At 34.1% G+C, this 144179-nt stretch overlaps 1 protein-coding gene across 1 annotated transcript; it reads left to right on the top strand.

Moving 5' to 3' along the window:
* The first annotated feature begins 40223 nt into the window (after positions 1-40223).
* On the top strand, positions 40224-143736 carry LOC126976627 (cardioacceleratory peptide receptor-like). The gene is made up of 10 exons (XM_050825142.1): positions 40224-40330; positions 98118-98255; positions 104648-104783; positions 105291-105394; positions 109163-109256; positions 110857-110952; positions 114782-114964; positions 126207-126302; positions 136887-137067; positions 143598-143736. The coding sequence occupies exons 2-10, from the start codon at positions 98148-98150 to the stop codon at positions 143599-143601; spliced, it is 1002 nt and encodes a 333-aa protein (XP_050681099.1). The 5' UTR covers positions 40224-40330; positions 98118-98147; the 3' UTR covers positions 143602-143736.
* Positions 143737-144179: the final 443 nt, after the last annotated feature.

Below are 144179 nucleotides of genomic sequence, written 5' to 3'. Positions count from 1 at the left end.
GTAAAAAGAAAACGTTATTAAGAAAATCTTGAAGCCGCATTAGTATTCTTGAGTCGTAAACAAACTTTGAGGAACTTCCTCATATCAGAAATATTTGATCTTGACCTTCCAACAACTAAACCTCGGTAAGCACTTAATATAAGAACAGGATAAATTGGGGTTATTTATTGTGGACAATGATATGTAGCTTAATACGCGTAGATACTTTATTTTTGTATTTTATACCTACAAAAATAGGGTTACATATAGGCTTTATGAAAACATTAAGTCACTGAACATCGTCAAGCTTTTTTTGCGGAATTACTTTTTATTATATTCTCTAGAGTTTGAAACCTTTGCAATGTCAACCTTCCAAAAATCTATAGTCTTTACTTATAACTTCCTTAGCTACATTGTGTATCTGAAATAAGATATAAAATAATAATAATTATGACGAATTGTTTATTGGTTAATACACAATCGTACATTTAATCAAATAAAAACATTATTATTTTCATAAGTCTTACGGATTAAATTAAAAAAAAACTTGAATTTATATTATTTATGTTAAAATTAGGTAGAGAAATTTGGCAAAGTTTGTACTCATATGCTCCAAATAATGATACCAAAGAAAATACACTTTGAAAACACATATAGTTACAAAGTGTTACAAGACAATGTGGGCGGCGGTGATCACTTAACACCAGGTAACCCGTACGCTCGTTTGTCCTCCTTTTCCATAAAAAAAAAATATGTACAATCCATGATTCGGAAGAAAACATTGAGATTCATCATATAAATGACGGCCGGGACCCCTTATACATTTTGCACACAAGAAACTGAAGTTTTCACAATTAAGAACGGAAACAGTACGAACTAGCCTGCAGCTTGTTGTTGGTTACAGAAAAACTTTCGGAATTCATTTTTTTATTTATCCAAGTAGTAAGATTTTCTCCTTTATTTTTTTTATATAAGAGGACAAGAGGATCATGTGAAGGGAAGTGGTGAGGCCAATGGACATTCGCAACACCAAAAATCAAGAGATGCGTTGCATTGGCCCTTAAGTATACCTACTCTTATTTTGAAGATTCTTATTTTTATATATATTGAAAAGAACCTATAATAGTTAGTTTGTAAAGAGCCTCGGTGGTTATCCTTTGTTAGTATCTACGATACTAGCGCCGTGGATACGAGAGGCCCCTTTAATCTCCGCCCGCCCGTACCAATGTGTTTACGATTTTCCAAGTCCATATGGACATTTTATTCTACACTCTTACGGTGACGAAATACACCGAGAAGAAGGATACACACAGCTGTAAATATTTTCAAAGATTATGTATAAAAAATTTAACAACTTGCTAAAAAGCTTGAAAAATCTCATGAATACCTTATAGTTACTAAAATCTTTTTTTGATGAAATTAAGAGATAAAAAGTAGAAATGGAATATCTGCATAATTATTCTATCTTTGACATATAACTTAATGTATTGTATTACCTATGTGTATCTCGTGCGTATTGATAAATTGTACTTTCGCTTATTAAGTTTTCTCTGATTGAGAACAATAACATTTCATGAAAGAAAAATATTTAACACGTGTATTGGGCTTTCATCTGGTGATTAAATAAATGCTTTTAAATAGAGTTTCTGTCGCACTTGAAAAATTTTAAAAGCATTAGTACTAGTAGTAGATTCCTGGTGAGTTTCCTTGACGATATGACATAAGTACCTAAAAAAACTTTACTTACCTAAAAAGGGCGTATAACTTTCTTGAAGGCCGGCAATGCATCTGTGATGCCTCTGGTGTTGCAAGAGAATGTGAGCAGAGGTGATCACTTAACATCAGGTGACCTGTACGATCATTTGTCCTCCTTTTCCATGAAAAAGAACCGTTTACACCGTTGTAACTACAAAGGTGTAATTGAAAATCAAATTACATGATGCATTCAATCTCTAAGTAATGAAAGGTGCACCGAAAGCTAATAACCGGTGGATGGTACCACAGCGGCGCTTTTTGTGGCCACCAAGCAGTAGTGTACTATTTGTGTTTAGGTTGGAAAGGCGCCATAGCTAGTGAATAAAGTGGCTGTAGATAGTGAATATAGTGGCCGTAGATAGTGAATATAGTAGCCGCAGATAGTGAATATAGTGGCCGTAGATAGTGAATATAGTGGCCGTAGATAGTGAATATAGTGGCCGTAGATAGTGAATATAGTGGCCGTAGATAGTGAATAATGTGGCCGTAGATAGTGAATATAGTGGCCGTAGATAGTGAATATACTGGACTAATGATTCAATAACTTTGAAGAGGCAAGCGTAATTGCAGTGCCGCTCCGATTTTTTAATTCTAAATGTTCCTGATCGGGACTGTATTTAAATAAATGGGCAGCATCTATCACTTACCATCAGACAGCCTGTCTGTTGTCAGCTTGTCACGTCATTTATTTTCATAAAGAAAAAACGTTATCGAGGTGGTATCGCACTACGCGGCGTTAGTGAAGCCTGATCTCGTTTTGTGAAACATTAACGGCCTTACAAATGTTATACTTAAGAATAAAACGAGAATATGCAAAATGATAACAAATAACCTGAAAATAGTACTTTATAGACTATATCGCCACACTAGTAAAAAAATGTACAGAGACTAAACTTCATACAACCACGCGAAACGGTTTCACTTCTACAATGATCCGGGGCATGTGTGAGTGTCCACTGGCCGCTTGTTCTTGCTGCGGACGTGGCGAAACTGGTTATAACCGGTTGACGATCGCACAGACAGTTGACAAGAGTTAGCGCGACACACGTATTGTTTTAAAAGCTTGAATAAGGCTTTAATACATGCCAATGCTAATTATCACTGTAAATCACAAGCACATGTTGCCTCTTAGGTTTAAAGATCATTTATTCTCATTAAAAACATATAAAGTGTCACTTTCATGAGAACAATAGTGGTAAATAATAATCTACGAATCGTGCGTTTGACAAACAAAGGTATAAAACTAAATATATATGGAATCCTTTTCACTCAATCCACGAAAATAGAGTCGAGACTGTTCAAAAACTGTTCCTATGCACATTAAATTATCGTGTAAGGGAAAACCGAGCTAACTACAATGACTTGTTCCTTGAATATAACTTTCTTCAGCTATATCAGCGCCGCACTATAACAGACTCTATAACTTTAAAGAACATAAGATGTAGTGGTGAGCTGAGTTCTTCTGACCTCAGTCTCGTAAGGATTCACGTCCCAGCCAGGTCTCTCCGCCCATGCATTACTTTTGAACTATCGTCCAAAAAAACAAACATTGGGTTTTGCGCGCCATTACACAGGATGTGTAAATCTTAAAATAATTGTTTTCTTGACATCGACATATTTTCGTACTCGACACGGCTTAGAATTAAAATTAAAATAATTTTTATCGTTGCCCCAAGTTTAATTTAATAAAATTTTCTAGATCTTTTGCATCAATGCGCATAATGAAATTAGGTATTTCGGTGAATGTTTGCGTTTTTGACTTTTTTTTATGATTTTTCTGTGAAACGTGCAAGGACGCATCTATATTTATATCTTGTGTATCCTATATTGTTCAGTTCTTGCGCTGTATTTGTTGTTTCCTAGTAATATTATATAAATAAATATAAGTGTATGCACTAGATAAGAGAAGTGTGATCTGTAATAAATTTCGAGCTTGAATAAGTTATATCCGAAGATAGTCCATTGTTCAGTTTAGCACCTTCATAGGTAATTATTTCAGTCGATAATAATTGGTCTATATTGTATTTGTTTCTTTTATGTATATTCCGAATGTTTCTGATTATCTATATTTTTTCTAATAAGGATACATACAGGTTGTGTATTTGTATAACTGTAGATATTATATTCATGACAATAAATAGATAGGACACCTGCTTGTTCTGTTAATTGTTCTAATAACAAAGGACATGTTGTTGTTATTCATGCTGAGATCCAAAAACAATTTTCTGGAAATCTTATGGAATTAATTATAGAGTATAATAATAATATGATTATGTTCCACGCCACAACTTAGGCCATGTGTACACTGTCGAACATGTTGTGTGGTCTGATATGAGTGAGAAAGTTTCAAGTGTAATATTGCATTTCGAATCCCTGACATATATAATAAGAAATTTTCTTCCATTGTCATTTTCAACTTATCACATTCAAGGTTCAAAAGACTGATATTAAACTGTTTAAATTGCAGGAGTTATTCATCAGTATATTTAAAATAATTTATTAATCGTCACACATATCGTTACAACGTAATTTAAACAATATTTTCGAACAAACACATTCATTCACACCACACAACCTAATCACCAATTCAGCAACTCATTATGGATAATATTTTTTTTTGTTTCTATTTAATTGATTCTTGTAATTTTTTCTTAATTTTAATGTAGTATTTTTCGTTTTTATCTTAAAGTACGAAATTTGTCACATGCTATTGAACACATAACAGATAAGTTTGTAAGGTGCTGTATTAAATATATAAGTCGTGTTTAAATAATATAAATTATCAAACTTAAAAGCTTGAATTCATTGTTTGTGTAAGGACGCTTCGTGAACATGATGGTCGTGATTACTGTCACAATTAGTAATTGCTTCCAACAAATACATAAAGACTCGCATTAGAGAAATATGCTGCATAAATACAAAAAAATAATATATTCAAATGATGTGATTTTTTTTAATGTAAACGAGACAGTGGCTCGTGTCAGAGTTTTGCGAGTCAACATATCCTGAGAATGCCTCGTGTTGAGGCTCTCGTGTCGAATTATTTAAAGACGAAAATTAGTGGATTTTAGACTCTATAAAAATTCTATACAATATTACGTAATGCTTAACGATGTAATACTAGGTTAAAATAAGTGGTGAGAGCTTTAGGTTACTCAGAAATATATTTTGTGTAACAGTATGTACACGGCCTAATAAACTGCGCAGTTGATTGAAGCGTATACCATCTAATAAAGTATGTTTATACACTAAGATCTCCTTAATTAATTTCGTTCTAACAATCCTGTAACAATGTAATCAAATATTCATTTAAAATTGTAATCTTTGAAGTAATAAGTTTTTAATACGATCTTGTATGTGTAGGCGTACACGTGTTCAATTATTGAAGTAGACTGACAGGTTTGTTAAGAGCAAAATAATATTAGTCTAGACCAGCCACGGAACAGAAAAAACTAGTAGAAGTGGCATCAGGTCATTTTACTATGGAAACTTATGTCGACAAACTCACACATTAATCTATTAAATATGTAATATAAACACTTAATTCCGGCTTTATGATAGGCCTAAATTCACAATCACGAAAAGACATATCTACAAATTTATCTTCATAAAATTCGAACTTAATACAATTACGCTAATCTCATATTCTTAAAGTGATTGTGACAACTTCAGAACTTTTTCTTAAAATGAGAAAAATAACATATAAAAACTTGAAGTAATAGGAACTCTATAACCATAGATTTGACTTCGGTCAAAATACCTAGTGTTGTACAAAAATGAATAAACATATCGATAGGTTAGTGAAAACTAGAAATGATCTAATCAGGGTTGATAAAGTATATTACCGATAAAGTACGTCGTAAGTTAAAATAATAGAAAACCAATATTTATTCTTAGGTAGAGTCTTTTATAAAAGGATGGACAATATTTAGCTCAATTCAAATAAAATCAAGACACGCATACACGAAAAGTCTCGGAAAGTTTCCAGGTAGGAAAGCAATACACGCATAAAACATAGTTTTTTTTATAAGTATTCATCGTTATTCTGTATAAAACCAAGGGGCCATTTTTTTTTGTCGAGAGGAGGAAAATGCAGTTACGTATTTACGCCCCGGAACGGGGCGCAATATTTTTTAAGATGTTGATAGTTTTTAAGATGAAGGTTATAAGATGAGACCATCCTATGAATTGGAGAGCACATGGCAGCATTTGTGCGACACTTTTTTAAGGCAAAACATGAAACATAAGGCATGAGCGCGTGTAGCCCTAGAGAGATGACGCACAGGAACTAGGTAACACAGCTTGCGTGTTAGATCAATGCAATCATATTTGTTATGGCATATGTCATACAGAATGCATTACTTCAAGTTGTTCGCGTCTGGCTTTTAAATCTAGAATATTGTATTTTTCAAGCAATTGATCATACGAAATATTGGCTTTTGTTAATCTTTAATGCAGACTGCGTATAAATCTTTTTTGTATTGATTCAAGATACTGTATGTATTTACTGTAAAGTGGGTTCCTAATAGAAATAGCATATTCAAGTTGTGATCATACAAGCGATTTGTATAAAAGTAACAACGTTGAGGGTTTCTTAAAATTACGCATAGTACGCATAATAAAACCATACATTTTGTTCGCTTTATTACCTATTCTATTAATTTGTATATCAATAATTAATTTACTGTCTAGACTAATTCCCAAATCATGGGCATTATCGACTTTAACAAGTGTAGTTCCACAAAGAGCGTTAGTAGAGTTAATTATTTTATTTTAATGTTTTTTTACTTGTGAAGGATATGTAGTTACATTTCTTTAAGTTAAGATCCAACTTTTTTTTGTCACAATAAACAGTCAAACGGTCCAAGTTTATTTGTAGTTGATGATTATCATATAAGTTGCTAATAGAGTGATATATCTTAAGATTATCAGCATACAGAAGAAAATTACTAAATTGAAAAAATGAGCTGATGTCATTTACAAATAAAATGAAAAGAAGGGGACCAAGAATTGAACGTTTTGGAACTCCGAAGCTTATCAGAACTGTGTCCGACTCATATCCGTTCATGACAACCCTTTAAAAGCGATTGGTTATGTAAGATTTAAACCAATGCCAAAGATTTCCACAAATGCCATAACATGAAAGCTTTTCTAGTAACAGTTTATGGTCCACTCTATCGAAAGCCTTTCGCAAGTCAGTGTATACACTGTGTTGTTGTCAATATTTTCAAAAAGGTCTGTAGTATAAACTTACATATTTGTAAAAGTAGAACGCCTTTGAACAAAGCCATGCAAAACTTCATATAATTGTTATGATATCTAAAACAACATGTGAATTATACACCTAAACAGCGATTTTGACGTTTTTCATTTATTACCATCATAACTTAACAACAACAAGAGACATCCTTAAGTTAAGTATTATATTGATAATCTTTGCTTATTCATATTACCATATTAAAAAAAAAAATTAAAAGTATTTCTTTTTTTTAACTATCGCTTTGTTGGAATGCCCTATTTGGTTCAGGCCTCCTCCAGCTTGTTCCAGGTCTTTCTGTCCATTGCTCTCGATATCTATAAGCTTCCTGCTTTCTCTTTTATACCTTCTTTTTTAACCGACTTAAAAAAAGAAGGAGTTTCTCAATTCGGCGTTATATTTTTATGTTAGTTACCCCTGAACTTTCGACTAGGTGAACCATTTTAGATGATTCTTTTTTTATTTAAAGCTGGTGCTTCACATTGCTCCGAAAATTATAACAATTTTAACTAGAATTAGATAAATTAGATTATATAAAAATAAGCAATTATTTTTAACTTTTTGTGCTTTATATCTATTGTTTTGGTATACTTTTTTTAAGTTAATTGTTTTTGTTTTTTTTACTTTTCTGTTAGTTATTCGCTTAATATGGTTGTCCCTAATATCCACCTTTTGCTCCTGTTTCTTGCTTTATGTCCAGCTAACCGCTATCCTGTTTCAGAGGAGTTCATCACACTTCTTTGCTAGTATTCAATTACCAGGTGAATACGGAATCAATTAATTCTTTCTGTTTTTGACCCAACACTAATTATCAAGTCATTGGCCTCTCCCAAATAGCAATAAACAATTTCAACTAACCACACAATTACCTAACTTATAACGTTGCGGTAAGTATTATTTGGTTTTTCGATTGTATTATAATCAAAAATATCTCTTTGTACTTTGTCGATAGAAATCCATAGAATGTCTTTGACGTTGATTGACATGGGTCGATTGCTTTGTAGATTCGATAATCGTTCCCTTTTATAATGAGTTAGTAATTAAATGCGAATAATCGTAACATTGAACAAGAAATTCGATTAAGCCATTTTTTGAAGTCAATCTCTTTTGGGACTACTTGGGGATACTTCATTTTATTTATACAATAAGATAATAATATTGCTTATTTTATTATGTTATGACTAAGACCTAAGATCAACTTTAATCGTATAATAAAAATCGTAATTAATTTAATTTTATAAATTATAAAGACATTTGGGTTAATACCGACACCTGTGATATGGTTAATTATTCGTATAAGATTCATTACTTACGTGAAGAACATTTTTATGATATATTGGTTTGTACAGGCACTTTAGACAAAACTTGCCAAGTTAAGTCATTGCCATGAAATGTTGTGAGAAAGTTATTGAATTGAAACTTCTTTAAAATCGTTAACAAAAATAAAGTATATGATTCAGCCGGCGAGAGAATGAGGTAGAAAGCATTATACAGTTTTTGGTAGCAGGCGATCATAGTTGAAGAAGAGATTGTCTTATGCATGACACGAGTATACCTCAATATATTCTGACGACATGCGCTCGACGTATTAGTGCATAGATACCAGGAGAACGTAAATATGGTAGCGGTGATAGTAATGTATTTCAAAGCGGTTGAAATCATGTGGAGTTTAGAGGTTTAATGTAAATTTTGCATCGGATACAGTGACTTCGTTGATTAAGTTTTTGGATGCCAAAATAAATTTGAAAATGTGCAGCAGTCGCACTGTATCAACAACAAGTCGCACTGTCTCATTATTATGATTTTTTTTTTATTTTATTTACTTCATGCTTTTTACATTAAATGATAGTAACATAATATATCAAGTTTTCGAAGTTATACTTCTTTTGACGCAGTTTAATGATATTTTCATTGGTTCTATTTAATACCTTCTTTATTGCAATATTGTTCTTCTTACAAACGTAAAATGCTATTGTGCGTTAAGGAATAAATTTTTTCAAGGATTGTTGTTTTGAAAATTGAAAAAAGAAGAAAATAAGTCTAACTTCTTGCGTTCGTTAATAAGTACAGAACCCAATAAATGTTTGTAATAGCAGTTGTTATACGACACATTGTAAACACAAACCTTCAAATAAATTTTTCAAGTTGGAAGTGGCGTATAGTGTTACTGCAAGCATTATCGCAAAGATTTGCCAACGCTGGCTCGAGTCCAAGCGATTAATTCAAGTTTAAGATATAAGGAAGCTGTATAAAATATTTCCTTACACGATTGTTCTCAGAAGCAATGTGTACAATTTGTGTGAAGTTGTCCGCAGATTTTCATAAGTTATTATACAAGTCATACAGAACTCCAGTAAACTGAACATTGAACTATATTAAACTCAAGGAAAATCAAATTAAAATTGTCTCCTTAGATTAAGGTTTGGTCTCCACTGCGCTCCAAATAGATACCGTACTACCCAAGAAAAAGCATATTTATTACGTCAACTTTATATTGTAGTGTGTTATTGGCTATTTGTAAAGATGCTTGTGTGCGTGTCAACTGTCATCATAGCACTCAATGGCATCTTTCAAATTTGATTACTTTTATACGCTTCGTGTTATTTTACATTGAAATTAATTAAATACAAAATACTTTCTTATGATTTGATCCCAGTGTCTTTCTTATTTCTTTAAGTGTTATTTTTACAAATGTTTACTACGCAACCGGCATTTTAGTTTCAATTATTAGCAAAGATTAACAGAACATGTGGCACGTCAACGTCGCACATTGTTCGAGACTGGCTCGAGTAAGCCCACTTGGGTGTAGTATTAGTTGTCACACTTAGCGACTAGTTGGAGCGCACCGGAGACCAATCCCTAATCTAAGATTATCTCATTCATTTACGTCACCAAGGGCACGTATGAAAGTCATAAAATATACATTTTACCACCACATCGGAAAAGGTTGAACATTTAATATGTGAAGAAGTGGCAATACACTAATTGCCTCTATATTTAATGAATAGTAACAGCAAATAATTATTTTTTAGATAAAAATCTCCGTGGAGTCATGCAACAATACTAGTCAAACGTTGAAAACTCCACTCTTCTTAAGACTTCTCATAAAAAAAAGGATTGTGTGGTTTTATGAAACCACGGTATAAGTGACACTTTATTTCACATTACAGACATTTAACTAAGAATTTTTGGAATAATATTTAATTACGGTACAAAAATCGCTTTATCAATCTTAATTTTATACATGGAAAATTGGAATGATAATGGGAAATAATAAAAGTCAACTAAGTCTCCATCTAAATGAGTAATAGTCTCCATCTAAACGAGTAATAGTCTATACACTACACGGTCAGCTGCTGCGAACTATAGGCGCCGCCCGACCGTCACGCGACATGCAACACACAGACGAAAAAGTTTGAGACGATGTAATAAAAGATTCACTTTAAAACTAAGTTTAAAACACCGAATTCAAAAACTGAAAAGTATGAAATAACTAAAAATGTAATTTAGTACATCTCTTATGCAAACCCTTACCTTTCACCTTTACCTTAATAATATGAAGCACATACAAATAATAGTATGTTATTAATATTAAAGGTAATGGTTTGCAAAACAGGTGTACTAAATTAAATTTTTAGTTATGTGATACTTTTGAGTTTTTGAAGTCGGTGTTTTAAACCTAGTATTAAAGTGAATCTTTTATTACATCGTCTCAAACTTTTTCGTCTGTGTGTTGCATGTTGCGTGACGGTCGGGCGGCGCCTATAGTTCGCAGCAGCTGACCGTGTAGCAAAACGTGTTTTTTTTTAATTTTTTGTGTCAGAAAATTTATTGAAGTAGGCGTTACTTTGCGGAAATCCATAATTATCCAAATGATTTGAGTTTTTCTTTAGTGTTAATCCGCCACTATTTGTCTTTAAACAATTCGACACATCTTTCGCCTCTACACGAGGCATCATCAAAACGTGTTGACTTGCCAAAATCTGACACGAGACTGAATCAAATTATCCGGAAACCGCTCTTTTATACCCTCGTCCCATGAATTGACGCGCTGTGATTGGTCCGCTGTTGTGACGTATTACGCCCGAAAGAGATACGTAGCAATGATGAAGGGACCAAATTTGTTTGTTCATTTAACAATGTAAGCATGTTATTTTTGCGTTTTATTATTTCTAGTTGCTCTAACACATTCAAGCAAAATCCATCGAGGATGCCTCGTGCAGAGGCGAAACACGTGTCGAATTGTTTAAAGACAAATATTGGCAGAATTAACACTAAAAAAAAACTCAAATCATTTGGATTTTTAGTGTCAGTTAATAATAATCAAATTTCATCACCCTGAATGAAAACTACTGGGCAAAACTATATAAAATTTATGGGACCAAATGACATCTATTCCGCATCCAACTAAAGAAGAATTACGTAACTCGGATCATAAATCTCCGAGTAATCGGTGTACATACATAAAAAAAGTACCGATCGAATTGAGGACCTCCTCTTTTTTGAAGTTAAAAACAATAGTATACGAGTATTCGTAAAGGACCTACATTGTTTTTTACGTTTACTTACTAAATTATTTATCTATCTTAGAAAACACTAAAAAGAAGAATGTCTGGTCGAGTATATAACCTTTTTCTTTTGTTGCAGTACCTAAATAAAAATGTTAAATATATTATTTAAAAATAAATTATAGATGGTTGTTACAAAACTAAAGTTAACATGAACCTAGAGTTTCATGAAGCTACACAGAAAGTTCGCCGTGAATTGGCAATTACGAAACTATAACTTAGTCTTATATTTTATAAAATATGTTATGGTTATAATAGTTTTGCTATTCAATTACAATTTGTAGTAGTGCAACTGTTTGTGATTTTTTTTTATTTAGAGATTCAGCAAGGCCAACAGCGCAAATCATAATCAAATATAAATACTAAATAACAATTAGACTTTGAAATTATATTATTATTATATTATACACTGGCCTTCAAAAGTAAGTATCACACTTTTAAAATTGGGATAACGTTTTAAGTTCACAAGATATACTTTCGAAATAAAAAGGACTCCAAAGAGAATTTAATTTTGTACATAAAACTTTATAGTCGGTAACCTTCTTTTAAGAATTGGCTGAAAAAAACTTCAAAAACAAAACCATTCATTTTTCAAAGTGGACGTTTCCGAATTACAATTTTACCATTCACATTTTTCTTTCTGTTTTAAATTTTTTTCAAGATCGATGGGTCTTGTTTTAAAAATTTATGCTAAAAAGCACATAAAATTTATTTACCATGCCTCTTGCAGTTGAAGAATGTGCTAGGATCATGGCTTTTCTGGAACTAGGCATCAGTATGCGTCGCACTGCAAGAATGGTGGGTGTGACGGTACGAACGGTCCAGAAGGTAAAGCGAAGGTACGAAGAGACTGGATACCATCTGAGGAGACCTTGTAATGGCAGACCCAGGTGTACCAGTGCCCAAGAAGATCGTTATATTATTTCCACTGTGTTAAAAAATCGCCACCAAAATGCAGTTGAAGTCCAGCAACAGCTACTTCAGACCCGGAGGGACTACATTAGTGACAGTACAATGAGAAGAAGACTTGCTGAAGCAAATTTGAACCCCCGAAGACCAGCGAGTGGCCCAAAACTCGAGAGACAGCATCGAGTAGCGAGACTGCGATACGCCCGTGAACACATGCAGTGGGATGGAGAAGAATGGTCAAGAATTTTGTTTGCAGATGAGTCTCGATTCTCCCTTTACACTTCTGATAGAAGGCGAAGTGTTTACAGGCGACCTGGTGAGCGATACCTTCAAGCCTGCATCTCAGAAAGAGTCCAATACTGTGGAGGCAGTGTACATGTATGGGCTGGCATATCTTCAGAAGGTCGCACAGAGCTAGTAGCCATAGAAAATGGCACCCTCACTGGGCAAAGATATGCTCAAGAGATTCTCAATGAGTATGCATGGCCTTATTTAGCAAATATGGGTGATGGATCGATGCTGATGCATGATAATGCCCGGCCACACACGGCTCATATCGTACAAGAGTATATTCAGGAGGTCGGTATCAGCGTGATGGCTTGGCCATCAAGAAGTCCTGATCTCAACCCGATTGAACACGCCTGGGATGAGCTTGGGAGGCTAGTCAGAAATCGCAGACCACCACCTACTACCCTCAGGGCACTAAAGCAGGCCCTGGTAGAAGAATGGGAGAATATTCCCCAACATCGGCTCCGAAACCTAGTGTTCAGTATGCCAAACCGGCTCGAAGCTGTAATCAGAGCTCGAGGAGGCAATACCAGTTATTAAAAATTAAATAACATGTAATACATTTTAGTTGAATTTTCTTACACTAAACTAAAAATGTCTATTTTCATTGTTTTATCTTTTTTAAGTTAAAAATGTTAGTAATGTACAATTTTAGTTTCTAAGAATTAAAGCCTATAAAATTTACAACAAAACGTTTTTAATCTTAAATCTCTACCTTCTATAGTTAAGAAAAAAAATTAATTTGAAAAGTGTGATACTTACTTTTGCAGGCCAGTGTATATACAGGAAGTCCAAAGTTATGGGTCATGAAGGGAAAGTACCTTAAATATCGAAGATAGGCTATTTTACTGTAATAAGACTTTATGTTATTTTTAAAAGTTAGTAATTCTGCATTCAAAGTTTTTTTAAAAATTACTTGCCTCGTCTGGGAATCGAACCGACTTAAATGTAAAAAAAAACACTCTATGATGCCAATCGAAAGAATGGCCAAAAACTTATAACTCTTCTTAAGTAACATAGTTAAGTAACATAGGGCGGCTGTTGAAATCAAAGGAGATGGCCTGGCAGTTAGCCTGGTTATAGCGAAGAGCTTTGATCGTGTATCACACAAAACGCTTCTCTCAAAACTTCCATCAATTGGGCGTTGATGTTGGTAAGTTTTATTAAGATTATAACAAAACCCCATAAAAGATTTTATTATTTGTAACAGAATCTACGGATAGGCATATAGAATTATCTATATGTATGTCGGAGAACCAAAGGCCAGGTCATGAGTACCCTAAACCGGAGAGCATGTATGAAAGGAATAATGAAAGTGGACGAAGCGAAAGAAGTATGTAAAGATCGTAGCAAGTGGAAAGAAGTGGTCTCTGCCTACCCCTACGGGAAAGAGGCGTGATTTTATGTATGTATGTATGTCTGAGAACTAAGATATATAATATAGTAATATTACCTGTATGATTATATTCTATTCCTTTAATTGTGGCTGAACTGGTGGTGAACGTCATCTGTCAAAGTGTGTTTGAAGTTGTCACTGTGTACGTCAATGTCTGTGACATGATTGAAGTCGGTTACTATTTTCCATCAGTAAAGCGCTCATTAGTCATTTAGAAGTAAGATTTGTTTTCAAGCTCGCGCCCGCGCCGGACGTGCGTGCTGATTCACTTAAAACAACATGGCGGATACCAACACATTGACGCCGATCTTAATCCAAATGGATCTGAGACATGTATATATTACATTTATAACATGTTATATGTCTATGTCTATTTAAAATCATGTTTCGTATCACATCCAATAAGTGCGTCGTGCTACTTAGCATAGTTATTATTATTAAGTAGGTACAATATTTAAACATAAATATAACAAAACAAACAAATAAGAGTCGATCGTCAAGATTTATATCGATATTAGTTCACCGTCTCATTTCCGAGCTTCTAATTGGCTGGCAATGAGTGAAAATTCTTATTGGACAGTAAAATTTTGGCATCGTAAATAAATCGTCGAAGTTCGTCGTAGCCGGCCTAATTCGCACAATTTTATCGCTTTTATATTAGCGTTTTGGACTTCATTAATTTCTGCTCTCTTCACGCTTACTTAATGTGATGTTATTTTGTTGGGAAATACATATATATATATAAGTAAAAACTCGGTACTAAGCAAAACTAATATGCATAGTCTTGCTAAAAATACTGAATCAAAGAAAAAAAATATTTTCCATTGCAAATATCATTTATTACTTTTACAGTGTGTTAGATTAATATGAAACAATTTTTAATATAAAAAGCTTATTAAAGTTGAGTCTAGATCAATAGAAGCACGCACTCATTCCATGGGAAAATTCTTCATTGCCAATCGTACGGATTGTTTTAGGGACTATAAATTATCATGGCGCTTAGAGTAACCCGTACTCTCTAAAACTGACATTAAATCATAATCCAGCGAATTAAGGTCGGGACTAGACTACGGCCAGTTTTCAGCTTTAATGAAGAATGTTTGTTAAAATGTTGCTCAATTGTTAAAATTTAAAATCCTTAAATAATTTATTTCTGTGTCCTCCTTTTGCGTTCCGCTTCAGTAGTTGTTTCGATTTTACCACCCTATTCTTTTTAAATTATCAGTTAAGAAATGACCAGTACGTCTCTTATAGGCTGCAAGTCCTAAGTCATCTTTTAAAATACGCGACATGGTTCTAGGTGCTATATTCATCTCCCGAGACAAAATGATTTTCTTTCGGACAGGTTTTCATCGAATTCTTTCCATTACAGCTTTGATCACCTTTTTCGTACGAACACTAAGTCGATACCAAGCGCAAGCGGAGAGTTGTAAAAATTGCATTTGCATCCATACCTACTTGTGTAATGAAATCACAGCGATTCGTTTCTCTTTATCACCCCACTCCATTTTTATATCGCAACATATTGTACAATATATTGGCGCCAAAATGAGAAAACTTAATGAACATGATAAATGACACATTCCAAATTCAATTGTAATATTTTATTTATTTTTAATTGTAACAGTATTTATGGCCAGACTAAGTATTATTTTAATATTCTATTAATGCGAGCTTAACGTTCAATGTTATTCCTCGGCTGTGTGATCGCTTACATTTAAGCGACATTGGATTATAATCCACAGTTGAATCAAATATTTACAGAAGAGTATTTCTAATTAAGTTTTTTAATTGGGTTTTTGTTTATTTATTTGTTTGCTTGAATTAGCTATTCGTTGGATATACAGGAATTTCAATCAATAAATTGATGATGATCAAGATGATGCAATTTTAGTTTTACTCAAATTTGAGCCCGAGACTACTTTGAGTACTTTTCGCTTTTTCTCATAATTTTGGATTTGTTCATCCTCGCCCTCTTGAAAAATCCATCCTGTATAATAATAAAACAGATTTGAATAATTATGTATGTTTGTTATATTATTTTATTGCATTAGGCTTGCTTTCAGCTAGCCTAGATTTATTTAAATTTAGATTTTTTTTTTCACGGACTACTAGCATAAGCTAGCACATATGTTAAGGCACATATGTTATTAATGATTATTCATTATCCACATTCACGGGAGAATCTCGAGAGAAAAACAGGAGAAACGCGAATTTGGAAATGATTCACATAATATTTGCAGGTTCTCGCATTGTTCTCCGATTTTTGTCGGTTTTTGGCGCGAGATAAAATAGACAAGAACACGAAAACACACGAGAATTTGCATTGACTCCACAGTGTATGGAAGTGTATTAGCACCTTGATTACTTCTTCAGTAACCTCTGCGTCCATCATCATCGAGCTTGAGAACTGTAGTGTGTACCCAATGAAGCTCTCGCCGAGAATGTCACTGAGATTCTTGCTGAGATTGTAGGCAAAGGTCTAGCGTGAATGTGGAGCGGGCTTGAGATTATAGGCGAGGATCTCGCGCGAATGTGGAGCGGGTTTGAGATTATGGGCGAGAATCTTGCGTAATGTGGAGCGGTGTTGAGATTATGGGCAAGGATCCCGCATGAATGTGGAGCGGGCTTGAGATTATAGGCGAGGATCTTACGTGCATATGAAACGCGCTTGAGATTATGGGCGAGGATCCCGCGTAATGTGGAGTGGGCTTGAGATTATGGGCGAGAATCTTGCGTAATGTGGAGCGGGCTTGAGATTATGGGCGAAAATCTTGCGTAATGAGGAGCGGGCTTGAGATTATGGGTGAGGATCTTGCGTAATGTGGACCGAGGTTGAGATTATAGGCGAGGATCTTATAGGGAGAGGAGAGATTATAGGGAGGACCGCCTACCTATATCTTACAAAATATTAGGGAAACGTTTTATTTTTTTATCTTCTATACACCAAAATATGTACTTTACCATAAATAATATAAATGGTACTTAAAAAAGAACTAAAAACACGCTTTTAAAGAAAGTTCTCATTTGTTTTCGAAAATTTCCTAATATTGAATAAATCGGTTAAAGATAATGAAGTTGAAATTTAAAATTAACATAAATTCCTGCCTTATAGACGATTGATAAAAATTATATAAATTAACAAAAATCTTATCAAATTAATGTATTGTCATTGGTCCTCGATAAATCTACGAAGTTTGAACGAAATCTGGCCGTTTAAAGTGGGGCAAAATCGCGCCCAAATGAGTCGGTTATAAACAAATATACATACAGGTGTTAATAAAAAGCGTGTAAAAATATAATAAGCGTTTAAATAAAAAATACTCTAAAATTATGTAAACGCGTGTAATTGTAATTGTAAAACGTCGGCTTAAATAAAATAAAAATAAAAATGTAACTTTTACGGAAAAATGTAATGTGAAAGCATAGTTACAATTACACGCGTTTTAATCCTTTAAATGTGTTTTATTTAAAAGTGTAACACTCGGGTTAATCAAAGAAAATACTATATGTTTAGCGGGTAAAGCCGTGAAACACAGCTAGTTTATTGCAAACGTGACCCTCAACTGGTAGTTTATTATACAAACCATTTGAAAAGATTCTCTGGTATCGAAACTTCGGGCACAAAACCCTTTGAATCAATGCTGACATAATATTTGGATTACACATTCATATGTTAAACACAGTAACCTACATTCAAGACATGTACTGGAGTAATTTGTCTTATGGAATCCCTTCAAAGGGCCCTTGAGGACATTAATTCCATGGTGTCGTGATTTAGATGGGTTTCTATGGTGTTGACGTCACAATTATAATAATAGGCTCTAATTGCTTTAATTTTGAAGTATATACCGGAAGTGGAACATATAACGCACGCAGTAGTATATATTTTATTGTGTCCTTCGTGTGTTAAATTTGGATGATATTAATTCCACCAATTAAGACCAATATCATGTCAAAAATTAAAGCATTTAATTTGATTGGATTTATATTAATTATTTCAGCGCGTTTGGGGAAAATGTTAAGAGTGAACTATATGTAGCGCGCGCACACTGACATCAAATCAAATCAAAATCACTTTATTCATGTACGTCAAGGAAATGGCACTTATGAATGTCAAAAGTTTTCTTTTCTTTTTATATTTTCACCGCCACTTTCGATAAAGTTTAGCTTTAATGACAATAAGTGGCAAGAAAATTATTGCCACTTCTTTGAATCAACATTAATATCTTCATCTTTTTACAAAACATTTGAATTATTACAATATATGTAAAGCGATGTACCAAAAATCCGCAATTGCAAAAACAAGAGTTATTGAGTACAGTAGATCAACACACGCCGTATATAAATAAAAGTATTTTGCGCGCATTTTATTACCGATTATAGAAATATAAAAACATTATTTTGAAAATATGAAGCAAAAAGCATCTAAAAATAACAGGATGAAGTTGGTTCCAAATGCCTCTTAAATTATCGTGGTTACAATTATGGAGACTAAACACTAATATAGTCGACTATACACGTCGTCATATTAAATTTAGTCATCTGACGATATAAAAAATACTTTGAGATATTTCTGCTGTCGTTACTTTTTCTTACTAACATCGTAAGCACTCGTACTAAGAATACTGGCAGCATTTCCGCGTTGGATAGCTAGGCTGATCCATTAGCAATCAAATGAAAATCAAAAAATAAATATTTCTTATTACTATTTGTTAACAATTTTTATAACTTCCTTCTATTTTAACGTGCCATATCTGTTTCTTTGTTAATCTTTGAGATTACGAATGCTTTCATTTAGTAAATAACAGAATCATATACGAAAGAGTATGAGTTGAGCTTACTCGGTCACGTATAAAAATGCAGTAATCTGGCATTAGTCCAAAGAGAAAATAGTATGTTCACAAAGAAAATTTATGACAGTACACCTCGTAAGGCACCTTCATTTGTTTTGTAAATTAACAGCTATGTACGTGTTCTTGTGTTCTTGGTTGTTATTTATAAGCGCAGTATATTTATATAATTTAACACTAATGTGAATAAACCGCAACTAGGAAACAAGTTTTATGTACAAAATATTTAAGGGGTTGAACAACAAACAAGTCAAAAATTTCATGAAGGCTTATAAGGACTGGTTTTGTACATTTTGGTAAATAAAATTATTTATAAAACATATTTATCTGTATTTTATTACTTATTGAAATATGTGAAAACACTTTTATTTAACTTATATAAATAGTTATTCTCTCTGTGAAAGCAATTTTAATTTGAATAATAATGGCGGATTCATGACTTAAACTTACTGAACAAAAAATCTTTCTAATCTAAAACTCGTCTATTTCATGTTTTATGCCTGGAAGAACACCATTTGATAATTATAATCAAAGTGAAACAAAAAGAAAATAATCAATTTATTTTGGTTAATTTTTGGTAATATCTCAGTATTTTTGCGAATTTTTACGGTATATGGTACATAGACCTCGATGGAAGTTCATCCACAGTACATCTCAAAAAAACTACACAAATTACCCCCGGGGGTCGGAATAGGGACAGAACCCTGTCATATTATTAATCTGTGAAATCAGCATTATATTATATTACACAAGTATTGTGATTTATTAAATTAAAAGTTATTACCTTAACTGATCTGCTGGAATTCAAGTTGCAATGCCCTCCTCTATCGCCTACGAAGATGTTCTACGTATGGATTTTTTACTGAATTTGCCTGCAGCTACATAAGTGACGGCCCGTCTTTCTCTCAAAGCGCAGCTTATTCAAACGCACTGTAGAATTAACTTCCTTCGGCTGTGTAAATGTAAAGTTCTCCACCCAAAAGGACGGCAACGCTACTGTGATTCCTCTGGCGTCACTGATGCCTAAAGTGATCATTTACTATAATTTGACCCCTTTATATCCTTAATCCATAAAATGTAATTGTGAAGTTTTACCCTGTTTTTTATGATTTAACTACAATGTATAGTTTTCAAATTTTTCCCTATACTTGTAGACGGTATTATTTGCCAAATTTCATAGTTAAAGGTCAACGGGAAAATACCCTATAAATTTTGATTCCCTTGAGAATATCGAAATTAATATCGTATGCGGCATAAACGATTTAGGTTTTTTCACTTAGTGAGTGTTTCGTTTTAACTCCACGCTTTCCCGAGGTAAAGGGGTTGACGGACAGGTGGATGGATGGATAACAAAGTGATAGTATAATGGTTACGCTTTTTAGTTATGAGATACAGAACCCTAAAAATGAAGTATCTAAGAAACTTGCATACAGATCACCGGAAGTTAGGTGATTATCATCATTGCCGGAGCAATACCGGCCTTATAGGAAGGTGAACGCGTTTTATTAAAATACCCACTGTCGTTTCATCTGAGAAACATACAAGGACGCTCATTCCATAGTACGCTTGTATGTGGCAGAAAGTTCCTTGAAAACTGCTCTGTAAACGCCTCATATACAGATGTATATTCAACTTGTAGTTGCTCGTTGCATTCGCAACTAAAGGTTTTATCTCAATAAAATGTTCAATATGAGAAAAAAGTATGTGTGTGGTTATGTATGCACGCAAGAAGTTATACTTCTTTGGCGTAAAAAAGCAAAAAATCCTCGTGCTATTCTACGTTTATAGAAAGAACAATATTATTGTAAAAAGCAACGATGGCCTTGACAAATAATTATTATACAAATGATTTAGGTTTTCTTTAGTGTTAATTCCGCCAATATTTGTTTTTAAAAACAATTCGACACGTGTTCCATATGAACAAAGCTTAATTATCCTTGATGACCTCTTTGAAAAACAGAGGATACATCCCGGTGAAAAGGATGACATCATCAATCTTACTAGGTTATGTATGAAACAAAATTATTTTAAATTTAAAAATCAATTCTATCGCCAAAAGGAAGGATTAGCAATGGGATCACCATTAAGTCCAATTATGGCTGAAATATTTATGGATAATTTTGAGTGTAATTACGTCGTATGTGTGGTGAGAGACCCACATATACTGTTTTATTACCGATACGTTGACGACATAATAATTTGCTGGACAGGCACCGAACGTGAAATCGATCTATTCATTAATAAAATTAATAAGATCCACCCAAAAATAAAGTTTAAATTGGAATTCGAATCAAATCAATCTCTAAATTTTTTGGATTTAACATTAACAAGAGTAAATAATAAATTAGAATTCCAAATCTATAGAAAGCAGTCATATACAGATATTGCTATTCCCGCGTCATCTTGCCACTCCGTACAATATAAACTAGCGGCCTTCCGCTGCTATGTTCACAGATTAATGTCAGTCCCACTGTCCCGTGACAGCTTCGCGAAAAAACTTAATATAATATACCAAATCGCGGTTTCCAACGGCTATACAAAACAATTAGTGAACAAATTAATTAAAAATAAACAAAAACATCTAATCAATTCAGAACTTTATCCCGTCCCACCACAATCAAATACCAAATATGTGGGTAGTTTGACATCCATTTGATCATTTCACATTTGACATCATCCATTTGACATTTGATCCAATATCGGAAAAAATAGCTAAAATATTTAGGAAAAACAATATTAATGTGTCCTTCCAAACGAATTACAATGTCAGTCGAATATGTAATGGCAAAGATCGATTAAATAATACCGAAAAATCCTAAACAAAAAATATAAACTAAGTTGTGACACTTGTAACGGGATATATATAGGTCAAACAGGTCGAAATTTCGAAATTAGATTAAAGGAACATATTGCCGCATTTAGGAATAATCATCCCGAAAAATCACACTTCGCGAAACATTTAATTGATACAGGTCACTCACTCGGAAACAATAATAATTTTAATATTTTACATATATATGACAAAGGATTCCGCTTAAATGTGTTAGAGCAATTAGAAATAATAAAACACAAAAATAACATGTTTACATTGTTGAATGAACAAACAAATTTAGTCCCATCACCTTTGTTACGTGTCTCTTCCGGGGGTATATAATACGTCACAACAGCCGACCAATCACAGCGCGTCATTTCATGGGACGAGGGTATAAAAGAGCGACTTCCGGCTCATTTGATTCAGTCTCGTGCCAGATTTTGGCGAGACCACACGTCCTGAGGATGCCTCGTGTAGAGGCGAAACACGTGTCGAATTGTTTTTAAAAACAAATATTGGCAGAATTAACACTAAAGAAAACTTAAATCATTTGTATATTTATGGATTTCCGCAAAGTAACGCCTAATTCAATAAATTTTAGGTTTCGGGAATCGGCCTCAGTTACTAAAACGTGTTTTCTTACTAATCCCTTTCTTGGCGTGCGTCCGTTCAGAATGGGATGTCGTTATGCCAACTTAATGGCTGACAGGCTTGCCCTGCATTTTTCAGTATGACAACTCTCATTATTATTGAAGTTATACTTCTTTAGACATGTTATGAAAAAATGATGAGAGTGAAATTTTAAGATGCGCGCGCATCACTGCAACGCAAAACATGTTTTTAAAAACAAATATTGGCTGAATTAACACTAAAGAAAACCTAAATAATTTGTATGAAACCTAAAATGAGAAAAATTTCGTGAACTCTGGTTTTATAAAATGTAAACATCACGCATTATTCCTATTCACGTGTAAAACATGTCTATTCTATGACGTTTTCTTGATAACATGTCAAAATAAATGTCAGACATTTATGTCTATATTATTCTGTTTACAAACGTAGCGTAATACATCAGGCATGTGTTTGTTCGACTATCAATTACTACGTCCTAGAGCATTGACCTCAATATGCTAACAAGAATATTATCATAGATTTTTCCTGAGCACCATAGAGTAAGTATATCGTAGATATTATTTTTTTCGGATAAATTGAACATAATTTTATGAGGGCAGGGTTCAATTGTTAGGTTAGGTCACCACTACCCATTATATGAATAATTCACTGCAGTATAAGACATGCAATTAATGTAAAGTTGATTTAATTCTATAAGTTAATAATAATGGAAGTAATTTATGGAAAAATTTCGCTTTACGATGATATATGAAAGCATATTAGACTGCTTGATAATCACAAAGTATTTTGGATAATTCGTTTACTCTATCAGAGATGGCGCTGCAGTCCTTCAATTTTTTTTTTATTTTTTTTTTATGGAATAGGAGGACAAACGAGCGTACGGGTCACCTGGTATAAAGTGATCACCGCCGCCCATACTCTCTTGCAACACAAGAGAAATCACAAGAGCGTTGCCGGCCTTTAAGGAAGGTGTACGCGCTTTTCTTGAAGGTACCTATGTCGTATCGTCCCGGAAACACCGCACAGGGAAGCTCATTCCACAGCTTCGTAGTACGAGGAAGAAAGCTCCTTGAAAACCGCACTGAGGAGGACCGCCACACATCAAGATGGTGGGGATGATATCGTAACTCGTGCGAAGGTGAAATTCGGCTAAGTGATAAATGCGGTAGAAGACACACAATGAAGCGACGTCTCTACGCAACGCCAAGTGATCCAGCCGTTCACAGAGCGCTAGGTCCCCGACAATTCAAGCTGCTCTGCGTTGCACGCGGTCAAATGGATCGAGCTGATACACCAGACACCTAGACACAGACCAGGGTGCACTAGACTAGAGATGACAGCAATACATGTGAGGCCGGACCTGCGCTTTGTAGAGCGCTAGAATGTGGTCCGGCTTGAAGTATTGCTGTGCTCTATTTATGACGCCCAGTTTCTTCGAAGCCAATTTGGCTTTGCCCTCCAGATGGCCACGGAATTGGCAATCGCTCGAGATTTCAAGACCCAGTATTCCGATACTAGGCGAGGCTTTAAGGGAAGTATTCTTGAAGAGCGGTGATACTGCAAATGGGTTTTTTTTAGTGGTAAACGCGCAAACTTTCGACACAATTCCTTTTTATGTATCCTGTGCTCATGAGCACTTGACATGATCCAAAACTATGTTCCAAGACCAGTCAAATGGTGCTGCATCTGAAGTGAAAGTTACACGAAGTTAAACATTTCTTTTTTTTACTATTGCAAAAGCTGTTATAAAAATAGGTTATATTGAGCACAAAAGCGGTGCACTCACCAAATTCAACATGTTACTAAAAACATTGGTTTTGATATACTTTAACAGATACACACGAAAGAAAATCAATAGGATTTATTTAATAAAATGCATAAAAATAAATTAGTATTTTTATTTAGTAGTCCTATAACAACAGTATATTAAGCAAGCAAAAGAGGGCTTCACAACTTTTGTTGGACGTTAAAAGTTTTAGGACGAAATGGATAAGGGCCATTAGTATCACACGAATTATTTCTTGAAGTGGATTAAGTGTTGTAGTGGTTAACATTACTTTTATTATTTCATAAAAAAATTATGAGGCGTGTTTTATAATATACTAGCCGTTCCCGCCTTCTTCGATTGTCGAGTTTTAAGAGGTAGGAGCGTTGGAATTTGAAAAATAATGTAAAGTAAATGTAAAGCTATAAACCTAGGATCTAAGGATAAATTTCGCGTCGAATGGTGGTTGGTAGCTTCATATCGATACGATCAGTGGTTTAGGCGTGATTGAGCTTCAAACAAAGACCATTTTCATTTTATAATCATTTTATTTACCGATTACTCTTATTAAAATTATTGTATTTAAGTACTTAACTAAGTATAAGTAATCGTTATGTACTTAACCGTTTTTTATTAACACCCATCCTGACATCATTTGAATTAATTGAAAACTCATAACAGCTAATAAAATATACAACTACTACCCTCATAATATCCTATCCTCCCATCTATAACATTGTATGTCAAAAATAACGTTAGATAGTTTCTGACGGTGCGTGGATTTCCGGAAGGATCTCATAAAATTGCTCATAAAACCTGTTGGCACCGCAACGGAGATGACTCGCCAAGGGCACTGAAGGTCAATGCTGTAACCTTCATGAGTTTCCACGAGATTTTCCTTTATCCTTCGGCTTTGCGAGGTTATTTAAAACTTGCAGAGATAAAAGTTAATTGTAAACAAACCGTTTTGGTACTGAATAATCCAAGAATTATGTCGGATCTCGTGTCGTAGGGGAAGACGGTTACTGACTTGTTTTCTGTTATTGTAGGTTTGTTGGATATTTTATTATATTTCTTCTTAGAGGATTTCACTCTAGTAATTGCTAAGTTTAGCTAGTTAAGCTAATAAGTGTACTAGGATAGTTTGATAACAAAATATTTAGTTTATCGAAGAAAAGAGATCAATGATAGAAATAACGTCTTTTTCTACATATTATATTATAATGTTGGTTAGTGATTTTGTCTATTAGTCTTGCACATAAATGTTACTTGGTAAGACTAATTTAAATGTTCTTGGTGGTCAGATATCAATAAATTAAAATTTTATAATAGTTGTTAATCGCAATGTGGAATGCACGGCACTCCACACAAATCCCAGTGGTTTATGGATTACTATTGTTTTGTAATATACTTATTTAATATACTAGTAATTTACTTCTAAATAAATTAATAAAGAAATAAAAAGTTGTATACTATAATAATTATGCCTGATTAATAATTATGAGTCACTCGAATTTCAGTTTTTTCTTATATCAAAAGAAAATTTATAATTTTCCAATATTTAAGATAACTTCAGTTTTTTTAAATACGAGACGAGCAGGAGGCTTAGCTGATGATAATTGATACGCTCTGCCCATTGCAAGGCAGTGCCGCTTAGGACTTTTGAAATGCCCAACAATTCTAAACGTGGCACTACAATCAGTACCTTGAGACATTAGATGTTAAGTCTCATTTGCCAAGTAATTTCATTAGCTACGGCGCCCTTCAGACCGAAACACAGTAATGTTTATACATTACTTGCGTCACGGTAGAAATAGGCGCCGTTGTAATCGGCACCCATAATCTAGCCGGAATTATGTGCAAAAGAGCCTCCCACTGGTAGTCGTAGTGGTCAGTTTCATCAATATTATATTAATTATAATTACAATATTTTTGTTTTAATATTAAAAACATGAGAAGCTTTACACTCTCGATCTAATCAGATAGGTTTGCGTCAAGTTTCACAAGGCTGACACGATGGCAACCGACAAACTTTGATTGTCCAAATTGTAATGCAAATTCCAAGTCCGAGGGTTGTGGGACGAAAAAGTTATTGAATAGCTCGAGGTTAGATTTGCAGAATTAAAATCAGTCCGATTTGGGGTCAAAGAGGTTATTTCCCAGAATATAACTAAAGTTTTTTACCCTTTGATATAGGATTGTCAGGGTTTGGATTAGTTTTTATGTAGATGTGCTTGATATCCTCCTATAAGAAATTGCTAAACTGAAAATAAATCGACTAGTACTTTGACAATAATGTAATGAAATAAGTTAAGGCTTATTTATCGTTATATTCCTTACAATTAATAATTTCTAGATTGATTTTACAAGATGGCCGCAGTTTAAAAAACAAAGCAATTTATATATAATTTCAAAAAGCTAGTAATTTTTACCTGCTTATTTAGATAATTGATTTCAACAGATATTAATTAATATGTTCAGTTTGACAATAGAGGATCACTCATGGACAAAAATTCTGTGCTGGTTTAGTTATTGCTTTGACTTGCAGTTCTAAGAAATTAAAAACAAATTAAACGTCTTGAAATACATACGTTACGGTATTTTCATACTTGAACGATGGTTAGTTGCCCCGTCGGAATTTATTGTTAAACATTCCATTGTATCTTAAATCTTTAAGCGAGCAATTCTTGTGTGTAAATACATAATATATAATCTAAATCTCGGAAACGGCTCCGACGAGGTAGTTTCGGGGGCGAGAAATCTAGATAGGTCTAGATCTTCAATTTAAAAAAAATGTAGTTTTATCCATGTTTTAATGAGAAACTGCTACAATAACATTAGAATACAAAGGTAAATTTTGCCACTGTATACAAGACTATAATAGTTCAGATGGGACATTGGGTTATCCGGAAAGTAGAACGCGGTTCGAAACACTGTCCTATTAGTATTTTTTGTTCAAGTTTTGTATCCTCTTAAAAATCCGAGCAAGGCTCGAACGTAGAGGTTCTATCCCTTATTAGAAATAAGAAGAAGTTAGAAATAAATATCTTTCTTTTCAACAGTCAAAATTCCATTTCTATTATTATCTGTTTAACAACTGAATAAAAAAAATTAAAAAAAAATCTTGCCTGGACTCTTCGTTAATATCTTATTTTCAATTGGCTTCATCAAATAGGACTGGTAGAGCACGAAAAAGCTACAGTTTGAACTGATATGTGAAATTTGTTACTGGAAAAACTAACTTGTCTACATTCTATTCTATCTCTTTTGAATAACTATGCAAAATTTGCATTTGATTCTAAATTACTGTCAAACATATCTCTGAAAACATGCAAAAGATATGAATAACAATCTCCTATCTAGACTGAATGTATGTACTACATCTTGGAGCATTATTCCGAGCTGTGTCCTCTTATGTGGACTGAGCTTGATAAAGAATAGCTCTGTTATGGTAATTTTCATGTTCGTAGATCCGACATTATTTAGTATTCAATTCGATCCGAAGATTAAGGAAATAAGACCTTAATTTAAATTGTGACACCATTTAGTTCGGTATTTCCGACGCAATGCAATATTTTTGGAATAAAATCGAAGGGGTGAATTATGAATTATTTTATTCAGGTGGGACTCCGAGTAATACGGAAATACACAGATATCGAAATTAATCTGAATCAGTGGCGCATCATTGATGACTTTACCAGTGGGAGGCTCCTTTGCACAGGATGCCGGCTAGATTATAGGTAGCACAACGGCGCCTATTTCTGCCGTGAAGCAGTAATGTGTAAACATTACTGTGTTTCAATCTGAAGGGCGCCGTAGCTAGTGAAATAACTGGGCAAATGAGACTTAACATCTTATGTCTCAAGGTGACGAGCGCAATTGTAGTGCCGTTCATAATAATTGGGTTTTTCGAGAATCCTGAGCGGCTGCAATGTAATGGGCAGGGCGTAACAATTACCATCAGCTGAACGTCTTGCTCGTCTCGTCCCTTCTTGTAATAAAAAAATCATTGAAAACTACTATAACTGAGGCCCATGCTTGAAGTGTGAAGGAAAAAAAAAGGTTGTAGTTAGCTTACGCAGGACACTGTTTATATAATTTTAATTTAATTTTCCTTAATGCTTCAATGTTACCTACTAGTTAAGTTATTTTTAACCGACTTCAAAAAAGGAGGTGGTTCTCAATTCGACTTTAACTTTCGACTGAGTGAACAGATTTCGATGATTCTTTTTTTCTATCAAAGCTGGTGCTTCCCGTGTAGTCCAATTGTCCATGGTCCATATCTGACCATGGCATCTATGAGAAAACCATAAAAATCATAAATTTGCATTAAGTTTGTGCACGTACAAATGGACGAATAACTAAATATCACGCCAAACGATTTCATATATTCTTTTTTTATTGGAAAAGATGTACTTCAAGGGTAGTTGATGATGAATTTGGTGTGGTTCTGACTATGGGATCTATGACAAAGTAAGGGAAATCTTCAACTCTTAGGAGTAAATTAACGAAACTCAGCCGAATCTTTTATAATCTATCCTCATTTGTGAGTAACCTACCATTACTTCGTTATGGTCAAGTAATTGTCGTCGTTAAATATGATGATCGTTGGAACTCCTTAACCACTTACGGCCATTCCCAATATTCAGTCAATCTCTTACTTGAGATAAAAATTGTAACTATCGTTGACTTTTCTGTCCCAATAAACTTATCAACGGTAACTCACCTTATCCGTTCACGCTGTCTGTCAATGGAACAACGTATAGCTTACCAGCGATAGAAGTTTGTATGGAAATTGCAATTCCTGCGTACGAATATAAGGCGATAAGAATGATTTATCGGGTATATTGGGACAGCTTCAGATTATTGTACAGTCTCTTTTGAAGGGGTGGTAGATTTTGACGTTCAATAAGTGATTATAAATCCTATTTTGAATAAAAATATTTGAATTTGAATTTGAATTGACAGCTAATTACCGACAGTCGATGGTAGTAATTTATCTCTATCTGTAGATAGTATATTGGGAACGGCCGTTAGAGTAAGGGTGTGATCAAATTGCAATGTGCTTACGTTCATTGCTGCATTGCAAAATTTAGTAAGTCTATACATATTTAGACAAATTAGTAGGTACTTCAGATTCACTTAAAATCAAAAAATAAAATAAATTTCTAAAAAAAAACAACCGACTTCAAAAAACTATACCAAAACTATAGATATAATATTATGCACTAAAAAGTATTAAAAATAATTGCGTATTTTCATACAATCTAATTAATGAATGTAATTCTAGTTACGATTATTGTTATTTTTGGAGTCCGTGTCAGCCAAGGTAGGTTTGTAACTACATACATATTATATATTATAGGTGAGATGTGCTTGTGTCGTACGCGCGACGTGACGAGGCGAGAGGCGAGAGCGGGGCCGTGGCGGGAGGACAGCGATTCCAAAAATAATAATTGTAACTATAATTAGATTCATTAATTACAATAAGTGCATATTATATCTATTGCTTTGGTTTACTTTTTTTGAAGTCGGTTGTTTTTTTGTTAAGTTTTTTTAAAACAAGAAAAATCAAATTTTACCTACAGCAGTATGGAAAGTGAAACAAAGCTAAAGGCATATTAATAAATAAAAATCGACCTCAATTGACAGGACTCGTCAGAATATGTACATTTGATTTTATGTAAACAAAATTTAATTGCACAGAAATCATTTAACCCCGTAACCTACATAACACATGCATGTTTTGATTTTATATTCTGAAATATTAAATATTTGTGAATCATAATAACACGTACCGATTTCAATGAAGGAAAATGCTAAGAATTAAAGTTAATCATCATTACGGCATTTTAGTAATTACTAATTAATGAATGTAGTTTTATTTAAAGAACACGTGAGAGAAATGAAAACTCCATTAAACCGAGATTAATAATACGTAATAAGCTCAAAGTTGATTCACGTCAGTCTTTACGAGAATGAGCATGAGAAAGTTACATTACCGTGCGTGATAGCTCGGTCTCAATAAATACCGACAAAATTAAGACATCACCACGCTTAAAGAAATTTAACATCAATAATATTCTTAATATAAATTTGGTTTGAAGTCCATATTACTATAGTCGTTTTTCAAACATTTCACACAAGAATCACAGTAGACATATGTGTACTACTGTGCTAGAATGCTCTTGTGATCATCACAAGAGCTCTACAGATAATATAAATTGAATGTGAGGCGGTAATCATTGTCAATCAAGAAACTCGGAAGCACGCTTTAACGTCGTATTCCAAAAAAGTATTTAATCCAAATGTAAATCTAAGTATGTAAGACCAAACCACAGCAAACTTTAGAAATGTGAAAACTGATTCTGACGTAGTAGTTTTTAGCAATTTAGATTCAAATGGTGTCAATAAAACAAAACAAAGATTACAGATGCAAGGAACGTACAAAGTGAACAATAAAAACACTCTCAACCACACTATTCTAGTTGACCATTTCATGGCATTGAATCGGGCCATTAAATCAGCGTTTAAAATCCGCTGAATGCCGTAACCTTAATTTTTATATCAGTCACCAATTGACAAGCGTGGGACAAGACTGTACCGTACAGTAGACTTCTTGGACTTGATGTTTGTTAAAATATAATAATACATACAAATTGAGAATTTCCATTTTGAAATCGATCATAATCCATAAAAACTTAGAAGTTCTAAAATTATTCTATGATTGGTATGCGAGCTTGACCGGTGGTTATCACTAGCCATCAGAGAAAAACGGGGCATCGTTTTTCCAATTCTTCGAAAAAATGGATAAATGAGTCACCTGCTAAAAAGGAAAGAAAACGGCCTTGCGTTTTACCTTTGAGGTAAGAGTGTGCTCTTACTTTGAAAATACTCTCTTTATTTCGATTTTCAAACACTTCTAGAAGCTGATTCTACAAAGTAACAGTTTATAGCGGCTCGTTTGGTTGTAGAAAGCTTAACATCAAAGCGGTGCGGGTGAATATTCGCTTTTTAACGTGATGTTCGCTGCATTTCAGTGTTTCCGTACCTCACAGGTCTCCGAATACCACCCGAATATTCAGAATCAGATTAAGATGCAATTTTGGTTGAAAAAAAAACGGAAAAATATTTTGTAAAAGCAAATCATGTTTAGTGGCCACAAACCCCTAATTGCATACGTAAGGGATCATCGCACCCGACTCGCTATAACTCGGAAGGATAAAAAGGGTGACATTGTTTGTTTTAAAATTATCAACAGATTTTATTCTCATAATAAAAAAGAAACTTTGGAATATGTAGCAGAACTAGCAAGAGGCCTAATTGATGTTAAGAGTTCTCACCTCTCCATAGGTGTGATATTTTTATCTATTTATATGTGTGACGTATGATATTATATGTGACCTCATTATCATAATCAAAGAAGGCATTACTCATATTGGGCTTTTTAATGGAAGAGGAGGACAAACGAGGCGAAAGGCATGAAAAGGCATTTATTTTCTAAAAATTGATTCTTTTAGAATTCTTTTTGATGTCATTTCTAATATACTAGATACTACTACCGCTTCGGAAACAAATGGCGCTCTGAGAGAGAAGAAGCGGCGCGGGTCACTTGATTATAAGTGATCACCACCGCCAACATTCTCTTCCAACTCCAAAGAACAGCATCAGCGTTGCCGGCCTATTAGAAAAGTGTACGTGCTTTTTTTTTGTTTCTAAACTATATGCTGTCACAATTTTATTCAGTAACTAATTTTCTTAAATATTATATTGGAATTGGACATGTTATTGATATAAACTGTGCTGCAATTAATGTCAAAATTTTTCTTCTTTCTTCAAAATTTTTGACTTTCAATCTAATGCCGTATGATTTTGGGTACCCTAAATTGAACTGAAAAAATACTCTCAATATTATAAACACGAAATTTTTATCGTTAATGCTGATTAATGGACTGGTTAGTGAAATATTTTTCAATTAAAAGAGAAAAACATGTTTTTTATACAAACGAAAAGCACAGTGGCGCCTTTTTCTGCTGCTAAGCTGCATCAGGCAAACACTTTTTTTTTGATTTTTTAATTTCTGATTTGTAGGAAATCAGGCTAGCGAAGTAACTGGGTCTGAGAACTAATTTTTTCAAGATGACAATCTTGAATTGTGGCTTTCAAGAATCCCGTGCGTCACTCATTATAGTTGACGTGATAAATTATTTACCTTCCGGTTAAGCCTTATTCGTGCCGTCACTTCTTACAGTTTTGATATCAAACATGAAAATTTTGTAAGTTAAACCTAAACACAACATTGTCATTCACAATACACATCAATCACTATCGGTATGAGAAGTGTCATTTGTCAATTTTCTTTTGTTACGCTGCGGCGAAAACCCCGCTGAAGGTCAACCAAGGGCAGCTCTGATAAAGTACGTAATAAGGGAAAGTAACAGAGAATTGCGTTTATGAGTGATATAACACATTTGTTGAATTGTATCTTTTGTTAATAAAACGGAATACATACTTTGTAAATATTTTACTTCAAACGTTTAATTTGAAATAGGTTTTGAATGAAATGTATAAATCAACATTATTTGGTATGTCACATTCTCTATGAGCCATATAGAGTTATATTATATTATGTTTATTGAGAGATATTGTAGTGTGGAAGAAAATGGAGGAGGCCTTCAGCCAAAGAGGGGCTCATACTACCAATTAAAACATTAATTATAAAGAAATAGATAAAAAACTTACTTACTAACATAAAACTTTATGTCTTTTTAAATACTTATAATATTAGGCTTAAGTTAAGTTTACTAACAATTATTATAAGTTCTTTAATTTATTATTTAGTTCGTTTAGTTATTCTCATAAGGCATGCCATAAAGCATAGTTCGCTTACAAAATTTATACTTATAAAAAAACTAGATCTTTTCCAGTGAAATTAAATCTGCAACCTGTTCTTCAATAAGTAGATAGATATCGCTGGATAGTAGGTGGTGCACCTGTTACTTACTACTCCTCAAACTGGTTTTAATAAAAATACGTGCGAAATATTTTGCCATTGCACACTTTTTAGCAGCTGAGGATCGCTTCTTCTTCATAAAAAGTACTCATAAAATTATTATACAAAAATAGTTTTTTTTTTAACGTAAATAAGGGACGAGACGAGCAGGACGTTAAGCTGATAGTAATTATTACGCCATGCCCTTTACAATGTAGTACCGCTGAGGATTCTTGAAAAGTCCAAAAATTCTGAGCAGCACTACAATAATTTCACTCGTCACCTTGGGACATAAGATATTAAGTCTCATTAGCCCAGTAATTTTACTAGCTACGGCGCCTTTTTAGACCGATACACAGTAATGTTACCACATTACTGCTTCACAGAAATAGGACCCATAATCTAGCCGGTATCCTGTACAAAGGAGCTTCCCACTGGTATTAGGAGTTATTTAAGTGAAGCCTTATGTTAGATACTATTTCTCAGAATTCATTCACAAAAAATATTCTTCAGCTTGATTGTATTAGTGTAGATAAGTAACATTTCTGTGCATAACATACTGCTAGCTTTTCTATACTGTGCCAAATGCTAAACGTGACATAAAATGAACTACGACGCTAATGTCGCACTAATACTTCATTTATACACTTTGTTGTCACTTAGTTCACAAGTTGCTTGCAAGTTTCAGTAAATCGTGAACGAAACTAAGCCGTATACAAGTAGCTTTAAAGTTGATATTGCTATGATTATTTGTTGTGCACTCTGATATACTTTCCTAATGATGTATGACTGTATTTACATTACTAGATGTAAATTGCATCGTATGTTTTGAAACACTTTATCACACAATTAAAATTGACGTGGAGATTTAAAAAACATTATTATGTATTCAAAGTTAAAAGCTACTAGAAATAATTTATGTCAGTCAGTTTTTCTGCTGCATAAGCCTCCGTTAAAAACAATTTAAATTTATTAATCACTTATAACTTTTTATTATCTCAATCACTGGTGTTGCGGATTTTTGTGGACTGTATGCGCGGGTTCAAATTAAGAAAGTAGGAGGTAAGTATATACTTAAATTAGGATTATATTGTAATATGGCGGAAGGAAGGCAACGTACCTACCTTGTTTGATGAGCTCGTTCTCTCTCCAGCTGTTCTCTAAGTAGCTAACACTATGTCTAACACTTCCCACACACAGGTATTTAATTTAATTATTTGATAAAGTTGATGCGGTGATTGCGCGAATATATTACATGTGTCGGCGCAGCGGTGTCACTCAGCTTCACTTCGAAGGCAATAATAATCGCCCTTCGATTCACCTCGCGTAATTAGCGTATTCGAAGGCTTTTGCGAACGACTAGCGCCATCTCTGTGGCATTGTACGCTGCCATTAGGAAATGGAATATAAGAGCGGTAAAGCGGATACAGAAGGAGGAGTAGGATAATAGGAAATAAATATATATAATATGAATACATATATTCCGCGCAACCATCACTATTAAGCTTTCGTAATAGTACTGTAACATTAGGCCTTTTAACGTGATACTAAAAAAGTACCTTAATTTTTTTATTCCCTTATGAAATATAAATTGATGATAATTCCTAGAAGATTCACCAAATAAACGATCACCGAAGAAAATGTCGCAATATTCAAGTTTCCATGAATAAGTTTGAACTATCTAATGGAAAAGTCTTAGATCGAGGAATGGTCTCCGCTGTGTTCCAACTAGATACCGCACTACATAACAACAATAGCTTTTTTACTATGGCAATTATTAGATGCTTGTGTGCGTGGCATCTTTCAAATTTTGTAACATACGCTTCGTGTTATTTTTAATTGAAATAAATAAAATACAAACGACTTACTGATGATAATATGTGATCCCAGAATCTTTCCTATTTCTTGTAGTATTATTTTAATAAAATTTTACTACACAAGCCAGCATTTTGGTTTCAATTATTAGCAAAGTTTAACAGAATAAGTGGCACGTTAACGTCACACATTGTTCGAGACTGGTTCGATAACGGCCACTTGGTAGTAGTATTAGTTGCCGCACTTTGCGACTACACCTGCGGCATCTAGTGGAGCGCGGTGGAGATCTATCTTAATCTATGACTTCATATTTAAATATTTTTTCTTATACGTAAATAGGAGTCTAACTTATGGATGTAGCAAAAAGAAAAATTGTTTTTCATCCAAAATAGATATAAATATATACCTTAAAAAAAGTAATAACTTTTCAAAGAATCACTTTTAACTCTGATAATTTCGTCCCTCACACTCTTAAGGAAATATCACTTCAGAACTCCAAGTACAGATAGTTACGACGAAAGCTACAATAAAACAAACATTCAATTAATTAATTATTTAATTGTATGTAGAACAAATCATTTATTTTTTTCATTATTGATTACTACAGAGCTGTTAATGGTGACAATTACATAATTCAATATTTTCCAAAGCAAATTTCACTCAGAAAGAAAACATTCAATGTCTGAAAGTCACTCAATTTCTTTTGCGCTCATTTAATAATAAAAATTATCAATATAAAATTTAACCACTGTAACGAGAACATCATGAGGTAAAGGTCTAACATAACAGTCATCTACTAAGCTATGCGAGATCAAAGTTAAGTAATCTCTAAGATTCAACAAAGTATTTCAAACTGGGAGTTAACATTTAATATAGTTTAAGGTTCTGAGCGACGCGCGAGCTACGAACATATTTAGTGCAAATTAAATTTCTGATGTAAACTTAAATATTATGTATTTTTTTTGTTAATTCTTTTAATATAAATTATTTCCTTGTTCATAAATTACTGTTTTATAACATTCATACCACAGATGTTAGAGGAAACAAAATAGACAAATAAACAGTCTTCAAAAGTAGACATATTCGTTCATCCATCACACCATGTCAAAAAAACAGTTATAAATAATTCGGCAATAACTTGGCTATGAAAAAATTTATTATAAAAAAAAACACTATATGAGAAAAGTATAAAATTCAAAAATTTTACCATCTTGTTATAATTAATGTTCCATCACAGTTGCGAATCTCATAAAAACTCAAGTATTCATTTCATCAAGAATATGACCTATTAGATGCAGTTTAACAACTTTACTTCAATATAATAACTCACAAAATGAGTTGAGATACGAATTTTTAAAGGATAATACTCAATAAACCACACTGTAACCATGTCTATAAAATCTAAGTTCAACTTGACAGACAATAAGAAAAGCTGTGGGCACGCCAGACGAAGTTTAGGTTGGCCTTACTAAATCTGGGTCTTGTAGACTATACGGTTGAACAATTTGTTATTTTTAAAGTGATATCTCTCATTTCTGGGATTTATAAACTATAATACAAGTTAAATTTAATTTGTACCAAAATTTATGAGCGATATGGGACTCGAACCCGCGTCCTCTCGGTTTCCACGCGAGTGCTCTTACCAATTGAGCCAACCGTTCGAGTTATGCATGGTTCGTATATCTTGGTATGTCTTGTTCAACTCTCAGGCTCCATCTTCAGGATCAGGACCGCAATAATTAGAAATAATATAGGCATAATAGGAAATTGACTTGAGATGTCACTCTTTCAAAGCTAAACATTGTTAGATTAGAACAAAAACAGTTGGTTACAAATTCTAATTAATTTGTATGAATATAAGGTTATGTGTAATACTGTATTTGATTGAATGATGAATTTTAGGAAAATATAACGGTTCTGGAGGTTTAATTGAATAAAGTTTTTTTCACATCATTCTCCTCTTGAGTAGATATAAGATAGTTATGAAATGCTTTATGAATAAGCTGTGTCTAATAAATCTGGAACTTAGATTTTAAATGAAAATAGAATTATAATTCTTGCAGCAGTGTGTACCTATCATAAGCTAAAAGTGCATTGACCGTTCAGACTTAATAGGTAATTCTACTTCCTTTCAGCTAAAACTTTTATTATTTGTGACAAAACATTTAATTTTTATCACTACCGAACTCCGGAAAACACTGCAGTTTAAAGTTTTAAGTGGCTCATGTCGAATAGTTTTTCTCCTAACTTTGGCTCTTATTTCCAGAATTTTGGCATGTTTGCGATATGGCAATTCTTCGGAAAGATAAAAGTAAACTCTGATGCCCCAAATAGCGGGTAATTCTTATATATTTCGGTGTAAGACCGGAGTTTGTTAATAACTTCTTTTCTCCATGAACAAATAATAAAGAATATTATAGGGAGAAAGATTTTGGTACATATTTTAAATTTAAATGTTGGCAATGCTTTTCTTATTTTTCTGCAGTTGCACGAAAATATAAGCAGCAGTGAAACCTTTCCAGCGGACAGGTTGCATATTTATGAGTGTCACTAAAAATGATATCAAACAGTTCATTTTTCATTCATTTTTGTCTTTAACTCAAAATGAAATGTCTGAATCAATGTTAGCAGCAAAGCAAAATCAGCGATATTTAAACAAACCAAAGTCCTAATTTGCGGACCATTCTCGCACGTTACGAAAATGTAAATTCACTAATTTTATTTTAAAGAAGTACTTGTTGCAGCATCACATCAACTGATAAAAAAACTTTATTAATGAAAACTTAAAAGGTTTTCATTAAAAAGTGCTCGACATTTTCATAAGAAGCGCGGTTAGTGTAATTATACTTAAATAATCAAAGTTTAAAAATATAAAGTCTTAGTTTGAAAATTTTAACTATTTGGTTAAAGAACACTTTCTTGCTATAATGAAAACTTCTTATTCAACTTGAAAAAAATTAACTTTTTTTTACAGAATTAGGAGGACATACGAGCGTACAGGTCACTTGATGGTAGGTGATCACCGCTGCCCATAGTCTGCTGCAACACCAGAGCAATCATATTAGCGTTGCCAGCCTTGAGTAGTAGTATAGGTGTACACACTATTTTTATGGTAACCATATTTATTTACTTATTTATTCGGATACCCAACAATCGCACACTAATACAAAAACTATTTACAAAAAATTAATAATATATATATAAGTGTACAGATAACTTACAGTCTTATAGATCATTCAATAGATTTTACCTTTGTGACTGTATTACATTATTATAACTTGAGTAAAGTCGTTTATAATGTAAGTAAAATTAGAGTGTATCAAAATATATAAACTTTAAAAAAATTAGGTAAAATACAAAATAGTAATATTTACCTCAAATTAATTTTAGTACATGTTTTAAGCCAATCTGCACTAATGTCCAAGTCTGGTAATTTTTGAGTTTTACACATTGTACACTAAATCGATTTTATTACAATTCATAGCGGTTAGTGTAAGCTTTTGTAATTTTGCCTAATAATGCTACAGGTAATTACTTACCTATAGTTGAAATTTGTGTAGTATGCTTAGTATTTATTTTAGGTTGAGTTTGTTTAGTAAATCTATTCTTCAATCAAGAATCTTAGAGTTCTTTGGACATATCGCCAGAAAAGATGGCCACAACCAACAACTGATGGTTACTGGGAAGGTAGACGGCCGACGCCCCAGAGGTAGCAGCCTTATAAGATGGTCTAACCAAATCCACACATCTCTGGATACTGGACTTCATGACGCACTGCACGTAGCCAAAGACACAGATGGCGAACTATTGTCAAAAAGTTGAATACTCAGAGAAATCACGACCCTCAGCAATGAGGAATTCGACGCGAGGAAGAGGAGTCTTCAAAACTACAGTTTGTTTTGAAAATAACAATGCAATTCTTTAGCATTACAACTATTCAATTTGTTTTACTAGTTCATTTATCAGCGATTCTGCAAGCGTTTGTAAATATATTGATATTTCCTACCGAAGAATTATCATAAGGGAAAATATTTACTTACGAGGTGTGTTGTTGTATGTTGTAGAGGAGTAGATGTTCATCTACAGACTGAAAGGCTGGCAGTGTTATACTTAGCCTGTCATAGATGAAGCCCTGGTTTCTTGAAATTATTACTTCTTATGGAAGGGTAAACCGCTTCGTAACGTAACGCGTTACGGCGCCAATCTGTCTAGCTTCCCTTTCTCTCACGCATATGACAGCGGTAGACTCCTCCTCTCTCACTCTAACCAATTGTTACTTTTACAGGATTAAATAATGATACTAATAATGTACATATATTAATAGAATTGTAACTAAGAATAAAATAACTTTTACAATCAACAAAAGATTTCATTAATGAATAACCTTTCCTTTATTAAAATTAAAATACTAATGTAACCTTTTATCAAGTTAAACAATTCAATATTAAATAGTTCAACTTAGTTTAGTTTATGTTATCACTTCTTTTGGCCGTCCCGAGACAAGCACGTTTTTTTTTAATTTTTTTAATAATCACGCACTTAGTTTCTTAATATGTAATATAGCAATTATCAAATATATCGGGTAGTCAAAAAAATTCAAACATTAAAATTTTTGGGGTATAAAAAATAGATGACGACCGATTCCCAGACCTACCAAATATATCGTACACAACATTTATCGTACTACAATAATCATTATATTCAATTGCCATCTTGCAACTCTATTGCGTATCTGTGGATGTAATAGAATAATATTAAAATCGCTCTACAAAAATAGTTGTAAAGCTAATCATTATAAAATAAAAGTATTTGTCAAAAAAATAAAAAAAATAACTTATCTTAACTGTGTGAAAAATAGATGCTGGCCGATTCTCCAACCTACCCGATATACACACAAATTTTCAAACAAAATGCTTTAGCCGTTTAGAAGGAGTTTGGTAACAAACACCGGGACACGATAATTTTATATATAAGATATAACGAATGAAAAATAAACTTAACACTAAAGTTATGATCCTTGCAAGAATCAACAATTTATTTAATCCCAGCTTCCAAGTATTGGTTAGATTTTAATGTTGCCACGTAATATATACCAGTGTCCCGCATCAGTTTTGGCGGACTTTAGCGCCCGGCAGCCGATTTCAGGACTCCAATATAAGTTCCCGCGGACGTCGCACGCTCGGTTCTAACGCTCGCTCCACGGAACTTTACGTAGAACACCTAACTTCTGTAAGGTTTCGTTAACTATTTGTGCTGTGCTTATGTGACTGATGTTTTCTTTCGTGTGTGAAAAAAATATTTTCTCTTGGTAAGTGATAAAATTTTATAATATACTATTCGTTAATAGTTAATATATACGATTGGAACAATGAGGGGAAGAACCGTAAATATTGCTGATATAACTTTTTACTGAAAGAAGACTTTATTTTAAAAAACATTTACAATGCATTCATAGATTTTAAAATCATTGCCTGACTGTACCGGTAATCGAATATTACAATGTCAGTTGTATTTCCTTACAGCAAAGTCAGCTTCTTATTTTTATTAAACATGTTATGTTAAAATTCATGGTCTTCCTTTTACTTGATATAATATAAGCCTTATTATGAAGCCTTTCGATCGGTATGATAAAGCTACAGGTTATTTTTTTCTCTTATAGCGGGTTTTTGTCTTTCAGTAAAATGTTACATCAACAATATTTAAGTTACTTTCTCTTCATTTGGCATAGTCGTGGGACGCCCTGTAATCTGTATATCTTTATGTATATAAATCCAGTGTCCTCCTGAACTTATTAGCGGATTTTAATGGGGATTACTTCATGGAGTGCAGTTAAGTCTTACTTGAGAGATAGGATAATTTTTATTTCGGTTTGGGAGCCATAATTATTTTTATTTCCAATATTTGTATTGTAGGGATATATTTTTTTAAGAGAATTTATTGACGTACGTTTTGATAGTTCTGCTGTTAAAAACTGTCGTTATAACAAGAGGGAGCATATTTTACGAAATAATTCTTGATGTTATGAAATATTATTGACTAACTCATAAAAAACAGTATTTTATTTATTATGTACAGAACAACGTCTGTCGGGTCAGCTTTAATAGTATATTTATAAAAACAGCTTTATTATATTGAACAATTAAGAAGACTTCATTAATATGAAAGATTATTGTTTAAGCTAAATATCTTACCATTATAAAATAATTAAACATTGTGAAACTATGTTACCCTTTAACTGAGTATGAAAAAATACGCTTGTGTTATAATATAATATAACTAACTGGGATTTAAAATAAGTACTTTTATTTCAAAATAATATCTATTCAAAATATTTTTTTTATCATAAACATCTAGAAAAAATGCTGAAATGCAAAGGTCGATTACGGTCTTTATTATTACATTTCCCAAATGAGTCTAAATTTATTTATTATTAATAAAAACAAATTTTACATTGAGGTTTCAAAGCAATAAAAACCACTGTTTAAGTTACAACTTACAATTAAAAAAGTATATAGCTTTTAAGAATAACAAGGGATGAAAATTATTTACTATCTCAAAATTTTATCTTTTATTAGTCTCGAATAATTTAGACGTCAAATTATACAGCTAATTTCAATTCGGGAGAAAATTGCGCGCCGAAAGATATGAAATGTCGGAAGAAACTTTAACGGTATTTCCTATTTAGGTTCTTTTTTTTTTAATTCACTTTACAAATTACAATGGGGCCCCCATATTGAAGGATTCGCGAACATACTCAGTTCTGCAGCAAACGCGGTTAAAAAGATTAGACAATTAGCTGACATAGACACGGCGCGACTTGTATACTTTAGTTACTTCCATAGTATTATGTCCTATGGTATATTGCTGTGGGGCAGGGGCTTTTCGCGCTATTTATAACCTAGGCCCTAAGGAATCATTGAGAGCAAAATTCAAAGAAATTAACATCTTGACTGTTGCTTCTCAATATATTCTTGATAATGTAATGTATGTTCATAGGCACATAAGTGAATTTGCCAGAAACTGTCATAACCATAATGTTAACACCAGGAACAGACATAAGCTTATAATGCCTGCTACTCGGCTAAGTCGAGTTAACAAGTCTTTTGAGGGGCGATGTATATGTTTTTACAATAGGATCGCAGAAAATGATCAAAGCAAAAATATTACGTTATTCAAAAGAATTGTTAAAAAACGTTTGTGAGGTAAAGGTTACTATAACATAAATGACTTTCTTAATGATACCACAGATTGGGAATGGAGCGACCGCCCTCATATTAAATAATAAGTTTAATTGTACAATGTTAGTTTTTAAATGTTACTTTAATTGTAAAACATATTTTTGATGAAAAAAAAAGCCCGCTGAGTTTGTTGCGCCCAATCTTCTCAGTCCTGAGGCATTCATTTTGGAATGGGTGGTAGTTTTTTGACTTTCAATTGATTCACATCACACATTTCAAGTGATTTCACATCCTATTTTGAATAAAATTATTTGAATTTGAATTTGAAAATTTATACAATACTGTAATGTGATGTGGTATTGTTATAAAATAATCATAATTTAGCCACAGACTGTCTGTTCACTTAGAAATTCGATACAGCAGACCTACGGGCAGAATTACGGGTAATAAATACTATTTCTTAAAATGTGATTTAGCTAAATTATGGAACAGGGTACAATGTGAAAGTAAAAATATGTGATTTATTTCCCCGGTTCCTTTTGCAATTAAATTTGGATTAAGGATTGGTCTCCTCTGCGCACCAACTAGATACCACACTACCTAACAATAGCTTTTTTATTACGGCAACTATCCTTCAAATTTTGTAACATACGCATCGTGTTATGTTACATTAAAATTAATAAAATACAAAATACTTAATGACGATATTATGTGACCCCAGTGTCTTTCATATTATTTTTATAAAATTTTACTATGCAACACGGTATTTTAGTTTCAATTATTGACAAAGTTTAACGTGGCACGTCAACGTCACACACTGTTCGAGACTGGTTCGAGTACGACCGCTTGGGCGTAGTATTTTTTGCCGCACTTTGCGACTACGCCTGCGGTATCTAGTTGGAGCGCAGCGGAGGCCAATCGTTATTCCACTATTATAAAATATTAAAATTTTTAACTATGAAGGAGGTAGACAATCTCATTGTGGCAATAACATTAATTATTATATGTACATTATATTATGTTTAAATATATATAAAATTTTGTATTATATAATTTTAGTTTAGTAAGGTCAAGACTTTTTCGAGAGGAGGAAAAAACAGTCAAGTATTTCGACCCCGAACTGGACCCATATGTTGGGCTCGACTGCCTACTGACTAAAAACCTCCTCTACCGGTCAGGATCATACCCCATACAACTCTTACTTTGGGGTGGCAAACTTAATAAGTGTGTTTTTATCTGACTCTTTTTATATCTGACTCTTATTATATCTGAATCTTATTATTATTATCATAAATAATAACAAACTACAGTTTCTTAAACTTCTAATTCATTTCATAAGATGTTTATTTTTTCATAAAATCTACAGCATATTATTAGCTCCCGACTTGCGTGAAACCTCATTTTCAATATAACCCTATGGGAAATGTTTGAAGCTGAATAGCTTTTGATCCCAACTATCTAAAAACTCAATTTCAACGGTTTTTAACTTTTCTCATGAAGACCTTTCCTACGATATATTATGGGGATCTGTATCTATTTGGTTGGAGATGAATTAAATTTCCAACACCGTCATTGTGCTTTGTATAATATTTTACCGGCCAAAACCGGTTTTAGGAACAAACTAGTTTTTCCTTGGCCAAATCAGTTGACTCCTTAGGGCTTAGGCGATCGGATAAAACCGGTACAGACTAGGTTAAACTAGTTGCTCCTATCAGACTTTAACCAGTTTAGACTAGGCTAACATGAATGGATAAACTTGTTTAGCCTAGTCCATACTAGTTCTACCTCACCAAATTTAGACGAATCTAAAATTCGGGTTTGGTTGGTACCATAATATAATATATAGATATCCCATAGCTATAATAATAGCTAGATAATATAATATAAAACATAGGCACTAGTAAATTTATATTATATAAGCTAGTAAATTTATATTATATAAGCTAGTAAATTTATATTATATAAGCTAGTAAATTTATATTATATAAGCTAGTAAATTTATATTATATAAGCTAATAAAAAAAAAGTAACGATATTTTTTAAAGTATCATTTGATTTGGGGATTACCCATATATATCGCAAAGCCTGTTTTGAAAGTCTCATTCAAATCAATACTTGAAAACTATCCTTTTTTTTATTCTTAAGAAGCTAACTTTACTATAATTTCCTTTCCTCAAAAGGTTTCTTATTTTACATAAATGTAGTCTGTATTTTATTTCAGTTTTAAATTAAGTTTAAGTTCTAGGTTTTTTTTTAATATGGGACGAGACGAGCACTACAATTGCGCTCGTCAGCTTGAGACATAAAATGTTAAGTCTCATTTGCCCAGTAATTTCACTAGCTATGACGCCTTTCAGACGGAAACACAGTAAGGCTTACACATTACTGCTTCACGGCAGAAATAGGCGCCGTTGTGGTACCCATAAACTAGCCGGCATCTTGTGCAAAGGAGCCTCCCTCTGGTAGTTATTAAGTTTTAGTGATATATCTGTAAGTTTGTATATAATATTATGAATTATGAAAGTCTAATAAGATATTATTGAAATTTGAAATTGAAATTGAAATTTTGATTTTTTTAAGCATGATGTGCTTAAAATAATCAAAATTTCAATCGTCCTACTGAAATGAATAAAAAACTAACAAAGTTTGTATGTTATTGATCTAAGCAAGTGTTATTATCTACATCTCAATGAACCCTAAGCTCATCTGATATCGCCTGAAATAGTTATAAAGTAGGCCTCCATACAGCGTTACTTTCATAACGACATATTTTTATAGCAAATGAGCTTAAGAGGATTCATACGGGAAAACAAAAATGCAATTTCGTTTTATATAGATTACCAATATAGCCCAGTGGTTAGTGACCCTGCTTGCTTAGCTAGAGGTCCCGGGTTCGAATCCCGGTAGGTGCAGACATTTATATGATGAATATGAATGTTTGTTTCCGAGTCACGGATGTTTATTTGTATTTATTTAGGTGAATACAACTTGTACTTATACTATATTTATATTAGCACTGTCCGAGGTAGAGGTCAGCTCTTCAGTCCCCTGTGATGTCGACTCACTTTTTTGCTATTTCCAGCTATCATATTATAATTTTTAAGGTTTTTAGATTTAGATTCTGCTTAAATTTGTAATTATTAATATTATATATACTATTTGTATTTATGTATGTTTAAGTATGTATATCGCACAGGCAAGACAAATCTAGTCTGGGGCAAGATAATTTGTTTAAAAGTGTGTAAAGAATATTATTATAAAGATCAGCGCACGATCCAATCGAGCGCAATAAAATGGTGAGTTTTTAGAATATGCTCTTTTTTTTACAAATACAGCTAATGTCAGTAAATACAGTAAGTGTCTAGAAAATTAAATTCTGTATAAATTATATTCCAAAGTAAATATCCAGTATGGAGTTAGATACTCTATATAAAAAGGAATATAGAGCCACATTTTTTTTATTTTTTAACCATCATTAAATACTGTATATTTGAAGTTCCTGCTTCAGTGGTAGATATTATCTAGTTTTAAAAGGAAAAAGAATTCTTTTTTCATATTATGTACTTCGTAGAACTAAATTTTTGTTTGAATTTTCAAAAAATTTCCATTTTTGTTTATTGTCCTATAGAATCCTCTTAATAGTAAGTTATTACTATCGCCCATCCTATCTTACAACAACCAGAAGAATACACATAACAATCTAGGAATTAATTTCAATATTTTTGCGCCGCTTCTTCCCTCTCAGAGCGCCATTTGTTTCCGAAGCGGTGGTAGTATTAGAAAAGACATGAAAAAGAGTACTAAAATAAACTATTGTTGTGTTTTGTCTAGATAATTCGCTGCGTGTGTGACATGTTTATTACATACTCGTACTACCTCTTAAATAATATAACCTACCATACAAATTACTGCAGCATAAGTTTATTATTATTCAAGACACAAGTTCCAGAATCATTATTAATAATTTAAATCCATATCAAACACTCCTATTTCATAACAAAGTCCAACAAAAAAATGTATTCCTTTGACGCGAAACCGAATTCGAGTCACGAGCTTTGAAAGCTTGTTGAGCTAAAGCTTTTTCCTGTTCTTCGTGAGAACACATACTCCAACGTATTTTATTAGGATTATTGTCACATTATATTGTCATAAGTGAGAAGTTGAAGGCAGGCGTGATAAAGCTTTTAAATAAAGTCACATTGGTAACTCCACAGGCTTGAAACCATTAAAAGACACTTTGAATAAATAAAGAGCGACCGAATTGAATCCTTCCTTAAACATATAATTCATAATCATTCGTATTCTTAGTGTTTTTTATACGGAACGAGACGAGCAGGGCATTCAACTGATGGTAATTGATACGCCCTGCCCCATTACAAAGGATATTCAGGGTTCGTGAAAGATCCAAAAACTCTGAGTGGTGGTACCCATAGTTTAGCCGGCTTTCTTTGTACTGGTAAAACTGGTGGTACGCCGATTGTGAAAAGGTTTGTTTAGTAATGTGTGATCCATTGGGGTTTATGCTAACGAGTCGACGTCAGCTTTGGCGATAGTGCAGAATCGTTTCTTAGGGCTGTCTACAGCTTGAGACAGTTATCCATCGGGTATAGTGTTGGCCAGAGAGCGTATCCATGAACGCATTTGGCTGAAGGGCAGTGGCAGAAGTGGCAAGGGGCCAGCTTAGCTCCTTAGTGTTTTGAATATTTAAACACTAGCTAACACACACACTGATAAAACAAAATAGACGTGACAATCAAGATTCGCATACCATTCCTGCCAATTTCAATGCAGATTTGATCAGGATTCTTGATCAGACCCAAAATTCTGAGCACCACTATAATTGCGCTTGTCACTTTGAGACATAAGATATTAGTCGCCCTGTAGTTTCACTAGCTACGGCGTCATTCAGAACAAAACACAATAATAATTAAATATTATTGCTTCACGGTGTAAAGATGAGCCGCTATTTATTAGCCGGCATCGTCAAAGTACGGAACGGTACAGAACGCATTCCACTACAAACATTCTTCAAACTTAAACACATTTCGAAGAAAATATCCTGAAAGAAAATTAGTTAAATAAGGAAAAAGGAATTCATTTCTATTAAGACATACGGAACTCTGAAAACGGGGCAATTTTGAAAATGGCTCACCTAGCAGCCCAAGCCAATTTTTATAATAAAATTTAACCAAAAATATTTTTATCACACTAACTTATTTTATTTTGTAACAAAAACAGACTGTTGAGTTTTTTTTCTATTTAATTTAAAATCAATTAAAAAATACTCTCTGAGAATAATTTATTTTGCAATTTCTTTACATGTTATATATTATATAGATGGAATTCCTAATTTTAATGTTTAACTTGTCTTCAATTTAACAGTCAGTATTTTTTATAAAACGTTTATTTTTCTTTGGAATGATAATATCTTCAATGGTCGCTTTTCCTAAGAATCCAAAAGTAATAAATATTAGATAACATTAGTCATAAATAAACAAGTGAAATTAATTTTTGTTCCGGATATTTACAAATCCAATATTGATACGCCGAACATACAAGTTCATTTCGTTCAATCTTTGAAGCCAAAATATATCAAGTAGCTAAAATATAAATAAATCATAGAAAGAAAAGGTCATTGGATCGAGTTGATATCGACATAGTCTAAGAGATGCACAATAAAAGTTATATCTTTTGCATGGCGTTGTTTTTTATCTACTTCGTATGTATATTTAGATATAAAACGGAAATCTTGAACTTGATTCAAGACTTGAGATTTAGATGAAAAAAAACCACACTTTACAAGGAATGCTAACACTGCAATATTTTGATTTGACTTTGGCTTTAGATACCCAGGATCACTAGGATAATGAAATATTAGTTAGATGATATATGACTACAGCAGACTGCCTTATGTCTGAAATAATTTAAATTATGTATGAATTTCATAAATTATATTCTATCACAACAGTACAACTGATGATGAGATGAGATGAGTACACGATCAGTATGTAACGGAAATATTTAACGAAATTTTAACAATCTTAGACGATCGATTCACCTAAAAATTTGCACTTGTATCAAGGACTGATGACATAACAATATTTTGGGCCATTTACTGTCCACTTTTTAACATCTTTGTTTTTTTTTATTTCTTCTGTCCTAAGGAACAACGGAGTACCAGTTAATTTACCACTGTGATTATTGTTTTCAATTGGTTCGTGTATTTCCTCATAATCGGGGTAATTGCGTCAGATAAGGTCTGTATTTAGAATAAAGAGAGTAAATATAGCAAAACGTCGTCCGATGAAAGAAATAAAAAAATTATATAATTATACGTTGATTAATGTCATCTAAAAACAAACAAATATATATTTATATATATATAATAACAAATATATATATATGATATATATCACGATATTAAATGATTTAATACTTCACAAAGCGAGAATTTTGATAAATAATAACTTATTATTCCATAATATGTTATCAAAATAGAATTTAAAATCGTTATTAAAATTAATACCTTACCTCTTATTTAACAACAATAATTACTATAAAACTACTCAATAGTTCTAAAATGTTTACTAGCTCCTAGTCTAAGTAAGAAATAACAAAATATCATCAGAAAATTGTAGTATTCTTTGTTAATATTACTATAATATAATGGCAAGGATTTGATTCGATATCCAGAGTTTTGACGAAATGCCATAGCCATAGTTTCAGTTAATCCACCCAGCGTGTCTGCCTTTGTTGACTCGAGCCGAATTTACTCCATAGACTTAACAATACTCTTGCGCTATACAAACAAAGCTACCCGAGAGAAGAAAATCTGTGACGGAGTTACAGCAAGATAGAAAAGGAAAGCGAATCTATTGTTACTGTAACCGACTTTGGTTAAATCAGCCACGCTTGAAATTAGCTCCTTAGTATAATATTAAAATATCCGGACAACCGAAAAGCACAAAAAAAAAGCAACAGCTAAACTTAAAGCACTTGAATATTACGCACACATTGACAAATCGTCATGGATTATCTTGTTGTCAGGTCGACTATACTTAGTCTGGCCATAAATACTGTTACAATTAAAAATAAACAAAATATTACATTTGAAATTGGAATCTATCATTTTTATATGATTGTTCATTGAGTTTTCTCATTTTGGCGCGAATACATTTTACAATATTTTGCGATATTAAAATGAAGTGGCGTAATAAAAAGAACCGAATCACTGTGATTGCATTACACAAAGTAGGTAAGGAGCCAAATGCAATTTTCAAAACTCTCCATACGCTTGGTATTAATAAAATGTATGTGTACCGGGCTATATATGAGTACAATGAGACCTCCTCTGTTTGTGACAGAAAATGATCTGGCCGACCACGTAGTGTTCGTACGAAAAAGATGGTCAAAGCAGTAAGGGAAAGCATTCGAAGAAATCCTATCCGAAAGTAAAATATTTTATCTCGGGAGATAAATAAAGCACCAAGAACCATGTCGCGTATTTTAGATGACTTAGGACTTGCAGCCTATTGACGCAGCAGAGACGGTTGACTGACAGACTGGTCATTTCTTAACTTAAAATTTAAAAAAAGAATAGAGAGGTAAAATTGAAACAACTACAGAACCGGTACGCAAAGGGAAGTCACAGAAAAAAATTGTTTATGGATGAGAATTTTTTTACTATCGAGCAACATTTTAACAAAGAAAGTGACCTGTTTATGCTCAAAGCTCTAAGGAAGCTACAGAGTGCAACGTGGGCACTATCCGACTTCAGTGATGGTTTGGTGGGCTTCAGTTATGAAGGAGTGACTGTGCCATAATTTTGTGAAAAAAGTATCAAAACGTCGGTACAAATGTATCAAGAAACCATTCTTGAGAAGGTAGAGAAGCCCCTTAGCAACACCATGTTCAAAAACCTAGAATGGTCTTCCCAGCAAGACTCGACGCCGGGTCATAAAGGTAGGTCTACGCAGTCTTGGTTGGAAACAAACGTTTCGGACTTGATCAGAGCTGAAGACTGACCGTCGACTAGTCCCGATGTTAATCGGCTGGATTATGATTTATGGCAATTATGTGTCCAAAGAAGCGACGCTCTTTTGATAAGTTGCTAAGATATGATGGCAACGGGGCGGTGTTCACTTACAATTTAGTAACCTGACTCGTTTGTTTTTTTTAATAAAAATAAGGGACGAGACGAGCAGGACGTTCAGCTGATGGTAATTGATACGCCCTGCCCATTACAATGCAGTCCCACTCAGGATTCTTTAAAAACCCCAAAAATTCTGAGCGGCACTGCTGCGCTCGTCGAGCTCAGACATAGGATGTTAAGTCTCATTTCCCAGTAAATTCACTAGCTACGGCACCCTTCAGACCGAAACACAGTAATGCTTACACATTACTGCTTCACGGCAGAAATAGGCGCAGTTGTGGTACCCATTATTTAGCCGGCATCCTGTGCAAACGAGCCTCCCACTGGTGTACTGTGTGGTGTGTTGTGTACTCGACTCAAATAAAACTCAACCCACTTTAATACAAGTTATCAACGAATTCTACGAATTGAAAAAATGCGAGAGTGCCGCAATTTACGTGAAATTCAATGTTAAGTAGCTTGACAGAATTTGGGTCATTATTATCTGTCACCAGCAGAGTTGGGGCTTCAATTTGTTTCATTACAGCTGTTCAGTGAAGCGATTTGTACTGAATGCCTAGGATTATGTACTACAGGATTTCATCAGGGGTCGAATACCTCTTTAAGTCACATATTACTATTTCGATTGTATTTTAGTTTTTCATAATAGAACATATTTTATTAAAGTAGGCGTTACTTTGCGGAAATCCATAATTATCCAAATGTTTTGAGTTTTCTTTAGTGTTAATTCCGCCAATATTTCTCTTTTAAACAATTCGACACGTGTTTTGCCTCTCAGTCTCGTGCCAGATTTTGGCGAGTCAACATGTCCAGAGGATGCCTCGTGTAGGGGCGATTCACGTGTCGAATTGTTTTAAAGACAAATATTGGCGGAATTAACACTAAAGAAAACTCAAAACATTTGGATTTTTCATAATAGTTTAGGTATCCTAGGTATACGTTGTAGATAATAGTTTTAATTTATGATATTAATTAATATTTCAAGTACCAGTACCAGTACCGTATGCGAATATAACTATGTCGAATTCAATAAACAGTCAAACAAAATGAATTTGAAAAAAATGTTAAGAGTTCGCGCATCCTAAAATTGTCTAACATTAATTAACAGCACGAGTTAGTTAATTACGTTGCCAACAAATTGCAGTATCCATTAATGTCACTTTTTTAAACATCTACAAATTTTAAAATAATTGTGTATTTTTACCAAGCAAGCATAAGTATTAAAGTTGTGTTGGAATGAAAAATGTCTTTAAACGAGTTTTTCTTATTTTTCAACCTTGATCTTCCCAATACTGAGTAAAGGTCTCTTCCATTTTAGACCATTTTGTGCGGTCCTGAGTTTTCCGCATCCAGTCCTTCCCAGCCACTCGCATCAAATCATCCGGCCATCTTGCTGGCTCTCCCAAGATTCCTGAACCCCTTTCGTGGTCTCCACAACATTTTACCATATAATATATTATAGAGATATAAAAATGTTGCAAAGCAGAATAGGTGTTCTTCACTCTGTTAATAGACATGTTTTCTTAAGAAAATTTCTAGAACTATAAAATAATTCTGTCATAAAGAATTGTAGCAGGTTTTATATATAAATGTTCCTCGAACTGCTTTTGTGCTTCATAATGCTTAAGATAGTTTTCACTTTTTATTGAATCCCCACACATTCAGTACCTATCTAGCTTCTGATAAACAAAGCTTTTAGATCTGCACACAAAAGCTGAAAACAAACTGTTAATAACAAAAACATAAATCTTCCATAACCTAAATACCGAGTAAGTTGTCAACGAGAATATCGAGGAATCGAAACCTCTGGAAGCTCCGAATTGTACAACTAATACGAAGAAGGCCAAACAAATATTACATGCCATACGGTGTTTGGCATGTCTTTATCTCCCATAATATGATGTGTAGAGAGCCAAAGTTTTATCGCGAATGTCACCGGAAAAATAGGGAAATAATTTTAGTAAAACGAATTCTGGCGAGATTCATTCCAATTTACCTAATGCTGTTGGAAAATGAGAAGAACCATGTAAGAGGGATTGCTTTATTAATTTAATGCTGTATTAGGGGATATTGTCTTTTCTTTTGGACTTATTTTGATAATAATCATCAATCATAGTCCTATTTGTTAGTAGGGTATTAACTTGCGTATCACAAATGCATCACAATTTTTTATGGGTGATTTTTCAGCAGAAGCTTTTATTTTTAATTTGAAGCAATCTTTGTGTTCATATCTGCTTGGTTTGATATTATATTATATATATATATATCGTTAAGGCTGGGGACCGAGCCAATGGCCTTGAGGAATCATTAGGTTACCTCTCTCGCACAAGATTGCCATTGTTTTAATTCATAGTTAGAAGCATTTTTATTTATTACAGACATAATACATGAATGACGTTAGGAATCATATCAAATATTGTAAAGCATCTCTCTTCGCCGATGATTTAAAAATTTATAAAGTTATCAACTCTGCCTCTGAGGCTGCTTTTGTTCAAAGTGATCTCAATGGTATGAAAGATTGGTGCCTATTAACTGGTATGATCCTAAATGCAAGCAAATGTTTTCATATTAAGTACACTAGAAAAAAAAACCGCTTGTTACAGTGTATGAGCTCGATGGCGCACCATTGAAAGAAGTGCAGGAAATTCGTGACTTGGGGGTAACTATTTATAGCAAACTAACGTTTATTGCACAAGTTAATAAAGTAGTTACCACATCCGCACGAATGTTAGGATTTCTAAAGCGAAACCCGAATTGTTTCGGCTCAAAAACGAAAACAATTCTATATAACGCTCTAGTGCGCAGTCATATCGAATATGGTAGTATTATATGGAATCCCCTATATACGATCCATTCGCAACGCATCGAGAGTATTCAAAGAGCATTCCCACGACACCTTGCATACATTAGTACTGGATTCTCTCATAGACACCCGTACGATCAGCGCCTCAGGAAATTTAATATGATTTCATTGCTCGATCGGAGATCTCTTGCCGGAGTAATATTTTTGTACAAACTCTTAAACGGTCAAATACAATGTAGTAACCTCCTGCAGAATATTAACCTTGCTGTCCTATATTTATTCCCAAGGTTCAAAATCAAGAGAATCTTCCAAGTTCCTTCTGTAAAAACCAACCTGGGACGTTCAGGCGCCTCTCGCTCGAATTCTTCGCGAGTACAATAAGTTAAACGATACCAATTCAGAACTTGATATATTCGGTGGTGGGCTGGTCAGGTTTAAAGAAAGTGTTGTTAAACACTTAGCTGGTACTCAATCGCATTTGTCAAATAAGTAGTTTTTTTTTTTTTCGTCTTCATTATTTTCATTATTTTAATAAGTTAAAGTTATAATTTGTACTTTTATTTTTATTTTTTGTTTTTATTATAGTTTAGATAGTATTAGTTCTAGTTTTCAGAAGTATTTAGGGAGTATTTTTTGTAATTTTTATGTTCACCATAATTGTCGTATACTTTAGAACTACTAATTGTAACATTAGATTAAGAAAATTGTATTGTATATGATGTGGTGTGCGTTAATAAAAAAAATACAATTTTCTTTACAAAAGAAAACAAAATGATGTCATCTTAGAGAGTATTGATAAACAGTAAATAATTTGTCATAATTTTTTTATAACAGTAAGGGACTTCAACTGATGGTAATGGATACGTCCTGCCCATTACAATGCAGTGCCGCTCGGGATTCTTGAAAAACCCAATATTTCTGAGCGGCGCTACAATTGTGCTTATTACCTTGAGACATAACATGAGAGATGTTAAGTCTCATTTGCCCAGTAATTTCACTAGCTACGGCGCCCTTCAGACTGAAACACAGTTATGCTCTCACATTACTGCTTCACGGTAGAAATAGGCATAGAAATAAATAAATAAATCTAGATTGAATTATACACATGGCTCCAACTGTAAACGTAAGGGGTACTTTGGTGATTGTTTTCGCAATGTCTATTAAAGATAAAAATGTAAAGAATAAATTAATTTTCTTTTCATACTCTGTAGACTTATAATAACTTTTTGTAAAAGTAAAAGCGATTTCTAGGGATAGCGGCCTAAAATAATTTCATACGTACACTAAAAGCTAAATCTTATATATAAAATTCTCGTGTCATGGTGTTAAACATTGAACTCCTCCGAAACGGCTTGACCGATTCTCATGAAATTTTTCATTCCCCTAAATGTTGAGGGTCCACACGAATTTTCTTTTAATTTTTTTGACATTTTTTTTTAAATTGGTTTGATTATGAGTCAGCATACATTTGTAAAACGAATTCAACTTCAAATTTTCACCCATCTACGATCAACAGTTACTTTTGTATCGCGATTTTAATATCGGCAATACAACGTTTGCTGGGTCAGCTAGTTTTTATATAATATCCCTACGCTCTTGACAGAGCTCTGTCATAGGTACAGTTGTGTTCAACTTGTTGTTTCAATGGTAGGTATTGCAATAATTCTGTTATCATTACCGTCAAACATGAGATCTTCTTTAAAGTTAATTAATGCCTTAAGTTTTTTTATTTTAGTTTATGGAAAAGGAGGAAAAACGATCGTACGGGTCACCTGGTATTAAGTGGTCACCGCCACCCACATTCTCTTGCAACAACACCAGAGGAATCACAGGAGCGTTGCCGGCCTTTCAGCAAAGTGTACACGCCTTTTTTTGAAGGTAGCCATATCGTATCGTCCCGCAAACACCGCACAAGGTAGTTCATTCCACAGCTTTGTAGTACGTGGAAGAAACCTCCTCGGAAACCGCACTGTGGAGGACCGCCCGCCACACATCCAGATGGTGGGTACTAAATTGTGGCGTGTCGTGCGAACGTGAAATTAAGTTGCCCGATGGCAGATTCTGTAGGAATGGGTCATGACTTATTTCCGTCTTTTAGTCGAAGACCAAAAACATCGAAATTTATCATCAAGGAAATAACCATCGTCATCGCCTTAAATATAGATATTTCTCCATTCGAATATAAAAATTCGGATCAGTACTATCCTATTTCAGATTGACTATTTCCAATAATTATATAAAGCATTACGTTTGACCTCAATTATGTGAGTGGTTTGGTTTGTTTAAAAATATGAACACTCAACGAACACTCATCTTTTTCGTAAGGACTATTAATCACGCGTAAGCCGTCATGTATCATCGAATTGCGATGAAAAGCGATGAAAAAATTCCCGAAATTTAATGAACGATGGGTATAAATTTATCCATTTGATAAATAGGACGACTTCAACGACGATGAATGAGGCAAGTAAATCGATGTTAAACACATTCTACAAAGTAATTTATTGTTGATAAAGATGCATTAAGAGATATCATTTTAGATTTTTTATCAGAGAGTCAATTTGTAGAGGAATAATTTTAAATATTTTTTTTTTCACTTTACTTCTGTCTTTGAGTTTCTAGCAGCATGTTTCTTAATTAGGAATTAAAAGAAAGATATAAATTAAAGTATTCGAAAAATTTCAAGACATGATTTTAATTATTATTTTATTTCTATAACAAAATTATATATTAGGCAATATATAATCCAACCTTACCTTAAATTTAATTATCCCTACTAAAATATTATAAATGTGAATGTAAGTTTGTTTCACGCCTAAACCACCAAACCGATTTTGATAAAATTTAGTACAGTGATAGAGTAGAGCTTGAAAAAGGACTAGGCTACCTTTTATTGCAAAAAAAATAAATGGAGGGTTTGAAATAAGGTATGGAAGTTTGTATGAAAATTCTTCATCATTGAAAATAAAACCATGAAACTTTGTATTGAGAAACTTGATAAGAAATAATTAGTAAACATTTGTTCCAGCATTTTTGAAACTTTGACCTACATGGGGACGAATTAGGAGATTAAAGTTCATAGCGAAATACTATTAAAGAGAATGCTGCAATGACAAGGAATATACACTGTATCATAGAAGAGCGCTGCCAGCAGCAGAAAGAGCAGTTTGTATGTGTATTATTTGAAAAGTATCTTAAAACATAAAAAAATAAATTGTCCCAAGTAACTATTCAATGCAGACGAAGTCGCGGGTAAAACCTAGTAATTTATAATTAGAGATATCTATGCTATAATAAATATTGCAATGCTATACAAACCTATAAGAAAGATGTGAAAGTGAGACCTTGAACTTATGAATTACATGGAAACGCTTGATTGGACATAAAATCGGTACGAGTTAATTAGCAGCACTTAGCACACTTCCACCATCTGCTAATGAAAGCTTGCGTGGATAAAAATAATAAGATTTCAATACATTGGGTTTTATGTTACCAATACGCTCATCAAAATAAAAACTGTATTATTTCACACAGGATTAGGGATATCACATTATTGTTAGAACTCCTGTCATATAAATGTTCACTATACTCTTCATCTGTCTGTCTGCCCATATGACGGTCTCTCACTTTTTCTTCGGAATAAGTAGAAGTATAGAATTGAAATTAAATAACATTAATCAATAGCCCAATCAAAAGATGCAACTATTTAAGCCTTATATCTAAACACTAAGAACCGAGAAATTAACTGAGTTACTAGGTTTAACATCGCAAGTGGAGCATAAAACTGAGGAACCATGGCCGTCTCTAAGAAAAAAACCTCGATAACTACTTTTTTTTGCGTCAACGAGTTAAAAATATAAAAAAAACAAAGCTCAAGTTTTAATATATAACTTAGTTTTCAATTAAAGATTTTCAACAAATTGTTTATTTATTTTCTGCTATTTTGATTAAGGGCCGTGGAGCAGCTTGAAATATTTTTTTCCGTTTTGAAATTGTAGGGTAATTGAATCACTTCATATTCTTTCGTTCGTTTCTTCTCGTATCAATAGACATTTCCTTGACTGACTGATCGGCGGCCGCACTTGCACCGCACGTCGATTACACTCGAACTAAAATGAATACCGAATCATCTTCATACTCGCATCATATACTCGACGTTCTTGACTTCTTTTATTAACAACGTATGCAGCACATTATCAAATCCAATCTTTGTAGATTGAATTTAATAATGTTGTGAGGCGCAATCAACAAAGAAAATAAATTGTCCATACTAACCGACAGTCAAAGACATGTTGTCTTTTATCTTATATTAACATTCCGAGTAAGATTTAAGCACGCTGATCAAGAAACGGTTAAGAAATATAACACAGATAGCATAAAGAATAAAACAGAATTTTAATGCGAGCACTAAACATATTCTCAAATTTAAAGTTATTAAATATTTGAAACAAATAACACTTCACGACCAAACATATAGAAAGTCAATACAAAGATAGATAAATATTCATACCATAAGACAGCATTATTTGAACAATAATAATTATTAATGCAACTGTTGTGTAATAAAAATATTATATAATATTATAAAAAAAAATTAACAAAAAAAACAACCGACTTCAAAAACACTATTCCAAAACAATATATATAATGTGCACTAAAAAGTATAAAAATAATTGCGTATTTTATACAATCTAATTATTTAATCTAATTCTAGTTACGATTATTGTTATGTTTGGAGTCGGTGTCCTTCCACCGCGACCCGCTCTCGCCTCTCTCCTCTTCACGACTAAAGCACATCTCACCTATAACTATGTATGTAGTAACAAACCTATCTTGGATGACACCGACATTTTTTTTTCGGCCGAGTATCGTTAATTTGCTCCTAAGAATTGAAGAGTTCCGTTACTTTGTCATGGATTCCGTAATCGGAACCTAATCAAAGTCTCACCAAACTATCTTTGAAGTATATCATTTCCAATAAAAAAAGAATCATCAAAATCGGTTGGCACGATGCTGAGTTATTCGTAAATATATCATCCACTTTGCTATACGTATGTATAGTAAATTTAAGACTTTTATGGTTTTCTCATGGATGCCATTATCAGATCTTGACCAAATTACAATGGGACCACACGGGAAGCACCAGCTTTTAAAAAAGAATTAACAAAATCGGTTCACCCAGTCGAAAGTTTTGAGGTAACAAACATAAAAAAAAGAACATACTGACGAATTGAGAACCTCCTCCTTTTTTGTCGGTTAAAAACGCGAATGTGGGTTTATATGATAATAGTATTTTGATATTACATGAGTGTTATACCTAATTATCAACAGTTGCATACGAGACTTTATCTACTCATAATATGAATCCTCTATAAAAGATTCTGAAACAGTTAACTTACTGCTAATATTAAAAAAGCCAGTCCTAGTATCCCTTACATCATCCAAACGAGTGTTGTAATGATAACGGATGAAATAATGTTGCACTGAATTTCTTTACAACACTCGTTGATGGATGTGGATGATGTAATTGTTACTGTCCTAGTAATTGGGTGTTTTAGTGTTGGCAATAAGCTAACTACTTAAGAATCTTTAATAGAGGATTTAAAGCATGGGTGTAGATAAAATTCTATAAAACACAGTTAAAAGTCATTATAACACGCTTTTAAAATAGTATTACATATATCAACTAAAACCGTTTTATATCTCGATATAGCAATAACTACAAAAGTGTTCAAGTGTGTAGTAAATTGGAGAGAATCTAGAATCTATTTCTGGAATTCCAATCACAAATTGTTATCTCGGTGACATGCACTGCACTTCCTTTGTGCAATTTATATTAAATACTAAGGACGACGACAATAGATAAATGTCACAAGGTCCTCTATTAATCACATTTAATTTTAAACGTTCACCATTATGATAAGCTGGATAAGATTCAGTATTCAGTCAGTAGTAGTAGACATATGTGTGACTACTGTGATTCAGTCCTATTTTACATGCTTTTTATTAGCTTCACCTGTATGTGTATTTGTTTGTAACCGACTCATTTGGGCGCGATTTTAACCTACAAAGCGGCCAGATTTCGTTCAAACTTCGTATATTTATCGAGAATCGATGACAATACATTAATTTGATAACATTATACCATTTTAAAATTTGCAAAATAAGATTGTGTTTATTGATATAATTTTAAATTTCGACCATTATCTTTAACCGATTTATCTAATATTAGGATATTTTGAAATACCGAAAAGATTTTTTAAACCATTATATAATATTATTTGACGTAAGAATTTCTTTGGGCGTGAGTTTGAGTTGATTAAATGACTGTTCGACTATATTACGATTTCAACACAATTATTATTCAAACAAGACAAATCTTACAGCTATATGCCTACTTCTTAACTTCAATAGATACTTGCATACGACACCTGAACTTCACAAGAAACTAATTGTTATCTTGTTTAGACAGACGAAATAATATACATCTTTGAAATGATATCCAATCTTTCTTTCATCGCGGACAGAGTCTTTATGCAAGGAACGGCGGCCTGAATTTATTATTTATTTATTTCTTCTTCTTGAGGTGCCATCTCCTACCGGAGATCGCCTATCATTAGTGCTATTTTTATTTTTGACACAGCAGCTCGGAACAGGGATCCTGTGCTAAGGTTGAACCATGTCCGGAGATTTTTAAGCCACGAAGTACGCCTTCTTCCGGGAGGACGCTTTCTCTGGATTTTCCCTTGCATGATGAGTTGGAGCAGGTATTTATCATTATTTAGGCAATCCTAACAGATTACAATAAATTCTAACATAAAGTCTTAATTAAATTACATTTACATACATCCTATAAGGTCGCACAGCTTGAATAAGATTTTAAAATAAAATAAACTACAAAATTTCTAATGAACTTAATTATTTTACTTAGTTTATTAAAAAATAACGAAAATCTGGAAACGAAAACAATATAATATCATATGTTATATTAGCATGAGATTAAATATGTTCATATTAACTAAGTAGCAATCTAAAACAACCGCAACATATTATTCGCTTCACTTACTAAAAGATGATACGCAGCGAGTAGCGACTAACTCCGGAATTTGTTCAAGACTACGTCATGCAGACTTGACGTAAATGTATTCTATTCCTTCCTTTCCTAGTTTATAGTTTTCGTTGAGGTTGTTGTAAATAAAATAGTGAGGTCACTGGAAATATTTCTGCTGTAAAGCAGTAATGTGTAAGCATTACTGTGTTTCGGTCTAAAGGGCGCCGTAGCTAGTGAAATTACTGGGCAAATGAGACTTAACATCTCAGGCTGACGAGTGCAATTCTAGTGCTGCTCAGAGGTTTTGGGTTTTTCAAGAATCCTGAGTGGCACTGCATTGTAATGGGCAGGGTGTATCAATTACTATCAGTTGAACGTCCTGCTCGTCTCGTCAAATTGGCATAAAAAAATTGAGTAACAAAATCTACATGATAATATAATAAACCATAGATTTTGAATATATTGGCATATAGAGTATAGATGACCTGACAACCCAAAAATGGATGACCAATTTTGATTGGAAAAATGATTGACCAAAACGTGTCCTAACTAACTAAAGGCACTACTTTAGTGCGTGCCAAACAATGCATAAGCTTGGACAGGAGACAACTGAGAGCCCTCACGGGGTTAATCACGGGCCACTGCAAGCTGAACGGGCACCTAGCCAGAATGGGTCTCAGTGAACCAAACCTGTGTAGATTCTGCTGCAAAGCCGCTGAAGACCCCAAACACATAAATCTAGAAAGCGAGGCCATTGCCAGAATCAGGCTGGGGTGTCTTAAAACACCTTCACTCAAAGCAGAGGACGTGCCCTGCCTGGACCCTCTGAGAATCCTACGCTTCTTTAGAGTAAAACGTCTTGAGGATAAATATTAAATCCCGGCACACGTTTCCTAGTGAGTAGCCTCGATTTCTCCACAGCTCATTTGTTTGTTTAGACATAGGAAGTCGAGTGAAGGTGTGCTAGTGCAAGTAGGTGCCACAATAGATCCTAGGATTTAAGTGCATATAAGTCACCTACTCATAATAAATAAATAGTGCTTTTAAATATTCAAAATACTAAAGACCTAATTCCAAGTGTAGTTACAGTACTACAAGATTCAGCGGAGCTCCCACCGGGTTACTCCAATTGATTTCTGTGTTAAATTGTTTATCGGCCATTTCTGGACCGATTTTAAAAATGTTTGAACTCATAGAAAGCTTTCGAAATTTTTTAGGTTATTGTCGAGACAGAATTTTGAATTTTGACTTGATGCATTTATTATAATTAAAAACAAACATGATTTACAAATTATTCTTAATTAGCACGCGCTATTTATATTTATTTAAAAATTGAGCCGATTGATACTGTATGAAATCTTGTTGGATTATTTTGTTTTGTTTTTGTACACAGACTTAGTTTACCACGCTTCGATCAAAATATACGTCGCAGCGAAGCGGTACGACGAGCGACTGCGGCATCCTAGTTATCTAAGTTTCCTTATTATCCTTTCACATGAAATGGTATGAGCGTTATTGAACTAAAATCCTAAACAAACAGCTAAAAGTTTCCGACCCGTGCCTCACATAGGTTCAAATCAGTTATGCAAAATACTTCAACTTTCGATGTACTACCCGGTTACATTATCAGTAGACCTGACGTTGATGACGCCACATCGTCACGTTGTTAAGCCGCGTCCGCTGCGGCGTATTTTCGTGTTTGTTAACACAAAAACAATATGTATTTCCTACTATCGTGCGCAAAGTTCGATTTTGCGCATGCATTTGCGTTTGCAAAGTACTACTTTCCCACACGTTGACAAGAGCGTGCGGGAATGTAGCTGAGCGTACGGGAATGTGGTGAGCGTCCGGGAATGTTGAACTTTGCGCAACTTAATAGGAAAAGTAGTATACAATACTCAAGTAAGTAATGTACGATTATAAACAGATTAGGGGCGTGGCTTAACAGTTTTGTTAAATATAACATCATAACATGTTTACCGCGAGAAATGGTTAAAATCACCCGCGTTCGCCTACGGGCCTTCTATTTGGTTTCTTTGCGATGGAGTGGAATAAAGAACATACTTTGCTTTTATACAACAGATAACAGAAAGATCGGTTCTTTGAGGTTGTACATTGGAAGATCATAAAACTAAATGCAATTCGTTGGAACTCATTTTTTAAATTAGACAAAAACATAAACAAATACAGGTGCAGCGAACGTACTGTTTTGCTTACATGTTTTGTTAAAAATTAAACCTCTTGATGCGAAACCGTTCCAACATGCTGTTCCATCTCGGCAACCGTTGGGCAACATTTTTTGAAGCCAGTACTTTAGTTTAATGACATCCTTGTATTGAGGTAGCAAACATTTATGAATGAAAAATAGAACACTAGGTAAACAATTATTAGGTAAAATAGGTACGTAGGCCTTTCTGTTTAAAAATCTGGTTCCCTGACATGACAGCTTACTAGGGTTGACTGGTAGGAATAGCGTAAAAAAGATTCAGACGAGTGTCGTTAATATGCTCCTAAGAATTGAAGAGTTCCATAGACCAGAACTTAACCAAACTCTCACCAAACTACCTTTGAAGTATATCCTTTCCATTAAAAAGAAGAATCATCGAAATCGGTTGATGTTGAGTTGATATCGTGATATTAAGTTATTCGTCCATTTGTCGCGCCACTTATAGCAAATACTAGCTGACCCGGCAAACGTTATTTTGCCATTTAAAGTATAATTCACGCGATAGTTTTATAAGTAATAAAATATTGCCTATATTATAGCCTGTACATCATTTTGTTCTATTGTCAATAGTTTTTGCAGCGCACGCAAAAATAGGTTTTCGATTTTACACCTTGTGTTACAAAATAGCAATTTTATTACGGATCGATAAATGGACTACCCAACACTGAAATAATCATTCAAATCGGACCAGAAGTACCAGAGATTAGCACGTTCAAACAAACAAACAAACACTGCAGCTTTATAATATTAGTATAGATAGGACTTTTATACAACGTGTTACAAAATACCCCGTAAAAATGTAATTAATTGTAGAATTATAGTATATCGTATCTTAAGGGAGCAAAATAATTATGTTACGGTTATTATACATAATAGCTTTAAGGGTAAATGTAAACACTTCTATAATAAAGTCCCAGCCACTGTTCAGGCATTATCTATAAATAAATTTAAATGTTTTAGAAAAAATGGCTCTGTCGTAAATCCTATTACTTCACTGCTGAATATCTAAATGATCGGACAGCCTGGGACTAGATTGTGATTATTTTATAGCGATAGAAATGACTGTACAATATTGTATATTTTTATTGAAAAGAGCGCAAAAAAAGAATGCTGGGAGAGTTTCTTGCGACGCTTCTTCTCTCTCAGAGCGCCATTTGTTTCCGTAGTATCTAGTATATTAGAAATGACATCAAAAAGAATTGTAAAGGAATCAATTTTGAGAAAATAAATGCCTTTTACGCTTTTTAAAGGCGCATCATATTTTTTTGTAATAGTATTATTTACTAAAACAGAGTAACAACTAAATTGAAATTAAATAGTATCTAATAATAAAACAACTAAAAACGTATCAAACGTAACCCTTGAGACATTTTCGCAATTATGAAAATGTATTGTAACTGTTTTAGTAGGAATAGAGATTGTTGTATATTTTATATATTGCGTGTTTGAAATAATGTCCGAATCTCGCTCATTTTGAACAAAATCTGACGGTTTAAATTTTATTTTTTCCCATAACTTGTTTAAAGCACTTGCCATTTTTATAATGGGTGAAAAACCGATTGGTATTCATATCAGCATGGCTAAGTACTGGAAAAACGCCGAAAACACAGATTCTTTGCGCCTCTTGCATTTCTCCATTCATTAAAATCACTAAAGGAATTCATATTATGTTTCTTCCGGGATTTTTCAGGTAACAAATTATCCATCACATTACTTGCGTCACTTCTAATACTTTCAGGAGTTAATTCTATACTTTTAGACAAAAACATAAACAAATACAGGTGCAGTGGACGTACTTTTTGCTCACATGTTTTGTTAAAAATTGGAGCAGCAGACCCAGCTCTTCGGTGTGGAAAAGAACCACAACAAGGATATTATTACTTAAAAATACTAGGAAATTTTTTCTGTATTATTGATTGATGTCAAGGTGTTGTGATGCTGGGTTAGCTACAAAAAGTATTTATTTTTCCGACAGAACTGTTGTAGCGACACAGAACAACAGAAAATATTAACAACAAAAGTCAAAACGTAACAATAAAAACTTTAAAAACAAAGCAGCGATAGCACGTAAGTATCACGAAATGTACCTATTTTTCGATGATTTTTTTTATGTAAATGAGGGTAGAGACGAGCAGGACGTTCAGCTGATGGTTATTACGCCGAGCCCATTACAATGCAGGGCCGCTCAGGATTCTTGGAAAACTCAAAAATTCTAAGCGGCACTACAATTGCGCTCATCACCTTGATACATAAGATGTTAAGTCTCATTTGCCGAGTCATTTCATTAGCTACGGCGCCCTTCGGACCGAAACACAGTAATGTTTAAGTACTTTTGCTTCACGGCAGGAATAGGCGCCGTTGTGGTACCCATAAACTAGCCTACATGATGTGCAAAGAAGCCTCCCAGCGGTAATAATTGTGTGTATCTACTTTATCTTAAAAGATGAACATTAACAATGTATTTCAAAGTCAAAAACATAAAAAGATTATAACCATTACCAGGCTCTCTCATTTACCTCTCTTTCCTACACGGAAATTCTTTATATTTTTACAATTAATTCTACTCAAAATTGGATGTGAAATAAATCAAGAAGCAAATCTTAGTAATATTACAAGTGCGAATCACAGTAAGACTTAGCTCAACAGAATCGACTGTACTTTTGTTAAAGTAATCAGCCAAGAGGAATTTTATGGTTAGGGAAAAATTCAATTTGTCGCTTTCATAACTCACTCCTAGCACGGTATAGCGCGTCGTGACAAATATCTCTTAAGTTTTATATTCTATAGTGTTTTGTGTTTAAATATGATTGCTTCACAACTACTAAGAGACAAGAATGGATTTGATAACTTGTAGTAATCAGTAGTGCTAAAAATGTTGTATTATTAATAAAGATCAGATTATTTTGATATGATTTTTGAGTTTACTGACATTTGCTGGTCAACTAGACCATTTGTTTCATACTTCAACTAAGAAGCCTCTGGTAACTCATATGTCTACAGAACCGGAACCAATGGACGAGGATTAAATAAATTTTAATATATTATTTCAATTTATATACAAGTTTTAAAATAAAAATTTATCTCTCATTGTGTATAAATAATTCAATGATATTTAATTACACGTTATTTAACTAAATAATACGACATAACAACATTTTCATTAGTTGTATATAATACGTTCTTCGTAACAATTTTTTTTTCTACAAACGTAAAATAGCACGAGGAATAAATTTTTTAATAATTTTTGTTTTATTACGCCATAGAAAAATAACTTCTTGCGTGCGTACAAATGAACACATACACTTTTTAAGCGACGTCAAAAAAGGAGGAGGTTCTCAATTCGTTTATATGTTTGTTACCTCAGAACTTACGGCTGGGAGAACCGATTTTGGTAATATTTTTTTTTACTTTAATTTGCTTAAGTATTTGCGCGACAAATTTACGAGTAACTCAATATCGCGTCAACCGATTCGATAATTTTTATTAGAAAGAATGTACTTCAAAGATAATTTGGTGGGAGTTTGGTTAGGTTCTGACTATGGCTGGGATCCATAACAAAGTAACGGAAATCTTTAATTCTAATGAGCAAATTACTAATACTCGGCCGAAACTTTTTTGTCACCTACCGTAACGTCGTTATGGTCAAGTAATTGTCGTAGTCGAATTTGATGATCAATGGAACTCCTTAACGACTTACGGTAAGGGTGCGATCTGTGGCAGAATTTCTAACTGTCTGTAATCATATTGCAATGCTCCTACATTCATTGCTGCATTGTAAAATTTAGTAGATTTCCACATATATAGACAAATTATTAGTAAGTGTACTTCAGATTCGCTAAAAATCAAAAATTTTAAAAAAATAACAAAAGCCAACAAACTTCAAAAACATTATTACAGAACATGAGTTATAATATGCATTTTTGTATACAATCTAATTAATTAATCTACTTCTAGTTACGCTTATTGTTATTTTCTGGGTCGGTGTCAGCCAAGGTAGGTTTGTAACTACATACATAATTATAGGTGAGGGGTGCTTGAGTCGCACGCACGACGTGAGGAGGCGAGAGTGGAGATCAGGGCCGGAGGACACCGATTCCAAAAATTTACATGTTATATATCTTTTTATAATTTTTTTATAAATATAACGTTTGAAAATACCACACAAACAAACATGCTCATATTATTACAAATTATTATTCAGTGGTTTTGTTATTTTGCTTTGAAGTACATTCTTTCTAATAAAAATTATCGAATCGGTTGACGTGATATTGAGTTACTCGTAAATTTGTCGCGCAAATACTTAAGCAAATTAAAGTAAAAAAAAAATATTACCAAAATCGGTTCACCCAGCCGTAAGTTCTGAGGTAATAAACATATAAACGAATTGAGAACCTCCTCCTTTTTTGACGTCGCTTAAAAAGTGTATGTGTTCATTTGTACCCACGCAAGAAGTTATTTTTCTATGGCGTAATAAAACAAAAATTATTAAAAAATTTATTCCTCGTGCTATTTTACGTTTGTAGAAAAAAAAATTGTTACGAAGAACGTATTATATACAACTAATGAAAATGTTGTTATGTCGTATTATTTAGTTAAATAACGTGTAATTAAATATCATTGAATTATTTATACACAATGAGAGATAAATTTTTATTTTAAAACTTGTATATAAATTGAAATAATATATTAAAATTTATTTAATCCTCGTCCATTGGTTCCGGTTCTGTAGACATATGAGTTACCAGAGGCTTCTTAGTTGAAGTATGAAACAAATGGTCTAGTTGACCAGCAAATGTCAGTAAACTCAAAAATCATATCAAAATAATCTGATCTTTATTAATAATACAACATTTTTAGCACTACTGATTACTACAAGTTATCAAATCCATTCTTGTCTCTTAGTAGTTGTGAAGCAATCATATTTAAACACAAAACACTATAGAATATAAAACTTAAGAGATATTTGTCACGACGCGCTATACCGTGCTAGGAGTGAGTTATGAAAGCGACAAATTGAATTTTTCCCTAACCATAAAATTCCTCTTGGCTGATTACTTTAACAAAAGTACAGTCGATTCTGTTGAGCTAAGTCTTACTGTGATTCGCACTTGTAATATTACTAAGATTTGCTTCTTGACTTATTTCACATCCAATTTTGAGTAGAATTAATTGTAAAAATATAAAGAATTTCCGTGTAGGAAAGAGAGGTAAATGAGAGAGCCTGGTAATGGTTATAATCTTTTTATGTTTTTGACTTTGAAATACATTGTTAATGTTCATCTTTTAAGATAAAGTAGATGCACACAATTATTACCGCTGGGAGGCTTCTTTGCACATCATGTAGGCTAGTTTATGGGTACCACAACGGCGCCTATTTCTGCCGTGAAGCAAAAGTGCTTAAACATTAGTGTGTTTCGGTCCGAAGGGCGCCGTAGCTAATGAAATTACTCGGCAAATGAGACTTAACATCTTATGTATCAAGGTGATGAGCGCAATTGTAGTGCCGCTTAGAATTTTTGAGTTTTCCAAGAATCCTGAGCGGCCCTGCATTGTAATGGGCTCGGCGTAATAACCATCAGCTGAACGTCCTGCTCGTCTCTACCCTCATTTACATAAAAAAATCATTGAAAAATAGGTACATTTCGTGATACTTACGTGCTATCGCTGCTTTGTTTTTAAAGTTTTTATTGTTACGTTTTGACTTTTGTTGTTAATATTTTCTGTTGTTCTGTGTCGCTACAATAGTTCTGTCGGAAAAATAAATACTTTTTGTAGCTAACCCAGCATCACAACACCTTGACATCAATCAATAATACAGAAAAAATTTCCTAGTATTTTTAAGTAATAATATCCTTGTTGTGCTTCTTTTCCACACCGAATAGCTGGGTCTGCTGCTCCAATTTTTAACAAAACATGTGAGCAAAACAGTACGTCCACTGCACCTGTATTTTTTTATGTTTTTGTCTAAAAGTATAGAATTAACTCCTGAAAGTATTAGAAGTGACGCAAGTAATGTGATGGATAATCTTTTACCTGAAAAATCCCGGAAGAAACATAATATGAATTCCTTTAGTGATTTTAATGAATGGAGAAATGCAAGAGGCGCCAAGAATCTGTGTTTTTGGCGTTTTTCCAGTACTTAGCCATGCTGATATGAATACCAATCGGTTTTTCACCCATTATAAAAATGGCAAGTGCTTTAAACAAGTTATGGGAAAAAATAAAATTTAAACCGTCACATTTTCTTCTAAATGAGCGAGATTAGGACATTATTTCAAACACGAAATATATAAAATATACAACAAACTCTATTCCTACTAAAACAGTTACAATACATTTTCATAATTGCGAAAATGTCTCAAAGGTTACGTTTGATACGTTTTTAGTTGTTTTATTATTAGTAACTATTTAATTTCAATTTAGTTGTTACTCTATGTTTTAGTAAATAATACTATTACAAAAAAATATGATGCGCCTTTAAAAAGCATAAAAGGCATTTATTTTCTCAAAATTGATTCCTTTAGAATTCTTTTTGATGTCATTTCTAATATACTAGATACTACGGAAACAAATGGCGCTCTGAGAGAGAAGAAGCGTCGCAAGAAACTCTCCCAGCATTCTTTTTTTGCGCTCTTTTCAATAAAAATATACAATATTGTACACTCATTTCTATCGCTATAAAATAATCACAATCTAGTCCCAGGCTGTCCGATCATTTAGATATTCAGCAGTGAAGTAATAGGATTTACGACAGAGCCATTTTTTCTAAAACATTTAAATTTATTTATAAATAATGCCTGAACAGTGGCTGGGACTTTATTATAGAAGTGTTTACATTTACCCTTAAAGCTATTATGTATAATAACCGTAACATAATTATTTTGCTCCCTTAAGATAAGATATACTATTATTCTACAATTAATTACATTTTTACGGGGTATTTTGTAACACGTTGTATAAAAGTCTTATATTTGCTATAAGTGGCGCGACATATGGACGAATAGCTTAATATCACGATATCAACTCAACATCAACCGATTTCGATGATTCTTTTTTTAATGGAAAGGATATACTTCAAAGGTAGTTTGGTGAGATTAGAGATTGCACAAGCTTTTAATGAACATTTTCTTAGTCGTAAAATTTTGTCAACAACTAATGAAAGAGCAAACGCTAACTGGAACAAGCCGAATTCAATTTTTATGAAACCATCATCGCCTACTCAAATAAATAATATCATAAAAACACTAAAAAATACAAATAGCACTGGGTTTGATGAAATTTGTACCAAAGCAGTAAAATATGTATCTGATATAATATCGCCAGTTTTGTGTCATATTACAAATCTATGTGTAGAGAATGGTGTATATCCAGATAATTTAAAAACTTCAATTGTGAAGCCACTCTTTAAAAAAAAAGATAGGGAAGACATGGACTGTTATAGACCAGTTACACTTATACCAATTTTCTCAAAAATAATAGAAAAGTATATTTGTAATAACTTAAATGATTATTTTGAAAAGAATGAAATATTAACCGAAAAGCAAAAAGGCTTTAGAAAAAATAAATCAATTAATTTAGCAAGATACAATTTCTTGAAGGAAGTCATTACTAATGTAGATAAAAGAAAGCATGTATGCGTACTTTATATGGACCTCACTAAGGCATTTGACTATACCACATACTAAACCACAGACGAATGACACGCGTGTGTCTGACTAAAGAGCATAATATTGAAAGTTAGGCTTATATTTCACTGGGACACCACGGCGCAACCAGTCGCCGCTACCAACAAACTGTAAATGTAATAACAGCTCTTCTTAACCGGTGTCCGTTTGGTTGCGCGACCAGCTCGGACGCGTCATTACGCTATATGGTGTCGAGTTTAGTAGCTTACAGACCCGTGAAATATAAGCCTTAAGACGACGAAAGTTCAGCGAACTGCAAGCAAAAATTATATCCAACTTTTATTCCTTTTATTTTTCTCCTACAAAATAGGACAAGTTGATAATAAAGTAAATTTAAACTTTTCTTTCTAGACCTTCATTATTAAAACGTCGATCTCGTCAATGGCTAAATAGCTCATTCATCATAACAGTTTGTTAATTACCCTTAGCCTTAAATCAAATTTTGATCGACATGCCCTTTCCAAAGTAGCGCGCCTTTTTTCAAATGATCGCCGTCTGACAGCTAACTGACACAGTACACGGTATATTAATATTGATTATACTATCGTTGAGCAAAGAAATTAGTACGAAGATGTTTCGACATTTATCAATCCATATATCATTTCAATTACAATATATGTAAAGTGATGCAACAAAAATATTGAACCGTCAAATAGTCAATATCTTACACAAGTAAGTCAAAAATACGTTTAGCGAGCTTGCTTCGTTACAAACGAGGCTCTAAGCGTTTGAGGCCCAGCTGTTATTCTATCAGCGGATCACATGGCAGCCGGAGGTCCCTTAATTTGAAGACAAATAAAACAGAACTAAACACCCACCATTGGGGAACCCCCTTTCCTTCACACAATGACCAATAAATTATAGTCATACCCAGCGCGGAGCTCTTGAAGCAGGAAGTATAATGTTTCGATCTTCATCTGGAAGAAGTCCTTGGGGCGTGTGCGTCATGTCAGTCGACAACGTGGTATTAATATTAAAAATGCAATCAGAAAGTAATGGAAAAAATTCGATTAAATCCTGTTCCCGAAAGTAAGATATTTTATTTCAAAAAAGGAACACAGAACCTACAACTGTATTGCGTGTCAATTGGTTAAAGATGACTTGGGTCGCGAGCGATTAAAGAAAAAAATACAAGAAATTTTTTAGTAAAAACATTTTGAGAAGCAGAATAAACGACTTTATGCCCGAAGTTCTAAAGAAGCTTTTCAATTGGTTAACGGAGTACAAAGTGAGCACTATCCGATTTCAGTTGGTTATCATATATATATGTCATAATCCGAAGGTTTGGCGGGATTATAGCTTTATTGAAAAGGCTGCTAAAACATCAACAACTAGGTACAATTCTTAAGAAGGTGGTTAAGCCTAATATTATAATTTTCTTTTCGCTTTGACTCTGCACTATATATAATAACTATGTTACTATATGCAAAATTTGTTCATCATAGAGACATCCTGGAGTTTGCATGTTCCATGGCGTAGGTGACGCTAGGAAACGTGAAATCACATTTTCGTGACTCAGCAATTTTGTAATTTTAATTTTTCATTTCATATCACACGTTGATAGTGTAATTGGTAATTTAATAATTTCTTATAGCATTTCTGTATGGACATTCTAATTATGAATGAAACTGAGTTATGAAAATGAGTTATTCGCGGTATTTATAACTAAGGTCCTGGAGAATAATTAAAACATAGAACTGAAAATATTAACTGTTGTCGCTCAATATATTCTTGAAGATTGTCATCATAATGTTAATGCCAGGAACAAGGTTGGTATCGTAATAGCATAAGTTCCAAACAGAACATAAGTCACAACTGCAAACAGCGCCAAAATAGCGAAAATCAAATGGTTTACAAAAGGCGATCGAAAGGTTTTAAGAATAGAGTCCTCAGTGCAGCGATGGATTTAAGCTCACCCAAGAAAAATACTGCTTTATCCCCGAGGAACATACTCTACTTTTTCTATCAACTGCGAGAAAATGAGATATAACGTATTTATTCAAAATAGAATAAATAACACATTAAAAACACAATTCATTGTAAAATATCAGTATTTTAAGGGATATTCGAATTTATGTTGTCGATTCAAATTCATTTTTTTTTGCTTATAAATGTAAGATAAGTTACAACCATCATTTTTGTTATTTTACTTAACAAGTACAAATTAAATCAGTCCCTAGAGCCTGAATGAAATTATATGATAGATATGTGTATTATATTATATCCTAACATTAACATCAGTGACAGTCCAAAATAATGTGAAAATTTGAATTAAATTATCGAGGATTTTTATTTTATTAACGGATTGCTTTCTCCCATCCGTCCAATTTTACAATATTCCATGTAAAATCAACATCTCATATATAGCCACATCATTCTCATACAAAATTTTATCCATCTTCATACAATTCTTTAAATCTAGAGGTCAGTTTTTAATGCTAATGCCCAACTGTATCCTATATTCTCTAAAACAGGCCTAAACTAAAATTGTTCACTCAATCAATGAATTCTGAAGTAGTCGTTCTTTACCCAGTGCAGAGTCAAAGCGAAAAGAAAATTATAATATTAGGCTTGACCACCTTCTTAAGAATTGTACCTAGTTGTTGATGTTTTAGCAGCCTTTTCAATAAAGCTAGAATCCCGCCAAACCATCGGATTATGACATATATATATATGATAACCAACTGAAATCGGATAGTGCTCACTTTGTACTCCGTTAACCAATTGAGAAGCTTCTTTAGAACTTCGGGCATAAAGTCGTTTATTCTGCTTCTTAAAATGTTGTTACTAAAACATTTCTTGTATTTTTTTCTTTAATCGCTCTTTGTGTACCCAAGTTATCTTTAACCAATTGTCACGCAATAGTAGGTTCTGTGTTCCTTTTTTGAAATAAAATATCTTACTTTCGGGAACAGGATTTAATCGAATTTTTTCCATTACTTTCTGATTGCATTTTTAATATTAATACCACGTTGTCGACTGACATGACGCACACGCCCCAAGGACTTGTTCCAGATGAAGATCGAAACATTATACTTCCTGCTTTAAGAGCTCCGCGCTGGGTATGACTATAATATATTGGTCATTGTGTGAAGGAAAGGGGGTTCCCCAATGGTGGGTGTTTAGTTCTGTTTTATTTGTCTTCAAATTAAGGGACCTCCGGCTGCCATGTGATCCGCTGATAGAATAACAGGAAGTCAGCTGGGCCTCAAACGCATAGAGCCTCGTTTGTAAAGAAGCAAGCTCGCTAAACGTATTTTTTTGACTTACTTGTGTAAGATATTGACTATTTGACGGTTCAGTATTTTTGTTGCATCACTTTACATATATTGTAATTGAAATGATATATGGATTGATAAATGTTGATTTAAAAGAGTGGCAACGAGTTTCTTGCCACTTTATCTCAACCCTTTACAAAGTGGCTGTAAATTTAAGAAGAAATATATTTTTTTGACATTCATAAGTGTCATTTCCGTGACATGAATAAAGTGATTTTGATTTAAATGCAGGGAATGATCTTCTTCTTGGCCTTTAGAGAAACTTTTATCTGTTTTGACGTTAGGTTACATTAATTTGATTTTCAAGAGAATAGCGCGTTACCTTTTCAATTTAGTGGGGGAGTGAGCCAGGGGACAGAGGACATCTCCCTCCCTCCACGTTCCCCTCTCACCCCCTCCACCTGCGACACGATACTAAATTCTTACCGAATTATGACTAAGTCTTACCAAATAAACCTTTCAAATACCAAAGAAAGGACTTTTTGTCATTTTACGGAACCAACTCTGGCATTTGGTCAAATCCCTGGATTAGTTTAGAGAAATGATAAAACCATGTTGTTATTTTAACATCCTCCGACATTTAACCAAATCACTGTTTTTATCATATCCCTGCGACATATTATATACTTATTACGGTGCAAGGCCGGTCACATGGTCACGGTCTTCGTGGTTGTCCATTGTTGTGGGCGTTGAACACGACAGCTAGTAAAACAGACTTACAAAGACACCATATATTAAACGTTTCACTTCACAAAGCTTTTACTTTATTTTACAGCTATAATAAATTCCGTAATAAAAACGTGGTGTTTACTGCATGCGCGTGCGACACAACCGCCTCGCTCAATAGTTCATCCCTGAATGCCTGCTCGGCGCTCGACAGGCGCCCGCTCTCGCCTGCACTCGCCCCTCACGATGATTACACCCGAGCCACAAAAAATTCCGAAACATCTTCGTACTCATTTCTTTGCTCAACGATAGTATAATCAATATTAATATACCGTGTACTGTGTCAGTTAGCTGTCAGACGGCGATCATTTGAAAAAAGGCGCGCTACTTTGGAAAGGGCATGTTGATCAAAATTTGATTTAAGGCTAAGGGTAATTAACAAACTGTTATGATGAATGAGCTATTTAGCCATTGACGAGATCGACGTTTTAATAATGAAGGTCTAGAAAGAAAAGTTTAAATTTACTTTATTATCAACTTGTCCTATTTTGTAGGAGAAAAATAAAAGGAATAAAAGTTGGGTATAATTTTTGCTTGCAGTTCGCTGAACTTTCGTCGTCTTAAGGCTTATATTTCACGGGTCTGTAAGCTACTAAACTCGACACCATACAGCGTAATGACGCGTCCGAGCTGGTCGCGCAACCAAACGGACACCGGTTAAGAAGAGCTGTTATTTACATTTACAGTTTGTTGGTAGCGGCGACTGGTTGCGCCGTGGTGTCCCAGTGAAATATAAGCCTACCTTTCAATATTATGCTCTTTAGTCAGATACACGCGTGTCATTCTTCTGTGGTTTTGTATTTTTGATATTTTCAGCTCAGTGATGCACACCGAGACGCTTCTACTGTTGTTGTTAAGGAAACAAGTGAAATTGCTTTATTTATTTAATAAACTACGACTATTTTAATAGTAACCGACAAATCAGAGATCTTTGTGGTGATTTAATAACGGCCCACGAGACATTTCAGGCTTAAGTTATAATTATTATTCTTCTGGCAGCTATATCGGCTAACTTTCAGCCAAGCTTTCCAACGCGGAATTGCTGCCAGTGAGCTGCCAGGGAAGTGTACTAAGAATTAGTAAACTTCCCCGTAGTGAGGGTTTTAACTTCATTCATTCTAGTCATATTGAGTATTGTAAATATAGTTATAGGTATTAAATAAAGTATTCTTCTACTAGGTAGTATTGGGTGCGCTACGCCATTGCATATGTAACGACTCAGATTCTATTGTGGACAAATTGTTTAGTCGATGCCGCTTAGCATTATGAGACCATATTTTGTTCATTCCTTATATACTTCTTATAAAATATTTATTTACTTATATCTTTAAACGAGCAATTCTTGTATATATATAATCCAACGATTTTAATGAAATATAGTAGACAAGTTGTTTCGGGGACGAGAAATCGATAAAGCTAGGTTTAAATTTAAAATAATGTAGTTTTATCCGTGTTTTGATGAGAAACTGCTGCAGTAACATTAGAATGCAAAGTTAAATCTCGCCACTATATACAAGACTATAATAGATCAGATGGGTGATCAGGAAAGCAGAAGACCTCGGTTCGAATCCAGATGTCCTATTAGTTTTTTGTTCAAGTTTTGTACCTTCTTAAAAATCCGAGCAAGGCTTAGTCGTTCGGATATTTGTATTATAATGAACAATAGATATCTTATATTTCAAAGTGAACAGCGCAATCGAAGTACCGCTTAGATCTTGGGTATTTCAAGAAACATAAGCGTCGTACTTGGTAGGGCATATCATTTTCCATCTGCAGATGAAGATCTTCCTGGTTCGGTCAGTGTTCCTCAAATAAAAATGGTTGACTCTAAACTCGGCTATGAGCGATTATCTTACGTGATAACTTCATAAGAAAACATTTTTTATGCGTTTGTTAATATGAACCAATATTTTTTGTCAAATTTTTAACATAGCCTATTATTACTCCGTAGCCAAATGACAAAAAACAGACCCTTATGGATTCGTCATGTCTGTCTGTCTGTCTGTCCGTCCGTACGTCACAGGCACTTTTTTCGGAAACTATAAGAACTATACTGTTGAAACTTGATAAGTAGATGTATTCTGTGAATTGTATTAAGATTTTTACACAAAAATTGTATAATATTAAAAAAAAAAACAAAAAATTTTTGAGGTTCCCAATATTTAGAACTGAAATTTTTTTTTTTTATCAAATCCATACGGATGGGATATCTATGGATAGGTCTGATAATATTGAGGTTTCTAATATATTTTTTTCTACACTGAATAGTTTGCGCGAGAGACTTTTCCAAAGTGGTAAAACGTGTCCCCTGTAACTTCTAAAATAAGAGAATGATAAAACTAAAAAAAAATGTAATGTCAAATTCTACCGAAAATTGGTTTCAACGAGATCTAGTAAGTAGTTTTTTTAATCGTAAGCCGTAATTGTTGTGTTTTTTGCAACAACAATATGCTAACATTACTTTTTGGAGACTTCAACGAAGATTTTTTAAAAGACAACTGCATACTGTCATTCATGCAGAACGCTGGATACAGACACGTTAATACCACCTTGTCTATATAGCAAAGTCTTAAAAAATACTCAAAAAAAAATCTATTATTATTTGACCGTTGTATGAAAATCCCGATATTTTATTAGAAGCAGGAAAAATCATAAACAGTAGAGCTTAAAACATCGGTAACATCTAAATTATTAATAAATATTATGCAGATGTCGGAAGCTTTGTTCCGTATTCAAGATATTCTGTTTCTATTCCAGAGAGAGAGTAATTGTTATTCCATCCGTGTTCCACGGTATGTAGTAATATCTCTCTCATCCACCTCTTAACAATAAAGCGATATAATATATCGCTGTCACAGATCGTGACCAGTTTTTTTCAAGTCTGAACTGAAAGTAGAAATAATCAGTCAAGAATACATTTGTGATGTTCTAAAGCTGCTGGTTATGCAAACATAATGTTGTTTTTTAGGGTTCCGTAGCCAGATCGCAAAAAACGGAACCCTTACGGATTCGTCATGTATGTCTGTCTGTCTGTCTATTCGTCCGTATGTTAGAGCCACCTTTTTCCCAAACTATAAGAACTATATATATATATACTGTTGAAACTTGGTAAGTAGATGTATTCTGTGTACCACATTAAGATTTTCACTTAAAAATAAAAAAAAACATTAAATTTTGGGGGTTCCCCATACTTAGAACTGAAACTCAATTTTTTTTTTCATCCAACCCATACGTGTGCGGTGGACCTATCTATGGATAGGTTTTCAAAAAAGATATTAAGGTTTCTGATATCATTTTTTGCGGGATAAAATTTAGTAACGTCGCTTTACTAATTTATTTAATAATTTTAGAGTGCTTTTGTTTTAAATTTCTTATGTTGGGTGAATATGATCGGAACGGGACAGTGTTAGATAGGAATCATAATTGATTGGTATAGCGTCGTCGTTTGACTCTCACTTGAGCTGAAAGACGTCCACCGCTAGATAAAAGCCTCCCTCAGAGATCTCCACGACGATCGGTCCGGCGCTGCAGTCATCCAACCAATCCCGGCGATCATCGGATTTGGCCAATTACCAACACTGAGTCTTCCAGTACGTCGTCGCCATTCGAAGACTTTACTGCCCCAATTTCCTTGTGCAGTGTTTCAGAGACAGTGTTTCCTACGACATGGGTGCCTTCAAAAAAAGCACCTTTCTTAAAGGCTGGAAACGCTCCTGTGATTCCTCTGGTGTTGCAAGATAATGTGGGCTTCGATGATTACTTAACACCAGGTGACCCGTACGCTCGTTTACCCACATTTTCCGTAAAAAAAGTAGAAAAACTAATTTAAAGTTCTAATTTCGTGTCATGATATTTAAGCTTATAATAACCGATAAAACATTATAATCAACAAACTACGATCTGCAGTACAAATTTGTGTTAGCCTTAAACTAAGGTTAGCCGGGCATAAATGAAAGGCTTAAAGCAAAGATCTCATCCCATTGGGATTACTGTAGGAAGGAAATATAGCCTCGTAGGCGGTTGGTTCGCTGTTATTCTAATAATTTGATTCGTAGCGTGGAATACGTCCAGTGACATTTAGCATTTGATTAGAATTATTTTACTGAAAGAAATGTTACTGTAAAGAGAGCTGTTCGTACTATATATCAGCTTGGTTATAGACAGTCTCTCAAAGAAAATATTAAATAAATAAATATTATGACTGTTCATTGTCATTTATGAAAATTTAATATACGTTCACAAAAATCATCACGTTATTGCTCATAATAGTGATTTTCATTATTATAACACTAGAAATAAGGGATTGCTTGTAACTAATTCTAGTAGACTTCATAAGATACATAATAGCTTTAAGGGTAAATGTATACACTTTTATAATAAAGTCCAAGCCACTGTACAGGCATTATCTATAAATAAATTTAAATGTTGTATTAAAAAATGGCTCTGTCGTAAATCCTACTTCTCCACAGCTGAATAACTTATTTTTAATGTATACCGATAGCAATGACAGTACAATATCGTGTATTTTATTAAAAAGAGCGCAAAAAAAATGCTGGGAGAGTTTCTAATTTTTCTCTCTCAGAGCGCTATTTGTTTCCGAAGCGGTAGCAGTATCTAGTATATTAGAAATGACATCAAAAAGAATTCTTGAGGAATCAATTTTGAGAAAATAAATGCGTTTTTACGAGATGAAGAGAGATTTCCAAATTTAGATCAAAATTTAAAATCTTTTTTGTTGTTTACGAAATTTGTAGAAGTTCAAACATAATATTAATTATTTGATTTTTGCCTGTTGTTCTAAAGAAATAATATCACAGCAGAATTGTCAAACTGTGCGTCAAACTTATTTTATCTTACTGAATTGTTCATATAAAAATAAAATTTTACATTAAAAATATTAAGGACTAACGAATCGCAATAAAACCATCCTATCTCTCAAGTTGGATCAAACTGCACACAGTGTGCAAAGTTTGATGAAAATCGGTTCAGTAGTATAAGAACTCATCGCGGTAAAACAACGTGATATAAAATATAACGATAAGAAAGCCTACGCAAAGCATCTAACTTGAAGGCGAAAGCAGATTCACACTTACTTTCGTTTTGTATGTACCTATCAAATTTATTGAACTATACAGGATGGTTTTTTGAGAAGAGCGGTAATGGCCAAGTCGGAAATTACGAGACTTAGAGAAAAGTTGTGAAAGGTGTCATGCCCTCGATTTATAATAAACCAATACAGCGTCTATTGGTTCAATAATACAGGATGTATTTTTTTTTAATCATTCAAGAAATTTAAAAAAACGAAATATGCACCTATTGATTTCTAATAAATCGAAGGCAGGACTCCTTTCACGACTTTCCCCTAAGTCTCGTAGTTTCCCCTTCTCAAAAAACCAGCCTGTATACTATATCTATGTATAATTTTTTAAAAAAGTAAATGAATGAAGTGTTTGCTTTCAAGATTCTTTTACTCCAACTCGGATATTCTTGTCGTAACATAATGCATATGCAAGACTTACTCAATAAATAATAACAATTGCAGACTCGATTTATATAGGGCCGAGGAGCTAATTAACGAAATTGCAAGAGTTTTACGTATTTCACTCGTAAATAGCCTTGAGATAGTTAATTTTTTCACTCAAAGGTATTCTGTAACATAAACTTGTAATTTAATTCGACGATAAACAACTTGAAGGCAATTTAAAGGATCTCAGAGGTCAATTACATTGTAAAATACGCGAGTTTCTGTTGTCGAAATTGTTCAAACGTAACTAATTATACTTTCGAATTTACCCTAATGTACGATATTATAATAATTGAACTTTGAAATTGACATTTACACAACAATATCTAAGAAATACTACAGAAAAGTTAATATCTTCTTGTATATAAAATTCTCGTGTCACAATGTTAGTTACCTTACTTCTCCGAAACGGATTTACTGATTATTACCAAAATTTAAATGCATATTCAGTAGGTCTGAGAATCGAATACTATCTATTTTTCATCCCCCTAAATGTTAAGGGTGGTCCACCCCTAAATTATTTTTTTATGAATTTTTTATAAATATGAAGTTCGTTAATTATTCAATGACTTAAATCAAAATTATCAAACTTTTGAAATGTTACTTGGTTATATTAATCGTATGTTAAATATTTTCTAAGGAGACTTCTACAGCATTCTTTTAACGCAATAATTAAGCGGGTTTTTCTTCTAGTTAAGTCTTTTTCTCTTTGAATTTTAAATGTCAAAGCGATTTCGTTAAGCTATTCAATGATTAATTACGTTTTTTATCACAATCAATTTTTTTAACTAAATTATATTGAATTGGTAGGGTTATTCATTCATTTATACGTGGACTTGCTTGATTTATTTATATGTAAAATCCACTGTAATTGCTTTATATAGAATCATTTGTGGTCTTGTTTTGTGAGCATTAATTTTGTAGTTATCATGCGTAGATATGTTATAACATGGTTCGTCATGCTTACTGGAATGGCATTGCTTGCGGCGGTGTCGTATGCCGGGTCGTCTCCTTCCCTCAAATTGTAAAGCGACATGCGCTAGATGTGAAAAAAATGTGAGGCGATGTAAGAAAAGTGTCACCTTAAAATTTCTATTCGGTAATTTATCTTTGTATCAATGTTTTCATTTTTGTGGGTACAGCAACAATTGAATTGCCACATACTATCTAAAATTGACAAGTTGGTAACACTAAACATGAACGTACAGCTCAACTTTTGAAATAAACACAAATTGAATTAAACTAAACGAAGATCTGGTTATGTTCCGAATAGTTGAACAACTTTAAAGTGATTATCTTGGCTCCTGCTGAATAGTTTTCTTCCTGGTCTGAATACTGAAACTGGTTCAAACTTGGGCGTTTTTGAATATATTTATTCAACTCGGAGAAATGATGTTTCTTGTAAATTTTATTTATATAGATTTAATATACATAATACATATACACTAAATATACTCAACTATTTATGAGAGTTTCTGATTTTTGGTCTGAAATACACAATAATATTATTTTTTAACATCCCTACCATCTGGATGTGTGGCATAGTCCACAGTACGGTTTTTAAGGAACTATCTTCCACTCACAACAAAGCTGTGGAATGAGCTTCTTTGTTCAGTGTTTCCCGGGTGATATGTTCTTTTATACCTTCAGAGGAACAAGAGGAGCGTGACCTGTCTTTACGAAAGGTGTACGCGCTTTTTTGAAGACACCCGTGTCGTATCATCCTTGAAACACCACTCAACCCATATAGTTGGGTTTGTACGTGGAAGAAAGATCCTTGCAAATCGCACTTTGGAGACACCGTTCCTCCGAACGCCAAACATACAGATAGTAGGAGCAATATCAAAGTTTATTATGTTTCATCCAAGTCAGAATTCAACGGTAGGAATCTTGTTAGTCAGCTCTTGGGAATAGTCCACGTGATAAATGCGGTAGAGGAAAACTAATGAAGGGACATCTCTACGAAACACCAAATATATATGTGTTTAAGAACATGGCATGTCTTGCCCAAAGAATGGGCGTTCCATATAGTTTAATGTGATATGGGAGAGTCCTGTTTTTAAACGCAAAATGCCTCTCTTTATTTGCCTTTTGTATTTTTTTATGAAAGTGAATGGTCATCTGATGTTAAGTGATCACCGCCGCCCACATTCTCTTGCAACACCAGAGGAAGTACAGGAGTGTTACTAGATTTTTAGGTTGGTATGTATACTTTTTTACGGTATCCAAATTGTACCCGATAAATTAAATACGCCGCGCCCGCTCCTTGTATGAATTGCCAGCGGGAGGCACCTTTGCACAGGTTGATGGCTAGATATAGGCTAGATAGGCTAGATAGTGAAGCAGTAATGTGTAAGCATTACTGTGTTTCGCTCTGAAGGGCGCCGTAGCTAGTGAAATTACTGGGCAAATGAAAATTAACATCTTATGTCTCAAGGTGAAGAGCGCACTTGTCGCATAGAATTTTTGGGTTTTTCAGTAATCATGAGCGGCACTGCATTGTAATGGGCAGGGCGTATCAATTACCATCAGCTGAACGTCCTGCTCGTCTCGCCCCTTATTTTCATAAAAAAAGAAAAAAAACGCCTCTCTATTTATTAGCATATAGATAGATAAATCGTAATACATAAGTAGAAACAGGGGTTGTGTAAACTTTGAGTGCCTAAAACAGTTCATTCACCTTGACAGTAATAATTATCATACTTATAAAATTCCATGCGAAACCAGCAAATAAAATTAAAGTCTGTACAGCCTCCGAGAAAACCACTTAACGGCATTAACCAAGGGCTGGCCGTAAGGTCGTAATTTGCCTGCGAATAAAGAACATTTTCCTTCACAAAGTCGTTTATATCCTATTCATTGACCAGTGAAATTACACTCTTAAAATATAGCTTGATTAAAATGAAAGCATAGCGAAGTCAAGGTTCAGATTAATATGTAGTTACAAGCCTTCGTTAAATATTTTCATAAGTTGTTATTATATAGTGGTTATAGCAAAATTGCTCAAATATCTATACAGGTCTGTCTTCAAAGGTTTTTACTTCCTGAAACGTATTTATGACGTTTTTGATATTTCATAAAACTTAAACAATTTCATAAAACAAGCGTACAGGTCAACTGATTAAGTTATCACCACCGCCCACATTCTCTTGCAACACCAAAGGAATCACAATAGCGTCACTGGCCTTTTAGAAAAGTGTACGTGATTTTTTTGAAGATGCCCATGTCGTAGCGTCCTGGAAACACCGCAGAAGGAAGCTCATTCCACAGCTTGGTTGTACGTGGAAGAAACTTCTTTGAAAACTGCACTGTGGAGGATCGCCACGCATGCAGGTTTTATATTTTTCTTAATTGGACGTAATTCCAGAAAAACGTTCCAAACCACAATCATGTCGAAATTGAGTTATGAAAACAAAACTGGCCACGTGATTCATATTAACGGACTTACAAAAAATGCAGCCCTATTGTAAGTCTTTAAATAACATCATGAATAAATAGCCCAACCCACATGTATGGAATACACTAATAATTAGTAAACATTAAACATGAATTCCTTAAAATGTGATGTTTGTGGCTTGAAACGTTTTTCAGGAACTACGTCAAATTGAGACTGTGTCTTGGTTTGTTTCGCGTCATTTTATTGAAATGTTTATTACAACAAATTACTGCAAATTGTGTTTCGTTACAGCGAATATAATCGAGGACTCTGCATTAAAAATGAACAGAGATAAAGATTCACAAAAATATAATCCTCATCAAAATGGGATGGAGGCTTGTCAAAGAAATATTACCAGTGGGAGGCTCCTTTGCACAGGATGCCGGCTAGTTTATGGACCACAACGACGCCTATTTATGCCGTGTTTCGGTCTGAAGGGCGCCGTAGCTAGTGAAATTACTGGGCAAATGAGACTTGACACCTTATGTCTCAAGGTGACGAGCGCAATTATAGTGCCACTCAGAAGTTTTGGGTTTTTCAATCCTGAGTGGCACTGCCTTGTAATGGACAAGGCGTATCCATTACTATCAGCTGAACGTCCTGCTCATCTCATCCCTAATTTTCATTAAAAAAATATGTGATAACTCACAATCGAAGAAGCTTTAGAAAACATGAGTGATGACAAACACTCTTTAGTCGTTTTTCTAGCTAGTCATGTGTGTGATATCCGCCACGTATCAATATGTTGTAATTTCCTCGAATTCATATTATGTATGTTAATTCAAGGAATCAATGAAACATAGTAAAGGAATATATACATATGCATTGAAATTTTTGTTGTGTGTGAAGTTGACATTCTTGCATTTTTACAAAAGGTTTCAAACCCAGAAAGTTTTCACGCAAAGCAGGCAACCTATCAAAGTACTTTATCTAAGAAGAGAAATTCCGTGGTGATATTAGATGTAAATTTTATATCAGGAACCTCATTTTTTTAAGGCCCCTATCGCGAGACATCGCCAAAAAAGCGCATAATTTAAACCACTTCCAAATATTTATGTAAAGCTTTTATTTTTACACAAAATATTAATATGTCTACAGAGTATGAGAAGTAAATTGATTTTTTCTTTACATTTCTATCATTAATAGATATTGCAAAATAAAATAACCAAATTACCTTAACTCTTAAAGTTACAGCCATGCTCATCATTTAATATAAAATAAAAATTTAATGAAAAACTATTAACTGCTTACCAATATTAATGATTCTCAGTTTGGGTTTCGGTCCGGTCTCTCTACAGACTCAGCAATTCTGTCTCTAAAGCATGCCGTGAATTATTATAAAAGTCGTGAAACATGAATCTATGCGTGTTTCCTGGATCTTATATAGATATTATGGAGAAAAATGCGTGACTCAAACGTCCACAGCGGAATTGTCAGACTGATGAGATATTAGTACGAGAATCAAACGAACATTGTGCGTTGGGGCGACACAGCCTCTAGTGAGTTTAGATAAGAGTGTGGTGTACGTCAGGGGGGGGGCTAACCTCTCCGGACCTGTTTTATCTTTCCGTTAATGACCTTATTGGGGAGCTGAGTGGTACTGGCATCGGTTGTCATATTGACGGAGTTTGTTTTAACAACTTAAGCTACGCTGATGACATGGTGCTACTTAGCCCCTCAATAAATGGTCGAAACGATTACGCCTTAAGACATGGATTAAAATACAATGTACGCAAATCAGAAATGTTGATCTTTAGAGCTGGTAAAGGTCCGGAAAGGATACCACTAGTTTTATTAGATGGGACACCAGTTCGGGTTGTGCAACAGTTCAGGTATCTCGGACACATGTTGACGGGGTCCCTGAGCGACGACCTTGACATAGAACGAGAGCAAAGGTCATTGGCAATACGGTGCAACATGATCGCTCGCCGATTTTCTCGGTGCACTGAGGATGTTAAAGTTACGTTGCTTAAAGCGTACTGTATGAGTTTTTATACTTCACAATTATGGATCAACTACACCAAAAGATCCTTTAACATACTCAGGGTTCAATATAATGATGCACTTCGCATTTTATTAAAAATGCCGAGGTATTGTAGCGCGTCGGGCATGTTCGCCGACGCTGGAGTCCCGGACTACTACGCTGTTATACGGAATAGAATAGCGGGTTTCTGGGAAATCGTCCGTAATTCTAATAATAACATGATTAAAGTCGTCGCTGAGGCATCCCTTGACAATGTGTTTTACAAACACTGGCTAAGGGTACACCAGATCCCTAGCGTAAAATGACATTTTTTTTTGAAGTGGTAAAGCCACTTCAAAATCATATCACATCAAAGCCAATCAAAATTTTATATTAATTAATTATCTTTATACATATTCTTTTTTATAATTTTAAAATATTTTGACTACCTACTTATATGTAAACATGTTTTATATGGGTCCCTGACCTGCAATAAAATGACAATAAAAAAAAAATATATGACATAGTTTTGTTATTTTTGTTAAGAAAATTGTATTATATTTGTAATAAATAAAAATGCTTCTAATTCTGAATTAAAACTATAACGATCATGTGCGAGAGAGGTAACCTAGCTCCAGTCGATTCCTCAAGGCCGTTGGCTAGGTCCCCAGCCTTAATAACAACAAAAGAACCCTGCCTTGACTTTACACTTAGAATATTCTAGCATATTTATGAAATGACAGCCCAATAATGCGCGATCAATTTTGATTTGTCTTTCCTTTTCTATCTTGCTGTATCTCCTTTACAGATGTTATTCTCTTTTTCTCGCTTTGATTGTTTGTACACTACTATATTGTAATTCTATGGATTTGACTGCTGATAGATCGTGCGAGTTCTCTATAGAAATCTTCTTCTTTATTCTATCTTCCAAAAGGATACCTCAAACCATCCGGATTAAATGGCCGCTCATTTTACCTTAGTTTATGTAGAAATTTAACCAATGAAGCATTCTTATCACAATTTGTTGGCAACTTTTTCACGTGGCAGTCAGTATATGTAAAGAACTGAAATTACTGAAACTAAAATAGTCAGAGTAGGGCCATTACTTTCATTTTCATTCATGTGCTAATTTTGTCCAACATAATTATTATCTGTCAGTTAAATTCCCGCCCAAATCGCTCAATCCGTTGCAAAGATAAGGCGGAAAAGACACACACTCTTAAGACTCGGTTTTCTGGTAAAATACTTACCATATAAAATACCGTGAAATGCCTGAATAAATGATTTATTATTATTATTGTAAACATTCATAAGGATTTAGTAAAAGGTAACCTTAACCTCATACATCATATAATAACTCCAATTTTTTTATAATTATAAACAAAATCGTTACCCCCTTAGAGATTGCAGCTGTCAAAAACTGTTTGTACAGAATTGTGATTAAATAAAATCCAATTTAAAACGAATCATCCAGGATAAAAGACATCTAGAGAAACCGAAACGTATTCTAATTTACTTTCCAATAATCCTATTTGCGAAGGATACGAAAGCCACCTGTTAACCCGTAAAGGTTTCGTGAATTTGAACGACTAAATTACTTTGATACTGGAGCGCTGTCAAATAGATTGATCACCGTAATGAACGGCGATGGTTGTGATATCCAAGGGCAATAATGTGACCTTAATTGATACTATTTGTTTCAACAAATAATCAAGTATCAAACTAACAAAATGTAAAAGGAGTGAAAATTTTAGCCAAAGTGTATCAGAGGACTATCTTAAATCGTGTGGCATAACTTACTAAACAACACGCTTTTAAAAAATGTACCTTGGACTTTTAGCATGACACTTCACCTAGTGATAAGGCACGAACTACCAATACTTGAATGGAAGTTAATATTCTGGACTTTATAAGAGCTGAAGTGTGGCCCTCGTCTAGCCCAGGTGTAAACCCCTGAGACTATAATAGTATTTTATGCAACAGTTGTATAATTAGGGTAAAAAAATACGAGTAATCTCCAAATGTTGCAAAACTCCACATTCGCTATGGACTTTACAGCATCAGGGGTCTTTGCTCAAATTTAAATGCCGTCCACTTCCATCTGGAAACGGCGAAGCCGGCCCTGCTCTTTTTGAACGAGACACAGATATCCTCTCTAGCTGAAACATCTTACCTCTTCTGGCTGGGGTATAATCTGGAACACTCCATACCATGGATTGGTGTTTGCGTTTACGTCAGAGAGGATATATGTTGTCGACGCCCCTAAGGATACTCTACTTGAAGGATTATTTGATTGCGCGTAGACTACGAGGACCATCCGCGAATATACGCATTCCTGCAAAGATCACATGCGAGGCTTACATGACGGATGTAAAATTCTGGCATGGCGCCGTGCTTAAGGCGTTTTCACTCGCGAAATTCATAAATTGGGCAAGCCGATGGCAATACCCCTATAGTGCTGCGGACATGTGCTCCGAATTCGACGCCGGTCCTTACCCGTCTTTTCCAGCTCTCATACTCGTCAGGCGTAGCCTCAAAATTTTGGAAGGAGTTGCACCTGATCCCCAAGAAAGGTGTACGCTCGGATCAGTCCAACCACCACCCCACTGCCATTACCTCCATTTCCTCCAAAGTTATGGAGTCGATAATCAACCGCCAGCCTTGGATTACCTAGAGGAGCACCAGCAACTACGGTTTCCATCAGGGTCGCTCAGCTGGTCAGATCTTCTTGCATACCCATACCCATAAATGAGCGCAAGCGGTTCAGTCAAAGGGAGAGGCGTTGGCGGTGAGTTTGGAAATGGCGAAGGCATTTGATCGGGGCTGGCGCTTATAGCAAAACTGCCACCCTATGGACTTCCTGAAAGGTTGTGCAAATGGGCCACTAGCGTTTTGGCCGTACGAGGCATCAAGGTTGTTATCGACGGTGCATGCTCCGAATTACGACCCATAGACACCTTTGCACATATTTGAGGGAAAGAGACGCTGCCGCAAGCAATGTCAGTTTATTATGCATGACTAATACTGTTACACTATGTTAAAATTGCGCTAACAAAGCAAGCCTATTTAATTATTCTATATAATGCAATGCAAACAATGCAGTTAACGTCGCCGAAACTACATAATTATTTATTGGCAGTTATTGTTAAAACTTCTTACTTAAGTAATTTATATTCCAAACCTTTATGGAAACTAAAGAAACACTGATTATGTTGGTTTAAATAAAAATAATTAATCCGAAATAGGTATTATAATCTTTTTTTAATCATTAATATTTATCCTTAGGTAATATCTGTTATTAAGTATGTAAAATTTTTAGAACATTTAATGGAATAGATAATTATTATTGTTTACTTATGTTCTCCCAACGAACAATTATATTATGCTTGCAAAAATGTTCAGTATTATAAGTTCATTATCGCTTTAATTGAACATTCTTTTTAAAATAGAAATAGTTTTGTGGTAAAGATTGGCATAAATTTTGATACTCATATCCGTATATTTTAGTATGTACATAATGAAAAATAGCGTAATTATTTAGTTTCATAATTCTTAATAAACCAGAAGCTTTATCACTAATTTAAAAACAGCACTCAGTGTTGTTGTTACACTATAAGGGAGGTATAAGTAACGTTAGGGTTGAATTGCAAGACCTTGCAATTTTACTTACTTGCCTTACTTACATTTGTGCATTTTGTAGCTCAATGCCTCATCGGAATTATATTCAAATTAAAATATTTTTAATCAAAATATAATTCAAAACCACCTTTTGAACGTCAAAACCACCCTTCAAAATAGACACCTTCAGAGCTGAGCAGAACGGGCGAACATTTTTTATAAAAATATGGATAGCAATGTAATATCGTACAATAAATATTTATAATTAAAGAGCCTGAGGGTGTCCGATTCATTCCCAGTCTTTGGTGTCATTAAGAAAATCATTTATGTTATAATAACCTTTCCCACTTTTTTTTCTTCTTAATTCTTCTTAATTTCGTAACACATTTGTTTTGTACATTTTCTGGGATCACGTTGTAAAAGCATATACATCGCCCAATAAAAAACTTACTAACTCGACTTAACCGAGTAGTAGGCAGATAAATTAACCATTCTATCCAGATACAGGTTTTTGCTTCAAATTGTATTATTATACTTAAATATTATCAGTGACTTTGTACATTTACGATATAACATCAAAAAAACTAGCATTCTGGGTAATATGTTTCTCATATCTAGGGCAACATTCATTTTAAAGGAATTCATATCAGGAAAGCCGCACTCAGAGTGAGGGACCTCTGAGATCATCATATAGGAGATTATGTTAAACGTTCTGGACGTAAAGGGTGCGTTGACACCGTCATATTGCCCGAAGCCTCGCATCTGTTAAATAACGCACGAACAGGGAAAACATTCGTAAAGCGACTGTTAGCAATTGACAAACTATTATTAAAACTTATGAGTCACACTTCCAATTAATATTACTGTAACATGAGCTATCTAGTGAAATTAAAGTCTATATTGAATCATTTTTTATGAATCTTATTATTTTAACATTACAAACAGACAATAAATAACGTGTTACAAAATACAAAGCCAAAAATCTAGCAAATCAAAGCCCTAATAACGACCTAACCTATTTTACCTAATAATTGTCTACTTTAATAGTTTTTCTATTTTCATTCAAAAAAGTTTGGTGCTTACTTACTTTTGGGATCACTTTAAGAACCTAAGAAACATGGTGTTTCAGCATTATGGAGCTCCGGCACATTTTGCTCCCAACGTACGAGAACATCTTAACGTTCGCTTTCCGCGAGGTTGGATCGACCGCGGGGGACCGGTGCTATGGCCTACTCGGTCTCCGAACCTCACACCGTAAGACTTCCTTTTGTGAGATTATGTGAAGGACAGAGTGTATTTCTCTGATTGCCCAACGGTTGCCGAGGTGGGACAGTGAGTTGGATCGGTTTTCGCACCAATAACACCGACGATGGTGCGAAATGCCACACACGCCATATCTGATAAGCGAGGTTGTGTATTGAGCAAGGCGGAGCACACTTTGAGCAGCTTCTGTAAATTTGACGTTTATTATGATAAAGTAAGTAGTCTTTTAGTTTGGTTGGTCACGTTGGGTCTTTTAAAATTTTTGTCGTTCCGCGAATTAGGTAGAAATGGTTATGTACATTCTGCGTAATTTACTCTTTAATATTACTGAAATAGGGTTTGCATATCAGTTTTTTAGGGTATATATATTGTTATACAGCATTACTACCGTTCTTATATATTGTGAATGGACTTCGTCGTTATAAGGCCTCATTTAACCTCCTTTCGGCTTTCGGGCTTTATAAGGAGTACATCTTCGCCATAAATTCCCTAATAAGTGTGAAGAGGGGTGAGGCAGTGAGTCACTGAGCAGTTGGTGTTTATTTTGTAATACAGAAGCGTTAGAACTTTTATTATTTATGACTTCTTCTAAATAATAATCTTGTTTCATTCTGCCTATTAATTAATTACAAACTATTTGAAAAATTGGTAAGTCATATTTATTTTGAACGTTACTGATTTCAGTTATGTAGGTAGTTAGGTGTTCATGTTATTAAATAGGTGAGTGACATTATAGTTAAATGGTATTAAAAAGTTTCCGAAGTGTACTTGTGTCCGATGACGGTAGCTATGCTAAGGAAAATAAAAGACTTGTTACACTGCACTGGTAAAGATGTTCTTCTTTGCGCACTTAGTACTTCCATTCAAAATTTTATTACCTACATTCAATCAGAGAAAACACCATCAAAAACAAACAGACATAATTTAAATCGAGCTTAAAACTAGATGAAAATCTCACATAAAACAAATTATCATGCAAAAAAATACCCACGTATTTTAAAAGTTTAAAATAAAAAAATTGTACTTTGTTCACAAGTTCTTGGTGTTCCTGTAATTTCTGCAACTTTATGGGCACGTTATATTACTTTGCGTGTTTGAACTTGAGCGGTATTTTAGCCGTCTTATATTTTATTGCATTCTGTGACTTTTCAGTAAGGACTTAGTAGAGGATTATTTTAACTTACTGTGAAAATAATCCTCTCGACTTTTCATCTATTGTACAAATGTAAAGACTTTATAAAATATAATATACTTACACAATTATTATGATGAAATTTTTCATCAGAAATAAATTAAAAGTAAAGTTAAATTAGAGAATGTAAGGATATACCAGTGGTGGGCTCCTTTGCACAGGAAGCCGGCTAGATTATGGGTACCACAACGGCGCCTATTTCTGCCGTGAAGCAGTAATGTGTAAGCATTACTGTGTTTCGGTCTGAAGGGCGCTGTAGCTAGTGAAATTACTGGGCAAATGAGGCTTAACATCTTATGTCTCAAGGTGACGAGCGCAATTGTAGTGCCGCTCAGAATTTTTGGATTTTTTGAGAATCCTGAGCGGCACTGCATTGTAATGGGCATGGCGTATCAATTACCATCAGCTGAACGTCCTGCTCGTCTCGTCCCTTATTATCATAAAAAGAAAAATATATAATTGCTAACATATACTATTTCTTACGACCCCACTCATGTTCAATTGGTGTAGATACAATAGGTGACAACAATAGGTGAGTCAAGCATGCAGTGCTAGAGTGGGCGCGACTGCCATCTTATCAGACTCTCCTTGGTGAAGGACTCGATTTCGAAGGATTCGATTCATCCAAAACTAAAACAAATACACTTGACCTGAGCTGTAATAAACAGATATACTTGATAATGTCTCACGAAAGATTTAATAATTTGATTTTCTTATATTTCATGCTTACCTAACAGTCTCATTGGTGCCCTAATTATTATTAGTAATATAAATTTCAGTCTTATATTCATAATATGTAAATTCTAAATCTCTGAAAAATTTAAATTTAATTGAAACAAAAATCCCGAGAAAAGTTGTGTTGCATTTCGCGTAGAGAAACTTTCGCGAATTTTGCAATCCGTCAATTTGGCTGTGAAGTAAAAGTTTGCCAGAATCTTTGTCCAGTGAGCAATTGTCACTTTAGAATGACTCATTCACTAGTCTGCTGTCTGAATATCTCATCAGCGTTTTTATTAAAAAAAAAACACTACACCTTTTTCTTTCCATATTATGTCAACGGTTTCGAGACGCGATCTCTAATTTAAGCTTAGATCTTTATACGTCTAGATAGACAATGACAGCTGTGAAAGTATCGAAAAAAATATGTTTAGAACTAACCTCTATTTTGAGCATTTCATGCACACTAACACAAAGCGTCCTACAAATCGCGAGTGTAAGACGTAGCTTGTGACACACACTAAAGTATTATTCCTGGCCTGTTTTTATCGGTTGTCTAACAGCAAGAGACTATCAGCCGTTCCCAACATACTATCTACAGATAGAGATAAATTACTACCTTCTACTGTCAGTTATTAGCTGTTCATAATCTGAAGCTGTCCCAATATACCCAATAAGTCATTCTTATCGCCTTATATTGGGACGCTTGAATTGCATTTTCCGTACAAACTTCTATCGCTTGTAAGCTATACTTCGTCCCATTGACAGACAGCGTGCACGGATAAGGTGAGTTACCGTCGATATGTTTATTGGGACAGAAAAGTCAACGATAGTTACGATTTTTATCTTAAGTAATAGATAGAATGAATATTGGGAACAGCGGTTAATCTAGACGTATTAATTATGTAAGAATTTAAAATTACTAAGAATCAAAATTAGTATGTCATATATCAATAATTGTTCCTGATTCAACAATTCAAACTATCATTTCAGTACAGAAAACGCTTATCTGTAAATATTTGTACAAATATCGTTTAATAATAATTACACATAATGCAATAGATGGTTGAAAAAATAGAGTCCTCAAAATTGGTTCTGTTGATCCAGAGATAACCCCCTACAACCTCACAAATTCACATAAAGTATGTACCTCTTTTTAATATTAATATAAATAAATCCAGTGTCCTTATTGTTGTTTCCAGTGTACTAAACTAATGAATGGATTTTAATGCGGATTACTTCATGTAGTGCAGTTTAGTCCAACTTGAGTGATAGGATAGTTTTTATTTCGATTTGGGACCCATAATTGTTTTTTTTTTATGGAATAGGAGGACAAACGGGCGTACGGGTCACCTGTCCTTAAGTGATCACCGCCGCCCACAATCTCTTTCAACACCAGAGGAATCACAGGAGCGTTGCCGGCCCTTAAGGAATGTGTACGCGCTTTTTTTTCCAATATTTGTTTTCTATGGACATATTTTCTATGAGAGAATTTATGGACGCACAGTTTTACAGTTGTGCTGTGAAACTATTTCATTATAACAACAGGGAGCATATTTTACGCAACAATACTTGATATTATGAAATATTATTGACAAATTCATAAAAAAACAGTATTTTATTTATTATGTACACAACAACATCTGTCGGGTCAGCTTCAGCTAGTATTAGAATGGCTTTTAGTCGTAGGTTAAAATAGCACCGCTAGTCCACGACAGTTGAGCAATTAGGTCGATGCCGAAACTTCGCACCGTTTCCGGAGCTTTACGATGTGGGTAACTTCAAAGAAAGCGAGCCCTTCCACTGGCAATTATCCTCTTACTCCTTCTTCATTTTCTCGATAGTAAAACTCTTGCAAAAAATGCTTCTCCAACAATACTAATCTACATCTAAATGTTTTTCTATCGCAAAGCCTTCTTACATGAGAACAATATATAATATACACATTTTAATTTAAAGATTGTATAAACAAGATAAAAAAAATTGTTAAATGACTATTTATTAAAATAATTAGTGAAAGTACAATTCTGAAAGTAATGCTCTGTTTAACAATTTGTTATCACAAATTATTAAAAAATTCGTTACTTTCATTATCTTGGACTAATGATGTTGAAATATAAGTAGGTATCTCATGGAAAATAGTTAAACCATTTTTTAAGTTGACAGTCGTCAACGTAAGTACACGCGATTATGAGTTCCAGGGAATACGAATCCAAATATGAGGAAACTAGCCTACCTAAATAAGTTTTGTCTACCTAAATATAACAATGTATATGGTAAAGGAACCTGTAACTATGTATTACCTAGGATATTAAATACATTACCTAATGATCTATAGATATATATCTGCAAAAGAAAAATTTCAAAGTAAAGCTAAAAAAATACTATCTAGAAGTTAATAACCAGGAATACCTATGATGTTTATTTTTAATAATACTACTATATGTTATATTAAGTCTTAAGTAATTAAAGCAATTATTGTAATGCGAACTTACCGCTTGCACATAAACCTTAGAGGTTTTGCGAGTATGTCTTTATTATTATATATATTAAGATAATTTTGTTCATTGAATAAATAAATAAATAAATAATCGTATTACCTAATAATATAATTTTTACGCCTAAATGAGTTTTGAAAGCTGTGAACACGTCGAAATAATAAAAAAGAAAGAGACTCACGTATCGCGAGTGTTATTCATAACTGTCATGCACAAATCAGATCAAATCAAATCAAAATAAATTTATTCATGCAGGTCACGGAAATGATACTTATGAATGTCAAAAAAATATTTTTCTTATTGAATCTACCGCTACTTCGTAAAGGGTTGAGCTAATGAGAAGAAGTAGCAAGAAACTCATTGCCACTCTTTTATATCAATATTTACATTTCCATCTATTTACAAATCATTTCAATTACAATATAATATGTAAAATGATGCAACAAACATACTCAAGCGTCAAATAGTCAATGCCTTACACGAGTAAGTCAAAAAAGTAAATGTAAATTAATACAAAAGTTATTGAGTACAGTAGCTGCATCATCCACACACACCGTAAATAAGTAAAGGTATTCTGTGAGCATTTTATAAGCGATTATAAATAATATATATATTATTTAGTTATGATATATATATAATAACTTTTAAAAATCTGAAACCGAGTCTCCGACAACAGAATCATCCTGCCACCAACACTAAATTAACAACCCTGGCTTGCCATAGGATGCCGGCTAGATTATGGGTATCACAACGGCGCCTAAGTCTGCCGTGAAGCAGTAATGTGTTAACATAATAATTGATGTGTATGTGTTTCGGTCTGAAGGGTGCCGTAGCTAGTAAAATTACCTGGCAAATGAGACTTAACATCATATGTCTCAACGTGACGTTTGCAATTGTAGTGCCGCTCAGTATTTTCTGGCTTTTCATCTGGAGCGGCACTGCATTGTGTGAGTATCAATTACCATAAGCTGAACGTCCTGCTCGTCTCATCCCGTATTTTCATACAAAAAAAACAACTACAGGAATATGAACCCACGTCTATGTACAACTATAGCGTAGCTCACAACCGCGGCGCTCGGAGAGGCTTCACACATGCACCAACGTTGACAGTTGAGCTATGTAGCCTACTCGAGCATGCCACACATGTATTTTTTTATACAGGACAACAAAAACCATACAAACAGTCTTACTTATGACTAATTGTTCATATAGTTTAGTATTTGTACAAACAACCCCGTTATTCACGGCTTACTAATGATATATATAATATATATATTATTTATAAACTAAGTTCTTCACTTCTACTTATAAGCTAAGTTTACGTTAAGTTTTAAATATTATTTAACAATTTTAATTTATGTTTTTACGCCTGTATAAGTCTACTACCCTATAGGGCAGCGACAGCCAGCGTTAGTGCAACATTTTGTTAAAGCAAATAATTGATGTGTACGTGTTGCTCTCATATTATGATGTCGAAAGGATACACGATAACAAATTTTACGTGTTAACGGCCATTCCCAATATTCAGTCTATCTCCGGCTGAGGCCTACTTGAGATAAAAATTCATAACTATCGTTGACTTTTCTGTCCCAATAAACTTATCGATGGTAACTCACCTTATCCGTACATGCTGTCTGTCAATGGGACGACGTATAGCTTACCAGGGATAGAAGTTTGTATGGAAATTGCAACAGTGAATTGGCGATAACAATGATTTATCGGGTATATTGGGATAGCTTCAGATTATTGGCAGCTAATTACTAACTGTAGAAGGTAGTAATTTATCTCTATCTGTAGATAGTATATTGGGATCTGCCTTAAGTCAATACAGTCGTATTTATTGTTGCATAAGTATCAATGACGTTTAACGTGTCCGTGGACTGTAGTGGACCCAATAACATACTTTTTCTTGTAAAGCGAAGCTTAACAAACGTACGTAGCCACTCCATTCGTCGCGGTGGAATATCGGCATAAGTTGATCGGGACGTTAGAAAACATGGGCGCGGTAATGTAATAGTTATTTATGCAACTGTTGTATAATAGGGGGTATTAAAACACGAATGTAGGTTTAAATGATAATAGTATCACATGAGTAATATAATACCAATTTATCAACAGTTGCATAGAAGACTTTATCTACACCCATAATATGAATCCTCTATAAAATATTCTGAAACAGTTAACTTACTGCTAACAATAAAAAAATCAGTTCTAGTTATCATAATATCATCCAAAGGAGTATTATTATTAAAACGTATGATATAATGTTGTACTTAATTTAACTACAACACTCGTTGGGATGATGTAATGGTTATTAGGACGTTGGGGGTTTTTAATGTTGGCAATAAGCTAACTGTTTTAGAATCTTTAATAGAGGATTTAAAGCACGGGTCTAGATAAAGTAAATGACACGCGCCTTTTATATCATAGAATACGAGCCTTAATACGATGGAATAACAACTATGACACGAGAAAGGGTACTGAAAGAAGTTGGAACGAAAAGTAAAAACCATTCAAGAAGACAATATCTAATAAAACACACGTTTGACAATGCTATCCGATGGTATATTCGATAACATAAATATGATTTATCTATGAACTCCAATAAAACACCTTCTCGAAATATGCTAAAATAGTAGTTTCAATTTCCATATATTATTTTGGCCGTGATATCAATCGTCATTGTGTATATTTCGTAACTGATATAAAATTCCGTTTCAAGTGTTCTTACGATTTATACATATTATACTGTTACATAAATAATAGTTACTCTTATATTATTCAGGGTTGACATTGATCTTATCACCCAGTAGACCACTTATAATAAGTACCCCGTGCCCGCTAATTGTATGAATTATTTTAAGTAATGAAATTTCATTGATTGAATTATTCGTATTGCGAATATATAGGTATTTCTAAGTCAATAAAATGTAACTTCTGGATAAGTTATCACCAACATATCATATACTAGAATCTTCTCCGAAACACGGCGCGACTTATGGTATAAGTATTATTCCGATCGGTTTAGTACTTTTTAGAAGTATTACCAAAGAAAAAAAACGGTTCTCCATTTATTAATTTAGATTCGTAATGCAAGCAAGTCAGTCAAACAACTGAGATGAGCAGGCCCTATAATATTATATGCTCAATGGTCAGGTTATTATCACAACAATATATCAAAAACAATCGCTACGTTCTACTATGAATTTTATAAGATAGTATGTTGTATCAACCTTAGAGTATAGTCTTAATAATTACCCATGGTTAAGAAGAATTTTTTATCAGCCTATCGGATCCCACTGCTGGGAAAATGCCTCCTCTGTTTTACTCCAAGTATCCAATAATCCTGTGCTAGCTCCGACCTGGTCTTAGTATAGGCATCCAGATCATCACGCCATCATTTTCGGGGTCTGCCTCGACGTCTTTGCCTGTCCTGAGGTACTCAATCCTGGCAACCTGTGCTCTATCGGTCTATGTGCATCCGAGATACATGCTCAGCCCAGGCTCACTTTAGCCTGGCGGTTTTTTCTCCCACATCAGCAATGCAGTAGTTATGGAGTGAAGTTCTGTATTTCTAATGCGATCGATTAGCTAGACTCCCAGAATACTGCCCTCCATAGAAGAAAATAGAGAAAGAAAAAATACTGCTTATTCCTTTTCTATAAAATAAAAATCACTTTTCGATTACCGATGCTTTACAGCCGATTAAAAACTATTCTCTTTATTATTTTATAATACTTTTGTGAAGACTATAATATAATAAATAAATGGTTTTTGTTCGTAGGAAACCCTAGAACAATGTGAATCAGACGGTATGGACGAGGTTCTATGCGGCAACTGTAGTTTCTACTTGGACGAAAACGATGGCCTGTACGGGAATCAAACCAAGAACGCAACTATCAACAAGTTCTATTTTTATCAGGTAACTTATATTATTGGTACACCTATTTTATGGGCAGTTAATCTTGCCAACCCAACTCCTCAAGGAAATTTACCAAAACTATCATGTCACCATCCTTGGTGAAACCAGGCGTTTAGCAAGTATGTATGCATTCCGGCACTCAAGAATGATGTAGGCATCTCTTCTGTCTCCATGCAAGCCCTGCGCAGGTTGTTGAAAGGGACGTGACCCGTTAGCACATAAGTTATTTTACGTAATCTTGAATAGAGCTTGGGAAAGGACATAGGCAGGACAGGAAAAATCCATGGATCCCGAGGGATTTGCGAAAATCTGAAATTCACGTTGATGAGCTATAACTATACCAATAGTAGGTTTAGTTTGCCATAGCAATCTTCCTTGAAATGAGATTCATATAATATGTTGGGAACGGGAGCGAAAACGGGAACCGGAATTGGAATGGAACATGAGATAATCTTGAATTCGAAACTTACTTATTATTTTTAAAAACCCTTTATCTACGCGGACGAAATCGCCCCTCGATCAGATAGTACAATACAGGAGAGAGGTAAATGTCAGAGAGAAAATTAGAATTTACGTGATTACGTTCACTAAGTACGTATCTATTTATTTTACGTACGTTAAATCAGAAGATTCTCCTTATTCCGTTAATTTTTATTCCACATTTTGTTGTTTTTTAATTTGGATCATTTGACATATTCAAATCAACTCCAGCTGACTTTAATTGAACGAGTGTTACAAAGCCGAGCGTGACTGAGCCCATTCACATTTTAATACTTACAAAATAAACTGCTTAGCACGCCATTCTTGAGACTGCATTATTTCTATCATTAAATATTCACCAAGTCTTTCTCTTTCAACATCAACTTATCTAACTATTTCCCAGTGGGAGGCTCCTTTGCACAGGAAGCCGGCTAGATTATGGGTACCAAAACGGCGCCTATTTCTGCCGTGAAGGAGTAAACATTACTGTGTTTCGGTCTGAAGGGCGCCGTAGCTAGTGAAATTACTGGGCAAATGAGACTTAACATCTTATGTCTCAAGGTGACGAGCGCAATTGTTGTGCCACTCAGAATTTTTCAAGAATCCTGAGCGGCACTGCATTGTAATGGGAAGGGCGTATCAATTATAATCAGCTGAACGTCCTGTTTGTCGTAAAAAAATCTAAACACTGTCATAAATCTGTTACGGTTATATTTCACTTCTAAAGTTAAATCTTATTTCATATGTGGCAGCCATGTTGTGGTTATGCCATGACGTGTTAAATAGGCATAAGATGGATCAACAATAACAATACATCTTAAAGCTTCGAACAAATTAAACTCACTTCATAACTTCTCCTAATTCACGACATAGTAAAACGTTTCCTTAAATTAGTGTGATAAAGATCAAAACCCAATGACAGCAATTAGTAGAGCTCGAGAATAGTACAATAGAAAGTTAAACTTTATGAACTAGTGCAAAGAGTTGTTAATTATTTAACAAGTGTTATTTCTTAAGCAGTGTTAAGAAAATCCAAGTAAGGTTTCAATTAATTGTTCGAGGGGCTGAAGTATGGGTCTAGACGAAGTACACGTATTCTAATCTCGTTTAAAGTACTAGTAATCTAATTGGTTATTATTTGTGTTTGTCAAAAGATTTGCTGCTTATCATGTGTTCAGCTGACTAATAGATAGAGTCAACAGAAAAAATAACGAAAATGTAATGCCGAAATTCACTAATTAGCGTAAAAATTAGGCCTATTGGTACAATTTCGTTACGTAAATTAAAGTTAACACTTCCTCTAAATGAAATGTTTATGACTATGATCCGCTTAATGCCTCCATCCAATTTCAGTGTCACGATTACGACTTTCATTATCCTTGTCGTTGTTATAGATTTTTATATAAGTTAACTAAGAATTGTGCTTTTTGTGGAATATTTCAGGATAATTATATTTAGCTAATAACCCAGTAATCAAATTCCCTGAGTTGGTTAAGCAAAGGTTTTAGTGAACGTAGTAAATTTATTTTTGGACGCCCATTTAAGTTTTTTTCGGTTAGCTACCCCATTATCTGTATGCTGGTATGGTGCTATTACAAAAAAATATTTAAACATAACTAAGACAAGTGTTTCGTTAGACAGTGACCTAACTAGTACAACGTCAGTGATCTAAATAACGACGTTTAAAATGGAGTTTGTCTTTTTCTATTACAAAACAGCGCTTAGCTTGTGTTTAACGAAAACAATTAAAGGCACGGAACGCAATTTTAATCAGCTGTCATTTATCTGTCATTAAATAATCTAACGGCCGTTTTCAATCACGTATCTCTTGTTACGGATACATTGCTATCACCGTTTAGTGACAAGATCTTATCTATCCATAGTTATGTCCAATATAGGTATAGTCCAATGCTTTATGTCGATAGGTTATTGAAAGTGTAAAAGGATAGATTTGTCTACCTCTAGTAAGTAAAACTTAGGATAGATAGGTTATTGAAAACGGCCATAAATCTTCCATATGAATATGATCTATCCGTTAGGCACACCTTAGACATGCTTCGACTCGCATTTATATATGAGCAATGCATAGAGATAGTTGAACGCTTAACAACAGAAAAACACAGATTTGTAATATAACTTTTTCAAAACTAGTTTTCACCACATATGACACATAGCTTCTTTGTTATAACACTGTGTATGTTTTATATAAATATCAATAAATCACCTGAATTTTAAATAAAAAGCAAAAATTATAATATGAAGTAAGAGGAATGTGAAAAATGAAACGGAATATTGATGAATATTGGTAAACAAAAAGATGTAAATGCACTAAGTTTGAAAACTAAATCATAAAAACACAGACGAGTAAAAAAAGAAGGACTCCTTTATGCTAGTGTGTGTGCGGTTACGGGGGATACCGGTCACACAATTTTGTCTCCCTTAAATAATCATATATGGCCACAAATACTTTTATAGTATTTTTTAACACTTTATTACAACCCACGACGGCATTTTTTAAATATTTAATTGCGACGCAAACTGATCGGTCACAGACGATGGCAAATCCCATAATGGCGGCCGATCGGCTTGTATTAGTGTTGGTGTGTGCATGGGACTTTTGTATTTACATGTTTACCGGCTTGTTTTGGTGTTACGTTGTTATGTAAGGTGACACGGAGTCCTTATTTTTTTACTTGTCCGTGCATAAAAATAAGATTATGGATCGAATGTAGCTCAAATATTAATTGATGATTTGTTTCCTGGGTGTCCGTTTAAATATCTCAAAGTAACTGCAGTAACTAGTTTGTAATTCTCTAAAGCAATTGTTGCGTAATGACCTATCAACAGGACGAGGCCACCAACATTTTTCCCATGCTTCGACCTCTATTTATTCACTTCACTTGGCATCTCGTCGGAAGGAATTACCCACTGAGCAAACTGTGTTTTGGTTTCGAGTTCATAACAGTAATTCCAGCTTTCGTCACCCGTAAGAATTGAGTTCGACGAACGAACGACGAAAGCCTGGGGCTTTTGAGTCACCTCCGCTAAATATTTCAACCATTTTATGGCACCAATAATAATAAATATAATTATCCACCGGGCACAGAGCTTCCTAACCGCTAAATGGTCATGGAGGATTTTGTGCACTTGACTCATACCGATGCCTAAGCTAGTCCAAATCTGCTGAAAGGTCACCCTTTTCTCAGCGTTTATTATATACGCCTTACAACACTTGATTTACTGCATTTGTCGCCGTAGAAAGTCATCCCTCACGCAGATCTTCAAGGAGGTTAGTAAACTCATAAACTCAGTTGTAAACAATAGCTCGAGATGGGTCTTCATCGTTAAAATCCAATCGTAGTCTATACTAACTTCCTTGTTGACCTGAATTACATCGAAAGTCATAAATAATCATTTCACGATTTTTCCCACGATAAATTCATGCTTACACAGACAACTTTTAATTTGTCGCCAAATCGAAAAACAAATGACAAATAAATAGAATCCATCCTCGGTATTGTCAAACAGTTCCATTTTCAAATTTTATGCTTATTTTTTTATAACAATACTTAAAAGTAGCCAGTTTCAGATCACTCTCGTATTTCATAAGGTAAAAATATTATTATGGAATATTTTTTTAGGAGGAGTAGAGATTCTATTTTTATACTTCGAAAAAGAGCTGTTTTGATTAGTTTTTCAAGTTCTTGTTGAATGTCAAATAATTAAAGATATTTGACGTACACAAATTTTACCAATGACTGGTCAGTCTCTTCTTTTTGGCAGACGGCAACATAAATTCAGTGTTCTGTTCCAATACCAAAAGTTCTCTCACGTTTTTGTATTTACGAATATTTCCCTTCAAAAAATGATTCATTTTCTCTATGCGACCATTTAATGATATAATTATACTTATTAATAACAAGAGCGTGTGTAAGATAACATGAGTCATAATAAACAATGTACAAAGTGATTAGTAGTCCTGACTGCTATAAGTTTCCAGCCAATTAGCTGCTAGAAAATGGCTTGGATACTGCAACTCGGGTGTTGTTATGCAAAACGGTGTTCCCTTTACATTTACAAGAACCATCAACGCTACATTATTTAAATTCACTTCACTTTGCTTCACTTAAATTTCATCGAAGATAATAGCAAGGGTTTAAATATATATGGTCTCCAAGGTTCTCGGGGTGGCAGATAATGAATTTTGGATCGTTTTTGACATCCAAGATGGCGGCCGCACAAAATTTAAGTTATGGTAATGGGTTTTTTACCACTTTTTCTAATTGGAGCTCAACCTATCCGAAGTGGTGAAAAAATCTTTGATATTCATAATAAGCATCATTTTGACTTAAGTTAATAAATGATTTTTCTTTCTTCCTTTCTTCTTTCTAATAATTATGGATATCGATTCCATATTTCCTTAGGTGTTTACGATAAACAGAAAACAAAATATAGCTATATATATTTTTTTTTATTTATTTATCATATTACATATACCGATATAAAACTAGGTCAAATTAGCATCTAAAAAAAAAACCACAAAGGTTAACAACTAATGCTAATAACACTTAATAATACGTCACTTATATGTATATATATATATAGCTATATTTTGTTTTCTGAATGTCCGACTGATACAATCCCGAACCCTTAAATAGTCCTCGTCTATATATCTGAATGGAATGGAGCGATCAAGCTATTAAATTATAAAATATAAAGTACGATATTCATTGTTATTCATTTGGTGGTAGTTTTTGACTTTCAAGAAGTGTAATCATAATATCCTTTTATGAATAAAAATATTTGAATTTCAAGGTACCTACATCTAATTCGAGGCCAACCATACCATATACATGTATATTTTTCGTATGATTTCCTTTCATATTGTTTTTTTTTGTTTAATTAAAATGTTTCAAATATGCTGGGTATCACGTGATGTCCAATTTTGTTTTGAAATACGCGCAATCACAATCTTGCGTTTTAAGTTGTACTAAATAAAATTCAATATCTCCCCATTCGTGACTTTCCCAAGAGAGATGACGTTGGGAGAAACAAGTTTTATTCGACACATCGACGATCTCCCGAGTGAGTTCTACATGACTAACGTAAATTGCATCTTCGGTACTATTGCGGCAGTATTAGGTTAACTAACACTTTTCTAGTGTTACAAATAAAATCAAATCAAATCATCTTTGTTTACAGAATAAGGTATAAGATATATTCATGTCAGTCTAAGTAAATATTTATTATTTACTATTTTATCCTCAAAAAGATCTGGGATAAGTAAAAAAACTATTTAACTTTCTGGCAGTCCTATTATACCGACACATAACAACAGAAACTACAGAACTATAGCATGAAAATATTACGACATTGCACCTAACGGTGATGAAACTGCAAACCGTACTGACGCAACAAGACGAGTGCGAGGCGGGGGTGAAAGGGGAACGGGAGGGGGCTTCACGTTCCCGCGTGGTCCAGAAATAGTGTGTGAAATAGTAATTTAATTATGACATTTCGTTTTCTGATTTACCATTTATATTATGTTTTTAATATATAAAATTCTCATGTTCCGGTTTTTGCCTTTTTATTTTGAGTCAACATTAAAAAATATAATACGAACAACACCTATCGCGTTTTTAATATTTTTCTACTCCATCCACAGATACGCATTAGAGTTGCAAGATGGCAATTGAATATAATAAATATTGTAGTACGATAAATTTTATGTACAATATATTTGGTAGGTCTGATCGGTCGTCATATATTTTTTAATCTCCTAAAATTTTAATTATTGTTTTTTTTTGCATCTTTTTGCTGGGTCAGCTAGTGTTTTTATATAAAATGATTTTAGTGCTAATTTTGGTTCAGATTATACAGATATCAGTACTCTAAATGTTTTTTATTTTCAGTCAGCACAGCTCGTGGTACTATGGATGCTTCTCGTCGCCATAGTTGCTGGGAATGCTACCGTCATTCTGGCGCTGCTTCTTACCAAGACCAGAAAGAGTCGAATGAATTTCTTCATCATGCACTTGGCTATAGCTGGTAAGAGAAATCTTGATCCTTTCAAACACATTAATTGACAGAAAAAATATAATATTGGGAGCATCGTGCGGACTACTAACTATAACCATTAGGTTTTTAATTTCGTTTGGTACTAGAATTTAAAACCTATTGGATATTACAATATAGATGATGAACAGAAAAAAAATATGATGTAAGTATTTGGGAATGACAGTCTAAAGTCATCGGAAATATGCAATCGAAGTTAATGAGTTAAAAATGAAACAAAAACGTATTTCTGAATGATTGTATAAGATATTTGTGCAAAAACATTTTATATTAATTACCCCTTTATGATTGTCTTTATTTTTAAAGTATTAAAATGGTTAAATTATATTACCCCTAGGCCCTAAGAGATATGTGCTATGAGATATATGCCATGGCGGACTTTTCTGTAGACTACACGATTAATATCTGATTATACTGTAAATATAAATAGGATTCTTTTACTTATTAGTTACACTACTGAAATTAATAATTTTGTTACAGATCTTTGGGTTGGTTTAATAAGCGTACTGCCAGACCTTATACAACGGATAACGATATCTTGGCTAGCCGGCTCCATAGCTTGTAAGCTAATGAAGTATTTACAGGTGAGGCTAACAAATGCGTTAAACGTAAAATATAGAGTTGTCATTTATTTTAGTAAATTGTAGTTAACGCGAGTTGAATGCAGTCGGGGCCTGGGGTGAAGAGAGGGAGCATCTCCCCCCGCTGTCCGCACGACTGGCCTACAGTGCTGCCTAAGTAAAAATTGAAATTAAGTTTAGTATGAAAAGTGCAGTCATTTGACATAAGTTTGAAATAGTAGTAATTACAGTATCGCGATTAGCGATGAAGTATAATCCGGCTAAGTTTGAAAGCAAACAGTTGCTTATAACGTATTGGATCTCCTTTTTTACAAGATTATAGCCGTCATCTGCCAATCTATCAATGACTGCACGTTTCATACAATTGGGTGAATCGCTTTTTTCTTCGAGTGTCGCTAGCCTGCAGTGTAGTGCTGTGCCGAGTCGTTACTTACCTTGTTATCGTGTTAATACTAAAGCTGCAATCCTGTATTATTGAAGTTATACTTCTTTAGGCGCGTTATGAAAAAATAATGATAGTGAAGATGCGCGCGCATCACTGTAACCCAAAAGTAATAGGGTGAAGCTGGTTCCTAAAATTTTCTGACGTCTGACGATAGGCAAAGGGTGCAAGCCCATACAGCCGTATTCGTTGCAAGATTTTTACAATATTGTTCATTCTACAAACGTAGAATAGCACGAGGAATAAATAATTTTAACGATTTTTGCTTTGTTAGTCCAAAGAAGTGTAACTTCTTGCGTACATACATAAGTATACACATACATTTTTTATTTTATTAATGACTGATCCGAATCCATCAGAACCAAAATTTTTGAATTAATTATTAGGTTAAAATGGTAAACTTGTAGCATTCTTTAAATTTATCGATAAACTCATGATTATAGTCATCAATTGTAATTATTTGGTCACAACACTATCGCATTTCTGAACTCTGCATTCAACTCGCGCGAAATCGGTGTCTATGATTTTATTTCTATAAACTCTTTATAACAGCCTTCGAGAGAAAAGAAAGCAATATTCGTGTTTATTTTTTATATTAGTTTCCTTGGGTTGTTGATGTTACTGTTATACCTCCAGAGAGGTTCCAGTATCAACAATACAAATAGTAACTGAGGGAATTATAAAAAAAAAATGTTTTTTTAACCTCAAATCAAGGAAAGTATCATTAAGTGAAGTTGAATAAGAAACTATTCATTATAAGTATTTCACAGATGATGAGTAGTTAAGCGAATGTAACCGTTTTTTGTTTTTAAATTTAATGTGTGTTTTTAATCCCAGAAGTGAGTATTATCACTTTAAAAAATAACAAATCGTTTAGATTTGCGACATCTCAGTTGAGCAGTTTATCAACTGTAAGTAGATCCTGTAGATGAAGCCACAACCTGAGAGTTGAACAAGACATAATATCAAGATTCATGAACTGAACGTAACTCGAATGGTTGGCTCAGTGGAAGGGCGTTCGCATGGAAAGCGAGAGGTCGCGGGTTTGAATCCAACATCGTTGATAAATTTTGTTTTAAAATTTAATTTGTGTAGTGAGGGTTATCACTTTAAAAAATAACAAATTTTTCACAATAATATTGCAATTGTTAATTCTGAATTTGGCAAATTGAAATTTATCAGTGCATAGATACTTGTTATACTTGCTAACATGCATATAAATTGTAAACAGTCAGAGAATATTGTTCTATGTGTGTTTAGTGAAACAAACAATAGATTTCAAACGTCAGAGCCTCTGCCAAGATATCAATTTGGGAACGATACATTTCGCTGAATTGTATTGTTCAGGATAATTTTATTGTATTGTTACAATGGCAACTATTAAAGCCATTTATAATGTTGTAAATTGATGCTATAGATACATTATTGTAAAGTAAATTAATACTTTATTTGTCTTAATACGTTTTTATCAATTGATAAAGATCATTAAATGGAAAAAATTATTACTAATAATACCTCAAATGTTAAGTAATGCATGCCGTAGACAAACAATTATTTATACTACTGCGAAAAGAATCGATTTAGTTATTGAGAATATATATACTGGAGTCTAAGAGAGGCTATGAAAGATAAAGAGCTCCATATAAACCTAAAAAGCAAACTTTTTAACACCTGCATACTACCTGTCCTTACGTACGGGTGTCAGTCATGGTCCATAAATCAGGTCACCTCAAACAAACTAGCAACTTGCCAGTATGCAATGGAAAGGAGTGTGCTGAATATTAAAAAGTCCGACAGAGTAAAAAAAATCGTTATTAGAAACAAAAACTACCGATGTAATACGCAAAATCTAAACACTCAAATGGCGATGGGCTGGTCACCTGGTAAGAGGACACGACAAATGGAGCAAAAGGGTGACATGGTGGTACCCAAGGGAAGGCAAAAGGAAAAGAGGCCGACCACAGAAATGATGGGACGATGACTTTAGACAAGTGGCAGGAGTCACATGGAACAGACTGGCTCAAGAAAGAAAGGAATGGAAAAGAATGGAGGAGGTCTTTGCCGACTGGCAAACAGATCTCTCTATTAAGTTTAAGATTTTTATGCTGGTCCTTTACATAAGTTTAAAAATTCATTGTAATAAGAGATCTGAATAATAGGCTATATTATTATTATTGAGAATATCGCCAAGTCGAGTTAAAACAAGCGGCACGGCCGTACAATCCTTTTCTCGAAGCTTTTCAGGCCGTTTATGACCCCCCATAACTTTGTTGTGGATTTAATTAGAAGCCAGAATGTTCAGTAATCAAGCAGACATTGTTTAAACAAGGTATATTTCAAATTTTATTCAATTCGAATTAATAGTTGTAGAATTATAACCAGTCAAAGAATCTTTATTTTGTCAATCACTGACTGACCGACCATCAAAAGTTGTAGGCACTTTTAGCAACAATGGAAGTTCCAAATTCAGAATAAAATAAGTGTTTATTATAAAATCAATTAAAATAAAAATATTTTGCAATTCAGGTCCAGTTTTCTAGATACACCAACTGCAAAAATAACTTTGTAATGCCATATATTATTATATTTGCGATAACAAAGTTATTTACGCAGTTGGTATGTGTGTTGCATGTTTACATGGCGCTTTCGAGAGTCACAAGTCTGGGCGGCTTACATTTACAGTCCAGATTTGTATATACTTTACAAATAGAGTAGCTTACCGTGGCTGTAATATACATTACAACTTAGTTTAACACAACGCCGCCTTTTTCTGTACCAGTGGGAGGCTCCTTTGCACAGGATGCCGGCTAGATTATGGATACAACAACAGCGCCTTTTTCTGCCGTGAAGCAGTAATGCGTGAACGTTATTGTGTTTCGGTCTGAAGGGCGCCGTATCTAGTGAAATTACTGGGCAAATGAGACTTAACATCTTATGTTTCAAGGTGACGAGCGCAACTGTAGTCCCACTCAGTACTTTTTACTTTTCACGAATCCTGAGCGGCTTTGCATTGAAATGGGCAGGGCGTATCAATTACCATCAGCTGAGCGTCCTGCTCGTCTCATCACTTATTTTCATAAAAAAAAAAGTTTACAATGTGCTGCATGCAATATATGAATGTTCAAAGTTAAAAATATTACATAAGAATTTATAAAACATAAACTGTATAAATATAAATTATATTTTGGTTGCATCGACATTTAGAGCTTAAACTCATTGTTTGTGTAAGGATGCTTCGTGAACATGTTGGTCGTGATTACTGTCAATACAATTGTTGTCATTATAACCAATTTGATTCTTTGATTTCTAAACTAATGACATTGTTCCAGGGTGTTGTGACGTACTCGTCAACTTACGTTCTCGTGGCGCTCAGCATTGACCGCTGCGATGCTATCACCCACCCTATGAACTTCACAGGAAGCTGTAAGTGCGGGCTTATCTTAATTTTTACTTGTTTATCTTTGAAGGCATGATAAGGGCATCTATTAAAGTATATTGAAATGGACTGGGCTTGTCTGAACCGCGTGATTCATCATGATCATCATCAGCCGGAAGACGTTCACTGCTGGACAAACGCGTCGCCCAAAGATTTTCACGACGATCGGTCCTGCGCTGTCCTCATCCAAGGTATTCTGGCTATTTTTGGGGGGTGGTAGTGGTGGCTATATATACATATAATAACCACTGCGTGGTTAAAAATATTATGCACGATAGCATGTGCTAACCGGCAACAAAAAAATTATGGAAACGCCACAAAACATTTATTTATTTGTTTAAATACAACAGACTATTACATACAATCCACCAAACTTAATTTTAAGCTCAAATATTTTCTTATTTGGCTGTAAAACGGAAAAAACAGTCGCAATGGGTTGCGTTTAGGTCTACTTTGGTGATATTTCTTATGTTGTTTAATCGTGTTTCGGTTCTTATTATAATTTAAATAATAATTAAAATAAAAAGTGACGAGAGTTTGAGCATTTCGGAAAAAATACGAAATATTATTGAAGATTGCCTACCTTCATTAATATTTCGTTTACCTACCTGGTTGACGAAGGTTCACGAAGGTTTTCAACCAGTGTGTGTTGCCAGTGATCACTTACGGTACGCAAACGTGGTCGCTAACTATGGGCCTTATGAGAAATCTCATGGTTGCTGAGAGGGCAATGGAGAGGGTCGCTCGGAGTTTACCTGCGAGATCGAATCAGAAATGAGGAGATCCGAACCAAAGTTACCGTCATTACATAGTCCAAATGATTGCGATACTGAAGTGGCAGTGGGCAGGGCACATAGTTCGACGGACAGATGGCCGTTGGGACAGTAAAGTCCTCGAATGGCGACCACGTACCCGAAGACGCAGTGTTGATAGGACCCCGACAAGTTGGATCGACGATCTGGTCAAGATCGCCGAAATACGTTGGATGAGGGCAGTGCAGCACCGATCGTCGTGGAAATCTTTGGGGGAGGCCTTTGTCCAGCAGTGGACGTCTTCCGGCTGATGATGATGATTACCTACCTGAAAACATTCTATTTTATTGATTAAATATTATAGAACTCTTCTGTGCGTACTTATTTATACCCGATCATTTCGTCAGCTGCAATACAAATTCGTACATATACAAAGTCGATGTGTGTTTGAGTGAATATCGATGGTAAAGATTACAATTATATTATAACTTAAAAAAATAAAATTGCTAGTTGTATAAATATAAGTAAATAATAATAATAATATTGACACACTCTTACACACATTATCTTGCCCCAAACTAGGCATAGCCTGTTATATGGGGACAAGACAATAATATATTGAATACAATAGACTTACTTAAACATACACAAAACCTAAAATAAACATCCATGCCTCGGACACAAACATTCATATTCATCATATAAATGCTTGCATCTACCGGGATTCGAACCTTTAGCTCAGTAGGCAGGGTCACTAACCACTGGGCTATAGGGGTCGTCATAATTGTTATATTATTGTGTTTATGAGTTTGAATTAAATCGATCTAACTTGCAGGGCGGCGTGCAAGAGCTCTTATATTCGGTGCTTGGTTGCTGAGTTTTATATTTTGCATACCAATGTTGGTTCTCTTTGACGAAGCGGACATACAAGGTAATATTATACTATTTAATTATATTAAAATTAAATTATATTCATTGTTTATTGTATATATGATTTACTAAGCAGAAAATATCCGTCTCTATATTATACTACTTTGAAAAGTTTAACTTAACCGTGGTTAATTTGAAGTTAAGATTCAATATAGTGTTGCATTTGCTATTAATGTACAAAATAACGTCTGAATCTCTCGTTCACGTGCAACAATGATTTGGAATGTTTTTTTTTCCACGAAGACATAACAAAGGGTCACTTGATTTGGTGATCATCGGCTCTCACGCTCTTCTGAGCAGATGCCTCACAGGAGCGTTGCCGGCCTTTGAATTTCCCATCGCATTTTTTTACCGTGTTCTTTATGATTTCTCTGTTGTTGTAATAAAGCATTAAGGTGTATTAGTAATATCTCATTATGAGTCCTTTTATTCCACAAAAATATACACCAATAGTAATGGTTAAAGTAAATCATTATTAATTTTAAATAATATTAAATATTTTATAGTTTAGCCTCTGAAATATTTGTATACTCATGCATTCCTCGTATGCGCCCGAATACTTTGGTATGACAGAAAAGAAATTTAAGATTATGCGTAAATACAGTCGTTTCTAAGTCCAATAGGCAGATATAATTTTGAAACAAAACAATACCAACATAAAGCCCGAAATGTTTTTAATATAATTTTTAACTTCAGATTTTACTTATTCACAGTCGATTGAGCGAGTATTGTTAGTATGAGAGCTGACGAACTATGAAATATTTTATTCGCATTTATTCAACCCTTAGAAATTATGTTTTTATCGATGTTTCTTCGAAAAATTATATGAAAAGTACGATGATAAGGTAATTTGTTGGGCTAATAGTTTTGTGTTTTAACCTTTCGAAATCAGCCGGTGCACCCGCGCCGCGGTATGCCTTAGATCAGCGTGATTTTGGCGCGCACGCAGCGGTCTGTCAATGCGTATTTTTTTTACGTGTATTAATAATAATTAGGATGATTTGAGTGAATATATAAGAAAGCTATTTAAACAAGCTATAAGACCATGCAAAATAAACCATCTTATAAACCAAATGAGGGTCAGAATTTCGTCAGGGCGTAGTGTGCCGTAAGAAACTCTGGTGTATCTGAAAAATATAGTGACATATTGCACTTCTCGATCTCAGAAGTTTAACTAGTGGACTGTGACCGGAGACTTGCGCGATAATAATATGTTATATTGTGTATTTGTGGTGTTTCAAATCAAATAATCTTAATTTAAACGGCATTAAGCAGGTGCTATTACAAACACTAAGGTTAAACATTCCTAGATTACCTATAATTTCCTCGGAAATATTTTCTTTTAATATTTTTAGTAAATTTATTACACTTAGTCTTAAAGACAAAATTATTACCTATTTTTTTTTTCTGAATTACGTCAACGACAAAAAGTTATTAAAATTGGATACTTACTCCGGAATTCCCTTTAACTTGAGCTTTTCATTTGTGTGAAGCTTAAAAAACCTTCAACGAAATAGGTACTATTAAAATTGATGAAAACCTGAATAAGAAGATCATACGTATCTAAATTCAAATTCAAATTCAAATATTTTTATTCAAAATAGGATTTAAAATCACTTATTGAACGTCAAAAACTACCACCCATTCAAAAGAGATTGCCTCAGACCTGAGAAGAATGAATCTACCATATGTTCGGAAAAAGTAGAGCTCGTGAGAAGACAAGAAACTCAACGGCCACTCTCTTCAATCAATAGAGTATTTTACCATGGCTGTACATGTTATATATTTTATTTACAAATTAAATTAGTTTTTAAGGTGCTTGCTGCATCCAATATATGAATTGTATTAGTTAAAAGCGTCTTAAAATCCAAAAATTTAATAAAAAAAGTTAAAAAGAATATACATATAAATTATCCTATATTAGATGCATCAACCTTTAAAGCTTGAATTCATTGTTTTTGTAAGCTTCGTGAACATGATGGTCGTGATTACTGTCATAATTAATTGATTTTTTAACTATAACAGGTCGACCTGTCACCACAAGCAATTCCCACTCGCGAGTTTTTTTTAAAGAAAATAAGGGACGAGACGAGTAGGATGTTCAGCTGATGGTAATTGATACGCTCTACCCATTACAACGCAGTGCCGCCCAGGATTCTTGACCCAAAAATTCTGAGCGGCACTACAATTGCGCTCGTCACCTTGAGACATAAGATGGTCTCATTTTTCCAGTAATTTCACTAGCTACTGCGCCCTTCAGACACATTACTGCTTCACGGCAGAAATAGGCGCCGTTGTGGTACCCACAATCTAGCCAGCTTCCTGTGCAAAGGAGTTTCCCACTGATAAAGTATTCTAAAAGTCATCATCCACAGGTGAACATTAAAATATGAATCAATTAAGGGTAGCAGGTATTCTAACAGGCTGTATATTACACCTAATAGGAATTTATTGCTGTTGCCGACGTAGAATGGCAGTGCTATCGTAATTCTACAAGCCTCAGTTAAACCCGTTGTGTACGAACATTGCTGTATTCAAAATAAAGGTGGTCGCATACATGATAATATTTCATAACATTGAAGTTTTACACATTGAAAATCAACAACAAAAGTCACCGTTATAAAGAAACTTATGCAAACTGTGCATATTAAATACTGACGTCACAAAGGTGTTAAAAAGACGAGGTTAAATATCAAAATAAGTTGTTTTACTACCGCAGTAAATGGTTGTTTATGGACATTGTGTGGCCCTCGTTAGACATGCGCTGAGCTATGCGTCTGAATTGAAATTTACAATCAATAGATTAATATTAACACTGAGTTTTATAGCTCATTCATTATCTGTTAGAATAATATTTTATTTTTATGGCTGTCTGTATTTCTTTTTATTGTTTCTTAAAACAACGTAGTTTTGGAATAGAGATTAAATTATCAAGCATTAGTTACTCAAAATGGTTACTAAACATTTCCCAATGCAATGACAACAAAATAGTTACAAGGTATAATTACGGATTGTTCCGACTGATTTAAAGAAAATTGATATTTTATTGTACAAAATATAATAGAAATTAATAATAGAAATATATTTTTTGCATTACTTATCGATTTGCGTCACAGAGCGACTTTATAACAACTATAACAAAATGTATTTCTATAAATATAATTATAAAATACTAGTTGACCCGACAGACGTTGTTCTGTATATAAAAAATAAAAAAATGTTTTTTATTAATTTGTCAATAATATTTCATATCATCAAGAATTATTTCGTAAAATATGCACCCTGTTGTTGTAATGAAATTGTTTCACAGCATAACTGTCAAACCGTGCGTCAATTAATTCTCTCATAGAAAATATGTCCATACAAAATAAAAATCGGACGACGGGGGACACATCAAGGGAAAAACAAAATTGTTGTTTTTATTTAATTCCGAACACTTTCATATTTATTCACCTTTTAAACCTTCCCTTGACTTCCACAAATAATTCAAGATCAAAATTAGCCAAATCGGTCCAGCCGTTCTCGAGTTTTAGCGAGAGTAACGAACAGCAATTCATTTTTATATATAGATTGACAATATACAAATAATTTTGCACCAAACAAGGCAGAGCCTGTACTGTGGGTACAAAAACTTAAACATACATAAAGATCGATGACTCGGAAACAAATATCTATTTTCATCATACAAATGTTTGCACCTGCCGGGTTTTGAACCTGGGACCTCTAGCTCAGTAGGCTGGGTCACTATCTGGGCTATATGGGTCATCAATAATAATAATAATAATTAATATAATTTAATATTTCGTTTAATCGTGTTATTTTTTTCTAAGGTACACCTCAATGCTGGTCAGGTATAAATGTGACACAGTGGCGTATCTGGATGACGAGCGTATTCATTTCACTCTTTGTCGTCCCAGCGCTTGTTATATCAGCTTGTTACGGCGTCATCGTCATCACTATTCGACATAAGAGCAGACGAGTACTTGGAAAAAGAACTACTGCTACCAGAACATGTAAGTATTGAAATTCTCTCTTGTAAGGTCAAAATTTCTCTCCTATGTCTATCCTATCTCCTATTTCTTTCCTCCTACTCTGCGGTACAAAAATGTACCCCTTCTCTTTTACAAGAATCGAAAGAATATGTCTTCTGTCGCATTTATAACTTTTTTATAGCTGTTTATTCCGATTTCTGCAGCCGGACTCTATCTTCACGCGAAACACCACAAATTAGGATCTCTACCACTTGGATGTGTGGAGTTCCTCCACAGTGTAACATTCACAGAGTAATATGCTTCCTTGTGCGGTGTTTCCGGGACGATAATACATGGGCATGGGTAATCAATAAAAGCGCGTACACCTTCCTGATTCCTCTGTTGTTGCATGACTATGTGGGCGGCTTCTATCACTTAACACCAGGTGACCCGTACGTCCTCCTTTTCCATAAAAAAAAGGAAAATTGATAATAATATTATAACAGTTGCCAATAGTTTAATTAATAATATTATACCTAAGTGCCGAGGCAATCGAGTTCATTGGCTCATCAATAAAATTTAAAACAAAATATTTAAAAAAATAATATTTCAAATACTTTGTGAGTAATTTATATTATGGTACATAGCCTTTAAATTATTTAATATGATTGCTACCAGAACGTGTGTTTATTAATTACTAATTCATTCATTGCCTCCATTAAAAGCAGATTTTGTTAATATTGATACAATATTTGATAACGTAATATTTTGAGATGATTAAAGCATGTTGTTACAGTAGGCAAAACATCTGCTACAAAATTTTAAAGTTTATGAATAATTCATTATTAATTGAACAATTATAGTGCTATATTTGTTTTCAATTGTTAAAACAGTTCGGAACAAAGTCATTGTTTCATTGAACTTTTGAACAAACTATCTTTGAATAAATGTCTATGAAAATAGTTTTACTTGGGTAATAAGTTTTTTCGTTCGGTGAATTTGAATTTGCTGTTTATTGTGATAATAACTACTTATTTGAGATAGAAATAATTGATTAAATATTAATATTTTGTGAGATTTAGATGACAGTTTGTAACCGTTACTTTTTTATTGGGGCTGTTGAGTTTGCCAAAAAATATCTTCCGGCTTATAATGTACTAGATGTTAAGCGCGACTTCAAACGTATTTATCAGTATAACCTACAATAATTTATACACCTAGATAGAGCCCTTTGCTGCTACACAACTGATGAAAACAGGCCAGGTTTATTACTTTAATGTGCGTGAGCTTGTCACATCTAAGTCTGATTTCTGTTCGTGCTATATATCTACTTGGTTATAGACAGTCTCTCAAAGAAAAACTTAAATAAATAAATATTATGACTATTCATGTCATATATATGAAAATTTAATATACGTTCACAAAAATCGTCACCTTTTTGCTCTTAATAGTGATTTTCATTTTTATAACACTAGTATGGGATTGCTTGTAACTAATTCTAGTAGGCTTCAGATACATAATAGCTTTAAGGGTAAATGTATACACTTTTTTATTAAAGCCCCAGCCACTGTTTAGGCATTATCTATAAATAAATTTAAACGTTTTATTAAAATATGTTTTATATAATGTTATAAATCCTACTACTCCACAGCTGAATATCTAAGTAATCGGACAAACTGGGACTATATTATAATTATTTTATAGTATTAACAATGACAGTACAATATTGTATATTTCATTAAAAACAGCGCATAAAAAGAATGCTGGGAGAGTTTCTTACACCGCTTCATCTCTCTCAGATCGCCATTTGTTTCCGAAGCAGTGGTAGTGTTAATAAAGATATCAAAAAGAATTCTAAAACAATCATTTTGAGAAAATAAATACCTTTTATGCCTATTTTATTACGCTTATTATAATTTTCTTTACAGCTTATAACCTTCGTTGAAGACTTAAGAACCTCATTAAGAGATTGTTACGAAATAAAAAGTGCCTGTTATAAAAATTATTAATTTTATTTTCTTTTATTAAATAACAGTGTATTTTTTTATAAATAAATTAAATGTAACTAGAGAAGTGTGATAACTCTAAATTAAGTAATACATAAGTTAAAACACATTATATGTTTTCATACATTTTAAGAGAAATAAATATAATGAAAGCTCCTTACTTAAGTAACGCGATACAAAAAGGTTGCCAACAAAAGTATCGAATGGACCAAACATGTTCTCTATAAATAAAACTGATTCATTTTGCAGCCATTAAATGTTTAGAGATACGTACTATAAATGTTTCAAAAGCTTGGCATGCGATTAAGTAGGTATTAAATTTTTACTGACTATTCGACACCGTATCTGTAAATACCGGATAATAAATAAAGTTGTTTATATCGTAATTGAAATGGATTTTTTTTGTATAACTATCAAAGTCATTTGGGCTCGACTTTCTAGAAATGTATGTAACACGAAAACTTTAACGGCCTTACAAATAAAATTGGCATAAAGTTATAACTAAGCATAAACCAAGAATATGCAAAATGTTTACAAATAGACATTTCGCTTACGAATGGTTTGTTCGGACGTATAACGTTTCCCGCGTTTATTTGCAAGGCAGCGGAAATTTCATTCGGAAAACTTCAGAACTATTATTGTATTGACAGTGTTGTCAACGATATTGTAAACATTTTGCATTTTCATTGTTTATCGTCTGTTATAACTCAATACCAAGTTTATTTGTAAGGCCGTTATTGTAATAATTCAATACCTTTAAACAATTTGTAACCGACTTCAAACAAGGATTAGGTTCTCAATTAGTCGGTATTTATTAAGTTGCAGCTATTCCGTACAATGAACATTCATATTATTTTTGAAGTAGTACTCCTTCAGGCACGTTATGAAAAAATGATGAGTGAGAAATTTTAAGATGCGCGCGCATCACTGTAACACAAAAGTAACAGGTTGAAGTTGGTTCCTAAAATTTTCTGACGTTTGCGTCATTCGTTATTATTTTTTTTATTCGTTATTAGGACAGCCAAAGGGTTCAAGTCCATTCAGCCGAATTCATTATATAATAATTAATTGTCAAAGCCATCTTTGCAAGATTTTTACAAAATTTTTCTTTCTAAAAACTTAGAATAGCAAGAGGAGTAAATAATTTTAATGATATTTGCTTCGTTAGGTCGAAGAAGTATAACTTCTTGCGTGCATGCATACATACGCACACACACACTTTTTTATATAGTGTACCTACACTATGTAACTAATAGGAGTGGTAGTGCCATGTTGGGTCCTCACGGACACAACCGAATTGGGCCGGCACGCCCGGAGAAATACCACTCCCCCACTCGAAACCGGCGTGAAATAGCGGCTATGCCGCTGCGTTTCGTCCGGTCAGTGGGGTATCCGGAGGCCTACACCCCCCCTCCCAAATACAAATGGCAGCACAGACTAAAAAGAGACTACTCCAGGACGGTACCAGGCTATGCAGCCCTGGAGAATCCGTCCCTGGGCGTCCACAATTAGGGCCTGTACCTAACAGTGGTTGTCCAGGCTGCCCCGCGTATTCTGGAGGGGCCAAGTCTGCGCTGATTCGGGGCAAACAGAGCAGGAGGCTCAAACCACCCTCCTCCACACTAACTGTGGACTTTTGCAACATCAGGGGGCTTCGCTCAAATTTAAATGCCGTCCACTTTCACCTGGAGACGGCGAAGCCGGCCCTGCTCTTTTTAACCGAGACACAGATATCCTCCCTGGCTGATTCATCTTACCTTTCCTATCCGGGGTATAATATGGAACACTCCTTTATACCACGGGCTGGCGTGTGCGTTTACGTCAGGGAGGATGTCTGTTCTCGACGCCTGAGTTTTCTTGAAGGACAGGACCTATCCATCATCTGGCTGCGTGTAGACTGCGATGACCATCCGCGAATCTACGCATGCCTGTCGGTCCCATAGCGGTAACGCAGAGACTGACCGGCTCCTCGAACACATCCAAATGGCTACAGATTCCGTGTTGGAGCAGATCCCCACTGCAGAGATCGTGTTTCTTGGCGAGTTTAACGCCCACCACGCCGAATGGCTAGGCTCACGTACCACCGATCATGCAGGGAGATCTATTCACGACTTTGCCTTAGCATATGGTCTGACGCAACTGGTTATTGCGCCAACGCGAATCCCAGATGTGCAAGATCATACACCTTCACTGTTGGACCTTCTGTTGACCTCACAGTCGGACGGCTACCTAGTTCCCGTTGACCCTTCTCTGGGATCGTCGGACCACTGCCTGATCCGGAGCACCGTGCCGATCACGCGCCTAACACGGCCCCGCTTCTTAGGCTGTCGCCGCGTGTGGCAATATAGGTCAGCAGAGTGGGACGAGATGCGGTTCTTTTTTGCATCCTACCCGTGGAGGCAGATCTGTTTTTCGCTGGGAGATCCAGATGCCGCTGCTGACGCTGTTGCTGATGTGGTACTGCAAGGTATGGAACTCTTCATTCCATCCTCCTCTAGGCCTATCGGTGGCAGGTCCCAACCATGGTTTGACCCCTCCTGCAAAATGGCCTCTCGCCGAAAGCAGTCAGTGTGTGTGAGTGCTATCAGGCTTGGGTCGTTTGTTTTTAATTGAGTTGAATGCCTGAATTCATTAGGCATGAAAAACAGAGTGATTCTCAGATGGGTCCCAGGGCATGCCGGAATCATAGGCAATGAAATGGCCGATGAGCTCGCAAGAGCTGGGGCTAAAGCAGTCCGATATAGTCTGGAACCCATTTGTGGACTGCCCAAGAGCGCCATCCGACACACCCTGAGTTACCAATGTAAACAAGAAGCACTTAAACGCTGGAACAACTCTTCAGGTTTAAACCACTCTAAAGCACTGATAAGGGCATTCAACAGTAGCTATGCGAATGAAGCCCTATCATTGAACAGGAAAAATCTATGCATATTCACTAGGATGCTAACCGGGCACTGTCGCCTAAACAAGCACCTCAGTGTGGTCGGCATCAGAAGCGACAAAACTTGCAGGTTCTGCCTTGAGGATGATGAAACACCTATTCATCTACTCTGCGACTGCGGCCCACTAATGCATAAGCGTAACACAATCTTTGGTAACTACTTCGTACCACCAGATAGTGTTTGCAACACTCGCGTCAGGGAACTACTGCGGTTCGTAAAGGCGGCAGGGCTTGACGATGAGCTTTAGTATGAGTGGCGAACACAATAGTCCAATTCTGGACGCGGTGTTACTAGAAACCTTTTAGGACCAGGAAATAGCCACCCTCTTCAAATAATAATAATAATAATAATCAGGCTTGGGTCAATGCGGTGGTATCTAAGGATGTGAATTCCAGCGAACTTAAAAAACACTTCAATCATGCCTCCAGGTCCTTCAAAAGAGTTATTGCTGACGCGAAGTCGAAGCACATTGGCAGAATTGGCGAGAGACTTGCACGCCTTCCCTCGGGAACTCGTGCGTTCTGGTCGCTCGCCAAGGCTGTCCAAGGAAACTTCTGCCAGCCAGCCATTCCACCACTGCACAGGGATGATGACTCGCTGGCCCATGACGCGAAAGAGAAAGCTGATCTCCTGGGCTCCCTCTTTGCGTTCAACTCGACTCTGGATGACCAAGGTGCACCACCACCGCATATTCCGCGGTGCGATTCTTATATGCCGGAGGTAAAACTCCGGCATGGTGCCGTGCTTAAGGCACTTCTCACCTTGGACATTCACAAATCTAGCGGGCCCGATGGCATTCCCCCGATAGTGCTGCGGACATGTGCTCCAGAACTGGCGCCGGTCCTTACCCGTCTTTTCCGGCTCTCCTACTCATCAGGCGTAGTCCCGAAATTATGGAAGGCGGCTTTAGTGCACCCGATCCCTAAGAAAGGTGTACGCTCAGATCCGTCCAACTACCGCCCCATTGCCATTACCTCCATTTTCTCCAAAGTAATGGAGTCGATCATCAACCGCCAGCTCTTGGGATACCTAGAGGGGCACCAGCTGATCAGTGACTGCCAGTACGGTTTCCGTCAGGGTCGCTCAGCTGGTGATCTTCTTGCGTACCTCACCCATAAATGGGCGCAAGCGGTTGAGTCGAAGGGAGAGGCGTTGGCGGTGAGTTTGGACATAGCGAAGGCCTTTGATCGGGTGTGACATAAAGCGCTTATAGCGAAACTGCCATCCTATGGGCTTCCCGAGAAGTTGTGCAAATGGGTCACTAGCTTTTTGGCTGATCGGAGCATCAAGGTTGTTATCAACGGTGCATGCTCCGACTTAAAACCCATAAACTCTGGTGTCCCGCAAGGCTGTGTGCTATCCCCTACGCTGTTTCTTCTGCATATCAATGATATGCTGCAAATCAGCAATATTCATTGCTATGCGGACGACAGCATGGGGTATGCTTCCTACACCAGCCGTGCCAACATGTCCCGGGATAGCGTCGACGAGAACCGGATCAAACTTGTGTCTGAAATCGAGACTATGCTTTGCAAAGTCTCGGAATGGGGCCGACAAAATTTAGTCCAATTCAACCCCAAGAAGACACAAGTTTGTGCGTTCACCACTAAAAAGTCTCCCTTTGTCGTATCCCCTCGATTCGAGATCACTCCTCTAACTGCCGCAGCCTGTATTGGCATACTTGGCGTATATATATCGAGCGACGTTCAGTTCCGTGGTCACTTGGAAGTTCTCTTCTACATGGCCAAACTGGCCTCTAAAAAGCTTGGTGTACTCAGTAAGGCGAAACAGTACTTCACTAAAAGCCACCGCCTGCAACTTTATAAGGCGCGAATTCGGCCTCACATGGAGTACTGTTCTCACCTCTGGGCGGGTGCTCCCCAGTACCAGCTTCTTCCATTTGACCGCATTCAACGAAGAGCGGCTCGAATCATCGACGATCAAGTCATCTCCGATCGGCTTGATTCTCTAGCATTGCGTAGAGATGTGGGTTCTCTCTGCATCTTCTACCGCATTTATCACGGGGAGTGCTCAGAGGAGCTGTTCGGGTTGATTCCAGCGGCCGAATTCCACCATTGGACATTACGTGCAAAGTACCATCCGCATCACGTAGACGTTTGGCATTCCACAACCGCGCGTTTTCTTCGAAATTTCTTGCCTCGCACAGCCACTTTGTGGAATCAACTACCGGCAGCGGTCTTCCCGAACAGATACGACTTAGGGACCTTCAAGAAAAAACTCTCATATAAAAAAAAAAAAAAAAAAAATGTGTATATAATGTAATTATTGAAATTCTTGAAATAGCACAATTCCTATGTATTAACAATTGAGAGGTACTCCGTATCGAAATGCAAAAATATTTTAAACAACCTACATATTGATAATATTAGGTAGCACAGGTCTTGCTATACCTGTGCTTCTTACAACCTGAAGTATGATTTTTTTTGATCGTTTTAATTATAATTAACATGTTTGTTTCATACTGATTATTGCATAGTTTCATTTAGTTAAAACTGGGCAAATCGAGATAAATAAATAATATAATATATTGACGTGCGTATGTAAACCAAACAAGCAGGTACCACAATATTATATACCTAGCTATAATAAAATACATAAATTCATTCGGTTTTAGATAAAAGTGAATATATATCTTGATAATACTTCTAATCCGCTCGCTTAAAAGTAATTTAATTAAACAACATAATATTTGTAATACACAAATCCATTTTATTTTCATGATTACATTTGTTTTGTATTCGATACATTCGCGTATTTGCTAGGGATCGTATTATTTTACATTTTAATTGAAATTTCGTTCAGACATGCCTTGAAAGTTACACAACATTTAATTAATCGTATTATTATTTTGCGTATTTAGTTTTTGATGCTTTAAATATACAGGGTGGTTTTTTGAGAAGGGCGGTGATGGTCAAGTCAGAGAAAAATCGTGAAGGGAATCATGCCCTCGAATTATAAGAAATCAAACAATGCAGTTTTAAGATTTCTTGAACTTGGACGGAAATCGACCCAAATGCTTTTTCAAAAACTACATCCTGTATTATTGATCCAATGGACTCTGTTATATAAGGATAAATTTTTGCAAAGAAATGTAATATTTTTCCAATTTATTTTCTTGAAATTAAAATATTAAACTCACTTAATAGAGAAGTAACGAACATTATTTTCTACTTTATATTATTATGATTACCTGTGTGTTCACTATACATAATATGTATTTAATTAAATCTTCGAACGTGAATATCACCCTCTCAAGACATTATTATTACTTGAAAATTTACACCCGTTTCAAATCTCGATAAGAATACACATAACAGTGAGGAGGTTCTGAATCGTAACATATTACGAGACGATATTGAGCACAGGACGAGCCGGAACGCAATTGTAGTGCCGCTCAGAATTTATGGGTTTTTCAAGAATCCTGGGTGGCACTACATTGTAGGTAGGGCGTATCAATTACCATCAGCTAAACGTCCTACTCGCCTCATCTCTTATTTTCCTAAAAAAAAGTTGTCAAACTTCATATCACATAGCAGCACTTCGACGTACATGACGACAGTTGTCAAACTTCAAGTCATTGATAAGCTCGACAGCTCCGTCAACAATATTCGTAGCTCAGCGGAAAAGTGCTTACTTCAGACGCTGTAGACCCGGGTTAGATACACATACTAGTGTAAGGATTTTTTTGGGTTTTGTAAAATTAATGGAAATTTCTTGTAAGTTCAGGATCAAATCGAATAGAGAACAATGGATGGGAAATATGTAAGGATAAAAATAGTTAAAAGAAATTTCTAGTACATTTTAAATTTGAGGATGGAATGGAAGAGAATCAATTTGAAAATAGAACAGATTCGGGGTATATAAGCCGTACTAAGCGTGGCCATGCTTAAACGATTAAAACAATTAGGCTGGATTTAGTGCTCAACCGATGCGACTATCAAAGGCTGACATCGATCGAACTTAGCGACCATGTTGCGTTTAGTGCTCAGCTGACAGCAAACTTAAAGTTGCACGTTTACAATAGCGAAGAAAAATAAATACATTTCTGACCTCTTTGCGTACTACTTACGCAAAGGATTACGGAATAAAAAGACGTAGATGCTATCATATTAACCCAATTATTATGGAGAAATTTTTACTATACGATATGCTTACGATGTTAGAAACGCGCGTACGATCGGTCGCTCGGTCAGCGTCGCAGTGAACGCACTAATTTATCGCCATAGTGCGTCGTCGGACCGATGAGCCCGACTGACAATTCTCGTCGTAGCTCTACGCGCGTAGCAATTCATCAGCGCTGGACTGAACGCGATAAGATGTTTACATTATTATAGCTACGCTTGACCTACGTCAGCGCTGAACATCGGTCGAGCACTAAATGCAGCCAACCTTAAAAAGTGAACCAAAGTTGAAGATTTTAATATATATAAGTTGAAAAAAGAAGTAGACATTATTGCCTCACAGAGGCACCGAAAAATGCGTATGATTTACTGGCCCCACAAAAAGGGGGAAGACAGTTTCTAAGGTGGAAAGATGGTATAAAATCAAATGTAGGAAAACATGGACCGAGATTATACAGACAAAAATGGAAAGCTATGGAGAACACCCTTACTAATAATAACGAACGGTGAAATAAATGTTTATCATTTATTGAATCTCCATTATATGCGCGAGGTAGTTACCAATACCAATGTTTTCTTTACTTTTACAATTTATGAGTACATTATGAACTGCCAGTGTTCAGGTATATTTGTGTAAAAAAGCAAATATTTCACTAAATACTGGTTATGTTGAATTTGTTTCATTAAATTTGTATTTTCTAATTCGATAGAAACGATACACATCATATCTATTGGTAATTTTTTCTATGAAAATTGCGTTATAACGCCATAGTCAGTGTTTGTTTGGAATATGACAGTTTGGCCGCTCTCGATTGAGAAACAAATTTAGTAAAAACAGCGGTTCACTCTCACAACGAGTCATGATAAAGGTGTACGAGTATATTATTACAGGTGGACCCAAAAAACATTTCATTTGAAAAATTAAAACTTTTTGAATAAGCTGTAACAATTTGGACCGTTTTCATGAATTTTATTAAAATTTTTACTACAATATCAAATGTCATTAAATGTACAATTACTACACACGTACATTTGACCAATCGATAGAGCGTCGAGTATGTTATACAGGGTGGCCCACCCAAACCGGTCAGTATGGGGATTTTAAAATATATAAGAGATATAAATATCTTCTAAGGAACCACGATATTGATTTTAGAGAAAACAAAAACTGCATTCATAGATTTTCAAAAGATATCATACACGACTCGGGAATCGAACCCGGTCATTTTGAAAAATAAAAATAAATTGTTTTATTGCCATATTGATAGTGTAGGTTGTAAGAAGTGATAGTTGCTATGAAACCTTGTGTCTAAAATTAAAAGAAATTGCTTTTTTAAATATTCTTTTAATTATTTTAGTAAATTTTCAAAATGGCAACCATTTTCTTGAATGCAATAGTCAACTCGTTTAGGTAACAATTTCTTTATGGCGATTTGTACTTTGAAGTTGTGAATTTCGGTTAAAATAATCTCTATGGCTATTTTTAGATCTTCAGTGGTATCGTAGCTAGTTTTGTAGACTTCATCTTAAACGTAACTCCACAAGAAATAATCTAGGTTAAATCGGGTGACCTCGCGGGCCATTTGATAGGTCTGGTTGTTCCAATCCATTTTTGTTGGAAATGATTATTTAAAAAATCTATAGCGATCCGACTATTGTGGACGAGTGTATTTCCATCCTGTTGGAAATACACTCGTTCTCTTTCTTCTACCGACATTTCTCTCGTGACATCTAAAACATCTTCTAATATTTCGATGTACTTGAATCTGTCTAAACGTCCATCATAGATTTTAAAGAACATAACTTTATTGTGAAGAAGTCCAACCCAGCAGTTAAATGAAAATCTAACTTGAAGTCGTCCTTCATGCACTCGTAAGGGGTTTTGACGAGACCAATAGTGATGATTTTTGCGGTTGTACATCTCGTTATTGGAAAATTTTTGATAAAATCTAAGCCATTCTAGAATTCACAGGAACGCACACAAAAATATTTATTAAAATCGGTCCAGCCGTTTATAAGAAGTTCAGTGACAAGCACACGCACAGAAGAATATATATAAAGATTATGACATGAATCTTAGTATCAGTGTTCGTTAAGTCGGGCATTTATTTCATGTCGCCGTCTCAGCAATTTTTTGTGCAACAGTCTTGTGTTCAGCCGTGATCATGTACAAAGAAATAATTTCTGATTGCAGACAGCGATGATTTGGAAAGTCGTCGAGCTAGCAGCCGTGGTATAATACCGAAAGCGAAAATTAAAACCGTCAAAATGACCTTCGTCATAGTTTTCGGTGAGTATTAATAAAATGTCTCAATAACGTTCTACATACATATGGACATATCATTCACAGTCTGATAACAAACCGGCAAAAGTGTGCTTAAAAATAGTGTAAGCACACTTTTCTCCTTAGTCATGTGTCAACTATGTCTGTGTTAAATGTCATTATCGAAATTGGGTTCTAAATTCAGCATACATAGTAGTAGTACATAGCTTAAACTGAAAAATTGCATATATTGCTGCCTATTGTCCAAGCAACTGGAGTAAACGCAGAAATGTATAAATATGGCAGTCGAAGGTAACTATGGTGTAATTTGTGGCATGTGATATATTTTGGCTTTGTTTTTGTATGACGTGAAATACAAAAAATACGTAGAATGTCATTGAAATATATGGCGGCGGTAAGTCAATAGAAATGATATCTTCATGACGTTTATTTCATCTATTAATCAATTCTGATATCTTATTACCATAATTATTATTTTGTACATACAAATTGTAACTTTATTTATATGTTTAGTGGAATTTAGAATGTTAATTTGATTCATATCTAATTCTGCATTTGGATAAACCTGATTTCTGAATCCAGATAGTATAGAAAACGCCTAAATTTAGTATTTTTGTTGCATCTTATCATATTATATTGTAATTTAAATATATGATGTAATTTAAATAGATGAAATGATGAAGGTGTACACGTTGATTTAAAAGAGTGGCAATTATTTTCTTGCCACTTCTTCTCATTAAAGGTCAACCTTTTACGAAGTGGCGGTAAATGTAATAAGAAAATTAAACTTTTAACATTTATAAGATTCATTTCCGTGACCTACACAGAAATAAAGCTATTTTGATTGATTAGATTTAATTCAATCACAGAGCTAAAAATAACAATGCACCATCAAATAGATCGATAAACAAATCAACATAACAAGAATGTTCCATATATTATCAGTTATCAAACTGCCAAAAGCAGGAAATGGTTTGAAATGTTACTTTGAATTGGATATGAAAAAAATATTACGCTTACGATAAGCCCGCCTAATGTTTGCCTATAGAGCAACAATTAATGAATTCGACTTCCACTTAGACGGGGACCATTTTTCCCATACTGGTATTTGGAGTCTAATTCATATTCAAATAATTCATTCATAATTGTACTAGTACTTATTGTGAGTCAGATTCGGGTCACGCCCGGATGATAAATATTTCAGGCCTGATATAGTGTACTGATGGCGTGTCGACATAGTTTGCTCAAAACTGCTATAAAAGTTAAATCCGTGAAGAGTAGCTATCATACTGTAAATCTTTTTGTTAAAAGCTAAATTAAACTCGATAGGTGGTGGGAGGCTCCTTTGCACAGGATGCCGGCTAGAATTTGGATTACCAGTGGGGGCCTCCCTTGCACAGGATGCCGGCTAGATTACGGCACCACAACGGCGCCTATTTCTGCCGTGAAGCAGTTATGTGTAAACATTATTGTATTTCGGTCTGGAGGGCGCCGTAGCTAGTGAAATAACCTGGGCAAATGAGACTTATTATCTTGTGTCTGTCTCAAGGTGACGAGCGCAATTGTAGTGCCGCTCAGAATTTTTTGGTTCCTCAAGAATTCTGAGCGGCACTGCATTGTAATAGGCAGGGCGTATAAATTACTATCAGCTGAACGTCCTGCTCGTCTCATCCCTTATCATCATAAAAAAAATAACGGAGAGTGTCCCGAACAGCTGTTTGACGTGATTCCTACCGCAAATCTATCATGACACACCTCATCTCAATTCAAATAATATCATTATTACGACTTGGATGTGTATAAACTCCGTACTAGACTCCTGCAATGCTACATTTGGCCCGTTGTTTTATACGGTTGTGAGGTGTGGACCTTAGTGTAAGACTTACGTATTGAATAAATCGAGTTAGTGAGAACCATGAAACAGCTTAAGATCTCGTACCTCGGTAATATACTGTGCAATGATAGGTACCGCTTGACGGGGAAAAGAGGTGTTGAAAGAAGAAAGAAGTCTTGGCTGAGAAACATAAGGGAGTTGACTGGCATCAAGACATTTCTAGAACTATTCCGCCTAGCTATGGATAAGGAGAAGCTTAAAAAACTGACTGCTGACCTCCAGTAATGAAGTGACACGTGAAGAAAAAAATAAGGAACTTTCTTGTGGAACAAACTTTTTTGCGCAGTGTGTTTTGAGAACGACGCGACATGGGTAACTTCGAAAAACGCTCAAAGCTTTTGTGATATTACAAGTGAGTGTGGGCGGCAGTGATCACTTACTACTAGTACCCGTAAGCTCTTTTTTACACTTATTCCATATTAAAAATCATTTGCTGCACGGCTGACCGAAAAATATTGATTCTGTATATTATTAAACAAAAAATCGTCACCGTTACTTGTGAATTTCTCGATATTTCCAGTTCAATTTAAGGAAATCTTTAATTGTTTTAATATACTTATACACACTCACATACATACAGCCATACATGAACACACAGCACACAAAGTTTAGATACAAATAAATCAACTTTTATTATGTTACTATTGTTAGTAGTTTTCTTTCTATTAGTATTTATAATATTTATGTTGAGGTAAACTTGTTTATTATTACATTAAAACATTTTGCTATGAAAGAGGCAACTCATGCTTAAAAGGAGACCCCAACACTAATATTGTATGATTTTGTATTTTGTTGTAGTTTAGTGTTAAATAATACTAAGCTCAAGAAAATTCAAGCCACAGCTAACTTAATTTATTATTGACTAGAAAAATATCATTATAATATAGTTTAAGTAAAAAAGTAAAGTTGACCGAATTTACAAGTCGCGATTTGATTTATAAATTGCCACAGTAATGGATAAGTGGTGTTCCTTTCAAGTTTGCGTGTTTAATTATTATTGTGTTGTTTAAAGCTTAAATTTTAATTCTTGAGGCAGTCTGCTAGTGCAGGGCGATTTTTAGCACTTAAAAACTTATATTATAATTCAAAATAAAAATATGTACTGTGTGTTTGAATGGAATTTCAAAGACGTAAAATAAGGTTATATTTAATGGTATGAGTAGGACTTAAAACTTGAAAAATATATATATGAAAAATATTATGTTTGTTTTATTTCACCCTGCTTAAGGTATGATTTCCGTGCAATCGCAGTCAACATGTTACCATGTTGCCTGACTTGGAGCCTCCACTACAGCATTTATGTAATACAGATGCATCATAAAAATATTATTAAGAGCAGAAACAGCAAAGAGAAGTCATTTTTCAAGTAATCTGATTTAGAATTAATATTCTTGTTATTCTGAAAGTTTAGCTTATTTCAAAGTTTTACTTTCTTATAGTTTTCCAAAATAAGCATTTATTTAGGTAATGACAGATGTAAAAATTCGCTGTCTGAAAACTTTGTGGTTGATATGACAACTATCTGCATGACATTTTCTTTTATTATTTACTATCTATCTCAAGAACATAGTTAATAATAGAGGGAGCCTTATATATTATTTGTTTGTTAATTAAGATTTTGGAGTCAGGAAGCCTTTTGGAGATTATAATACTTAAACTGTTGATGCTATTATGTAACAGTGTTAAGTTGTTAAGTTGACATTATTAAGTGAAATGATATAAAATTATTCTTTTTATTCATTTAGGTACTTACTAACTTATGAAAGTCAATTTTGATGCCATTTGTTCAAGATTTATGAGACTCACACTAAAGAAAACTCAAATCATTTAAATAATTATGGATTTCCGCAAAATAACGCCTATATCAATAAATTTGTTCAAGAGTCTAGCAGGAGGCTTTGATTCTGAAAAGAACCGCCATGAAACTCGGCCAGTTTTCCTCCTTAGACATTTTCACAGTAACCACATATATTATCGTCTATGTATTCCTAAACTTTATAATGCACTTTCTTCATTAAAATGTCCTTAAAATGAAGTTCAGTTATATGATGTGGGAGTTTATAGTATTTTTGTATATATTTCCCCATGATGATTTCATGAGGTTTTATGAAGTTTGAACGTTGGAACAGCAATTCTATTTCTAACTTCTGTGTTTATATTGTGATAATCTATTCTTAAAAAAATACTTATGTATTTTTTTTTATTATGATATATATATATAGTAATTAATATTAATACATTTTTTGTTTGTGCTGTCATATTATTGGTAGTAGTAGAATGTAATTGCTGATAAATTTATCATTGAAGTTATTTCTTGTGAACTTCACGAATTGAGGACAAAACGTACACCCTGCACTTGAAAGATAATTCGTTGCAAAGTTGGACGTCTTATGAAATTGCGACCGATACTTTCACATGCATTATATTTCTTTAAAACTGAGAGGTTTGTCTAAATATTCAAAAGGCTACATTGTTTTCGTTCAGTTGATTGATTTCATTTCGTTGAAAGCTGTATTATTGGGCTAATATTCACAATGAAACTCGAAATTTTCAAATAAATTGATTCGGGCTTTTATTGAAACTTATTACAACTATCCCGTTACTGATAATATGGTTGATCGAAATAAATTCAATTGTTTTCTCTTTCTGTCACTGATTTATTTATTTCAAGAGAGACAGGATTTTCTTTTGAAAATTGTATCTGTTTTTTACATTAGATGAAACTCATGTTAGTTTTTTCGTCATATTACTTTTAAAGAAATATATTGGTTTACTTAAGAAAATTTCAATAACTCCTTATGAATCACTTTTATGATAATTTTATTGCAAAATCGGATTTCCTAAAACTTTTCTGTTATTATAAAAACAAACCGATCAAGTTCGAGACGGCCTTTGTAGATACTTCAGATAATATTATTTTATTTGTTGTAGAAAACTATAGAATTGAATCATTAGATATTGTCTTTGAGAAAATAAATAAGACTTGAGTAATCAGTTTCCCCTGCTCATTATTTCAGAAATGTTTATTATATATCGTTTTATAATATTTTATTAGTGATAGTATTACATTCATTCCTACAGTTTTAGTACTACAGTTCTACACAAATTATCTTGCCCCAGATTAGACATAGCCTGTATTATAGAAGCCAGAAAACTATATATATACAATATACATAGCTTACTTAAGAGCTTGCTTGTGCGGTGTTTCCGGGACGATACGACATGCGACATGGGTACCTTCAATAAAAGCGCGTACACCATCCTTAAAGCGCCGGCAACGCTCCTATGATTCCTCTGGTGTTGCAAGAGAGTATGGGCGGCGGTGATCACTTAACAACAGGTGATCCGTACGCTCGTTTGTCCTCCTATTCCATAATATATATATATATATATATATATATATATATATATATATATATATATATATATAAATATATCGTTGTCTTGTACCCATAGTATAGGCTATGCCAAGTTTGGGGCACGATAATTTTTGTAAATGTGTTTCAATATTTAAAAAAAAAAAACCTAGAATTATACGTTTGTTGTTGGCCATACAATTAGAATCAAATTACGTTACAAGAAATTTGGCGACAACGTTACAACGAGTACGAAAATTCAAAAGCGGTTGTCGCCAACATTGCGCGTACACCTTCCTTAAAGCGCCGGCAACGCTCCTATGATTCCTCTGGTGTTGCAAGAGAATGTGAGCGGCGGTGATCACTTAACACCAGGTGACCAGTACGCTCGTTTGTTCTCCTTATTAACTAATATTTTAAAATATGTTTTTACGTACTGTGATATGAAGCCGGAAATTCACGGGCGCGAATTATTAAGCTTATTACATTAGTTATTTGTTTTGTGTTGTTTTGTTTATTGTTAATTATATTTAGTGTTTGTACTGAAAAAAAAGAAGTTGCTGTGTGTTTTTTGTTTAAAATAGGTAACAAGTAAGGAGTTAAAATATAATGAAGAAATTCCAGTGTCGCGATTGTTGTGAAAATTCAATTTGATTACAAAAATAAGGTACCTGCCTATCCTTTTGCACAATTTTCGTTCGTAGATAAAATAAAAATTATTTCTTTTAATAGACCAATACCAAATATTAGTTTATCTCAACAAAAAGGTAAAACTATGAGATATTTCAATACCAAGTATTACGAAAAATACACTTGGCTAGCTGTTTGCCGCCATTTCAATTTATTGTTGACTGCTTGACCTGCTGTTTATTTTCTACAACGAAGACTGTTTGCAATGACATTGGTTACGGTGACTTGAATAATTTGACAAATCTTGCTAAAAACACAATCAATTTAAAAGAACGGCAGGAAAATGTTAGTAAGTGAACTTATATTTATCCTTATAACAGGAACTAAATTTTTAAATATTAATCGCAACTACGACTAGTTAGGCTTCCAGTGCCTACCGCGCTGGAAATCCAATTCACGCCCCTGAGGCACACAAAACAGTAGGCTATATGGGTTTTCAGATTTTAGTTTTCTCTTTGCGATGTCTTAACACAACTCTTGAAAACTGATATTATAACTACAGGAAAATAAACATGAAAAGCTAAAGCTCAGCGATAAAGTCTTTTACGATCGCTTCCATTATGCTTAAGTGGACAAAATTGTTTTGCTTATAACTTATATTATCAACGACGATAAACAAAGTCGACACCAAAGAGTTTATAGCGAATATAACACAGCGAGCGTTTGCATAGCAAATGCTATAAGCCGGGATTTTTTTTAAAAATAACTTTATAAACTAAAATTATATAGGAATATGTAAGAAAACAGATTAATTTTATTCAGTTAATTAATTATTAACGAAAAAGTAATTTTATTTAAATGGGTTTTTACATAACTAAACATATTCGCACATACTTTGGATGGATACTTATACATACGTACCTAATAGAACAAAAAAATATTTTTGTACATATGTATCTTTGTTTCCAATGAGAAATCTCAAAATCTAGTAGACCGTTTTGAAAATCTCCACCAGTAGTTTGTTACATACACTGTGTACGGGTGATATTCTATTATTAAAAAAAATATATTATGGATCCCTTAACTGTTATTATGTATTTTATGTAAATTTTATGTTTAAAACAACAAGGTCTGAACCAGTACAGGGAGACTGTCTGCTACCAAAACCTGGGAGAAAATAATGGACTTTGTGGTTCTCAGTAAAGAGTCTTTATCGCAATATCAAAGATTTACTATTTCGTGAATATGAAGTATAACGACATCATGGATAAGCTATTTCTTTTTTAATTTGTTATAATCATGTGGTTAGTTACAATTGTTATTGTATACATTTGAAACGGCTTAAGTTACGTTCAATTAGTGTAGGTACCGACTAGATTCAGACCAATCGGCAGTTTTTCATCAAAAAAAGTAGTTGTATAGTTGATAATGTCTCAAGAAACTTTTCAAAATTTAATAATATATTGTTTAGGTATAGTAAATAAATTTCGACACACTAATACTCAATAAAAACTAAGGTAAATAACACTACATAACAATGCATACATATAATAATGGTTAAGGAGATAAATATAGCATATACATGCATACCTATTTTCATAATACATATTTAATTATGTAACGTAAAAACTATCGTAGCACTTCACACAATGCTCGTAGCACAACACGTAGCCCACAGCACCCACATGCTACGCGGTTAACCGTGTAGGAATCCAATTTTACATTTCAAATCGTGATCCGACTACACTCATCTACCCAGCTCATGTGGGTTCTTGTTAAACAACTATGTAGTACACAGGAATTTTTATTTAAACTTGGAATAAAGACAACTGTATTCACAGACTACACGTCGAGTAAACATGACACATTAATACACGAATGACGTATAATTAAATGACCTGTAATAAAATATTTTACTCAAATAACTGTTTGTAGATAAATAGTGACGTAAATAAGACGGTACTGACTTTGATAAGTATTTATTACAAATTTTAATAGTATTATTTTAATAAATTAATTTAGCTCGTTAATTTAGACGTTGTTCTGTTAAAAAAAACTCTCGCCGAAGGAATTTCGTTAAATCCGTTCTTAGCTGACCTCTACTCGACGAAAGGAATATTCCTACCAAATTTCAAGCCTCTACGCCTTATGGTTCCAGAGATATCGTGATGAGTGACTATATACGTGGAAATCTCTTATATATATATATATATATATATATATATATGAGTTTATATAGATATTACAGATAGAGAGAGTATATATATATAGACTGACCATGGGAAATGGATTTTCTAGATTCAGACCACAAACTATCAAGAATTGGCCTTGAGATTTGTTAATGGTCATGGCGAATGTTAGGCGGATCGGAAATTAAAGATTTGCGGGGTAACTCGACACGCAAAATGTTCATGAAGTAGTTTCTGCAGATCATGAAGAATTGCTATTATCATTGCTGCGTTGATCTCTTCATGTCGTTGTTCCTCCATGGTGCCCATGAAATATAATTGTTAAAATTTATGGTGTGCATCTTCGAGAGATTGCATTGATTGAATTCGATGGTGAATCTGTCCTTGTATCTACAAAATCAAAAGCAAAGTCCGTATTACTGATTTGTAAACACTTATTTTTAGAATTAGCATAAATAATACATAGGAATAAGTATAGTAGGTATGTCATTCTTCTACTGTATTGTGTGTAAGTATATAAATAAAATAATACCCTGAATATCGGATTAAATCGTCGTTCTTAGACAATGTCTGCCCCAAATGTGGACATTTGGAAACAAACATTGTATTTTTGAGTGTTTGCTAGAAAATGTCGTGATTCGGTAGTTTCCCACTAAGGCAGCACAATCCTGGCGTTTCTCCGGAAAATACTTGCAAACAACGTCCATCGACCCAATGTGGACGCTAGTATGCAAGCGGTAATCAGTACTGCAATCGTATTGAAACGCTGCTCGATTCAAATCAATACTTAATAAATTTCTTCTTGTGCATCGAAAATTATCTAGTTGTTGATCTCTGAGGTTTATTGGCTGCCTCGCTTTCAAACTCAAATTCAAATTCAATGTTACGAATCCTAGTTGTATTACGTCTATGTCGGGAAAGATGGCACAATAAGCTAATAGAAACTCGAAACAAACACACCCACAAAATGACATTCTATACATTTATGTACAGAATGTTATATTACGTCATTGCACCCACCAATCAACTTGAATAACATGGCGTGCACTGTCAGTTGTATTTTATTACTCATGTAGCGTGAATCTAACAAAAAACTTCATTGAATTCTATCTATTCTCGAGATGTCATGAAAATGTCAATCCATACGAAATGTATGAGAAAATAAATGTTTTTATAATAATATTTTTTTGTGATTTTTTCGATATTTTATTACTTATTATCCTATTCCGGACTAAGAGTAACCCAAAAAATCAAACAACAGAAAAATTGGTCTAGCCGTTCTTGAGTTATAAATGGTGTAACTAACACGACTTTCTTTTATATATATATAGATAACACCATATTATTAACACAAGAAAAAAAATAGTTTGTTATGTGGTCTACTAATCTGTGAACTGAAGTTACATGCTTTTTATTGAGTGAAAATTATTTTGTACCTAATCAATTAAACGCTAACAAGTTTCTCGTGATCTATTATATTATATGTGAATTATTATGAAATCTAAATATGTTTTTTATTACTTATTTTAACAATATTTCATATAATTAATCTCCTCTTGATGAAGTTTTCATTTCTGTTGTGTGGTTTTAAGTGCGCACTGTTTTTTGAAAATATTAATGTCTATTTTTTATTACTCGGTAATAATGAAGAAATAAATTGGCTTAAGAACATTTTAAAAGTAGCCAAGTAATTTTGAATTTAATTCATTTTAAATAAATACAAAAAATACAAACCTATTTTTCATCTTTATATATTTTATAACTCTACTCAATATCTGTGGGACTCTAAGGTGAAGAGTACAAAGTCCACGTCCCACTAGAGACGGGAAACTCAAATACTGAAAGTTAAATCAGCCAACAGCCATGCTATTCAACGTGGAAAATACTGTCAGTATTTTAAAGTAGAACTAGAAGTGTAGTACCTTAGAAGTACTAAGGTGATAGTTTTCTTTTTGTAAATTATGTAGTTATAAGCTCGGATATTTTAGAGATCTAGATAGAGCCAGGCCAGGTTTATTATTTTAGTGTGCGCGATGAGCTACGTCTTACACTCGCGATTTTTATTTCACTTAGTATTAGTGTGCGTTCATTGCTCAAATTAGAGGTTAAAAGTGAACCTTAAATTTTCCGTTTTCACAGCTGACACAGTCTATCTAGACGTGTAAATGATCTAAGGTTAAAAGCATTGTTTGATGTTTTTTTAATGACAAAAAAGGATGAGACGAACAGGACTTTCAGCCGATGGTAATTGATACGCCCTGCCCATTACAATGCAGTGCCCTTCAGCATTCTTGAAATTCCAAAACTTATTAGCGGCACAATTGTTCACGTCATCTTGAGACATAAGATGTTAAGGCCCGTTTGCACAGTAATTTCACTAACTACAGCGGGCTTCAGACCGAAACACATAAACACATTACTGCTTCACGGCAGATATAGGCGCCGCTGTGGTACCCATAACCTAGCCAAGTAACCTTACGTAAAGTTAATACGCAATACTTATATAACAATATCCTTCCAGTGTTCGTGCTGTGCTGGTCTCCCTACATGATCTTCGATCTACTGCAAGTATACGGCTATGTCCCCGACACCCAGGCCAACATCGCCATAGCTTCGCTGATACAAAGCCTGGCACCACTCAACTCTGCAGCTAACCCGGTTATATATTTCATATTCTCCAACAGGATATTTGTAAGTCTCAGGTTAGTTTAATTGTATGTATTTACATATATTAAGACTATTATTATCATCTTTATTTATTAAAATTACATCATCATCAGCTGGAAGACGTCCACTGCTGGACAAAGGCCTCCCCCAAAGATCTCTACGACGATCGGTCTTGCGCTACTCTCAACCAACGTATTCCGGCGATCTTGACCAGATCATCGGTCCATCTTGTGGGGTCCTACCAACACTGCGTCTTCCGGTACGTGGTCGCCATTCGAAGACTTTACTACCCCGGGCATCTATTTCGTATCGATCTCCTTATTTCTGAATGGATTTCGCAGGGAAACTCCGAGCATAGCCCTCTCTCCATGGCCGTTCGTGCTCGCTCCATATTAAAATTTAAACATTTTTTTAGTATTATCTTTGATGCAGGCAAGTATCATACTTTTAAAAACAAGTGACGGATTTCTAAGTGTAGGTATACAAGAGTTAATGAATTTGCATCTACGTTAGCTTATTTGTTGTGGTTGTAATCATATGAATCTAATCAATACTGCGCATTCTATAAATTTTGTGATGAGTGCTATCGTGTGGCATCTATACGACATAACCATAGGACACTCGAATTTAAATCTTTCTTTATTCCTACATCTACCATTGTTACTCCTCTCACGCGATTTACAGCAGTTTTCATAGTACAGGAGCTGAATCTCTGATTATTTATTTTATCTAATAATCTTAAATTTAATCTGTACTCAGTTTTGCTACATAACAAAGGTTAACTCAAAATAATGAAAGACACGAATCTTCATATGAAGATATCTGTAACGAAAACAAGTTAAAAAGCGTTTTCCCAGAGACAAGACTGCTGGATCGGTTGTCACCCTAAAATTTTCCATGTAATAAAGTTTCACCAAAATCGATAAAGCCATTACCATGCTATAATACATTCAGAATAACCGTAGACGTTTTGAAAAAAAAAATGTTTTGAAAATCATCACTGAGTTCAACATGTACGAAATCGAAATAAATTTAAAACAGGAAATAGATAATTGATAGCTAACGGCTGTTCTCATCTACACATAGAGATAAATTACTACCTTCTACTGTCAGTAATTAGCTGTGAATAATCTGAAGCTGTCCCAATATATACCTACCCGATAAGTTATTCTTATCGCCTTATATAGAGACGCGTGCAATTTCCATACAAACTTATATCGTTGGTAAGCTATACGTCTTCCCATTGACAGACAGAGTGTACGGATAAGGTGAGTTACCGTCGATAAGTTTATTGGGACAGAAAAATCAACGATAGTTACGATTTTGTATCAAGTAGGCCACAACCGGAGATAGACTGAATATTGGTAACGGCCGTTAGTGTACTTGACAAATCTGTAGTGGAATTCTTTCTCGGGTCCAACCAGGCTATACATTATAAGATGTCAATGAAAAATAGTCAATGTACTACTAGTCTAAGATCCCGCTATACATTGACCTTCACCGAGATGCTTATTTAATGAGACGTATTTTTTTTGTTATTAAATATGCCAATAAATATATCCTATCCTATTTGTTAGGCAACCCATTTGCCTAACAAATTTCAGTCCAGAGTATTTTTAATTAATAATTAAAAAAAAAATTTTTTAAACATTGCACCGGTGTGATTATTAAATAAATTTGATACCAATCGAAAGTTTGAAGCCCATAGAATATGCAAACGTTAGGTTGCCTATTTTTTTCCGGTCACAACCACGGGTTGCCAGGTGTAAACAGGTAAATCTATACTAGCATTTTGCAACGGTCTGATTATTGAATCAAACTTAGATAAAATGAAAGATTATTTCATAAGGAACACGGTGGTATAGGGTTGCCTGCGAAAAATCAGTCGCAAAGTACGGTTGTCGAATTTTAAATAATAAAATATCGCTGCGAGTGAATGTGTGTGAGAGAGAGGTCCCAGACCAACCATCCCATGCGGTAGAAAAGGACGCAGCGTAGCAGCTGTTTAAAGTCCGCCCATTTAAAGAAGGAGAGTGCGCATGCTATTTGTGCTTGGAAATGAAAAGGATAGCGATAGATGCGTATATGCTGTGCATTATTTTGGAGTAGATTGTCGCTATAGATACAAGTGAAAAAACGTGCTGCTATTTATTGTTGGAAAAAATGGCCAAAAAGTGTTTTTTGTGTGATTCGGATGACGGAATAATTGATTTTGATGATGAAACTTTTGAAAACTGTGCATTAAAGTTAGCTTTTCGTAAAAAAAAAATTTAAATACAATTTTGTTGAGCTACCCAGTGCGTCACTCCAATTTGTAGGTTATCATACCACGTGCTACAAAAAATTTTGTATTTTAAATTTTTTTCAATAAACAGAAGTATTCTTTTAATTGTTGTTTTTTATTTCGGCTCCCAATAATAAAGATAAAATTTGCCAGATAAGTAATATATATGTTTTACTCTAACTGTCTTTTTTACTAAAGATGTATATACTTTAGTGTCACATAAACAATAAACATAGATAAATAATTAATTGATTAAAAAATAAAAAATTAAATAACTATTTCTGTATATTAATAATTAACTACTCCAAAATAATGCACAGCATATACGAGTCTATCGCTATCCTTTTCATTTCCAAGCACAAATAGCATGCGCACTCTCCTTCTTTAAATGGGCGGACTTTAAACAGCTGCTACGCTGCGTCCTTTTCTACCGCATGGGATGGTTGGTCTGGGACCTCTCTCTCACACACATTCACTCGCAGCGATATTTCATTATTTAAAATTCGACAACCGTAATTCGCGACTGATTTTTCGCAGGCAACCCTATACCACCGTGTTCCTTATGAAATAATCTTTCATTTTATCTAAGTTTGATTCAATAATCAGACCGTTGCAAAATGCTAGTATAGATTTACCTGTTTACACCTGGCAACCCGTGGTTGTGACCGGAAAAAAATAGGCAACCTAACGTTTGCATATTCTATGGGCTTCAAACTTTCGATTGGTATCAAATTTATTTAATAATCACACCGGTGCAATGTTTAAAAAAAAAATTTTTTAAAATTATTAATTAAAAATACTCTGGACTGAAATTTGTTAGGCAACCCATATAGGATATATTTATTGGCATATTTAATAACATAAAAATACGTCTCATTAAATAAGCATCTCGGTGAAGGTCGTTGTATAGCGGGATCCTATACTATACGAAAATTATAGGACTTGAAAGAGTTCAGTGCACTGACTGAGTTGAAACTTGACATGTTTTTGAAAATAGAGAAAAGTTGACTTCAAAACACTCACATCATTCGTGTCACTAAAAGGCTAATTACCATTTTGAATAAAATAATATCCTACTCCTTATTAGATCGTATTTTAGATTATAATTACAATAATTGTAATAAATATTATGAATTATTACATTAATTGTAAGTCTCAATGTGTTTGTGCTAGAAAACCCGTTTAGCATTTTAATTCTCTAGTATGTATGACTACATTTTAAATTTAAAAAATACTGAACCATGTTTCAATGGAAAGCGTGGTTCTCAAGGAAGGTTTAGTTAGTTTTTGGTTAGGTTTTTGTGTACATTTTTGTATACATTGACGATATTTGTTGGAGGTGTCGGAAAAAAAATGCCGTCTGGACGCTGCTTTAAACGCAAACGCTCTCTAAATTCTTTGAGATATAACAAAATAATGTATGGTGGAATTGTGTATCTTTTATAGGTCTACATAAAAGTCTGCTATGACTTATTTCAATATTTTAAGAATTAAATACTATATCCAATAGAACGCTTTAAAAAACTGGCAATTATGAAGCGGTATTGTCAAGGTTTTTAAACAATGACATTAATGCTTATTATTACTATTATAAAGTTCAGATGGCGTTGGACTACATTATTCGCGAATACTTATATAATTTTTTTTTTCTATTGACAGAACAGCGTCGGGCCAGCTAATTGTATTATAAATATTTCTCAAAACAGTAATATATTATTGTCATAATGTAGCTGATTATATAACTATTAGAGCAACATTCTCCACAGTTGTTATACCCACATGATTTATAGTCGTTTAGCTACAAGACCGTTTCATAATTTTGCATTTCAAAAGTAGTTCAAACTTTGAACTTAATTAGCACGTAGACTAACATAATATAGCCAAGCCATATTGGAGGAAAATTATTAAAAAAAAAATAAAGGACGATTTACAATAATATTACTTAAAACATCTACGAAATAAAACTTGTAAATATTATTATTTGGAGGTTTTAAAGGTTTCTCAAAAACAATTAAAAATCAATAAGAAACTTAACATTATATTGACTAATAATTTTTAGTTCTAGTTATTTCAGCGGTGCGGTATCCTCTGGAGTCTAATTTTGCACGTCTTTCCATTGAAAAACATCTTTAAAAAATATCCATTCGAGTTTGACGTTCAAAATATTTAGATTATTACTGCGAGCTACACTCAGTAAAAAAAATTAACAAAAAAACAACCAACTTCAAAAACATTACTCCAAAATAATAGATATTATATAGGTAATATGCACCAAAAAGTATAATATTATATACATACTAATTAATAAATCTAATTCTAGTTAGAAAAAACATACCGACGAATTGAGAACCTCCTCCCTTTTTTGAAGTCGGCTAAAAAGTGAACAAAGGCTTCCACCTAGTATGGATTTTTGGCAATATTGTGAAAAATATTAAAAAGGAATGATGGTATAGTGAGATGAACACTTCATCATATTTCGCACAATATTGGCCATAGTAAGCCTTAAAGAGCAAATGATACAATTGAAAATATTTTAAGTTTGTAAATAATTAAGAAATAGTATTTAGTAGCGTTGAAAAGAGATCACCTCCGTTAAATAAAAAACACCTCATGTTTGATTTATAAAATGGATACGGTGAAATTATCTACCAAAAGTCACACACAATAGTGTGGTTTGTTTTTGTAGGAATATCCCGCCATACAAGTGGCTTTGGTGCTGGGTACACACCGGTGATGGCGGCGTAACAAACGAGTCGCGAGCACACACAGAGCTGCTGACGTCTTCACACAGGCGAACACGGCATGAACTAACCATACGGGTAACATTTTAGTAAACTCCTATTTGGCTTATTATTGCCTGTACAATAACAACTGGCATTTGAGAGGAGCTCACCAGGACCCTAGATTAATTTCAGTATTAGAATTTGTAAAATAAAAAAGTTAGAAAGGCATTATAAAATAAGCAAAAATGAGTGTGTCTTTGCGTGGCGTATATAAGTGCGCGCGTGTATATGGGTGTGTTTGTGTATGAGTGTGTGTGCGTATGTGTATTACCTTTGGAGATTTTCAGTGGATGTGTAGTCCAATTTTTGTAACTCTTTTAGTGTAAAAAATTTTCTAGACAAGCTTTCATTTGTTTATTAGCATTTTTTTTACACATTATATCATTTATTTTTTCGGATCATAACCGATAAGTTATAATGCTGCCACACTGTTAAAACCTTTTCTGGTTTATAGAGCTCTATAGTTTTGTGGTAGGTACATTCGTAGATGAATTTATACTTTTTAGCCATAAAATTAAAAAAAAAAAACATTCTTCTGACGAGGTTTTAAAGCTTCAACTCTTATTCACAGCTATATGAACACTGCTGTACAAATTATACAACTGTAAAATTAAATTTATATGTCATAATGTCCAATTACAAAGTTAATAATAAGGTGTGCCTTGTTTATAGTAGTAAAAATTGGAAATAAAAATAGCAATCGAGATTCCTTTACAAACAGTGTTTTATATTGTTAAGTATCTCTCATGCCTCCCTTCAGGTAGGCAAGAGAAAACAGTGGCTAACCGTCCTTTGTAAGCACTTCATCACGGAAACTCGTTACTGATATTTTTACTAGTGACATTTTACTTTTACTACAATTTATTGGTCAAAGTAATAGTGATAGCGATAGTAGTAATGGAAAAGTAGTTCACAATAAATAAAAAAAATATATTATTTAATTTATAAAATATATGTTTAATTAAGAACTATAGTAAAATTCCGCACCAAAGCGATATATAAATTAGTAAAACCTTATTGCATAATCCTCTAATTATGAAAGCCACTACTATAATTAACATAACAATAAAAAAAAATATAAATTTTCATATAATTGTTTTATGTATTGTAAGATTTCAATAATTTAAGAATGACCTATTGCGTTTGCTATTTTAAGACCAAGCCATGTCAAAGTTGGATTATTTTGGTAATTTAATAGATTTTAATAATTGTCTACTCTGTTAATCATCAAATGAACATACAGCCTTAAGACTGTATGAGTTATGAATTCATTCGCAGGCATCATGCATATTTTTGACTCGGTTAGTCGGGGAAAGAATGCAAGTCTATTTTACGACCTATGTATTTAAAGATAAATACTAATCCACACAATGTATGAGAATATTTTAATATATTTTGTTACATTTATTTCGAGAAAATAATAAACATATTTTATATAATATATCGAGAATCCGAATCACGAGTGCTCATTTACATAATATTTATCATTTATTCACAGGTGAAAGATGACAGTATCAAATATCCTAAACAGCGGCTACACCAGTGTAACAGTTCGCGAAAAGTTCGGCTACACTTGCCAAATGACGTCCAAACTAACAATAACTGCCAGCCGAGACGAAATGACACGTTTTTATAAAAAAAAAACTTCATTTCAAAAGTTTCTTTTACAATGTAATAACATGTAGCTATGAAGTGAAAGGTTTAATTGGGTCGATGTGAAAACAATGTATCACTTTTCATGTTGTTAGGAATAAGTTTATATTAAGTTACCTTCCAGTCAGTCTGTTTAAATGTCGATTATGTTTAAATGTCTGTTTAAAAGCAATTAAAAATAATTTTAAATGTCGACAGCGGTCTGAACACTTCAAAATCTGTACTCACAACGTGAAACTCCACAACATACAACTCATCTATAATGGAGTTTGTTAACAAAAAGTACAAACTGAATACTGAATGTACATACTCGTAATAACATGTTGGTTTCAACTCATTCGCTAAGGCGAAGAGACATACACTACAATCAGGATACTTACACAAAAGACTTCATGGAGTTGGTTTCCAAAGGCGTGCCCCTCGCGCT

Source organism: Leptidea sinapis, chromosome 1, assembly GCF_905404315.1.
Source record: "Leptidea sinapis chromosome 1, ilLepSina1.1, whole genome shotgun sequence".
NCBI classification, from domain to species: Eukaryota; Metazoa; Arthropoda; class Insecta; order Lepidoptera; family Pieridae; genus Leptidea; species Leptidea sinapis.
This window is presented reverse-complemented; position numbering and strand designations above follow the sequence as displayed.

Coding starts and splice junctions, on each gene's coding strand:
- LOC126976627 (XM_050825142.1), top strand. CDS start 98,148: ATGGACGAGGTTCTATGCGGCAACTGTAGTTTCTACTTGGACGAAAAC. Junction 104,784..105,290: donor CATGCACTTGGCTATAGCTG/GTAAGAGAAATC, acceptor ATTTTGTTACAG/ATCTTTGGGTTGGTTTAATA. Junction 114,965..126,206: donor AACTACTGCTACCAGAACAT/GTAAGTATTGAA, acceptor TTCTGATTGCAG/ACAGCGATGATTTGGAAAGT.